Source organism: Dipodomys spectabilis, unplaced genomic scaffold (genome assembly GCF_019054845.1).
Source record: "Dipodomys spectabilis isolate Male_0828 unplaced genomic scaffold, ASM1905484v1 ptg000140l, whole genome shotgun sequence".
NCBI classification, from domain to species: domain Eukaryota; kingdom Metazoa; phylum Chordata; class Mammalia; order Rodentia; family Heteromyidae; genus Dipodomys; species Dipodomys spectabilis.
In genome coordinates this window covers 18,873,989-19,018,167 of record NW_024870817.1, presented here as the reverse complement: position 1 = coordinate 19,018,167, position 144,179 = coordinate 18,873,989, and the positions used below count along the sequence as shown (strand labels likewise).

General features: G+C 35.9%; 1 protein-coding gene across 1 annotated transcript; it reads right to left on the bottom strand.

The window, feature by feature from the left end:
• Positions 1–42,588: 42,588 nt before the first annotated feature.
• Positions 42,589–107,528, bottom strand: Hapln1 (hyaluronan and proteoglycan link protein 1). Its single transcript, XM_042690971.1, is given in 6 exon segments — positions 42,589–42,878; positions 44,875–45,177; positions 50,511–50,655; positions 50,657–50,883; positions 67,037–67,162; positions 107,458–107,528. Coding segments are annotated over 5 exon segments (1,065 nt in total). The 5' UTR covers positions 67,137–67,162; positions 107,458–107,528.
• Between the last annotated feature and the right edge of the window lie 36,651 nt (positions 107,529–144,179).

Sequence of the window (144,179 nt, the reverse complement as noted above, 5' to 3'; positions counted from 1 at the left end):
AAAAGATGTGAAGGACTTCTATTATGAAAACTTTAAAATTCTAAAAACAAAGAATCTTGAGGCAGATTTAAGGAAATGGAATACCTTCCATGCTCCTGGACTGGAAATATTAACATCATGAAAATGGCAATACTGCCCCAAACAACTTACAAATTCAATGTAATACCCATCAAAATTCTAATAACATTCTTCAATGATACAGAGAAAGCAATCCAAAAATGCATAGGGAATAATAAAAGACCCCAAATAGCAAGGAAAAGCAATGTTGGAGAAATATCAAACTTCAAACTGTATCACAAAGCCATAGTAATAAAAACAGCTTGATACTGGCACAAGACTAGGCCTGAGGACCAATGGAACAGAGTAGAAGACCCTTAAATGAACCCTCAGACCTGTAGCCTCCTAATATTTGATAAGGGAGCTAAAAACAAGATGGAAGGAAGACAGCCTCTTCAACGAAAGGTGCTAACAGAATTGGCCATACACATGCAGACACCTGAAGCTAGATCCTTATATATAACCCTGCACAGAATCAATTCTAAGTGACTAAAAGACTTTGATGTAAGGCTAGGTACTATGAAAGCATTGCTAGAAGGAATAGGGAAAATACTAGGGCTCTCAGGCACAGATAAAAACTTTCCAAATAAAGAAAGATCCAGATAGAATCGTAACAAATCAAAGAAAGTCTAGATAAATGGGATTATATCAAACTGAAGAGTTTCTGAATGGCAAAGGACATCACTAGCAAGATAAATAGAAAGCCCATAGAACTGGAGATCTTTACTAGCTATGCATCAGACCAGGGCCTCATATCTAAAATACATTTAGCATTCAAAAAATCAATCCACCCCCAAATAGATCTTCAAAGAAATAACAACCCAATTAATAAATGGAGTAGATACTTAGAGGCTTCTCAGAAGAAGTAAGAATGTCCTATAGACACATGAAAAAAAGTTCATCATCTCTGGCCATAAAAGAAATGAACAGTGTTTTAAAAGAAATGTATTCATTACCTTATTTATGTGACTGCAATCCTCCCTGTTCATCACCTTTACGATAAATTAAAAAAAGAAATGCAAATCAAAACAACATTGAGATTCCACCTCACCTCAGTTAGAATGACCATTATTGAGAAACCAAATAATAACAGATGTTGACAGGGATGTGGACAAAAGGGAATGCTACTATACTGTTGCAGGAAATGTAAACTTGTTCAATCATACTGGAAAGCAGTATGGAGATTCCTCGAAAGTCTAAACACGTAGCTTCCCTATGACCTAGCAATCCCACTCTGGACATTTACCCAAATGACCATAGGATGCTTTAAAACAAATTGCCTACACAGCAAAATCCAGCTTCCAATCTATAAACCTTAACATTCAGTCCAACTTATTATGATAAAATATCCTTTGAAAAAACTTATTCTTTTTCATGCTTTAAGATTTATTATCCTTTTTTTATCCATTTAAAAATGTAGGAACTTATTTCTAGCACTAGCCTAGTTCAGGTTTCTGGAAATAAACTCCTTTAGCCTCTCTAAAAAATAACAAATAAAAGCAAAAAAAAATTTTTTGGGGGAGGGGTCCAGTCGTAGGGCCTGAACTGTGGGCCTGGGCGTTGTCCCTCGCTCTTCAGCTCAAGGCTAGCGCTCTACCACTTGAGCCACAGCACCACTTCCGGCTTTTTTCTTTTTGCTTATGTGGTGCTGAGGAATCGAACCCAGGGCCTTGAGCATGCAAGGCAAGCGCTCTACCACTGAGCCACCTTCTCAGCCCAAAAGCAAAAATTTTTAAAAATGAAAATATCTATCAGTTTGGTTTACTGTTCATGAGTCAGCAGCAGTTATTGAGATAGAAATAGAAAATTGGAAATTCTACCTGAAATTAGTGGATATAGGTTTGTTCTTCCAGTTTTATTATGCCCTTCTAGATACTATTCTATATGCCCAAGAGATTGATTTTATGGACTGATTTTGTTGGGTTCATATCATGGGAAGCATTGTAAGACATGAAAGTCAGACAGTGACATCCATGAGTGTGACCCACTGGCTCCCTTCTGCTTCTTTGAGATTATCAATGGGATTTTGGTGTTGCTATTTTAACACATCATTAGGCTTAACAGGGAAAATATTCTCCACATCATACTTCCTGCCTCTTGGTTCCACTGGTACTTCTTATAAGTACCACGTGCTAACCGATTGCGCCACTGGAGCTCCTAACCACTAGTATTTCTCAAGTTGACCATTCAGGACTGAATAGTAATAGGTCTGTTTTTGGTCTAGAGATAATTCACCATAAATTGGAATTTCTTTCAACTACTCGTTCTTAAACTTTCTTGAAATTATCCAATCCAAAATTTGTTTCCTATTTGATTCCTGGCTGATATTTTTTAAGTGGCAATGTAGCCTTTTTTCCATACAATAAAAACTTCCAAACACCAATATGCAAAGTAGAGCTTCGATCAGCTGAAATACGTAATTTTCATATCGCTTCTAAATGTTGTTCATTTTCAGCGAAGGCTGAGAACTACTTAAGAGTAGTGCTTCTAATCACCTTGGTATTTTGTTAAAATTCAGATTTTGATTCAAGAGGTCAGGGTAGAACTCTGAGATTTTGTATGTCTAACAAGCTCCCAAGCTGTGTGAATACTACTGGTATACTTTGTATATAGGAGTCTTGGAATACCAGTCTTCAGACTAGAATATAGCAGCAAATTTCCCACAGGCACTTATTAGATTTTCCTGATGTACTCATCTCCCAGTTTCTGATTCATTAGGATCGAACTTTTTTATTTCTAACATATTTACAGTGATCTAACTGCACATGACCATATAGGATGATGGTCTCAGACCTTATCTTGCCTGACAAGCTTACAAAATTTTTTTATTTTTAATTCTTTCTTTTTCTTTTCTTTGTTTTTTTTTTTTTTTTGGTCAGTCTTGGGGCTTGAACTCTTGGCCTGGGTGCTGTCCCTCAGCTCTAAAGTTCAAGGCGAGCGCTCTACCATTTGACCACAGCACCACTTTCGGTTTTCTGGTGATTAATTGGAGATAAGAGTCTCACAGACTTTCCTGTGTGGGCTGGCTTTGACTTGTGATCATCAGATCTAAACTCCTGAGTAGCTAGGATTACAGGTGTGAGCCACTGGCGCCCGGCTAATTCCTGTTTATATTGTAAAGGTGAGAGGGGTGAGAGTTACGTACATCAGGTAATGAGTACATCTCTTTTTGAACAGTGTCACCCCCCTCTCTCTTTTCTCCCAGTTTTTCCCTCCCCTTTCCCTTGCCCCCAGTTGTATAGTTGATTTCCAACATAGTGTCTAGTGAGTATCTGCTGAATTAGTTCACCCTTTGTCCCACTGTTTCTTTGCTTCCTCTCCCCCTCCCCAAACTTATATACAAAACAAAAGGCACAGACATCTTTATGCCAAGAGCCACCATCATCTGCCCATCATCTTCACTCTATGCCCCTTGTGTCACTCCCAGTCTGAATTAAAGCCTCCTGGGTCACCCTAATATTCAGGAGGCTTGAAAATCATTGCTAATAGACATCATAGATGACCTCAGGGGGTAATGTCAAATTTCATTCTCAATATGAACACAATACACACAATTTTTGCTTAGACTGAAGGCATTTTAAGTCTATATCCTTTCAAGGGACATGAAATCACTGATGTAGCTTTCCATACAAATGAGGGAGACTCAGGAAGTTAAGCAGACAACCTTTGATTCCTGTAGAGAACTATATTAAAAGGTACCTCTTGGGTAATTTTGAAATCTACTCGTGTCAAACTGGCTATATAGTTTCATTCCTACTTAATATTAACTTGGGTCTGTTCCATTTTGGGTTATATGGCAAAAGCTAATTACTGGGAGCTATCATTTGAAGTGACAGGTAATTGAATCTTGGGTTCTCTGTGAATATCTGTATAATGCATAATACATAATTAAGCAGTAATTATTTAAAACACAAGTGAAGCCGATTAAGTCAGAAGGAGTTGGTGGCTCATACTACACTTGAAACTACAGACAATTAACAAGTCCAAAACATACACTTCAATTTAACCTGTAAAAACTATTTTTGTCATTTTTTTATTACTTGTGACATGGTAATCTTTATAATTTTATTTTGTCTATGTACATTAGCCTCATGTAGTTTGAATATAAAGCAGAATGGAAGTTCTAAAATCTAGAAAGGAAGAAAATTATCTGCTTCGCACTTGTATCAATATTTAATCTGTACTGATTAATATTCTGGAGTTGCCAACACATGTCCCAGTGGAAATAGTAAAAGAATATATAACTAGATTTCAAATAGGGTATTATTATTTTACAAGACTTGATCACTTACATTTCTGAAAATGGGAAGTCTCATTAGAACAATAGATGCATGTCACGAATAGGTTGGTGCTGCACATTACAATTAATGCATATTACATAAATAACTATAATGCATTGATTTATAACATAGATTATATTGTAAATAAAATTTAAATACTTTTTAGATAGCTCCAAACCTGGACTTCTTTATTGTACTCCAGATACAATCTATTGACTATATTAACATCTTCAGATGTCAAAAGGCATTCTAAAACCAATGCTCTTAATTCCTCCGTCCATTGTTCTTCAGTTCTTCTGCTGCTATCCTGATTAAGTCATCATTGTCTAGTACTTGAGTTGTTTCTCTTTGTTAGGACTTCTAAAATGAGCCTGTTGAAAACCTAATTCAGAGCATATCAGTCCACTACCTAGTATCCTCTGGTGTGTGCCCATATTTCCAGAGAATGGTCCTACTGGTCCCTATTTGTGAAAGCACTCTATACAGCCTGGCTGCTTGCTTACTCTCTCTCATGCCTTCTGGATTACCTCATCTCCCCTTCGCATTCTGCTCCAGCTGAATTAGCACGTTAGACACTGCTGTAGCATGACAGCTCTCCTCCTACCTTAGTGCTTTGCCCTTTTATTCATTGTGCTTGGGCCACTCATTCTCCACATGGGTATGTGGCTTGTTCTCTCACCTCTTAGATCTTTATAACGTAAAGGTCATCTTTCTGGTGAGGTGTCCTTGAACCTTCTAAAATTCTAGACTCCATGTTTAACATTCTCAACTTCCTTGTTTGGTTTATTTTGTATCTTTTAGCACGTCTAACACTTGTTGATACTGTTTACTCACTTTCTCCCATTAGACTGTAGGCTTGATGAGATGAGGTATTTTTGTCCAGTTTGTTGACTAACATATCTATTCTCAGTGACTTCAAGAACACCCAGCCCTTAGTAGGCATCCAATAAAATTTGTCACATGAATGTGTGATTGTCTCCTTACACATGATTCTTCTGAAAGAAGCATTGAACAATGGGTGGCTTATTTTTACAGAACTGCACATCCTAAAAGCTAGGTTCCATTAGCTATTGCTTTTCTGCCACAAAAAAAGCTCTTGCTTGGCCTTTGTGTGTTAGACATTATACTGGATGATGAAACAATCTTTGTCTCTGTTATCTAAAAGGACATTAGATGTACAATACACAGATAAATGTAATATTGAAAGTTGAAGGTAAAAGCTGTGAAGTCAGAAAAAGTTATTACAAGGAGGAACAATTGGATGGACCGGGAAGGGGGGAGATAGCGGAGAATACTTCTGATGAAGCTGAGGTAACACACAGAAAAGAAAAAAAAAAAGAGAAAGAACTAGTATACTGCCTAGAGTTACAGGTTGAGATGTGGATCTCAAGGAAGGAAAACAATCCTATATGAAAGCCCTGAGCAAAGAAAACAGATATTTGAGAAACCAATGGGAAGCCAGTGGGATGAAGGTAGGTTATATAGCACATTCTACAGCATTGTGTTAAGATATAGTTGGTATAATTTGTGGAGGGGAAGGGAAAAAACAAAATGTTTAAATAGGGATACAAGTGGACCCATTGCAACAATGAGATATACAAGTCCTAATGTTGAAAAATGAACTTTACAACTTTGGCTGGGTGGGGCAGGGGCTGGGGTGTGGGGGGGAGATGGGAAGGGGAAACAAAGGAGGAGGCAACAATGCTTGATAAGAAATGTACTCATTACCTTGCTCATGTAATTGTAACCCCTATGTACGGTAGTTTCTCAATTAAAAAGAACTTAGCGCACCAATGATAAAGGCCAGGGGCAATTGTAGTCTTGAGCTCTTGAAACTTACATGATTCAATGAATTGGTTATCTATTCTTTGCACCATTTTCCTCATTTCAATATGAATACTTCAAATAGATTAATGGGCCTTTCTCCACTTGTATACGAGATTCTTAATGCCTGAACCAATGGGATATTGTTTTGAAAACCAGGATGGATAATGGAGACATGGAAATACCAATTTAGAAGTGTTGACAAAGCCCCTAATTCCTGCTCTAGGCTCATTTCTGTAATTTATGCATGGTTGGCTTAAGACAAATCAGGGCATGATGGAAAGAAAGTCATTTTGGGAGATCCAAAATTTAAAATTTGACCCAAATAATTGAACAATTCTTGCTTATTTTAACTGTACTAGACAGTTGGGTTCAATTCTGAATGCTATAAAGGGGAGCACATTCAGTTACTATTTGCAACATTTTAATACTTCTAATAGTCAATACAGATTATTTTTGTTGTGAAATAAGGTTCCTCCCCCGTTTCTCAGTAAATAAGCTTAAGCATTAAAAATAACTAAATGGGAAACTTGATTCAACAGATCTGTACTTGAAAATTGGAATATGATTTGAAACAATGAGAATATATTCTCTAGAAAATCAAGTTTCTATTGCATTGATTTTGGGCAGAAGATTTCAACTCAAATATCTCATTATTGCCTTTCTACAAACTGAGAAGTAGAATAATATATATGAACTAATTTTTGGACAAAACAATTTTCTCATCAGTTAAAATGTTTAAAATAGGTTTATTTTGACATAGAAAACTCTTTGTTATTTGATCCTTTGTATAATGAAAAGGAAAGACAAAATGAATTTAATAATGGTTTTGCTGGTAATTGTTCTTCTATGTGCTGCCAGTTCTGCATTCAGGCCTATTCTAAAGCCAAGAAGTTGTATATGGATACTCTTAATGTATTTTATTATATTTACAGCAATCAGGCATGAAGAATATGATTTTTTTCCTCTAAAAGGTGAAAAAACTAATTTAGACTGAACAACCAGTTCTAAAACAAAATAGTATATTGATTTTTAGCAAAACAAGTTTTAGCTAGGATATTAAAAGTTATTGTTCCTCATTACTGGCTTAACCACCCTATGGCTTTGTCAGGCTTCCGGGTACTAACTTGGATTAAAAAGCTTTGCCCATGTATGTATTTTGTTTAATGACTCACAAGATTTTTTTTAAAATTTATTTTATTTTATTTGTGAACATACTGTACAGAGGGGTTACAATTACATGGGCAGGATAAGGCATACATTTCTTACCAAGCATTGCAGCCTCCTCCTTTGTTTACCCTTCACATCCCTTCCCAGCCTCCCCCCTCCACTCCCCAGTCCCAATCCTTCTCCCCCCCCCTGCACCGACGTTGTAAAGCTCGTTTTGGACATGACAACTTGTACTTCTCATTGTTGCAACAGGTCCACCTGTATTCTTAAATGACTTGTTTTTCCCCATCTCCTCCACAAGTTATACTGACATCAAATATAGTGAAAGCAGGGGTTATACTGTGGGGGAGGGACATACAAAGCAACAAAGAAATAATCTTATAAATGCGTTAGAAACACATGCATGAAAGAAAAAAAACATTAAAATACATATCTAAGGTTTAATTTTCTAACATCACATTATCTGACCTTTTCCGCTTGACTCATACATATACTAGATATTGCAAATAAGGGAAACCATGGAGGCTATGTTTCTTTTGGCCTGGCTTACTTTGCTTAATATAATTTTTTCCAAGTCTTTCCATTTCCTAACAAATGGGGCAATGTCATTCTTTCTGATGGAGGCATAGAATTCCATTGTGTACATATACCACATTTTCTTGATCCATTCATCTACTGAGGGGCATCTGGGTTGGTTCCAGATCTTGGCTATGGTAAATAATGCTGCAATAAACATAGTTGTGCTGGTAGCTTTAGTGTGGTCTTGTTTGTAAACATTTGGGTAAATACCCAAAAGTGGGATTGCTGGGTCATAGGGGAGTTCTATGTGGAGTCTTTTGAGGAACCTCCATACTGCTTTCCAAAGTGGTTGAACAAGTTTACATTCCCACCAACAATGAAGTAAGGTTCCCTTCTGTCCACATCCCCTCCAGCATCTGTTGTTGTTAGAGTTCTTGATTTTTGCCATTCTAACTTGAGTGAGGTGGTATCTCAATGTTGTTTTGATTTGCATTTCTTTTATGGCTAGGGATGTTGAACATTTCTTCATGTGTCTATTGGCCATCCTTCTTTCTTCTTCAGAGAAGTTTCTCTTTAAGTCTTTCGCCCACTTGTTTATTGGGCAGTTGCTTCTTTGAGGATTTATTGTTGGGGGATTTAATTTTTTGAGTTCCAAGTATATTTTAGATATGAGACCCTTGTCTGTTGTATGGCTAGTAAAGATCTTCTCCCAATCCGGACTCACAAGATTTCACTTGTGAAAAATCTTATGTTTTAGAAATCTCTGTTATTCGATGAATAGTAAAGAAGGGAATGAGTACCAAAAGAGAGAAAGAGAAAACTGCTTTTCTCACTCAAGCATTTATGTATTAACCTCAAAATGATAGGTTTAACCATCCAAATGTTTTCTGTAATACTGTAACAGGTGTGAATGCATATGCAGGTAGTCCACAAACATAGAAATACATCATAACCAGGAGTTAGGTAAGAAAATCTTCTAAGTATTTTCACAAACATCAGTAAGCAAAAACAAAAATATGTTCTGATAAGAGGTAGACTCAGTGACAAAAACAAGCAGAATGAAAAAGCAAGAGTGCATATTGCCTTTTTAAAGTTACCATCTTATTTTTATATTCTATTATTCAACTTAATTTTCCATATTTTTTTTTATTTTTGCCAGTTTGGGGCTTGAACTCAGGACCTGGGCACTGTTCCCAAGCTCAAGGCTACCACCCTATCACTTGAGCCACAGCACCACTTTTGACTCTTTCTGTTTATGAGGTGCTAAGGAATTGAACCCAGGGCTCATGCATGCTAGGCCAGCAATCTACAACTAAGCCACATTCCCAGACCACTTTTCTATTTTTGACCAAATTTCTGTGTATAATTATATCTAGTAACTAATAGGTAGTAGCTATCCATGAACAATGAGTAAATATCTGATACCTCCCCCCTCCCCCACACACAAATAGAAACTTAAAATGAAGGAAAAGATTCAAAGATTCTTTAAAAGAAAAAAAAAGCATAAAAAAAATCTTAGCTTTGTAAACTTTTTAAAAGCAGTATCAACTGATAATTCCCAGTGGGTAATTCTGTTGTTCTCCTGGTAGGACAAACCACTTTTAGTCTAAGTATAGCTGTACTTAAACGTACTTAAACTGGCTTTGGCTGTCCTTTCTGTCTGCGTTTTCTTTTAATTTTTTTGTTGTGAAAATACCGTACAGAGGGGTTACAATTACATGGTCAAGGTAGTGAGTACATTTCTTATCAAGCATTGTTGCCTTCTCCTTCTCCTTTGTTTCCTCTTCCCATCTCTCCCCCGCACCCTCCCCCGCCCCCCCCCCCCCCAAAGTTGTAAAGTTCGTTTTTCAACTTTACCACTTGCACATCTCATTGTTGCAATGGGTCCACCTCTATCCCTATTTAAACGGTTTGTCTTCTCCCTTCCCCTCCACAAATTATACCAACATCAAATACAATGAAAGCAGGGGTTATACCGTGGGGGAGGGACATACAAAGCAACAAAGAAATCGTCTTATAAATATGTTAGAAACAAACTCAAGAAAGAAAAAAACATTTGAATACATATCTTGGGGTTCATTTCACCTAACATCAACTTATCTGACCTTTTCTGCTTGTCTCAGATATATACTAGTTATTACAAATAAGGGAAACCATGGGACCTATGTTTCTTTGGGCCTGGCTTACTTCAGTAATATAATTTTTTCCCAAGTCTTTCCATTTCCTAACAAATGGGGCAATGTCATTCTTTCTGATGGAGGCATAGAATTCCATTGTGTATATATATCACATTTTCTTGATCCATTCATCTACTGAGGGGCATCTGGGTTGGTTCCATATCTTAGCTATAGTAAATAATGCTGCAATAAACATAGTTGTGCTGGTAGCTTTAGTATGGTCTTAGTATGGTAAATTCCCAAATGTGGGATTACTGGGTCATAGGGGAGCTCTATGTGGAGTCTTTTGAGGAACCTCCATACTGCTTTCCAAAGTGGTTGAAAGTTTACATTTCCACCAACAATGCAGTAGGGTTCTTTTCTGTCCACATCCCCTCCAGCATTTGTTGTTATTAGGATTCTTGATTATAGCCATTCTAACTGGGGTGAGGTGGTATCTCAATGTTGTTTTGATTTGCATTTATTTTATGGCTAAAGAGGTTGAACATTTCTTCATGTCTATTGGCCATCCTTCTTTCCTCTTCAGAGAAGTTTCTCTTTAAGTCCTTAGCCCACTTATTTATTAGGCAGTTGTTTCTTTGAGGATTTGTTGATGGGGGATTTAATTTTTTGTGTTCCAGGTATATTTTAGATACGAAATCCTTGTCCGTTGTATGGCTAGTGAAGATCTTCTCCCAATCTGTGGGCTTTCTATTGATCTTGCTAGCTATGTCCTTTGCCATGCAGAAGCTCTGCAATTTCATGCAATCCCATTTGTCCAACCTTTCTTTGATTTGTTGTGTTTCTGGGTCTCTATTAAGAAAATTTCTGCCTGTGCCAAGGAGACCTAGGGTTTCTCCTATTCCATCCTGTAATGTTTTCAGAGTGTCTGCTTTGACTCCAAGGTGTTTGATCCATTTGTAATTGGTACAGGGTGATATAGAAGGATCTAGCTTTAGTTTTCTACAAGTGATTAACCAGTTTTGCCAGCATCATTTACTGAAGAGGCTGTCTTTCTTCCATTCTATTTTTTAACTCCCTTATTGAAGATTAGATGGCTATATGTCTGTAGGTTCATTTCTGAGTTTTCAATCCTATTCCATTGGTCCTGAGGTCTGTTCTTGCGCCAGTACCAAGCTGTTTTGATGACTATGGCTTTGTAGTAGAGTTTGAAATTTGGTATTGATATTCCTCCAGCACTGTTCTTTCTCTTAAGGATAATTTTTGCTATTTGGGGTCTTTTATTGTTCCATATGAATTTTTGGATTGCCTCTTTTATTTCCTTAAAGAATGAGGTTGGAATATTGATAAGTATTGCATTGAATTTGTAGATAGCCTTGGGAAGTATTGCCATTTTCACGATGTTGATCCTTCCAATCCAGGAGCATGGGAGGTTTTTCTACTTTCTAAGTTCTGTTTTGATTTCCTTTTTTCAGGTTTTTAAAGTTTTCATAATAGAGGTCCTTCACTTCTTTGGTTAAGTTAATTCCTAGGTATTTTATTTGTTGTGGGGCTATTACGAATGGAGTTGCTTTCCTGATTTCAGCCATGCTTTTCTCGTTGTTGGCATACAGAAACGCCATTGATTTTTGAGGGTTAATTTTATATCCTGCCAAACTTTGCCAAAGTTTTGAATCAGCTTGAGTAATTTGGGAGTGGAGTCCTCTGCCTCCGTTTTCTGTTATTACTCTAAGTCATTCCTTCCATGGTCACTTTGCAATTACCTTGATTTACAAGAAAGACAAGACTGATCAAGGTTATCTTTATGACAAAAAAACTAAAATTATCTTAAAGAACAACAGAGCCTTGTAGGACAGATCATCCCCAAATGAGGACAATTACTTATAATGGTAAGGCTATACTCTGAAGCCAGAGAAATCATTTCATGAGAACACAATTGCTCTCCTCAAGTGATGACAGTGATAACTTCTCCAAGACCCAGGAAATCCAAAATTGAGATAATGACCAGCCAAGCCACATCTGTAACTAGGTCTATTAATCTGTGTACTCCTCCTATTATTCCTATTTTGTCCTCTTTGTAGCTTGCCTCTAATTCTTCCTCAACTTAAAGCTAATGCTGATGTCTGTACTCTGCAGATGGCAGAAGCTGATTTAAAGGTCCATCTTCTTGAATCATCATGTACATAATAATCTCCTTTTTTGTCATATTTCTTTCCTAATAAACTTTGCTAGCACTTTCACTACATTATTCTTTTCTAATAACTTTGCTGTAACAAACATCACCACCTCTAGTAAATTTCTTTCTCTCCCTCTCTTTCTCTCCCTCTTTCTCTCTTTCCCTCCATTTTTCCCTCTCTTTCTCCTTCCCTACCCTCCCACTCTCTCCCATGAATCTAATATATTCTATGTCTTAGTGTTGCTGATGAGTTTTGATAGTGTGCATACAACAAGAACCGTAGAGAATTTGGAAATTTTCCTTAGAAGAGACTTTTTATTCATGTGGGCAGATAGATCTGAGATGTGGTTTTAGGCTCTGCTGGGACTAATCTAGAAATATTTCATCTTATTTAACATTATTGTGCAATAGGTTTTATTTATTTTTGGTTTTCCCCTACTCTAGTGCGTACCTTATTTGAGGTCTCACATGACATTTTATTACACTTGCAAATGGCACTTGGCTTTCATGGAGTTGGAATTCTGACCTCTGGCTTCTCAATACTGCCTGCTACTGAAATTGGTGATTGGCTTTTCAATTTTCCAGGTTCTTTGGGTCTTTGAGAATCTTGCTGGACTCCTGTGCCTCTTTAGGAATTGTCCAACAATATATAGAGAATATGTTTATCACTCTTGGAGTTTCTCTCATTCTCTAGAAGCCTACATCTTAAGTCTGAGCACTGAGTGGCCTATCCCTCCTACTCATCTTCCTACTTCGGTCCTACTTCATAATGCTTGAATGTGGAAAGCCATTACAGGGAAAAGTGAGAAGAAGTGTGTGTCTTCTGTCTCCTTAATCTCAATATTTTAGCCCCTTCTTTAGCTAAGTTGTTTACCTTTCTTTTGGTTTGTTTTTACTATCATCACTAATGCACTGCAAGATGCTTTATACTGTCTCTACTCTACTCTTTAGTTTACTGTAATATAATTTTCATCTGACTACTCCATTAAAATGCCCTGGATAGAGTCCTCAGTGGTTTCCGTGGTGCTAATTAATTTACTGGATTCTCATCAGTCTTTATCTTACTCTTTCTGAGCAGAATTTGACACAGCTGACTATTTCTTGTCTTTAGTTTTTATACCATTCACTCTTGATTTCTTGCTGACTTAGATCATAGCTGTTTTTTTTTCCCCTCTGTATTCTCCAATGCTCCTTTATAGGTAATCTCATTTCCATAAGCCAAAAATTTTCAGATTCATATTGAAAATTTATGCAGTATCTCTAAGCTTTACTCTTTAGATATAATGACCTATTTGAATTAGATGACTAACAAAGGTTTCCAAACTTAACATGTCTAGCACTAGACTATTTTTGTGCTCTAGGCTAACACTTTCACCTTCTTCCTGGGGTAACACTTGTCACCTTCTTCCTTTCCCAAGTTCCCGGCTTGGTAAAAGTCATCATCCCAACTCTCCATAATTCTTGCCAAACAGCTGAAAATAACCTTGATTCTTCCTCTGAAAACTGCTTCTAGTTTTCACTGTAAAGGCCCTTGTGATTGTTTCCCAGCAGAGAAAACATTCCTGTGGCCTTCTGGTGTAGACTATGACCTGGTCTGCTTCAGAAATTTACTCCTTGTCTTTGGAGATGAAAGGATAAATCAAGGGCTGTTCTTGATTCATTTCATTTCAATACAGTAGGTATTGGTAGCTCACCTTTAGATTAGATCATCAATTATTTTAGAGTCTATTTCTTGATGGATGATGACCATAATGATTTGTGTTAGATCAAGTCTACAGCTCTAGAGAGCACTACTACGATCATTTGTATGGTATTTAAAGACAGAGGATGCAATCTCCTGAATTTACTGTATCACTACATATGATATATACAGCCCTTCACAGGCAAAATGAAACTAGTGACATAAAGATTAATGTATGTTTTATAAATTTAAGATACAACTAAGTGTTACATGATTTCTAGGAACATTAGTAATTTGAGAGCTAGAGAGGTAGATTGCAGGATAACTTTTGTAAGTTTTTTTAATGGACAATAGTTAAAATCTTATAAAATTGCATTTACATCAATTGCAAAGAAGTGGACGGAACTGAAAAATATATTAAGCGAAGTAAATCAGGGTCAGAGAGTCAGAGGTTGAATGTTTTCCTTTATGTATGAAAGCTAGCATTTTTTGGCTTACAAACATATACCTTGGCTTATATGAAGTGTACATAAATGTATTAATTGAAATATAGTAGATTTAAAGGATAATTCAAACAGTGTAATTCCTTAGAAAGGCAAAAATCATACTTCAGCAAAACAAAGTTGAAAGGATGAGGTGGAGTGTGGCCAAAGAAAGGTGGGAGAGGTAGACGAATGAAGAATGAAGTACAAAATGCAGTAAAAAGTTCAAAGTATATCCTACAAAATTTAAGATATGTGGGGGAAGGAGGAGGTTGGGAGGGGTGGGTAAGAATATTGAAAGCGATGACATTGGTCAAGATGCATTGTAATCATGGTTGAATGGTAACTTCTTTGTACTCAAAGATACTAAAAGTGTTTTTAAGAATTGTTCCTAGCTCCCAGAGGATTTATGTCATATTCAAACAGAAAATTTTGGTCATTTTCAAATCATAGCTAATTGAGAGCTTTGGACTTATGTCACTTCGTTTATGAAATGTCTTAAAAATGAAAATATTTATTTAAAAGAATGAGACATTTTGGCTAATGGAGTTCTAGAGAAATTGTATAAATTAAATTATCTTCTAATAAATAAGTTTATTTATAACTCCTAAGTACAACAGAGTACCCACTTACTCGGGTGGCCTTGAGCAAGTTACTTATAAAGTCTCTATCCCCATCCTTCTTATTTTTGCAATGGTGAGAATGACAGCTCTGCTTTGGTGCCGTGATATGTAACACCAGACTCTTCTCGTACACTCTTTAAAGCATTTGACCTGTATCACTTACTTCATTCTCTCAAGACTCCAGGTAAGAGGTTTAAAATCATCTTTTACTTGTGGCCTAGAGAAACTCATGACTTGCCTGAAGTCACATCACTAGTAAATGTGAGATCTAGGAAGTTTGTCATCTCTAGAGTCCAGTATTTCTAACCACAATGCTGAATTCCTGAACATTTTTTTTCCATTGGGTGATTGCTTTTACTTAGAATGTGATACTTAATTTTAAGTGTCAAATCTACGGGCCCATTGGACTTCTCTCTCTTAGTCTGTTGTATCCCGTTTTTACAGAGTATTGGAGACTTAGAAATTTATTTAAAAATAGATATATTTCATAGCTCTGGAAACTGACAAATCCATGCTCATGATGTTGAAAACATGGATTTAAACATCTGGTCCTATTTCAACATGTTCTGAAGAGATTAGCATTTAGATTGGTGGACAAAGTAAAGCAGATGTTCCTTACCAAGGTGTGTGGGTTTCATTCAACCCTTGAGAGAACAGAAAGATGGAGGGAAGTCAATATTCTCTCTTCCTACCTGACTGAGCAAAGGCTTCCTACTTCTGCCTTCGCACAGGAACTCATACTATCAATATTTCTGTTTCTCAGGCCTTCGGACTGAAAGGTATACAATTATCTTTCCTAAGTCTTGAGCTTGTTGATGAAAGACTGGAACTTCTCAGCCTTCATAACTGCCGCAGCCAATTCCTTCTGTTTCTTAATTCTGTTACAATGGATTCATCCTCCCCAACAGAGCTTTTAGGAATAGACTAACACCCACGATTTCAGCTAATCTTCTTCCTCTGTAAAATGTCTCTAGTTATCATTGTAAGGGCTCTTGTATTGATTTCTATCAGAGCAAAACTTCACTGAGGCTTTCTGGGATGGGCTTTGCCTTGCCTGCTTTAGAAAAGTACTGTTTGTCTCTAGAGATGAGAGTGACCCAGGGCTGGCTTTTGTTCCTTAGCTTTTGGCTCACCTCTGTCATTGCTTTGTTTCCAGAAGGCATTTGCAATTCTAACAAATTACTCATGCAGAACCTAAACCTTATGTTACCTATTTCATATTTTCTCCACTGAATCTTGTCTTAGCTTCTTTTAGCAACCATGAAGTTCAATCTTTAATAAAGCAGGTTTGCTTTTGTATTTAACATTCATGATCAAATTTTAGCATCAGTATAATTGCTTGCTGACTCAAATCTAGATTTCTTTCAGTGCCCTTCAAGAGACAGTATATTATTGTATTTACCATTTAATACCTTTTAGGTCTTAAGGGTGAGAAGAACAGACCAAAAAGAAATTAAAGTTCTACAAGGTAGCAGAACCTGTGAAGCTCATTAAATCATGGGTGTGTGTGTGGGGGGTGAGGATTCATGTTCTCATTCACTAAGGGTCTATAGAATCATTAAGTATTGGAGCCAGAAAGGATTAGAGATAGTTTTCCAGATTCCATAAAAATGAGAACTAAACCATGTATATAGAGTGATAACTCTACTATCCCAGAGCCATTTGCATGCTGTTGAAATTTTACTTTCCAAAAGATACTTTCAACCCTAAGCACTGACACCTGTGAACACAATCTTATTTGGAAACAAGGTTATTCTAGATGTATCTAAGTTAAGATAAGGTCATACTGGATTAATGTGGACCCTGACTCCAATGACCAGATTTCTTATGAGAAGAGGGAGGACACATAAAAATGCATGCTTAAGTCCATATGAACACGATGCAGAAATCAGAGTGCTGCAGTCACAAGTCAAGGAGCTCATAGAACTATGGGCTACTATAAGAAGTTAGGAAAGATTCTGCCTTTTGAGAAAGTATGATCCTGCTGTTACCTTCATTTTGTACTTCTACTCCTAGCTTCAGGACAATCTATTTAGGTGGTTTCAAGCCACCCAATTGGGAATTATTTTCTATGACGGTCTTAGAAAAAAAAATAATGCAGTGTGGCTATTAATAAAATTTTACTTTTATCTAATTCTACAGAATGTTTGAATTTCATGTTTCAGTTCTTTCAGGGAGGCAGATACTTAAACTCAATTTATATTCCCTCCTCATCCATTTTTCCAGAAAGAACATTTTGCTGAAGCTACAAAGTACTTACAATTGTCTAACGGATTTGCCTGGGAACAATCTTATTTTTGTTTCAATAATTTTTACAGATCTGGTTGTTCCAGCAGCTTTCCACCTCCTGTAAGATGGAGTGTTCTCAGAGAGGAAGTATATTCTCCTCTATACCTGTTGGTATACTGGAATGTGAAAATTTGTCATGACAGCTCTACCCAGGAGAAAGTGTCAGAACTTTTTTATCCAAGACCCACCCTGTGTCTGTTCTCTCCTCTTTACCGCTGAAGTTATTGAAGAAATAATTAAACCCTATCTCCTTAAGTCCTTTTTCCTGATACTTGCATGCATTTGTTCTAAGCTCTAAATCTCTATTTTTTTTTCTTTTCTTTCCTTTTCCTTCCCTCCCTTCTTTCCTTCCTTTCTTTTTCTTTCTTTGCCAGTCTTGGGGTTTGAACATAAGGCTTGGGTACTGTCCTTAACCACTTGGTGCTCAAGGCTAGCATTTTACCGCTTGAGCCACTGTACCATTTATGGCTTTTTCTGAGTAGTTTATTGGAGATAATAATCTCATAGACTTTCCTGCCTGGGCTGGCTTCGAACTACAATCCTCAAATCTAAGCCTCCTGACTAGCTAGAATTTCAAGCATGAGCCACCAGCACCTGGCTAAATCTCTAATTTCTTACATCATACCTTAAGAATACAAATCCCTAGATATTTATAGATTTTTCAGTTTTGTCAAACACACACTCCATCACTAAAGTAATGAATCCAGAATATTTACTGTTAGGGAAGAAGACAGGGAAAGAGAAAGATATTAGTGAGAAAACATACATACATACACACACACACACACACACACACACACACACACACACACACACATACAAGTTAATCAATAAAAACTAGTTTGCAAATACTAGGTATGTGAAAGAAATATATACTGACACCAAAGAGATATAATGATGACTTTCTAGCTGCAAATACTAGGGCTAGTTATATTTAATCTCATGGAGACTTGATACTTTAATTTACCAAAAAAGGGAAATTAGAAATTATAAGTAGAGACCTTGTAAGGACTAAATTTGATAAGATAATTTATGCAGAGTTAAAGTATTTCCTTCCAGCAAAAGAATAATTAGTATACTAACTATTCAAGTCAGAAATGTTGCCAAAATTATTTAAAATGAGTTCATTCCTATGGAACCAGCATTCATAAAATCACCAAAGATTTAGTCTACAGGCTCTTTTTGATTGTGGTCCCCCATTGTTGCCCAAAATACTACTTTAGAGGATGGTTGCCTGTTTATCGCCTCCATTGTGAGGAAAGAATAGATTGATGAGGAGGGTAACAGTTTTAGTTCTTTCTTTGGGTTGTGTTTAACTTCTGTGCACTTTGACTTTTGTGCTTTCCTGTATCCAGGTGAACATAATGTTAATTGGCCTTGCTTTTAAACTGGAATACTGCCAATATCCTTCATGACTAAAGTATGCTCTATTGGATTTTTAGGAATTGATGAAACCTGTGTAGAGCCACTGTTAACTTCACCAGACTTCCTCTGCGACCTAAGGGGTTGCCATGCAGCCATGAAGCCACTAGATGTCATAAATGAGAAGGTGTTCTGCCACATCCCCACAGTTTGTCAAGAGTGATGGTGTGAAAGAGTCCTTAACTGGAGTGGCTCCAATGGCATGTTAGTGACCAGCTAGTCACATACCTGTGTTCTGTCCTTACAGCAAGGGTTCAAGAAAGCTATACATTGTCTTTATCCTTATTTATAATAAGAATTCCAGAACAGAAATTGTTTAAGAAGACTTCATTTTTGAATGCTGCAATGCAGGACAAAGGGAAGAGGAAATCTCATTGGAACCTCCACCCTACAGATTATCTGGATCATCTTCATTAGCGTTCTCAGTATCTCTTCTATGACACTGAAGGCCTTTGACAATGTTTCTGGGGATTGTTCAGTAATTACTTATTCCCAGCAAGGACATCTATGACACTCACTAGATCCTAGAAAAGTAGTTGCAAATAAGTTCAGTGGTCCCTGTGGTCCTAGAGAGATCATCAGAGCAGATTAAAGACATTTGGTCCTCAGTGAAACCAGAAACATAAACACATATGGCAGACTTTCTTGTAGCGAAAGATACTTACCTCGAAGAAGTGGACTTTTAAAAGGGTTTCAGCTTTGAGTTAATGGTTAAAATCTCCTTTATTTAATAAAATAACATTGTAATATTCTTATTGGGGAGAATTAAACGTTACCAGCTTTAAGATGAATTTAATGTTCTAAAATGTTTACAATTAGAATCCAAAGTTACCTCTCACGTAAGATTACAACCCTGACATGTCCTCCTCAGTGACTGCAATTGGGAAAGCTGTCAAAGAACAGACAGGAAATCACCCCCCAGATAAATGGAAGCTGAAAATAAACAGATTAGTAAATTGGATAATGAATAGCGTTAAAGCTTTCCTTCAGGAATCAGTTTTAGCCAGAATATTGTATACATACTGGGTCTCTGAGATCACTTCATATACTTTATCTGTAGTTTATATAAGGCCCTCCATGGAAATTAAATGATCCAATATTTTTCTGGATAAACAATTCAGTGAAATCTTTTTTAAAAGGGAGAATTCTATCTAAAATGAGTGACCTAACAAGTAAATACAAGATTTATCATATCTTTGTCATTATAAAAATAAATCATCATGTCTTTATCTCTATATTTATCATAGTCAATTTGACTCAATTCATTTAAAAATTGATACATAAGTCAGGCATGGGTGGCTCATGTCTATACCTAGCTACTTAGGAAGCAAAGATCTGAGATTGCAGTTTGAAGACAACCCAGGCAAGAATGTCTGTGAGATTTTTTATCTCCAATTAAACACAAAAAAACTCAAAAAACAAACAAACAAACAAAAACAGAAGTTGAGCTGTGGCTCAAGTGGCTAGATTTGAGCAACAATGCTCAGTTACAGTGCCCAGGCTCTGAGTCCAACCTCTAGGACCGGCACCTCTCATCTCCCCTTCAAATGATATACTACTGTTGCAAAGAGACTTTGAACAGTGTCCATGGAAATTACATGTTCTAAAATAAAAACATTCTTATTAATATCTGTAGCAATATCCCTAAATAGAATGTTTAGTTTTATAAGGAACAAATGCTGAAGACATCAAGAATATGGAGAAGTAGCAGGAAAGGGTTCTTTTGTAGACTGGTGATTGGGTTAAAAGTAGAAGGGATTGAATTCTTTATGGTTATTACAATGACCAGCCAAGATACACTCCAGCATAAGCTTCACTTAAAGGCACCTATCCATTTAGTGCTGATGGTCAGAAAAAGAACTGGTGGGAAACAGTAAAGATTCTTCTTGGCTAAAGAATTCTAAAAGGATAGAGTTGGCATGAGATTGTGAGTGGTGATATGTAGATTCTATTTAAAAAAGACACAGCCCTATCCACGCAGGTAAGTGTCCAAAACAATAGAACAGCTCCCCAACACCTGGAGAAATGGCTGTAACATGCAGATACAATCTCCATGTGGTCTTTCAAGGGAAGTTTGTGGGAGCACTGAGAAGATGACCTTCAGCTGGCATTTCCATGGATGCTGCAGGTATGGGACACTCATTCAAGGACAAATACTTTCTAAAGTGACTCATATCCAACGATTGAGTAGTCACTGAAAGCCTGAGCATTCCAGCACGATATCAGACGATTACCAAGTGCCATGAGGGCAGTCAGTATGTGCTTATTATCCCAACTGTGGCAGGAAGTATAAACAGAAGGATCACAATCCAGACCAATCTTGGCAAATAGGCAGACACTCTCTCAAACATAACCAGGCAAAAAGCTCTGTACAGAAGCGTGGCTGTAAATATAACCAGAGGAAAAAAGGCTAGAGGCAGGGCTGAAGGGATAGGGCGTTTTCCTGTCTGCACCAGAAGGAAGGATGACTAATTCAGAATGGGTAGTGAAAGCATGGATTGAAGTCAGCACCATCTTAATCAAGGTATCTGGTGAAAGGGCACCTGGGCATGAGCACCAGCCTGTGCTCAGTTTACTAAACCATGTACTTGCTTCCAGGAAGAGCCAAAGTTCTGTCCCACCCAGAGGTGACCTCTTTATCTGATTTCTTCAGAAGCCTTGCTTAGTGTGCTTTTGTGATTCAAACTGAGAGAAGGGTGGATAAGCCAAGTGAAGGAGAATGGCCAGAGGAGAGGATGAGCAGGCCTGAGAAAGGAGATTCTTAGGGTAGTTAAGATGGGAAGGACCAGGAAGATTAGATGTTGGGAAGAATAAAAAGATAGCTGGAAGAAAAATAAATTTTTAAGAAGGATCAATAAAATAAAGAATTTGAGATACACTAAAATTCTCTGTTGCTGGGCTGTTTTCCTTGTGAGCATCATGGTAACAAGATAACTTTACAGGTCAAAGTTGGTTTTTCAGATAAACTAGCGAAATAAGTGAACTTTACAAATCCAGTCAGTGGATGTTGGATAAAGGAATCTGTGAAAAATAGAAGGAAATGTATGATGAAGGAAACATATAAAGGGCTTTCTAAAATGGAGCTGAGAGGCCATGAAGGATTTGGACTACAGGAATCTATGTAGACAATAAGACAACAGACTAAATTGGGTCCAGAACCTCAAAATGTAGATTAAGAAGTTTTGGATGTTTAACTAATCTATACCTTATTTTCTTTTTTTCTGTATGTCATGTGTGTGTGTGTGTGTGTGTGTGTGTGTGTGTGTCTTTTTCCTGGGGTTCAAACTCAAGGTTCTTGCTTGGATTTTTCACTCAAGGCTGGCTCTCTACCACCTGAACTATCCCTCTATTTCTGACATTTCACTCATTGGTTGGAGATAAGAGTCTGCCTGGGCTGGCTTCAACTCTGATTTTAGCTTCCTGATTAATTGGGATTGTAGCATGAACCACTGGTGCTGTCGTATATTCTTTACTTTCTTTCCATTATTTACATGCTCCTGTTCTTAACTCCAACAGACAATGAAAGAATTTTTCTATCCTATAATCAGTCAATGAAGATTTGCTTAGTATAAGCGCCTGCCTTTTATGGAACACTGATTTGTAGCCATTTGAATATGTGACTCCTAAATTGCAATTCCTAAAACCTCAACTCTGTACAATATCCTCGCATCTTTTCTTTTTGTTTTGCAACTACTTGACCTTCAGAAAGTTAGTGCTTTTTATTAAGGTTCATTTTTTCAACTACAAAGCAGGATAATAATACAAAACATTTTATGGAATGGCTGAGGATTAAGTGAAATCACATATGTCTAAAGCCCTTTGTTTAGGATTTGGTGCAGTAGAAGTGTCAAGTAAATAATAATGTCCCATTGTTGTTTATGTTGCTAGATGGTAAAAATCAAAAAGAATCCTTCAAAGCCTCCGGCAAAAACTGTGTGTACTGAAAACTGTATTACACCAAGCAGAAGGCCTGGATTTCACTGAATTACAGTGACTAGGATCAAAGCTTTCTACTCTTCTGAGATACATATTTTTATTTTTAAATGCAACCATTTCATATTTTTCCTAAATAGAAGTTTCTTATGTTGTCTCTTTCATATAATTTTCACATTTTCCAGCATTCCATTTGCTTATGTTTTTCTCTTGACATCCATATTCCATTTGGTTTGCATGCTTGTAGTCCATCTTTCTTTTGAAAGGACTTAAAGACGTCAAAACATTTCCAAATTTGAATTGAAGGGACAACAAGGTTAGCATCTCTCCTCTTAGTTTTCTCCAAGACACTGTTCTATTTCTCTTCTACACCCTCATCTTTACCTTGGATATTTTCCCTGAAAACACTTTGTCCTGCATCTCAACTCTTTCCCTCAGAGTAGAAATGTAGGGACTGTTGAGGTGGAGCTTTGTGTTTCATGAAGAAATAATAACAGGAAGGAAAGTGGAGGGTCCTGCAGGATTGCAGCATATGGGATAGTAGATATACATTACATATATCTATGAAAATAGCATAGTGAAACTCACTAAAGACTTTTAAAGCAAGTGAAAGGAGGAGGGCTAAGCAAGAGCCATGAAGAGGGAATAAACCTGAGCAAAATGCATTATATACACGTATGTATATATCACAATGAGACTTCTTTGCATAATTAATAATTAATGCTAATAAAAAATTTAAAAGTCAGATATGACCACATACTGTCAATACTTATCAACAGCCAGTTGTAACTGAAGGCCAGACACAATACAAAATAAAATTCAACCAATAAGACACGAGGGCAATAATTCTTCATCCGGATAGATCCAAACCTTTAGCTCCCATGAGGCTCTTTCACTTTCTCCTAAAGCTTTGCCTGTATGCTTTCACACCATTTTCAAAAGCCCTGTGTTCTCCATCTATGGTCTGAAGATAGATACTTTGAACCTATAACCTGTGGATGAAATTCTGAGGGGGGGGGACACCATTTAATATGATTTTAAAGATTTATGTGTATATATTTTGTGTATATGTGTCTGTTCATGTTTTCTTTTTCTTTCTTTCTTTTTTTTTTTTGTCGGTCATGGGGCTTGAACTCTGGGCCTGGGCGCTGTCCCTCAGCTCTTCAGCTCAAGGCGAGCACTCTACCACTTGAGCTACAGCGCCACTTCCGGTTTTCTGGTGGTTTATTGGAGATAGGAGTCTCATGGTCTTTCCTGCCCGGGCTGGCTTTGAACTGCGATCCTCAGATCTCAGCCTCCTGAGTAGCTAGGATTACAGGCGTGAGCCACCGGCACCCAGCTTATTGTTCATATTTTCTGAAGAACAAATGTTATCTAGTCTACAAATCCAAAATGCCCCTGTAAAGTTAGTCACATTTTGTAGACTTTAGTGGTTAATTGCCATTTATTTCTGCTTTACTTTTATTGTACTCAAATTATTCTTACATGTATGAATTATTCAATGGCAATATTTAATTATGTTCATGATTGTCTAAGAGGATTATCTTTCAGTAATAAGGAATTTAAATTTAAAATAGATAATTTCTGGCAGTTTTATATGCAGATATACAGATTACAATAAACAGAAGGCAGGTTTTTTGTTTATTTGTTTTGTTTTGTTTTGCAGTTGTGGCGCTTGAACTCGGTCTGGGTGCTGTCCCTTGGCTCTTTTGCTCAGGGCTAGTGCTCTACCACTTTTTTTTTCTTTTTTCTTTTTGGGTCCGGTCGTGGGTCCTGAACTCTGGGCCTGGGCACTATCCCTCAGCACTTCAGCTCAAGGCTAGCACTCTACCACTTGAGCCACAGCGCCACTTTCGGCTTTTTTCTTTTTTCTTATATGGTGCTGAGGAATCGAACCCAGTACCTCATGCATGCAAGGCAAGCGCTCTACCACTGAGCCAACTTCCCAGCCCTGCTCTACCACTTTGACCATAGCTATTCTTCCAGTTTTTGAGTGGTTAATTGGAGATAAGAGTCTCATAGGCACTACTCTGCCTGAGCTGGCTTTGAACCAGAATCCTCAGATCTCAGTCTCCTGAGTAGCTAGAGTTATGTACATGAGGTACCAGTGCTTGGCTAGACAGTTATTTTTTTTTTAAAAGAACAGTCCCAATAGCAATGAAGAGTTTAATATATAGGAAGGACAGTTGAGATGAAAAAATTCATACAGGCTTGTTGAATCTCACTGTCCCTTGAAAGCCATGGGAAAATCTCACAGTGAGAATAGCTAATAAAGCAAATTCTTGGCAAAAAAAAAAAAGGACCAACTGTTTGGATGTCTGAGGGGAAGTTGGTGGGACTAGGTGAACAATCTTTGCTGAACAATTTACTGTTACAGTAGAAATCATGTATACATGTATTTGGGCATTTGTGTGTGTGTGTGTGTGTGTGTGTGTGCATGCTCATGGACACGTGCATACATCTTTATATAACATTTACTTTGGGTATAAATGTACTCAACTGTCAAAAAGCTTGTAGGTTGTGGGAGATAAGAAGACAGTGTGAGCAGTGTCCAGCATCAGAGCCTTAGAAACGAACTTCCAATTGTAAATCATAGGAGGGCAGTTCTATCAACTTGCCATGAGAAGAGACTTGAATTTGTCAAAGGGAAAAGAAGCCAACTTTGTTATACACACTACTCAAGTCTATGAGCATTATAAAAAGCACCCGGCTATTGACCCTTAAACATGACTTAGGTTGCTGACTGAAGCTGGACCTTTGCAGTTTATTTGATCGAGATTATTGGGGACTGTGAAGAATGTTGCAAAGCATGTCACACGATGTTTCAAGTGAAACTCCAGTAGTCACTGGCAGTTGTCAAATGCAAAAATGGCTATTTTTAAGGTGATTTTCAGATAATTCTTTTGCATCAGTGTCATTCCCAACTCTGAGTACATTTTTTTAGCATGTTGGTAAGGAGGGCTATGTGAATTTTTCACTAAGACACAAAACTAGAGCCTTCAGGCCAAAGAACATGAGACTAAACACTGTAAAGTTGTTTGTATGTTACAACTCTTTCATTGAATCAGACATATGTATCCTTTGCCTTTGGCTTGTTAGAAGAAGTTTAGCTGTCAAATTAAGTCAGTAAATATGCTTTGGATTTATTTTATATGGATCAGAACCCAAGGATAATGTTGCAAGTATCTAAAAAAATTGGCTTAATGGAACAAGCTAAATTAGGTGGCTATTACTATTGAAGTTGCCACAATTGAGCCATTGTCTTAGTGTACAGAACTGTTTTAAAAAGGTAGTGAGATAATAAAACTGAATTAAATGTAATGCATAGAGTAATTACGGGAAAATTTTTGTTCTGTGAGTGGGTTTTACCTAATCACTTTTCAGGATAAATATGTTACAGACTAGTGTTTTATTTGCATACATCTTTTGTTTTCTCACAAAATAATAGCCACTTGCTACGTTTTATGTGACAACTCTTGTTTCTTCCATTATTATCCTGATGATTTTATTCAACTGTGTTGCTGACATACAGGCCTCAATTAATGCCCAGGGGTCTTGCAGGCAACAGGAACTTGTTCAGGATATCATAGAGTACAGGATTTATCAGACACAGAGGGATCAAAGTAAATGTCTTATGCTTTCCAGATAAATGCCCTACTATATGGGCACATGGCTTCAGTCATTTTTCTTTTAACTTCTTTTTCATATAAGATCTTGGGTTTTACTGAGGCTCTTCTGGACCAAGTGTCTCATCCATCTATCCTAAATAGCTGGGATTGCAGGTTTGTGCCTCTACACCTGGCTTGGAGGAAGGTTTTCCAGGAAACATCTAGTAGAAACAGCATTTTTCCTACCAAAGTTCACAGAAGTGTTAGGAAATTGATGCCACAAGAGCCTCAGAAAGAAAAGTCCTTGCTGAAGTCCTTCCGGGAATCTCCAGGAAGTGCATTTGTAGATGGAAATTAAAAGAAACTGAGCCCTTTGAAGTCTAGCTTTTTGCTGAGCTCTAGCTATATGAGGTACAGAGTTATTAAAAAAATAAATTGTGCTAAGAATGGCTAAATGATATCTAAGGATAATTGGTATATTTACCCTAAGACAAAGATGTAATACCTTTGTTGCTGGTCAGTGTGGGACACAGAAAAGGAAAAGCATACAATAAGGAATTTAGAATTGCTGCACAAGAAAACTTGGGTAGAAGTTTTTTCTGAACTCACCTTTTTAGAAAGAAGCATTTTTTTAAAGTACAATTGTTGAGAATTTGAATAGATTTTGTTAACTTTATCTATAGTTGTAAAATCTTTCTTGAGTAGTAGTCTGAAGAAACTATTTTAAATACCAATAGTGGAATTTCTGTGAAAGATGAAACTTTTTGCTTAGAGAAATAATTTGTGGAGCAAGGTATGGTGACACATACCTATAATCTCAGCTAGGGATACTCCAACTAGAGTTGAGACCCTGTCTCAAACCTAAGAAATAAACAGCAGCCAACTAAAACTAAACAAAAAATAAACATCTTAAATCCCCAGGGTCTTAGTACACTGATAGTAAACCAACCAAATGGATGAGGTAGTTGTTGTGCATTACCGGAGACTTGGATGCTATTCAAGGCAAAGTAGAGAGAAGCAGGGATGTAAATAAGGAGCTCAAACCTTGAAGATCATTTAGAACAGTTATACCTGGGGTTAATGATTTGTGACTTGATTTGTATTTCTTTCTAGTACTCAAAGTCAATGCAGCCTGCTGTGTTATCTCAAGGTACTGAATAATTGCGAAAATACCATTTCCTTTCGCAATCACAGCCATATACAAATAATAAATTAAAAGTAAATATCTGCATTCTATTATTTACCCTTTTAGGTACACTTGAAGATGTCAAGATGTTAGTCAGTAATTGCAAATGTAATTAAGCTCTAAATAAATATCTAAATCCTTACTCGGACACTGTGTGCCTGATGTGCGATGATGATGCAGATGCTCTGGGGATGCTCTTGCACCAATGGTTACACAACTCCCTGCGATGGGAATGAAAATCCAGGATGGGCAGCTTCTCAGTGCTCTGCAGAGCCACAGAGAAAACATTTTTGGATTCAAAGCATGGTCAGAGGACCAAGAACATCGTATACTATTCTTTGTAACCTTTGATTACCACATGGCTGTCATAGCTAAAAATAACACCTACGAGTTGCTGAAGAAGAGAGAAGTTAAATGTATGGCTTCGCTCTAATCTTTGTATGACGTTTAGAAAAAAAAACCATCGTGTTGCTGTAGATGATGCTGAGTTTCTTCAGTTTAGTCATCCCATATCCTCCTCTGTCAGCAATAGTCATCACCCTTGCCTTGTTTGCAGAGCTAGTCCTCATCCTGGAAACCTAAAAATACCCCATAGGAGGTCGTAATGCTGCAAAGATAATGATTTCCCTCATGGCCTTCTCCCTATCCCTCCCTGATTCTAATGTATGAGGAAATCGACACCCAGCTTGGTATATTGATATACCACATATTTTAATCCGAAGAAACCAAGTAAATTGCAAATGTTTCAGCATCTCTCTGACCTCCCACCCTCCACAGGTGTGCTGTCCTATGCAGGAGGGAAGGTTGCAACACACACAAGTCCAGAAGGAACTGAGGAGATTTGATGCAGTGAATGTCACGACATATGACATCTCCCTAGGTTCATTTGTTTGTTCATTTTTAGCAAACTGTACTTCTACATGAATACATAATTTATGAAACCTCAGGCTCCCTTGTCATATACAATTTTGTTTAAATGTATGTTACATGTTACTCTTACTAATCAGTCTTTTATTATTACAGTGCTGTTCGCTATGAGCCTTGGGATGGTTAAAGAACAATTACTTTTCCTCCTTTATGGAAAGCCATAAGCAAGTCCCAGAGGGGAACAAATGAAAAAAAGAAATGTGACTTCAGAGAAGGATCACAACCAAAAATTGTGTAAGGATTTTTATGACTCAGGTGATCCAAAACATCAAAGAAGACACATCATCTCACACTTAGAATGACTAGTATAAAAAATGGAAAACAGCATGTGTAAGTAAGGAGAAATGAAAACCCTCATGCCACTTTGGTGGGAATGTAAAATGCTATAGTTGCTCTAGGTAATGCATGGCAGTTCTTCAGAAAGACAGATACACTAATCACCACCCTCTAGAAATGAGAAATATGACTCTAGTGATTCTGACCATATTAACATTTAACTCACCAGGTTAGCGCATAAAGTTCACAGGTGATCCTTGTTAAGTAGTAAGGCAGTATTGGAAGCTTAGCAAATAGTAGACTACAGATGCAGCTGGCGTTTACAAATGTGTTCTCTTTACAGGTCTATAACTACTTTGTACCCCAAAAGTATGTTCCAAATTAGTAACTTGCCCCCACATGACTTATTTTAATCTGAGTTTACACAGTAGTCTTTATATTTGACAAAGACTATATGGCTTAAATGCTTTAATCAGGGCCACATCAAATGGTCTAGATTTATGTTATCTTTTAGGCCACAGAAATATTGATCATCTTACCATGCTGTAACATTACACTTAGGATTTTGTTGATATTCATAATTGGCTGGAATATAAGCAATATGCTGGACTCTTTGGTGAGAAATGTGCATAAATGATTAAAAAAGAATCACATAGAAATTCAGAAACCAGCCACAGCCATAAAGTGTAAAATTAGTCCAGGAAACGAGGACAAGAAAGGGTAGATCATCTATCTAAATTAGAATATGAATTCTTATACTTCAGATCCTTATTTTCTAGCAAATGACACATGATATAGAAGCAAAATTTGGAGGAATTGATCCAACACTCTGTTTTCTCCTAGCACTGTAGTACCTGATGATACTCAATAAAATAGTGGCATGAATGAATGCTGTTCATGAGCTCAACAATAAGGACCTTCTCCTTTCAATCATAATCAATGGAAGTTGGCCAACTGATAAGAAAGTGTAAACTAGAAGAACCTGCCAGAAACCTGGTTCCATTATGCAGGCAAAGAAAAGCACCTTCACTGAAGTATGCAGATATTTGGGCTCAATTCAGTGTGTTTGCTTTTACCTAAATATGTACATTGCTGTATGCTCCCTCAAACTTTTGGTTCTATTTTATACCTGGTTTCTCAGGGAAGTGGCTTCTCTTTTTGTTCAAGGTATACAATCTTCACCATTCTAGATAGATCAGGCAAAGAGTTAGGCGGTCTTTGGTACAAAATAGGTGGGTGGTAGACAGGCCGGAAGCTGAGCACTGGCAATTGTTGACGCTTTAGGATATCAGCTCTGTCCCTGGCACTGTCTACTTGAAGTCTCTTGAAGTCTACTTGAAGACTCTTCCTGGTATACTCTCATCCATTCTCCAGCCCATGTGGCAGTCTGCTGATCTGTCTCCTCTCACCTACACCATTTTTATAGCTCTGGTGGCAGCAAACCCATTCTAGAAGCATGCTTCTCAACTTCCTGTTAGACTAGAAAAAAAATTCGAGTGTATACCTTAAGTTTTTCTAACCAGACTATTATGCCTGAGTAACTTGTGTTTGCCTTTGACCATTGGAAAGAAAGGAGAGAAAGAGAGAGAGAGAGAGAGAGAAGGAGAGAGAGAGAGAGAGAGACCATGAGAATATGCATGAACCAATTCTGTTACTATTGAACCACATCATGAACAAACATATTGTTTGCTGTATGTGAAGTGGCAGAAAATAGTATGAGTACTGCTGAAATACATAACATTCCTTGACTGACTACAGCAATAAGAAAATGTTGCAGCCAAATCTGGAAGTTTTCAGCTTTTAAAATTTACACTTTTCCCCAGTTGTTCTGGAACAAGTTACATGTATTTCTACTTAGTTATTTAGAATGCTAGAAATCATTGATGATTTGGAAATTTATCCTTGACCCAAATTTCTTCCCACATTTACCAAGATTGATTCATACTTAATCAACTGATAAAACACAAACAAATACCAATTATCAGTCACTTTCTTTTTCCCTACACAGCTGGCTTAACATTGAGGACTGCATGGAGAGGAGAAACTCAATTATTTTAGGATAAAAAAGTTAGATTAGGTGGAACACCACATATTTGCAGGCCATCTGCTTCAGTCACAAACTCCCCAGGGATCCCGAACATATTTGCAATTGAAAACAATTTGAACTTGAATGACTTTAAATAGGGACATCAAATGTAGCAACTCAGACTATGCACAGATATTTAGCAAGGACTGATGAATAGATCTGTTTGAGCCTTATGTTCTATGGTATTTTCTTTTCCTCAGAGAGAACAAAATAATGCAACACCTGTTAATAACTGAATAAAAAGCATTTCTCTTGAAATTAAAACACGCATGTATAATGTATTTTAAATAAATCTGAAAAAGTCATCTGTTCTGATATTAGCCAGAAAACAGATGAAAGAACGATAAATGTGCTATAAGTATTCTTTCCTATATAGTGGTTGGCATGGAAATGAGATCAGGAAAGTTCTTATGTTGAATAAGAAAATTGCACAAAAAATTGCACAAGTAATTCTGGAGCCTATAAAGTAACAAGGCTAATTTTCATCGGTGGAATTATTTTATTATTCCATCAAAATCACATTTACATCTATCAGTTTCACTGAGGATTTTCAGAGTATAGTTCACAGGATAGCATATCCTACCGCACTTTCTCAAGAAGTCAAGGAGAATATATAGTGTTTTACCTCAAAAATTTTATAGCAGTGTTCTCTCACACACAAGAACATAAGAGGTGAGTCAATATGTGTGGACATAGTTGACGTCCTGCTTTTACTAGTTTGGTAAACACTAAATTTAGATTTCATTGAAAGTGGTGCTGTGGCTCAAGTGGTAGAGCACTTGCCTTGAGCTGAAGAGCACAGGGACAGCATCAAGCCCAGAGTTCAAGCCCCACGACCGACCAAAAAAAAAAAGATTTCATTAAAATCATACACTAAATGTAGATCTCATTAAAGTCATATACTAGATTTAGATCTCATTAAAATCATGACTAAGAATACCCTCTTCTCCATTAATTATGAAAAGCAAATTCACTTTCACCCAGGAACAGCAATTTATAGCCTTATACTCTATTGACCATATTATCATTTAAAGCATTCTCAAATTTCTTAAGCATGTAAATGACAGTGATATGATAGATACTCAACTCTAAATTTGAATTCTGGACAGAGGATATTAGATAAATGGAAATAAAAAGGATGCATTTGCTATAGAAGATTTGCTAAACCAGAAATAAAATACTTTGTTCAAATGTCATAAGTCTTGCATTAAAAAAAAAGCACAAAACTTCAGGGGAACAGAAAATGGAAGACAATGACCATAGAGAGAAGTTATTTTGGAAGACCCTACTCAGGTCTGCATCTTTGGGAATCAAAGTTCCCTGGATTGTCCTGTCTCTTGGAACCTATTTGGTAAGAATTATCACTCCCCTGAGTGCTGGCTAGGAGAGTTGATGTAGCTAAGGTAAAAATACTCAAAATCAAAGATGCAGACAGCTTATTATAGTGGGAAACTGGCCAATGTTACAGCAGAAGTAAAAGTTGCTTCACACTGGGAAAACTAGCAATTCCCACAGCTCTGAGAGTAGAAAAGATCCATAGCAATGATTACACATGGTAGCTAAATTGTGGGAAAACAGACCTGGAGGATTTGAGTATTCTACTCGTCTAACAGTGAAACATTAGGTAAGTACCGAATAGTAAGATCTAATGCTCCCAAACTTTCAGTCTGCTGTATGCATCCTTAGAATCAGGATGATTTTTGAGAGTAATTATTATACTGGCTGGGCCCAAAAACAAGCCCTCTGGTTTACTGGTGAACAACATAAATGAAAACAGAGGAAATCAAATAGTACAAAGACTACTCTCATCAGTCCACATGTAGCGAAAGTGTATAGAGAACGTGAAAGTACTCGGCCATAATCAACAGGTTTTCCTTTGCTGTTGTTTTTAATGTACAAGGTGATTTCTTGTTTCTTTTGTATATTCTCCCCACTATGGTATATCCCCTGTTGTCACTATATTTGATTTTGGTACCCTGGTATTGAATATACACTTATCTTAATTAGATCGGAAGGGGAACAGCAGAATGGTGACAAAAAGGACAAGCGGGAACCAATGTAACAGTGATGTTCAAAAGATACCATGTTGAAAATGATTTGTACAACTTGATGGTGGGGTTGGGAAGAGGGAAAGTAGGAGAAGAATGAGGGAAAGGGAAACAAATTTGACAAGAAATATACTTATTACTTACTCACGTGTAACCCATCTGTACATCACCTTGACAATAAATTAAAAAAAAGACTTTATACTGTTGCTCTTGTTTATGGGAACAAAAACTTATCTTCTTTGTTTATTTAATAAAAATATTTTGTTTGTTCTTTCTTTTTCTTTCATTTTATTATTGGATTGTTTGTTTTTCTATACAGACAGCTAAAATGAAACTGATCAAATATTTAAATTTTGCATATGTCATTTAAATCAGTTTTGAATATAATTTCCTTTTTCCTCTTTGCTTTTAAATTTTGCCTTGTGCCATTTCTCCACATAATATCTAATTTCTTTGATCTGTTTTAATTTTCTATTCTGTTTTCTTTATTGATGTGGGCTCTTGCCATATGGCTTGGGAGGCCTAGGGGTTAAGCTCTCTGTAGCTCAGTTTGTTAAGTTCTGGAATTATACCTAGATATGAGCCAGCATATCTGGTTTTTAATACTTAATATTTAATCTCTTCTTTCTCTTCACAGTTTGAAATTGTCCTTTTTGATCAATAAAATTAAAGAGAATGTGTATGAACACTTTAGTGCATTTAAAAATAAGCAGCTAATGAAAAAGGCAAAGTAGGATATGAAAGAGGAATTCAATGGAAATATGGAAATCTTGAAAAAAATCAAATAGAAACTTTGGAAATGAATAGCTCAGAGTAAGTTTAGGTTGGCTCAGGCAAAAGGTGAGAACTTTCTTTTCTTTTTTTTTTTTTTTGGGTCCGGTTGTGGGCCTGAACTCTGGGCCTGGGCGCTGTCCCTCAGCTCTTCAGCTCAAGGTTAGCGCTCTACCACTTGAGACACAGCGCCACTTCCAGCTTTTTTCTTTTTGCTTATGTGGTGCTGAGGAATTGAACCCAGGGCCTCATGCATGCAAGGCAAGCGCTCTACCACTGAGCTACCTTCCCATTCCCGATGAGAACTTTCTTAAAAAGAGGTGAAACAAGCTAGAAGCATGGATCAAATGGCCGATCACCTGCAAGCAAAAAGCATTGAGTTCAAACCCCAACACCGTAAAACCAACCAGAACAACCTCCCTTCAATTGAAAGCCTAATTAGTTGTAAAGTTGTAAAGTTCTTTTTTCGACATAACGACTTGTACATCTCATTGTTGCAATGGGTCCACCTACATCCCTATTTAAATGATTTGTCTTTTCCTTTCCCCTCCACAAATTATACCAGAATCAAATACAGTGAAAGCAGGGGTTATACCGTGGGGGAGGGACATACAAAGCAACAAAGAAATCACCTTAAAAATATGTTAGAAACAATAGCAAGAAAGAAAAACCATTTGAATACTTATCTTGGGGTTCATTTCACCCGGGGAATGAGGGGTGGTGGGGGGAAGTGGGAGATGGGAAGGGATGGGAAGGAGAAACAAAGGAAGAGGCAACAATGCTTGATAAAAAATGTACTCATTACCTTGTCCATGTAATTGTAACGGTATTTTCACAATAAAAAAAAAGCCTAATTAATAGACTGGATATGATGGAAGACATAATATCAGAGCTTGAAAACAAAATAGATTACTAGTTCATTCAAATAATAAATAAAAATAAGAATGTAAGAACAGACATATAAGAACTCTGGGGTAACAGTATAAATTAAACTTAGGAATCATGAGCATAGAAGAAGAATTTCCATTCTTAAGAGAGGATAATAAAGGCTCAATAGCTATGTGAATTTGATTATATAAATTAATGTTTCGTGAAATGAACTCTAAGAAATGGGAACAAGAAATTTTGTTATTTTGCTTTTTGTTTTTGCTTCCCCCCTCCTTTTTTGCTGTTTTAGTTTTCTGTGTCTTTTGTCTTACTTGAAGGTTATCTGTTTTGGGGAGGGTTATGGGAAGCATAGAAATGATAAGACAAAGGGTGAACAAATGCAGCAGTGATACTCACTAGACACTATGTTGAAAATGAACTATACACTTATGGGGAGAGGTTTGGGATGTAAAAATTAGGAGAAAACAAGGGAATAAGTGAAATTGTTCAAAAAGAGATGCATTCATTACCTGATTTATGTAACTGTAACTAGGGATACAGGTGGACTCATTGCAACAATGAGATGTACAAGTCCTTAAGTCAAAAAGTGAACTTTACAACTTTAGTGGCGGAGGGGGGAGGACCGAATGGAGGGAGGTGGGGAAAGTATGGGAAGGGATGGAAGGTGAAACAAAGAGGAGGCAACAATGCTTGATAAGAAATGAACTCGTTATCTTGCCCATGTAATTGTAACTCCTAGGTACGGTATTTTTGCAATAAAAAATAATAAATTATTTTTTAAAAAAGCAAAAAAAATAAAATAAAATGGAAGACATTCCCTATATTGTCCTAAATTCATATGATTTAAAAATTATATATGTCAAGTACTTAGCCCAAAGTGATGGATTATGTTAGCTATTACCAAAATATATTAACTCCTTCAAATTTTGTAATTTTTTGAGGAAGGTACAAATAATATAATTAATATTAATATTTTAGATTGAGATTGCAAGGCTAAAAAATATTTACCCAGAAGCAGTATGGGTTAGAATTAGATTTGAACTATAGCTAGTGTCGGTGATCTGAGCTACTGTAGATTTTAAACAGTTCATATGTTTCACATAATGAGTAAGCTGGAAGGGGTACATGTTTTCAGTATGCATTAAACATAACAGAAACACACTTCTGGAAAATAGTGTGTTTATGTTAACATGATAGTTGCACTATTTTTGGTACTTGGTAAGCAGACTATCAAAATATATATCCCTATTGATAACAAGGACATTCTCTCCTGCATCATTTTTTTTCTTAGGTTAATTTTGTTTCATTCGTCTCTTGCATTTTGTCAGCACTTATTAAGACCTTTTAAAATCTGAAATCCTATGTTTGTAATGTAAAGCTCACAGTGGACAGAGCATTTTTGTCAGAGGTTGAATTGAGATCTCAGAAGCCATTGACTTCAAATATTTAGTACAATTATTGTTATATCCTATAAATTTCACTAGTTTAATGTTAAGGTAATTCATAAATGGTTTAAAATAAGAGTTAAAAAATTGGAAACACTGGGGTTTGAACTCAAAGCCTCATGCTTACTAGATATTTGTTTTGCTACTTGTTCTAGGACTCTAGTACTAAAAGAGATTTGTATAAAATGAGTTAGTGACCATATCAAAGGAGGCAGGTAAATAACTTGAAACAAAATTCCAAGATAATGAGGCTTGTCCTCGAGGTGAAAGAGCAATTGCAAGAAATTGCATTTATGATTGAAGACTATTCAGAGTTCAGTTAAATACAAATTTCATTATTCTTAAGAATAAGACTTGTGAGTTGTATAAATGTCAAATGTGTCATATATCAGTGGACTGGTTCTGGTCTCCTTTCCCTTATATGTGTTAAGACCAATGGCTTTCAACACTGTCTTCCCATTAGAACCTAGAAAAGTGTGGAATGGCTTGGTTATGGGAGTTGTTGATAAATCCTCATGTTCTCGTTGCTCCTCTGACTATGATCTTGGGAATGGACTCAGGTTTTAGTGATTTTCTAAAGTTTGCCAGATAAGGATGTTATGAAAGTACAACTACTTTAACATATTCCAGATTTCTAAATTGTTATGTATGCTAATCGGAAAGAGTGACTTAATTTTTTTTCTTGTTTATTTTGATAGGTTGTTTCTCATTCATTTGAAATTTGAGAAAGCATCTTCCAATGGAATAAGGATTTTCACTTGGGCAGTATTTGTACATAGGAAACATAAAAAAGAACAGCTTTTGTCTTTCCCTGGGCTTCTAGCAGCAATCATTTCACACAAATTCACCAGAATATTAGATGAGCCTTCTGCAGCACCATTTTTAGATTTAAATACAAGATTCTCAGCATATGAAAGACCATTCTTCTAATGGATTTTTGCAGGCCCATTTTCATTGATCAAACTCAGAGAGGGAACATAATTTAAGTAAACAACCAGATATTTTAAGCAGGATGAAGAGCTAGTGATTAGACTGCTTCAAAAGAAAGAAAAACACAGGTGGTTTTTTCCTTTCTTGCTATTGTTTCTAACATATATATAAGGTGATTCTTTTTTGTTGCTTTGTTTCTCCCTCCCACATGGTATAACCCCTGTTTTCACTGTATTTGATGTTGGTATAATTTGGGAAGGGGAAGGGAAAAAACAAATCGTTTAAATAGGGATATAGGTGGACCCATTGCAACAATGAGATGTACAAGACCCTATGTCGAAAAACGAACTTTACAACTTTGGTGGGGGGGGAGGATCGGGTGGAGAGAGGTGGGGGGAGTATAGGAAGGGATGGGAAGGGGAGTATAGTCATGGAGATGGGAGGGCAGGGATGGTAGGGGAAAAACAAAGGAGGAAGCAACAATGCTTGATAAGAAATGTACTCATTACCTTGCCCATGTAATTGTAACCCCTCTGTACGGCATTTTCACAATAAAAAAAACATTTTTAAAAAAGACACTGGGATACAATATTCTTAGCGCTCTATTATCATCTAAGAATCTTCTATTTACTGTTAGTGCCAATAATTTTATTATTCAGTAAAGGGGAATTTGAACTTTCTCTTCACTTGGAGAATACTAGCCTGAATTAACAAAGCTGAGGCTAGTCAGACACCAATGATTTGTAAGAACTCAATCTATTAGTTGAGGTATGGAATGGTGGATATCCTTAGTGGACAGGAGATTTGTTGAGATAAACTGAGAAGGAAAACTAGTGGATTTCACAGAAGACATAGAGATGAACCCTAGGCTAGCCTGAGATATATTATATAATGAGTGTGTATGTGGAAATAACTTTGCCAGCTTAAAAGAAATACAAAAAGCAAAACAAAACAAAAACCTTGAAGTTTGCATCTGAGTGGAAAAAAAGAAGTATTTACCGTAAGTTTTCTACTTAATGTTGGGGCATGTATTTGATTCCAGAATGTGTTATTTACTCAGAAGCAAAAACTGTACTCCTAAGCAATCCTAAATGGAGGGCCCAAAGAATGGAGGTAGGAAAGGAAATGGTGCATCATTTTCTTTTTGGTTCGCTGCCTCTTGAATGTTTCCTTCCTCCTCTTTATTACTCGTATTATATATAGAGTACATGGAGTGTATTCTATGCTGGAATTGTCTTAATATCAGGAAACACAGAGCATTTTGTTTTTAACAGTTTAGCTTGTTTTTATTTAAGTATTATGAAACTCTGTAAGACCCTTCAATATTCTTACCCCGCAGGTATAACAAGATGGCAATAATAAAGGAAAAAAATGCTGGCCAAGTAAAGAACGATGCTTTTCCTCTTTGTAAGAACTTACACAGAAATCTATTAATTAATTCATCTTTTAGTTTGAAAGTTTATGCCTCAAGGCATTACAATGTATTGTAGACGACTAAGAGAAATTTTTTGAAGCACAATTTTTTTCTTTAAATATGAATGATTCCAAATCATTTATGTTTATTTTCATTGAAGTCTTTGCACCAGTAACAAAAATCTTATTTCATGGTATATAGGACCCTTTTTTTATCTACTAAGAACATCTAAACTGAGTGCCAGTGGCTCAGGCCTGTAATCCTTGCTACTCAGGAGGTTGAAATCTAAGGATTGTGGTCAAAACCAGCCCAGAAAGAAAGTCTGTGAGACTCTCATCTCCTATTAACCACCAGAAAACTGGAAAAGGCATCTGGCTCAAAGCTGTAGAATGCTAGCCTTTAGTAAACAAAGGCTCAGGGACAGTGCCCAAGCCCTGAGTTCAATCCCCATGACTGAAAACACCAACAACAAAGAAAAGAAAAGAAAATCTAGAAGTAATTTTTCATGTTGAAAATTCATAGTACTAATGGAAACACTAGAAGATATGTTGTTATTGAAGCATAAAATGCTGGAGCAAGGAATATTTTTTATGAAAATTAAATTCTTCCTTTTAAATTCAATACCAATAGCTCTGAGATTGCTCAGCTCATTATAAAAATTAATTAAGCTGGTGTAAAAGAAGAAAATGATGACATATTATAGGACAGCACTATTGCTGATTTAGCAACATCGTGCATATGTTTTCTTTCTTTCTTTTTCTTTTTTGGTTGGTACTGGGGCTTGAACTCTGGGCACTGTCCCTGAGCTCTTCAGCTCAAGGTGAGCACTCAACCACTTGAGCCACAGCACCATTTCTGATTTTCTGGTGGTTAAATGGAGATAAGATGCTCAGAGATGCCCAGACTGGCTTTGAAGCATGACTCTCAGATCTCAGTCTTCTGACTAGCTTACAGGATTACAGGATTACAAGAGTGAGCCACCTGCAGCCAGCTTCCTTTTCTCCTTAATTTTGCAAAAGTATTAGAAAATTAAAATTGCTCTGTGTAAACAATTTGAACCCAAATCATCATAGAGAAGATAGGTTTAAATGTCTTTTGTTGAAAGAATGCATTTATGGAAACTGGCACAAAGACAATTACCTGAATCTACAATTCAGAAGAATCAAAAGATACTGCAGTAACACAAAATTGGCTTTTAATGTTTCATTACCAGTTCATTGTATCTTACAGAAAATAAGAACATTTTTTGTTATACAGATTGGTTCTTCTCCTCAAATTTATACTTAATAGATAGTAAACATCCTTATTGATTTTTTTCAAAAAAGGTGGCCTAATAATTTTATATTATTCATTCTTTTTTTTATTGTACTCCATTGATATTCTGGCAGTAGTGAGCTCTGATACAGTGAACTTTTCAACAAAACGATGTCAGTTATCCATTCATCTCTCAATACTTCCTGTGATAAAAACTGATCATTGATTTTCTTTTAATTCCTCCTTCCTCAGTTGTCAGGTACTCCATGAAGCCATCATATTCATTAGAGTACTGAAATCAAGAAACACAGTATGGCTGCCAGCAACCAAGTTAGAATCTCTTGAGTCTACTAATTTGCAAAATAATAAGCAACTATATTATTGCAGAAAATAACATCTTAATAGGTACCAGCCCCCTCCTATGAGAGAAAATTTCAAATGACAGATACAGTATCTGGCTAAAAATTACTGTGATGAAATGTTGATGATAGCAGTCATTGAAAGATTGATTCTAGTGTTAATGTGATCATTTATTTTCTATGAGTTGCTTTTTCTGGTTTGGATTTTCAAATATAGTTGTCTTGATAAAAATCTGTTATATATTTTGTTCCTACAATGGGTCACAGGATTTAAGTACAGATGAAATAGTAAAACTCTGAGAATCAGTCTAGAAGGCAACTTCTAGGCAATTTCTAAATTATCCATATTATTATTATATCCATATTATATCCATATTCTGTTGGAACTTTTACTAGAATAATTTTTTTAGACATTTTCTGTGAGATATCTTTGGGAATGAAAAATAAAGTAGGAAAATAGACATTTGATGGAAAAATCAGCAAAACAAGAACAATAAAAAGACTTCTTTGACAAGTAGAAGTCCAAAGAACTGCTCAGCAGTATTCATTCTATTAAGATTTTTTTTAAGAATGGAAAAATGTTATGCAACTGCTACACATTTGAATGAGCTAACAGTCACTCCAGAGAGTTTGATCAGCACCAATTCCTATTTTAATTATTCAAAAGTCAAGAAATACTGCTATGTCTGACGTTATAAAGGCAGAGTTCTATGATAGTAGGTGAAAATGATCAACCTGCTTCAACAGAAACTTTTCCCACTTACATTTCTAACAATGTTCTTGTAATATAGGCAACAATTATTCAAGTATGGTCTTTCAAGAAGCTAACTCTCACATTTGAGGTTTTAGAATGATCATTTTGAAAAAAGCCTCCTTTTTAAATAGGTTCTTCTTAGCTTGAGACCATGTTTTATTTAAAAAAATTTCCAACAAATATTGATCCTATTTATATCAACAATATTTGAGTCGGACTTCATAATCTCTTTGGATTTACACTTTTGTATAATTTGCAAATCCAGCCTAACTTAAAAAATGTACATGCATACATTGCCACCTTTTAATATTAAAGCAGCTGAAAATGTCCAGGTATATTTTTGATGAAAGGAGGAATTATGTTTATTTACAATATTCTATGTAGATAATATGTGAAGATAATTATGGTTTCATGGACTTCCAATTGTTCTATGCCTCCACACAAATAACTATATTTGTAGGTAAATTTATTAGAATTATTACAGAGCTTTAAAGTCAACCACAATCAATTCGGGAAACAGATTTATTTACTCATTTTCAAGGGATGATAATCTACATAAAGACATTCATGAAAGCATACCAGCTATGTCATTCCCGCATTATTATAGTAAGTCCTATTCATTAAAACTCATTGTGAAACAATGGGAAACCATGAAATGTAACTTGGATACAAATATTGGTCCCTATGGGGTCTCAAGAGTCATAAAAATGTAGGAAAACAGAGCTTTATTTAAGATTGGAGCTGCTAATATGAAAGTTGTTTTTCTGAAGCGGGACTTTTAATTGAAAGCCCTGAAAATTTTAGTGTAAACTCTTTGATGACAGCTTCAGCATTTCCTTTATGCTTGTTGATCATCTGGCAGAAAAGTGCCACTGACAGCATCTTCTATGTGGGATAAGGTTTAGAACTAAGTTTTTTTTTGTTTGTTTTTACTCTTGTTTCCCAAAATACAGGCACCATTTGGGCTTTTCTAGTACATATACAAATAGGAATAAGAATTTTGAAAGTTGGATCTTGGTTTCTTAGTTAGGCAAGTATACAATTATTCGTTCTTCCTTCTATGATTTAATTTTTCCATGTAATGTAAGAAAGGAATATTAAATAGTTTAAAGTTACTTTTATAGGACAATAACATTTCATAGGCTAACATAAAATCAAGCTGCTAAATCTTACAATTTATCTGTCCAGCAGTTTATCTATGTAACTGCCCTGAGTAGATGCTAAATGCTGCTTATCAAAGGGCCCCTAGTATTTTAAATATAACTCAGTAAAGCTACCCAAAACATAAAACAATTCTTCTCAGGCATGTATAATTTTCATTAGAAGAAGGCAGGAGTCTCTCATGGATTAAATACTATGCTTATTTAAGTCTCATACTCTATATAAATGGGATATTTGAGGTGTTTAAACTGTGCTTATTACTATGCATTTGAGTTCACATGATCTTTTCGTTTATTCATCAAAAGAAGAAAGGATTTCAAGAGGAAAATATTCTGTCTTCTGGAGCCTTGAAATAATAACTTTTAAAAATCATAGATTGCTCCTTTGTGAAACTGAGTCTGGTGCAAGCTCACACAATCTCAGTTCTTGTAAGGAAGCCTGTATGGGAAGCTTGCTGCACTTACTTATCTATTGGACTGCGTTTCAAAATTGTAGAAAGGTGTAAAACTTGTGCTTGCAGAAGTTGCTGCTCTGAGTAGCTCTAACTTGCTTTAATAATCCTAGCAAGGTCCAAGCAAACGACATGCCCCTTTTTGAGAAAGACTACTTGGTGGGGATGATGTAGCTAAAAGAGTTTGGCTTGAAAGCCTTCTTATGTAGAGCTTCCCTTTAAAAGTATATTAATTTACAATGCATATTGAATGATACTTCTACAAAAACAAATCAATGAGTTGGTCTTTATGAAAATGACTCTTTACAGTAAGTAAAAAAAGGGTTATCACAGTTTTGGTAACTTGCGTAAGTTCATATCGAAAACAAACAAAACCTTTCACATGTTCTTAATAACATGTTCTTAATAACATGTTCTTAATAACCTTAGGCCTCCCACAGTGTGGGGGGGGGCACACTCAGTTGTATGCTCTGAAGCAGTAGACACCGTACAGCTTATGCTTTTTATCTGGGAAGCCCACGAAGCGCACGGCAGCCTCGGTGGGACTGCAGCGCCTTCTTGGTCTAGAGATAGGGTAGCGGACGCTGCCATCCGCCAACCAGCCTGCATCGCACCGGTCATAGCCCAGAAGTTTCCAGGCAGCAAAGATCTGGCCCACTTTGGCGATCTGAGCACCGTCGTGGAGACACGCTTGCACGGCTTCGTCATAGGTCAGCTTGGTAGGGTGGATGAGATAGTAGAAACGGCCTGAGGAGAGAAAGAGAAGCAATGGGCTGGAAAGTTTCTGAGCCAAACAGAGGTAGAAACACAAGGGAGGGTGTCTCGGTGAAGGGAGAAGTCAGAGCAATGTCTGAAGTCAGTTAAATGCAATAGCTCTAGGTCACTCTACTATTGAAACCGTCTTTCTCTGCCCCCTTCCATGTGTTTGGAAAAGCTTTAATAGGAGAATGGAGATGGCAGATGCACTTTCGGTTAGCTAATTAGTGACTAAAAAGCCCTTCTTTGGCGCTCGTGAAGACAGAATTTCATGCTAAAAGCAAGGGTTATTTAAATTCTAGCTGTAGCAAGCCTGAGCCTCAGCACAAGTTTCTGGAGAGGCGAAATTTGAATGTGAAAAGATCAAAAAACATTCCTGACATAAAAGTCCATTTAAAAAAATCAAAAGACTTCAAGTTCTTTTCATTACAGGTATCAATAAGACAGTATTCTCCTTCAAAGACTACTGTACGCAATGCATAAAATACAGGAAGTCACGTGCCACACATCACACATGGTCCGAGTGGAAATCCACTGTCTGTATTCACCCACCAGAAAAGAAGATACATTGGTGGATGTTTCTCAGCTTCCAGCTCAGCCCTGACACCGTGCCATTTCTTGATTTCACAAGAGGGACTAGTTAGTTTCTACTACTTATTACAGGGTATTAATTACTGAAATTTCTTCTATATATATTCAGCATGCTTAAATATATATAAAATATGACATGAAGTGAGTGTACTAACACATATTGACTGAAGATTTCCTCAGTCATCTGTGTTCCAGGTAGGAAATCATTATATTTTCTTATCTGAGCACATATCCTTCTACCTCTCACTAAGTATAAATTATTAAAGTATAAATAATAATTGGCAGTTCTTTTTAGTGTGAGATGATGTGATTTGGAAAAAGGCCATGGGAACATGAACTAGAAGGCTGGCTATATCATCTAAACTAGAGGTCAGCAAAGCATAGCATCTGAGACAATCTGCTCTGCTACTGCTTTTGCAAATGAAATTTAACTGGAACAGAGCCAGGCCTGTAGGCCTGTCTATATATAGCTTCACCAATAGCTGTACTAGGCTGAGTAGTTGCAATGGAGTTCATGTGACTGCAAAGTGAAACATATTTACTTTCTGCCTCTTTACAGGACATTTGTTGAATCTGTTTCTTTTCTATGTCCTCTAAAGTCCACTACCGGAGATTGGAAATTTAAAATGACAGCAGTGGATTTTTGATAGTATGGGCTCAGGCTCATACTTAGAAAGGTTCTATACATGAGTTAATATTATGCCTTTTCTGTGGTCATCTTAAAATTATTTTTTTGTTGCTATTGTCACTTCTGTTTTCAATTTTCAATGTAGGATCTTGTTACATAAATGTCTCTGATGATCTGGAACTAGCTATGTAATTCCAGGCTTTTCTTAAACTTGTAATTCTACTGCCTTAGCCTCCTAAGTGCTGAGATTCTAGACATGAGCCACCCTGGCTGTCTTAAAATGCTCAGTCATTTTTGAACCAAAGTTTCCAAGGTCTTCATTTTGTGCTGGCCACACAGATGGTTCAGGATGTCAGAAGAGAAGGGCAAAGGGTTTGAAGACTGAAACAAATCACTTAGGAGCATGGTTGGAACACAACCTTTCAGGGACAACATTACTATGAAGATTTGTGGCAGGAAGAAATAGACTCCACACCATATCACAATTTCATCTACTTCATATTAAAAATTATATGCCTTTAAACTTAGAAATGTCACAAATATTTTTGTTCTGTTGACTCAAGGATATTTATGAAAGCTAGCACAGTCAAAACATTTGTATACTTATTCAAACTATAGCAGTGCTTCTTTCTTTCTTTCTGCTCTTCCTCTCTTCTCCACTTTTTGTCTTGCTTTCTTGTCTTTTTATGTAGCTAAGACTAAAAGCTACAGTAGTGTTTTAGTGAAACTTGGTGTCAGGGGTAAGATCAAAAGCAGTCAATATCTTACCGTTGAAGTTGGATGTAAAGCAGAATACATCATATCTGCTTTTATCCTTATCCCAAAATCCATAGTTCCTGACGCCAGGCACTGTGTTCTGACCCCCACAGGGCTCTCGTGGCTTTGTGATTGGGTACTGCACAGATCCATCACTGAGCCAGCCTGCATTGCACCAGTCTAGCCCACCCCTCCAGGCATCATAAAGCTGGTCGAAGGAGGCGATCACAGCATCTTGGTCCAGACAAGCCTGCCGGGCCTCGTGAAAATTGAGATTGTAGCGTCCTAGTCGTGGAAAGTAAGGGAACACCACACCTGTCCAAAGAGAAAGCAAGGGGTTATTGGTTCCAGAGAAAAAATCAAGTCTTAGCAAATACACTTAACTGGTTACACACACACACACACACACACACACACAAACACACACACACACACACACACACACACACACACACACACACAGAGTGACATCTCCTAATTTCTATTTGGAGAGAAATTAGTTCTCTCCAAACCCCTTACCCTTGAGCTACTTGGTTTGACAATTGCACTAATTTACTTCCTGCATGTCTACAGCTGTTACAATTTGTTGTCGTCGCTCCTAAAACCTTTCAGATAAGTAACTACCACTTAGGAGGTTTCTTAGTTGGAGAATCATTAAAGTGAATATGCACATCTCACAAAAACCTAAATAATCTTTTCTTTTAATATTGGTAAGCATTCTGTAATAGAAAGCACTGCAAGTATTAATATAGATTTTAGTCTTCCTTTTTTCTGTCCTGGCATAGTATCACTAACATTAGGGCTTTCATATATTATTTTTCAGCTTCCATATTTGTATAATTGTAAACTAAGGTTTAAAATCATTCATATCACAAACAAACAAAAGAAATTTTCTCTAAACTTTTTCTAAACTTGTCTGGTATAAGACAATGACTTGTTAATGCAGAAAAATGTAAAACCTCATAGCAAATGTGAATGTGATTTGACTTTGATACCTAAAAAGATTCAATGGCTTTAAAGACATTTCTTTGGGTGCAATTTTTAGAGGGGACTGAGCTGTTTTACAAAATTCTATACCAGTTCTTAGAAAATAAGGATTATCAGACTAAGAGAGCAACATTTTATCATTTATTGGATATCAAGAAATACATGGGTCCATGTATTTCTCTCATAAAAATCATTTATCAAGAATGGTTATAGTTTTAATATTATTAAAAATAACTAGATTTTAGTTTGTGGAATGCAAAAGCTTTTCCCATAGGCATAGTAGTATGATGGGTTGTAGCAAATGTACCCCAAGACTAGATAGACCCTATTTACAATAAAGTTCAAATTGCCTAGTCCATTCCTTATATAGTATAGCCTTGAATATATAGCATTCAGTGAATGCAATTTGTAGGGATGGGAAGGGGAATATGGGGGGGAAAAGTAATGTCAAATTACAGATAACCAATGTATAACCAATGTAGAAGAAATAATGTCATTTAATAAGTTCTCTCAGAAATCTCTACACAAAGAAATTTTAGGTGCCTTCTATCAAGTCTAACTCTAGTTTCAGCTACTGAAGGCCTCTGTAGGACATGTTTGTCCCTCTCAGGCAGTTCAGCTGGCATGCACATTAGAGGCAGAGATCCAAAAAGGCTTCTTGATCTCATTCTGCTTTCTCAGGTTCTTGGCTGAGGGATCTATTAACTGAACCTGAGCCAATGGAAGAAGGAAAAGACTCTCTTGGTTGCCACTGAGTCCCTGCTGTGCTGAGGGAAAGGAAGAGACTGGAGAAGGTTCTGTCTAAGAAGAGCTTTGCCCAGGCTAGGAACCTAGCTAATGCTGAGAAGTACTTAAGACTCCCTGTCCCCACGTGGCATTTGTTCTTTGTCCTTTTTGTCTTAGTAACCCCAGAATGCCCATATAAAGGAAAATACTCAGTTTATCCAGCAGAAATTTCCATGACTTTAGAGCTTAACTAATAGAAAAAGTCTTAAAGTACCTCAACTGTAAGAGATGAAAACAAATCACTATTTGGTTTGTTTTCCTTTTCCCAAATGGTTGATGATGGTAGCAGTGCATTTTTAAATATAAGATTTAAAAATGTATAAAAATTTCAAAGTTCTAGAAGACTTTTCAGACTTCAGTTCCTTATGGTGTATTGCATTGGATGCTCCTGGACATTAGAAAATGTTAATTCAGTTATGAATCCAGTGCAGTTGAGTGGCTTTCAATTTTCATGTAATTTCTCACGTCATTTTCTAAAGTCAAAGTGAAATGTTGTATTTAAATGTCTAATACTCTCAATCATAAGAATAAATGTCACCTCACTCTTACAAGTAAAAATATTGACTTAGTACATTTTAATTAATGCTTGATGATATTAAAAAATTATGTTCTGAGCAAGTCAAGGTCAAATTTGCCATACTCAAAGTTTTTAAATGTTTCAAGATATCCTACACTCTTGGGGCACACAGTTAAATAACTAGATTATTCTCAAGCGAAAGTGAAAAGTATGTGTTTGTTAGTATTTTATTTATTTCCTTATTTTATTCCCAGGTAGTTAATGTTTCAGGATCCAACTGTAGGACTCTTGGCTTAATGAAAAATCTTTCAACTCCTACACTTGAATTGATTTTCGGTGGGAGCTTGGGCGCTGTCCTTGCGCTCTTCAGCTCAAGGCAAACGCACTACCACTTGAGCCACAGCACCACTTCCGGTTTTCTAGTGGTTTATTGGAGATAAGAGTTTCACAGACTTTCCTGCCCCGGCTGGCTTTGAACTGTGATCCCCAGATCTCAGCCTCCTGAGTAGCTAGGATTACAGGCATGAGCCACCGGCGCCCGCTCACGTGGTTTCTATCATGCATGAAAGAAAAGTTAGAATTTCCTAAGTAGGAAGAAAAGTTTGACTATTATTTTTAAAGTAATATCTAACTTATTTGGCACCTATATTTATACATTTATCCTCAAGATATATCTAAAAGCTCTCTTCTTTTCCTTGAAGAGATGTTATGTAATGTTAAAATGGGATAAGTGGAATTAATAAGTAAGATACTATTGCAATCAATACCAAGTGATAGGAAGAAATTGTTAAGACACGTGTTGAGGACATCCATTTAAGATTTATAATCACAGCCAGGAACTAGTGTCTCATGCCTGTAATCCTAGCTACTCAGGAGGCCAAGATCTGAAGATCACGGGTCACAGTTCAAAGCCAGCCCAGGCAGGAAAGTCCATGAGACTCTTATTTCCAATTAACCACCAGAAAACCAGAAAAGTGGCACTGTGGCTAAAGTGGTAGAGCGCTGGCCTTGAGCTGAAGAGCTCAAGCCCCATGACTGGCAAAAAAAAAAATTTATAATCACATAGTCCAATTTATCCTATCTGAACACATTTGAAATTGTTTCTGTTTCTGGAAATGTTCAGGACCAGTGCCTTCTTAGCCCAGTGTTCAGCACATCAGTCTCATAACAATGTTCAAATAATATGTTTATATATTAGGTCTTATTTTCATCACCAGAAAGTTAATACAATGGAAATATTATGAGCAAATTTCTCATTTTTGTTGTTGTTTTCTTATTTTCATCCATGAGCTTTTTCACTTAAGGGTAGTGCTCTACCACTTGGAGACATAGCACTACTTCCATGATTATCATAATTTTTCTATTTATTGATTGCTGGTGAGTACTGTTGTACAATCTACATGATTTCTTGTGATAATATCCTTGTTACAGCTGTATACTTCTTCTTCTTCTTCTTCTTCTTCTTCTTCTTCTTCTTCTTCTTCTTCTTCTTCTTCTTCTTCTTCTTCTTCTTCTTCTTCTTCTTCTTCTTCTTCTTCTTCTCCTTCTCCTTCTCCTTCTCCTCCTTCTCCTTCTCCTCCTTCTCCTTCCTCTCCTCCTCCTCCTCCTCGTTCTTCTTCTTGCCAGTCCTGGGGTCTGAATTCTGGGCCTAGGCACTATCCCTCAGCTCTTCAACTCAAGGCTAGCATTCTACCACTTGAACCACAGCACCACGTCTGGCTTTTTCTGCTTGAGTGGTGTGAGGTATTGAAGTCAAGGCCTCATGCATGCAAAGCAAGCACTCTACCACTGAGCCATCTTCCCAGCCCCATATACTTCTTATTTTTTAAGGGTTTTTCTTTACTCATTTAGTGTGAGGCATTAAATCCATGATTGTTTGCCTGCTAAGCTCTCATTCTGCTGCTGAGCTAACATGCTCTCCATAATTCTTATATTTATTGGCTACTATGTGATTGTTACCAATCAGAAGCCATTACCCTATGCAAGATTTTAGAACATATAAAGACTTTTATTTTAAAAGAAATGCATGAAATTATAAAGATAATGACAAGAATAAATTCCAAAATGAATAAAAAATTAAGGATCTTTAGCAACATTTTTCATATGATCTGTGATAATAAGTTGCAGCAAATTATAAGCATAAGAGTTTGAAGGCTGTGGTTATCATGTATTAGCTTTTTTCAGAATGCAAATCAGTTCTCAGAATTTGGTGTATGTCTTCTCTAAGACAACTTTCATCTGGAATAATGTCAACATTCACGATTAATATGAATATGAATCAATAAAAAATGAAAAGGTGGCAAGCAATCAGGAGCCAAAATCTACAAAAAGGAGTAAGAATTCACAAAAAATACCATTTATTATACTGTGAGGATTAAATAGAGACATAAAGCTAGTAAATCCCCATTTGAATGATGGGATTCTATGGGATTCAGATCATATCTCAGTACTTTGTGAGCAAATCAAGCAGGTGTCTTTTCAGAAGCTAGAAACTTATGCATGAATTACACACCTATAGTTTCATCAAAGGAAATATTCTGTCAATGTAACTAGAATCTGTTCTTCAACGTAAAATGCTGCTAAAAATCATGGAAAATAAGATGTCTTGTGGTACCTGAGAAACTAAGGAAATAAATTCTCCTAGGGGGATAGATATTAGACAGAAGAGCTTCAATAGCAAGACACTTTATATTGTAAAGCTTTGTGTGTGTGTTTTTAATACATAGCTTTATATCCTAGTTTCTGGACCTACTAAATTCATTGCATATACAAGAAATTTAAAATCCTCCCTCCTTTCAAAATGCCTTGATCATTTCATAATCAATGCCTTTGAGACTGTGGGCCATTAAAATTTTTTTCTTTGCAAGAATTTTTAAATAAATCTAGAAGACTTTTTTGTTTGTTAAATGACATTTTGCAATCACTTTACAGAATACAAATATATGTATTTTGGTGCAGATGAGCTTTACAAAAATTGTCACTGTTTTGAAACTGAGATAATTTTGGAAGTATAATAAAAAAAATTAATCTGAATTTCTCAATAATCATACAAGAGAATTTAAATTTTGAATAGTATAAAACAATTTTCGAAAACTACTGATTCAGTTCCAAAGCACAGTCCTCTTAGTTGCAAAAGCTTCAATTTTGTGCATCAATACTGTGTGTGTACATTTCAAATATGAGAGCTGACATTACAGGCTTACTGTGAAATACCAAAGAACTGAAAAACATGGTGAGCATGGACTTTTTGTTTCTCCCACTATTGCTAAAGTAACCATTACACCTCAATCCTCAGTTTAAAAAAAGGAGCAATAATTAATTACTACTTTTAATTGTAGCTTGCTTCACAGATACTTACCTTGTAAATCTAATGCTACTATAGCAGTGTCATCTTCTAATCCTTCAATCACCTCACACTTGTATCTCCCATAATCCTCCAGGGTGAGGTCTGTGATGACCAGAGACGCATCATTGTCACTGCCTCCTTTCAGAAACACTCTACCCCTGGTAGCCTCCATAGGTTTTCTTGTGATATCCCATGAAAACAAAAACATCCACTTCCTTGAGGTAATCTGAAGTTAGCTTGGTCCACTTAATTCGGATTTTGTGGATTCCTGAGCCAAAGGCTGTAGGGTCTCGATAAAATTTACATGGCAGTGTAACATTGCCACCTCTGTGTGAGAAGACCTTGGCTTGCTCTGCTTCCACGAGGAGACGGGGGCCATTTTCCGCTATAATGAAAAAGAAGATAGAGAAATAGTCATCAACATTCTCTGTCTGTTTTGAGCAGTGGAATATGCCATGTATGCAAGACGTAAGACAAAGAATGGTTTTGGTGATTATTGTCTATATGTAATCTCTTGAATCACAGAGGAAAGATATTCTTAATATTTGAGAGGTATCTATTGCATAATCATCTCTTTTAAAAACACAAAGAAGGGGAGAAGTTTACATTATAATCATTGAGGAATGCTAGATACAAGTTTCCATCAAACCTTAGGTTTGATAATCTCACAACAATTTCTACAATTATTGCATATAAAACATAACACCCCCCCCCGGCCCCCCCCCCCCCCCCCCCCCCCCCCCCCCCCCCCCCCGCACCATCACAAAAAAATCGTCAAGGTGAGGTAAGCCCAACTGGGTTTTCTAACACATTAAAAAAACCCTGAATTTCATTTATTGAAAAATATAAAACAACAAAGATTCGCTTCCATTCAATGATTCTGGCCCAAGAATTGAGAATATCCTTGTTTCAAAAGGTTTCCACTCAGATATATCCTTTTGATAGCTACTCTGGGACACTTCAAAGAACATGGAGGTATTTCACCTTCACATGAAGGAAGACATCAAAAAGATATTTTAGTAAAGGCAGTTGATAAACTTCAAAAATATTTAATCTCAAATTCTTCAAAATTTGGATGTTAAAAGTATATTTATTTTTCTGAGAAGCCACATCATTATTTTCTTCTTATCTCTTTAAATATCCCTTTGGTGTCCTTTTGCCTTTAGCTATGTCTTATTGTATAGTTATTATTTCTACCTTTCTTTCTTTTGACCTCTCTTTCCTCATCTTCATCCTCCAAGGTCTTTATTGCTTTCTAAAGAGCATCACAATATCCCAAGTCTGCCAAGTCAGCAGTAATGTCAATTTTAAGGGAACTAGCTGCTATTTTCAGATTCTGGCTTTCTCTGGGATTTCCCCTGGTTAGCACATTGTGTTTCTGACCTTGACAAAATCTCTTGAGGATGTGTAAGGTTTAAAAAGGAGAAAGCATAAAAAAAAAACCTCTTGGGCACATACACCTCTCCTCCCACACAACCTTCAAAATAACCAAAGCTGCTTTTCAAACATCTTTGCAGGCGCTGAAGCCTTAGGCCAAAAGGTATTGAGTACCTTATTGGCCATTGATTATTTAAGGTGTACAAATTACCAAGAAGACTAACCATTCGTCATGAGACAGGTCTTAATTTTTAATTTACTTAATAACACATACAATACTCTAAATTTAAAGCAGAAAGCACCTAAAAATCAAACACTATATTTCTATTTTATGGCATAATAATAATAAATTGCAAATGATATTGAAAAAATGAGCATGTCACTTTATTTACAAGTGAGCTCCAGTCCTCAAGATTCCACTTTTAATAGAAAATGAAATAGAGTCCAATGACTTCATTTAGTATGAATCACAAACCCAGCTCATTAAATATATTCTTGATATCCTATTCTTCAGCCTCTTATTTAGGACAAAAGAATTTCAAGAGATGAAAAATGAATCTAACTGCAGTTATACAATATATGTAATCCCACAATATTGTCAAAGGCTACCTCTAAGTTCCATGTAAACAATTTTTGTCTACTTTCTGGTAGAGGAAAAAATACTGTTGACTAGAATGGCTCAGATACATGAGGGCTATTTGGGGCACTGTTATCTGGATTTTGGGGAACTATATCTGAGATCTGGGCTTTGCCATGCTGAAATGGCAGTTGAGATAAGGCAAACAGATATAAGAGGTCCCAGTTCCATGATGTGTTTTCTACTTGTTTAGTTGGAAGTCATAACTGATGCCCGTATGCACTGATACAGATGATTTTATAGTAGTTAGGAGTAAAAATTTTTTAGTGACTTAGAACTTAATCTAATTTAAGCTCAATTTACTAATTCATTAGTCATTGGTAGGTTGGGCAATGCCACCTGCAATATATAGGAGAGTGGAAAGGTACATGGTTTACTTGTAATCATTATAACCTATTGCAGACTGAATGTAAGGGCTGAATGATTTTCTAAATTACAGAGCTAGAGCAAAGACCAAAAATATTGTATAGTAGATGGAGATTTCTAACTTTTTTTCTGTAGTTAACTGTAAGTTTTCATAGTATTTTAGAAGACTCAGGTTTTCTGTCTCTGTCTCTGTTTCTCTTTCTCACTCATTCTGTGTGTGTGTATGTGTATGGATGTATTTTAACTCCACAACACTGTTAACAGAGGATGACATATAGTACAATATTGAACATGGAGTTGGCACTCAAAGTCTAGTATTCACATACAAAAATAATTTTTTAACAATCCTGACAGAATGTCTGGAGTTCTAATGTATTATTTCTTTTGGGAGGGTTTGAGGTAATAGATTAAGCTAGAATCCCCCAATAGAAATTTGAAGAACCTCAGGAATGATATGTAGCATATTTAGTGATGAAGGTCATAAATTCACAACATAACCTTGATCATGTTTTAAATTGCTAATTTTCAGATCAATACTGCAGATTATATAGCATCAAGCATGATTGGAGACCATGGCCAATTTCAGAATAGGAAGATAGGAAAGAATGAGCATCCACAAAATGAATCAGAAGCTCTCTGGTTGTTTCTAGTCCTAGGGCAGCTTGGCTCCAACTGGCTTACCTCATGAGAGCACTGAATTTAAGATAGTAATCAGGCTCTTTTTCATAGACTGTTATCACAGGAATTTGGCAGGAAACACATGAAGCTCAAGAACAGGAAGGGAAATGACAAAGATAGCAGAAAAGTGAGCAAAGACACTGATGACTAACTTTACACCATGTTAACTAGAGGAGTAACTCTTGGATATATCATTGACTTGTAAAACCTGGGTCAGTTTGAAATTTATGCGTAAGTACAATCTTTGATGAACAATGCAGTGTTGCATAGCAAAATGTGAAATATAAAAATAACCATCATCTGGATGAATACTTTGTTTTTCTCCTTTAAACAATGAATGAAGTAAACAAAATGGAGTTTCAAATGTGTGTTTATTTTCCCTGTTTCTTTTAATTAGTGAGAGGCAATGACAATATGTTGAGAGATGGGTTGTTTTTCAATGCCAGGGCTGTCTGCAGGGGAAGTAATGGGGTGAAGCAATAGAGCATGAAGAGACATTGATGGATACTCATGAACCACTGGGGTCTAGTTATTATTTTACAAATTCTGCTGTGATATCCAGAGGACATCATTTGGTTTTGCTGAATAATGAAGCCCATTGAATGACAAATTGGTCTTCATAAGTGCTATGTAATTTAAACTAGATCTTTTAAATGGGACAAAGTGGACTTTTTGTGTCACAAGTGACACAAATTCTTGTTACCTGACAAGAATAAAAAGAAAGTGGTGTGTATCATTTTGTATATTTGAATGAATCGTGATTGTGCAAAAACAAACAAACAAACAAAAAAACCCAGCCTCGGTTTGGGCTACTTCTTCCATCAGTATATAGAAGTTGACTCCAGATTTTTTTATTTCCTAGACCAATCTAAAAAAACAACCAATAACAAAAAACCTGGGATGGTGATAAATAAAGGCATTAAAATATGTCTTTTCTTTAACTGTGGCATTAAACATATTACATATAAAATAGATATTATATAGCTATAGTACATTATTATTACTTCCACTATTTTTTCCATAGATAGAAAGTTCATTATTCTCTGGCATTCCATATGCATAAGCATTAATTGAGTAGTTGGTTTCTGGGGTCTTTTTAAAAAAATGCTCAAGGTTTAAAAAAATAATTCTTTTGTGAAATTTGTTATCACTTTGGTGGGTCTGGATGTGTAAGACAAACCCCCTGGGAGCTGTGGTTTTCCTGACCATAGCAAAAACCTGTGGGAGGCTGAGCATCAGGATGAGTTTGTGCCTTTACCGCTGTGCTCACCACAGTCTACTGAAAACAATCAACTCTGCCTATTTACCTTGGCTCTCCAACATCAACTCTGTGTCTGGCATGCCAAAAGCTCCTGTAACTGATGCACACTTGTGCACTCAGTAGGCGTAAATGCTTGCACTGCCTTACACTATGGAACAGCAATTAAAAGTGAAAACACTTTATACAAATAATCACTCTTGTTAAAGAAACAACATTTCAGTAAAGAATGTAATTTAGAGATTTATGTCTGTAATATAGCTCACACGGTACAATGGAGTAGGGTGCATAATTCTGGGAAAACAATGTCTTACTGTCAATCTTTAACATTTATAACTATTTCCATCAAATTGGAATAAGTGATTGTTCTGAGACTGTCCACTGGGGTCAGTTGTAACCACCTTTGGTCACAGACCTGACAGATGGGAGAACTTCACAGGTGCTCTGTCTTTCCTCTCACCCTTTCTCCTTCTAGGCAGCCTTTGTTGTTGTTGTTTGTTGTTTTCAGAGAACTAATTTGTAAGAAAACAAAGCTTTGTTACTTTTCTCCCCAAGCTAATTCTTAAATTTGAAGAATTTTGGAAATATTTTCTAGAAGAGCAGACATAAAGTGGTAGTGGAGAAATGATCTTATTCTCTGTGCTCTTACATATTGTTTTGAATTTTAACTCTTAAATTTGAATCTGGCTAAGTTTTGCATCCATCTGAGATCCAAACTTTAATGTATAGATCACAACTATATGCATGCTTTTCACTTACTGGGTTAACTTGTTTATGTGTGGTTCTGTTTCAACTACACTAAAAAGGATTCACAAGAAAACTTGCTTTGCAGTCATGTGGGAACATGTGCTGGAAATCTTAGTAGAGGAATGTGGGGAATATTTTCACCATGCACACTTCCACATTAAAAAAATCTGAATCATGTGAATGCATGACACATGCAAATGAAATACAGGATAAAATCAATCTAAAATAATTGAGAAAATTTAAAGAACATAAACAAAGAAAAAGCCTTGCTTAGAATGTCTTAAAAGATTAACAAGAAACTGGCAGCCACAATTAAAAGATATATATTAAAATTAAAAGACTGTATATATGTAAGAAGTTTTATTATTTTGCTAATTAAAAATGACACCTTTAAATAAATCTTTGGAAAGTGAGAGTTTTATTTCACTTTCTTGGTTCCATACTTTGTGGCCAAAGACACAGATTAGAGATTAGTTCGAATTAAAAAGAATGATCTTATTGTGGAAAATTGGATAAATGAAGATTATTCTTTGATGTCAAATTATTGCTTTTGTTTTCAGCACCAATGACCCTGCCTTTCGATCCCTTAGGCTACAGTATTCTGCTTGTTCTATCCATTTCTCCCCTGCTAGGGACTACCAGTGTTTAGTCTGAGTGTTCTGCTCTTTCCTATAATTCGACCACATTGCCTAGAATTGTATTTTTACTGCTTCTTCAAATAGCATGCATTCTTTTTGTTGAGAATTGCATTTTCTGATGTGATGTGTGATGAAGTAACTCTATCTTCCTCTTTTGCCTTTTAGTAAAGTTGAGTCTGTGATGCAAAAGTGCCAACACCAAATATACAGCATTGCTTTAGGGGATGCTGGTCATGAATATGAACTATGTTATTGTCATAGTCAAGCTTTACAGTGAAAAGAAAGGCATGTACATCACTATTTTGGAAGCTTGGTATATACCTAATGATACTATTTTTTAACTTATATTTTTTCAGGAATTGCAATTTTTCCCTTCTAAGTATTTCTTAAAGAAATATTTGCTATGTACAGCTGAAAGAACTGAGGTTTCCTGTGTGAAATGGTCACTAAAAGGCTTAAGAGAGCTCTAGAACATCAACTGAACTATTTAAAAATTGCAATTCAGGAGGATGGGCTATAGTCATAAAACTCTGTCTCAAAAAACATCTATGCCTGGTGACAAACACCTGTAATTCCAACCATTTAGGAAGCAAAGACAGGAAACTCACGGTTTAAAACTGTCCCAGGCAAATACATGAGACTGTTTCTGAAAATCTTAAAGCAAAAGGACTTGGGTATGGGCCTGAGTTCAACCTTAGGTACTGCCAAAAAAGGGGAAAAAAATCTAAAATGTACACTTTAAACTCTATTACAACAGTCCTGAAAAAAATAATTCCTTTTTCTTCATCTCTTTTTTTGAGGAAGGAGGAAATAGTGAGAAAGGACTTTGGGTCTGTCTTGCTGTTAGAATTCTTTGAGAGCTTTTGCCTTTCTAAGTTAACATGACTTTATTTCTTCCCTCAGAAGTTAGAGTATTAATTAAGCAAATGGGTTGACATCTTATCTCACTGTGCCTCAGTTTTGTTATCCGTGAACTGGTCTTTAGCTTTGCCACTGACTATACACTTGAGGTAGGAGATCTGGTCTCACAATCTTAGTGAGGATAACCAGGTTCAAATAATGTATCGCCAGAGTGAAAAGAGATAACCAGGTAATGTGCTTCTCATTTGTATCCCACATATTCTAAATGATTATATTACATGTTATTATTCAATCAACTCTGATTCAACTGATTCTAGAATACGAGATGATTCTAGTATTCTCTTCAACTTGGAGATGTTTTTGCTGGTGAACAAATCAGAATTTAATGAATAATTAAAATACTATAATTTAATTCTTATTACTTTAGATCAAGGAAATAAGATATTATATTTCATAGTGATTGAACAATAAAGGAACAATGAATAAAAAGAAATTGGAACCTTTCAATAATATGTTGATGACATTCTTTTTTTTTTTTGCCAGTTGTGGGGCCTGAACTCTGGGCCTGGACACTGTCCCTCAGCTCTTCAGCTCAAGGCTAGTGCTCTACCACTTGAGCCACAGTGGCACTTCCAGCTTTTTCTGCTATGTGGTGCTGAGGAATCGAACCCAGGGCCTCATGCATGCAAGGCAAGCACTTTTCCACTGAGCCACCTTCCCAGCCCCAAAGGAATTATTCTTTTTTTTTTTTTGGGTCCCGTCGTGAGGCTTGAACTCTGGGCCTGGGTGCTGTCCCTCAGCTCTTCAGCTCAAGGCTAGCACTCTACCACTTGAGCCACAGCGCCACTTCTGGCTTTTATCTTATTGCTTATGTAGTGCTGAGGATCGAACCCAAGGCCTCAGGCATGCAAGGCAAGCGCTCTACCACTGAGCTACCTTCCCAGCCCCTGTTGATGACATTCTTAAGACAAACATACTTTCCAAGATTTTAACTGTCGCAGAAACTTGTTTCAAAGGTCATAGAGAAACTAAGACATAGCATGAGTCAATCTTCTTCATTATGCTGCAATTATCCACACAATTATTATCCATGCAATTATCCTTAATTATTGAAAACATCCCATTATGTGGTAAAGAGGAAAATCTGGAATCCACTTATTTCCACTCAGACTACTACACTCAATGGGGAGTGTGGGGTCAAAACATTGTAATTCACACAAAGAACATTGCTGGTTTAATATGCTGCTAAGACTAATATCTTCATTTAGAAGCAAAAACATCAAGGTAATACAGATAAGGGTCAGTCTTTGAGGCCCAAAAGAAATATAAAAGGAACTTTTGATTCTTAATAATCATGAATCTATTACCTATAATGAGTGGAGAATTAAATCTGACATGAAACAGAACAAAAGATGAATCCAACACCAATGCTCGAGTTGAGCAAAGGTTAGAGTGAAAGTCAGTGTACCCACTCCTGGAGCACATGCCCCAAGGCAAAGGACAGCAGACACAAATTGCCATGATGTTGTTCTATGAGAATCTAGCTGAAAGGCCTTTGGATTTTCAACAAAGACTAGAAATAAAGGTTTCAGTGAAAAGTCTATCTACCTTTACATCCTTATCACTAGTTTAGATTAAGAAAAAACAACATGGAGAAAAATCCCCACACATAAACAACCAGGAATTAAGACTTTTGGAAGTGAATCTGTGGCCTCTGCATCCTCCTATATCACAACTCTTGGTAGTAAAGACCATGAAGTGACATCTCAGTGCATCTGCATTTCCCACTCTCCTCTCTGGGCTGCTCTTCCCTGGTTTCTTACAGGACCATGTCCTGCTTATTCTACAGGTCTCATTTTCATCTTCCTGATCTCCTCTAATGGAGCTCATCCCCCTCCCCATGAGTACGGCCTTGAAATCACTTATTTTTTCCTTAAAAATCTTGGATATGTACTTATATGTTTGTTGGATTTATTTAGTTAGTTTAATAAGAGGGCCATGTGATATTAGTTCCAAGAAAAGAGGCTGAAGTTTTTAAAACTTGCTTTTGGAACACATTTTCTTTTGTGTACATGTGGGAAGGCTGTATAAAACTGTCTGGGTTCATCTGTTAAATATTCTATTATATAGAAAAATGCAGATGAAGAATTAGCCATTTATTATTGAAAATAATTTTTGGGGAGCTGAGGGCTGTCCTGGGGCTTAAACTCAGAGCCTGGGTACTGTCTTTGAGTTTTTTGCCCAAGGCAAGTAATCTACAACTTGAGCCACAGCTCTACTTCTTGTTTTTTTTTTTTTTTTTTGCTGGTTAATTGAAGACAGAACTTTCACAGATTTACTGTCTGGGCTGGCTTTGGATTGCAATTCTCAGATCTCAATCTCTTGGCTTGAGCCATTGTTGTTTAATACTGAAAAGACTCTCTGTTAATGACTGTGGGATCAAAGACAAAGTGACATCACAAAAATAATTACATGTAGGGTTTCTGGATGTGTTCAACTTGTGAGCATACTTACTAATAGTTTTCAAGGGAATCTAACGTTCATAATTCTCATAATATTGGAGGAGAAAGCTTTCAAATTTGACTCTCTAAGCTGAGAAAAATAAAACAGGAGCAGAAAGCCTTTTATGGAAACATACATTATCTCCTTATAGATAATTGTGAAAGCATCTTTGTAAATGCAGTTCCATTGCAAGAAATTAAATTCATGTAATATCTTGTAGCTTATAAGGAAACAGGCATAACTTTAATTTACAGGATTTTCCCCCTTACCTGCTCTTTCACTACTATTCAGTAACTCAGAATAAGTGCAGTAGCATAATTTCTTCTGCTTTCCAGAAATAAGTCCAAGCAAGGACATAATGCAAGAGTAATTCACACAATCTCTAAAAGTAAAACCTACCTCACTTCAAAGAACTGTTTACAGTGGTGTCTTTATTTTAAGCACACACACACACTCTTTAGAAACAACTATGAAGCCTTTCTTTTTTGCTGCTTTCACATAATCTACATATGTCACTATAGCAAAAAGCTTCTTGTTCCAACATGCCTTGTCAGTTTTGTACATTATCTCTCTGAGTCTTCTGACTTGGAAAAGATAAGTAGAATTCATATTCAACTTATTTGTTCAGAATAATTCATAGTACCATCTTTGAACATTTGCACATATTGGTGATTAGCCATTGAATAAATAATAAAATTGAGTAGCCCACAGGTTTAATTAAAACAGGGTTCAAATGGCTACAACTTGAAAATCATTTCCAATACCACATATGTCTAGTGCTACTACATTCTGGCAATACAAACTACACAAAATACTTTTGAAGAAATGAAAATAAAATATTCAATTTAACTTAATATACCTTTATTTCGAAATAATCATTTTCCTATGACATCATTATAGGAACTTTAATGACATAAAGCCTCTTAGTCATAGATCATTGCTTAGCTAAGTCAGCATTGTGTCTTGCAGAGTTGCTACCAAAGGAAAAAGCTTCACTACTGAAAAACTTTTCATCCTATATATTCGGAAGTATTTCCAATAATCACTGGTTTCTTGCACAGTTTGTCAATTTGATCACCCATCCAGGAGGGAACATAAAATGCAATGCTTGTTCAGTGTTAATGTCTTACTACTTGAAAAGATGATTTTTTTTTTTTGGTCGTGGGGCTTGAACTCTGGACTTGGGCACTGTCAGCTCTTCAGTTTAAGGCTATTGTTCTACCACTTGAGCCACAGCACCACTTCTGGTTTTCTGAGTGGTTTATTGGAGATAAGAGTCTCACTGAGTTTCTAGCCTAGGCTGGCTTTGATCATCCTCCTGAGTAGCTAGGATTATAGCCGTGAGCCACTGGCACCTACTCTGAAAAGATGATTAAACTGTAGATAAAACTATAGACAGTAAGTAGGGTAAGACAGAACTCAGCATTGGTAATTATTCAATACCAAGTTTAGAGATATTCTCAGGGTATATTTTATGGTACACTTAATGATAATAACAACTTTAATGAATATGTCCTTCTAAGTAATAAGATTTTTTTGTGTTGAACTACTTTTCTCTATATTTCTTCATATATGTAATCCTTTTTTTTATTCTTTGTCACATTTGTCATCCTTTAGTACAGTTAATAAACTTGCTAAGGAGATGTTTTATACTCCCACAGAGTTTAAGTGCTTGTGTACAAAGGAAGCCAATGTTTGACAAATACTTGAATGAACAGATCTTATCAACAGTACATACAAATACAAAGATAGGGGCAGATATAATATGTGTATCAAATGAAGCAAAGGTGAGTATGAAAATAGGCTTTCTCTAATGTTCATGTAATACCTACCTCTCTCAGTAAAGTAAACTTGGTAAACATACCTGTTGAATAAAATGAGCTATAGTGATGATATATGTACATTCACCATATATGAGTATATTTATATATAGATATGTTTACTTATTTCTTTATTTATGTTGATACAAGGGATGGAACTCGGGGCCTCACACTTCTCCATTTGCTTGCTTCACTGGCACCACTTGAGCTATGCTTCCAGCCCAGCTTTTGCTTGTTATTTTGGGGATGGACTTTTCTGCCTGGCCTTTGAACTGTAATCCTCCAGATTTCAGCCTGCTAAATTAGCTGAGATTACAGGTGTGGGCCACTAAAGCCTGGATTTATGTTTGTTTTTATATAAACATTTGTTCTTATTTCCATTTCCATTGGGAGCCTATTTATTATATTTATATAGTTATGTTCTTTGTTTGGCCATATACCATGACTGTGCTTAATTCAGTAGGTTATTACCATTTTTTACTTCACACCTGCAAAGTGGTAAGAAATTTTAGAATTAGTCATCTAATGTGGATGTTACTGCTGTTTTCTTTTTATAATTTCATGATACCATTCTCTAATGCTCTTAAACTAATATTTTCAGGCAGAATCATTAATAGTATCCATACCTACCTAAAAATAATTTGGAAAATATTTGTGGGACATACTCAGCTTCAAAAAGATAAAAATGTAACACACTCAACACACTCCACATTTCAAAGTAGTTTTCAGTAAGAGAGAAAAAATTAAGCTCAAATAACACTTACTTCTCATATTAGACTTTGGCTCTGTTGTTAGTTTGTGATGATACATTATTAAATCCACCTACTTTTTCTGATCTGTTCTGCACTACTGGATCCCCACTGCAGATATTACATAAGGAACAAGATAGCATTGCAGTGATCAGATATAAATCCAATACTTTTCAAGGCCATATATAAATGTTAGACGATTGCATCCTGCCTCAGTGAGCTCTCACAGATTACAAGGTGCTCTACTCAGTGTGAGAACCACACACATGACCAAACCAAAGTGGCTATTCCAACACACAAAGCTCTTGCTCGTATGTATTTTGCATTTGACAAATTGGCAATCTTTCCCTGAGATGTTGAAAGAATAAAAATTGGCTAGGAAGAATAAATAAGACTCATTTAACAAGCACAAAATGCTCATCTATCATGTTCCAAGTAGAGTTTTTAGTGACTGAGGGTATCTGATAGGGATCCTTGACCTTGTGGAAATTTTGTATGTCCTTCACAAACAACAAACAATTGCATACACTAGGTAATGCATTTAGCTACAATGAAAAAAGAGGAATAATGGATGACAGAGATAGGAGAACTACAGGAGTGCACAGTGTGATACTCAGGACAACTTCATGTAATGAGTAGGAACAAAAGGGCATGGGTTACCCTCCTGCTAGCCTGGTATCTGGAATGGCAAAGATCTGAGTGTTGCTCCCTCATTTGTCCAATGGGAACTTACTGTAGATGGTCTACGCTAGCATTCTGTAATATTCATTTTTTTTTTTATGGTCCAGTCCTGGGGCCTGGGCGCTGTCCCTCAGCTCTTTATCTCAAGGCTAGTGCTCTACCACTTGAGTCACAGTGCCACTTCCGGCTTTTTTTCTTTTTGCTTATGTGGTGCTGAGGAATCGAACCCAGGGCCTCAGACATGCAAGGCAAGCGCTCTACCACTGAGCCACCTTCCCAGCCCCTGTAATATTCTTAAATTCTGTGAACTCTTAGTTTATACCAACAATATAAAATGGAAGCAATGATCTAGTCAATGTTCATTGAACCCACACAATGTATCATGTGACATTAATGGATGACATAGCATTTAAGAAATCCTCATTAACTTATGAGGATGGTAGTTGGGAAATGTGTCATAGCAGTCATTCACGTATTCACTCAGCTAACAAACATTTACTCAACACTTACTACATGCTAGGTACTACCATACAGTAGCTACAATTATCACAAACAGAGGAACAGTCTCATCAAGAAGGCAGTTGGGTTGACTGAAAGTAGCATGGGCTACTTTCATGAGTGTTAGAAGGGGTGTTGGAAGAGAAAGGAAAACTGCCATTGGTTGGTAACAAGTGGCCGCTTTGGTCAGAGATTCTAAATATTCAATATTTTTTTCTATTTATAAAAGTGAATTTCTAGTAGTTCTTTTTTTTAAACTGTTCTATATTTTGAGAAAGTTGACAGTTTTTACTTATATAATTTTCTTTACTTATTTGTAAATATTTTTACTTACTAAACTTATGGAGACAAGTTTGCGTTTCTGACATTTTTTCCATTACTTATTATAAAAATCTATAGTTTATCTCTGTTTACATTAAAAGAAAATATTTAAATAAAGGCCAATGGCTTTAGTTTCTACTAGGAAATTAAAAATGATCACATAATGTTCAATATTGGGAAGGGATTTTAAGTTATGAATTTAAAGAAGACAAAGAAGGTAAATTATTAGCACTGAAATAATGTCACGATTCAGTCAACAATAAAAAGAAAATAAAATACTTTTCCATAGTATTTATGACTCCTAAAATGTTAAAAAATTATCCATGATAGCAAGAAATTCATAGATATAGTGATAATAACTACCAATTATTAGAAGCTTATTCTGTGCAAGGCATATAGTGAAAGCTACATATAGCACTTAGGCTCAGTATTGTAAGTGATGTGACTGAGACTCAAAGGGAATAAGTAAATATTCCAAAGTCTAAGCTAAAAAGGACAGTCAAAGAAAGACTTGAACTTGTCATCTGAAGACCTGTGCTTGCCCACCAGGCACTGGAAGCACTTGGCAGGCACCGTGACCTTTGAAGGTCAAGAGTCAGGTATTCTGCTCAGTGTAACTCTTTTGCCTTGTGGCAGAAGTGAAAAAAAAAATCACTATCAGGGAATGCCTTCTTAAATGTTGCATTTTAAAAACACAGAGATCATTTCTGAAGTTCTACTGTTAATTCACAGTTTATGGAATCGTTTATGTCTTTCCTCCAAATATTTTAAATGTTGTACTTTTGTGTGATTTGGCACTCCATGTGTAATCTGCCCAATATTTCAGCCTCCAAAGCAATTAGAGCTTGACTGTATCATGCTATGAAAAATATACGGAAAATTACCCTTTTGAGAGCTCTCTAGACAGAATTTTCAGTAATCAGGCTTCAGCACATCATTGTCTTCTACATGGAGGATAGCACAAGATGTACTGACTAATATATCCATTGCACTGTTCTGTTTTTCTTTTTCCTTGATTGCAGAACTCAGGGCCTCTTGTTAGTCAAGCTGTCTTCTCACAGTTCTATGTGCTCTGTCTATTTTGAAATGGTAGCTTGCTTTTTGCCAAAGACATACTGGACTAGGATCACTCTATTTAATTTCCCCCAAAACTGCTTTGATAAAGGTTTTGATTTCTGGCTACTACTGGTATGATAGGCATATGCAAAGACATCCAACATTTTCTGTTGAGAGGAGATCTCATGAACTTTCAGTCATGGGGCTTGAACTCTGGGCCTCAGTGCTGTCCCTCAGCTCTTCAGCTCAAGACTAGCGCTCTACCACTTGAGCTACAGCCAGTTTCCTTGTGGTTTATTGGAGAAAAGAGTTTCATGGACTTTCCTGCCCAGGCTGGCTTTGAACCGTGGTCCTCAGATCTCAGCCTCCTGAGTAGCTAGGATTACAAGCGTGAGCCACCAGTGCCCGGCTGTCTCATGAACTTTTGATTCAACCAACTACAACTTTTTAATCTTAGCATCTGAGAAACTAAGATTGCAGATGCAAAGTACCTTAAATGGCTCTTGATTGCACTTATTTATTTATTTACTTTTTTACCAGCGACTGTTGTCAAGTGAAATTAGCTTTCTTGTATCAAAAAATTAATTCAACCAATATTTATTATTGGGAATAAATTAGTGGCATGGGCTGTTTTGTCTAAAGTTATACCTTTTCTTGATAAGAAGCTGGGAGAGTTTGTGTTTCTTTTCACTTCAGAAAAACATTTCCTTCTTGAAGTAATTGTAGAATAAATTTTGATTGATGGATCTAACTGTATAATCTCATTAATTGATTTTCATTTCAGTAGTAATTTCCACAAGCCAATAGAGGCTTGATAGCTCTGTCATTTCAAAACCCAAACACTTCTTCCAGGGAATCCTATACTTTCTAAGAATATGAATTTACAATTAAAATGAAGTGGACTATCAAGGCATTTGGAACAAAATCAGACAGGGTATGCAAATTATTTTCATGTTTCTAATACCTTGGGATAGAAATTTTTGTGCAGAGAACTTCACCAGAACACATGAGACTGGGAAGGCTGTACCAACAGAAGTTTTCTTTCTGAAAACTTCCAACTGACTTATAAGAGTAATGTATAAAATGTTAGTACATTTTTAAACACTGGTTGTGATGTACACTAGATGGTTTGAAACCATTCATACATACAGGTTTATCTGACAATAGCTATTATTAATGATTAGGTATTGCAATTTAAATTAAGCTGCATCCTGTGACCCAACCCACTAATCCCTATGTAGAATCTTTAGGAAACAGCTTTGACTCTCTTCTGTACACCAGGAAACCAGCTGAGTCAGCAGCTTGGAGAGTAAAATTTATAGTTATATAATTCCTTCTTATGATTGAATAGTAAGAAACTAGAGGTGTTGGGAACAAAAAAATGCCATGGGAAATGTGTCTAAAAATAGCAAGAAAGAGGCATATTCAAGTTTTTATTTCAGTTATGAAAATACATACAAGAAGTCACACTTCTTTATTTTTAGCAGTAAATGCAATTTTCTGAGGCTACACTTTTGACCTTGAAGGCATACCTTGCAATTTTATTTCTGTCTTTTAGCAAACAATGTCTGTGGCCCCTAAGTGGAGTTTTATCTAGAATTACTGCCATTATATGTTTACACTGTTAAAGTCTGTGATTCTTACTTTAATTCTGCAGCAGACCAGGGAAGAAGAGAAGCTACAGTTTTTAGAGCTGTCGTTGCTTATTAAGCATCTTAGCTTTCTTAATGCAGGATGTCTTTCTTCAGAAGCCTGGATAAGGAAAGAGCTGCATTGCACCGCAGCCTCAAATCTTGCCACAGCTCTGGAGCTTGAGATTCAGCTGAGCTCACCAGAAATATGCAGGATTAACTAAATATGCAATACTAACAGTGGAATATGCAGTGGAAACGATGGCTTCATTGAAGGAAATTATCATGCTTTATTCTGGAGTATAGTTTGTTTGATTTTTTTTTCACTCTCTTTACATCATTTCTCTTAATTATTATAACAGAATAACCAGATCATAAGTTTTCCTTTCTATTTCTTCCCTCTATCTTGCATTTAAATGAACTCTATGCCCTCCATTCTACTCAAAGGTACCAGCTGCACTAAAAAGCCACAAAGTTGATTGCACCAACTCTCTGTATTGGCAAATTCTGAACCAACTCAACTTTCATCCTTTCAAATTCTTAACTCTCCTGTAATGCAGTAACATTTAAAAAGCGAGGAAGCATAGTCACTAATTAGCAACAAGGGAAAGAAAGAGTCCATGTAGCAGAATTAAAATTAAGAAACACGAGTAGAGTATCAACTGTTAAGTAACTTGAAATTCATTTGACTGTCCTTGGAGAACTTGAGTTTTCTTACCTTGAATGTGAATAACTCTGTCATGATTCAGAGTGTAGTTGTCTGAATGATGATCAGCCCAGCAGATTGAGATCAGCACCAGAAGAAGTAGACTCTTCATCTTTGGAGCTCAAAGAATCTTCTTCACTGTGGGAACATCACATAGCAGGAGGCTCGTGAGATTTGGAACCCTTAGGAGTGTTGCACTGCACAACTTATTACCGCTTTATCATCCTAGAATGGGTCTGTAAAAATATTTAACCCAATCTGTCCAGAAAGTTACTGTAGCTGTCTGTGAGAACTGAAGAGAGCGGCTTTGAAGAATTTCAGTTCCCCTTCGGCATCCAGAGTCCAAATAGTGTTTAACTCTATCTTTGCAGAATTGCAAAGCTGGGAATTTAAAGCACTGTACTTTGGACTTAGTTATGACAAGTTACAAAGATACATGCTAGGGAAATACCTAGATGCTTTAAATAATTAACCCTCTTGAGTTTGGAATATAGATTAAAACAGAAATTTGACACATCTATATATGAATATTTATCACCTGGTCTAACGAGGAGCTGCATCTAAAATAAGAGCAAATACAGAATAGTGACATAAAAGTGAGTATCATCATGAAGCAGGTTAGATTTGCTTGTTCTAAACAGAAAGAGAGAACTAAAATGAAATAAACACCAGATTAAGCAAAAGCAGTATGGCTGGTTCAGATTCACTTACCATCTTAAACATTTTGTAAGTCTTTGGTAAATAAATGAAAATTATGACAAAACTAGGTGAGAGTTGTGCATGCTCTCATTGCAGTCACCCTATTGATTTTTCATTCATTCCAATCTAAATGCTGACGCACCAACTTTAAGTGCCAGGTAGGGTCTCTGCAGTCAGCACAGCCAGGGCTGCAGGAAGCATCCCTGCCAGCTTCACAAGGCAATTAGGCAAACGAGGAGCTGAAATAGAAAGGCAGGCAAAACTCTGGTCCTTAGTCAGAGAGGAAGAGTCATCACTTGCCTGTCCTTCACCCAAAGATGGACTTGATCAAAAGACACAAAACATTCCTCCCTCTTAAACTATGTGTTTAGAAGGACCAAAAAGTGATTTTGAGCACTACAAATCTTATAAGCTTTGCAGTATTTGCCAGACAAGAAATCTCATGTAGCCTCCCTGTGATAATATTGAAAGCCCAGGGGAAATGTATATATATAAATATAAATATATATATACACCGAGATTCATTTTATTCTCAGGCACACAGCGGCCTTCACAATACCGGCTATTTTTAAAGCTGAAATTGCACAGGCTGGCTTCTCACACTCATTGTTTTATTTATTTATTTCCAGGAAAGCTCGACTCCCTGGAATGTTTATTAATGAGTTTCTATCTGTTCCTGGAGGTGCTAGAGGATGAGCTGAATTCCAGAGCCTGAGCTCTCACTCACACATAGAGCTTCCCTGGAGGGACTGAAAACCACCTCTTTTGCATTTTCCCCTCTAAATCTCTATGTGACCCAATACTTAGGGCTTCGGGATTCATGCTTGTTGTAATTCCCTTTTTTTCCATTATGGTACAGAAGGAAAGTAGTGCATAAGCAAACTTTATAAATCAGTTGTTCTAGAAACTTTAGAGGTTTTAGCTTTGTTGCTGTTGTTTTTTAATGTACTTATAATGTACTATGTGATTTTTTTGGTTTCTTTTGTATGTTCTTCCCCCATGGTATAACCTCTGTTTTCACTGCATTTGATTCTGGTGTCCTGCATCTTAAATATACATTTTTCTAGTTTGGGGAGGAGGAGGGAAAGAAAAAAGTGCTGAAACAAGGATACAGGCTGATCCATTGTAACAAGGAGATGTATAAGATACTATGTTGAAAATGAACTTTACAACTTTAGTGGGGGGAGGGAAAGAGGAGTTGGGGAAGTGGGGAGGAAAGGGTTAGGGAAAAAAACAAAGGAAATGTACTCATTCCCTTACTCACGTAAATGTAAACCCACTGTACAGTATCTTTACAATAAAAAATATATACATTAAAAAAAGAAACTTTAGCATGTAATCTTCAAAATTCTACCTTGACTTATTAATCTTATTTTCAGAAGTTGTTTTCTTGCTTGTTCCTCTGAGAACTTTGCTAAAATGATTATTATTTTTGTGACCATTGACTGTTGTCCATAAGATTACGATAAACAAATATTGTCTACCTTTTGGGGTTTGTAATAAAAATGGGAGAACTATTTACACAAACATGAGACAATAAACAGAGATAAAGAAGGGATGTGCTCTGTGCTTATTCCGGTAGTCTGAGAAAGGGAGAAGGTACAATTGGGAATAGTACTGTATAACAAAACCATAGCACTTCAACAGTTAAACAGCAGATGTACTCTGTAAGGAGCCAATATGAGCAATGGTCGGGAATGTGCTAGACTAATTTTTATGTAAGTGTGATTACCATAAGACTAATTTTGAGGGAGCTATTCCCCCACATAATTCCTACTTAAAATAAATCATACATACGTCTCGCCTTTAATTTTCACCTCAGTGTTCAATCTTATGCCTCTAAAGGTGCATTCTACTTAGAGAAGGCATGGATGTCCAATAGCTAATTCTGAAATGCAAATTATCTTGAGAATATATGTGTGGAAGGGACAGATACTAGCAATAAAAGCACTCTTCCCCTACCCCATTGGATGTCTACTTGTTGCTAAGTCTATGCTGTCACTTTGAAGTGTATCACACCATCCTTGTAATCATACTGAGAGAAACATATTTCTATTTTCCTCATATAGACAGTTGTGCTGAAAGATACACATTTAGTGAGTGGCAACATTTGGATTTACCTTTAAGCAAGAACAATATTCATCTCAAAGTGTTCTTATTTTTCTAACAATTTGTTGTTTATGCTGCCTTTTTTATTCAGGCCTTTAAACTTTAAAATTTGATGCTCATTATTTGTGGATATAAACTTTTCTCAGGACTTATACATGAGAAGCTGATCAGATAGTACTTTTCTTATTATTGTGCCTGAATTCTTTTAGGATATCAGCCTCATGGCATGAACTCTGCCCTGGTGTCAAGTTTACATGTGTACATATCCATCCCTTCTTTGTAAAGGCCAAGGATATTGAACATCTGTTGTGATTTCTGGGTGATTTAGATGCTTATATAATTGAAAAAAATTCTACCTGCCACACACTGGGATTGATGCAATCCAGAAAGTGGAAATCACCTTTGCTATTCTGATAGCACCATACCCACCCAACAAACAGTCACAAAACCAGAACAACAACTTTAGAACACAGCCTTCAGATGTCTGAACAAACTGCAAAAATGGCTGCACTCCAGACCGTAGTCCCTTGAGAGCATGGATTCTATTGGAAGTCTGAAATCGGATCTCGGACAGACAAGGACAACTCAGACATGAGTGGATGTGTAAGTAAATCCAAGTTGTTTTTGTTTTATTTGCTGTTTGCAATGAATATCTTGGTGTGTTAAAGGAAAATTTTCAGGTTCCAATATGAGCACAATTTAGGGAAATTGGGGGACTTTTATATAATAAGTTACCCTGCATTCACGCTCACATTTTATCAGCACCTCACACATTGATGAGCTCCTTTGATAGCTTACAGGTGTGCTGCCATGGTGCTGCAGCCAGCTTCACCATGAGCCCAAAGCAAAAGGTCTCCATTTGTTGTGAAAGGTTGGCAACAAGGATATCATTTTGTAGTTTGACTTAGGCAATACTTCAGCTAGTCTTTGGAATCAAGATACCTATCAAAGGTAATGACTAAAATAGATGGATATCAAAGGTAATGACTAAAATAGTTGGATATACAGATATAGGCATAATAAAAGTTTTACATTAACCCAAATGATCACAAACAAGGCCATACTAAAGCTACCAGCACAACTACGTTTATCACAGCATTATCACCATAGCTAAGATATGAACCAACCCAGATGCCCCTCAGTAGATGAATGGATAAAGAAAAAGTGATATATATATATATGTATATATATATATATATATATATATATATATATATATATGAATTCTATGCCTCCATCCATTTGTTAGGAAAATGGAAAGACTTGAAAAAAATTATAATAAGTGAAGTAAACCAGTCCCAAGGAAACATAGGTCCCATGGTTTCCCTTTTCTGCAATAACTAGTGTATGTCTAGGACAAGCAGAAAAGGCAAAAAGCTATATACATATGACCATATAAAATAATGCTAAGTGAAATGAACTCCAAGATAAGGACACAAGATATTATCTTTGTTGCTGTTGTTTTTAATGTACTTACAATGTACTATGTGATTATTTTTGTTTCTTTTGTATATTCTTCCCAGACGGTATAACCCCTCTTTTCACTCTGATGTTGGTGCCCAGAAACTTGTATATACATTTTTCTAATTTTTGGTGGGGAAGGAAAATAACAAAATGTTGAAACAAGGATACAGGATGAACCATTGTAACATTGAGATGTACAAGACACTATGTTTAAAATGAACTTTACAACTTTGGGGGGAGGGAGGAGTTGTAGAGGGGGGAGGAAAGGGATGGTAGAGTGAAAACAAAGGAGGGGTAACAATGCTTGCTTGGAAATGGACTCATTACCTTGGTCATGGAACTGTAACCTCTCTCTATAGTCTCTTTACAATAAAAATATAAAAAAAGTTTTAAACTTTATCTATTTTATAATTATTACTCAGATAATTGGGGGAAAAAAACATGGAATAGAAGGCACACTTCTGAACCTTGTGAGCAATATGCCATTTTTCCAGAAGTGCTATCACATGCTGGTCACTGTCCTTGAAGCTTTATCTACTTAATTACTATTTGTCAGAACAATTAGGTTGAGGCATATTGTGTATTTACACTCTGAAAATGATATCTCAGAATGATGAGGTACTCAGCGTGCACAATGAGACCTGGGAGTCTGATAGTCTGACCAAAGAGAGTCCACTATAACCACCATTATCAGTGTCCTGTGTAAGCTGAAGAATAATGTAACTCTCTCCTTGCCATTTTCACAACTTTTTCAGGCTCTCACACATGCTCTATGCTTCTTTTCAGCCCTCTCTGACTAAGGCCAGCTGCGATCCATTAGTCTATGAGTTATTTCAGGTGAAGTCTGCAGGTTATGTGCTCAGGACTATGCCTATATACCAAGAGAAAGAATGAATGGGAAATCATGCTTGGGAAAAAACTAGTTAAAGTAAAAAAAGAGCCAAGTCTAACAGAGACATTTCACACAGTTTCAAAGTTTACATGTTATTCTATAAAGGAAATGGGAAATTATGCCTTTCCTCCACAGAGAACATAATAAAATTAAACAAAATTTAGATTTAGTATATGAAATGTGGTATAAAAATTGTGAGAAGCAATACGAAGAGTGCTCAAATTTGAGTGAGGAAAAAAATCATAGAGTTTTGTTTGACTCTTCTTAATATCATGTAAGTCTGATCTACAGAGAGACAGAAGAAGGATAATCAGTATTTTTAAGTGGTGGCCAGTGGTGCAGTGACATGGGTTAATCAATTAATTTAATTAATAAGGACTGTGAAAATACCTTTATTAGGTTAAATAATGTAATTTAGAATGTTATTCTGTTTTCCTTTATCTTGGTGCTGTTACAACAATAGCTGATTCATGGAATCCTAAATTTTAGGCTTTTCAAAAGGTAGATCTTTTTAAATTCTGACCTCCGTCAGTAAACAGATGAACAAAATCTGCTTCATTGTACAGTGATACTGGTTTATGACAACAAATGTGTGTTAACTCCACTGTGACCAACTTCTTGCCGTATTGCATAGCTCAGAGAGAGCACATGTACTCAAGCAGCTTTCCTGATCTCCTGAGTTACAGTCCACCAGAGCCCTTCTGACTGCAGTGACCTAATGTGGCCATGCTCAGTCTATTGCATCCTTGGCCCTGATGTGATCCTGGTCACCTGGTTGATTGAAAAAATTCAGAGCTCATAATGGGGAAAACTGTGAAGTTTATTCCAGGCCTTATAATAAATATGCTATCTCAATTTCTTCTACAAAATAACAATGATGGAAACTCTCTAGTGAAGTATTTTTAAGTGCTACACAGAATGCACTATTTAAAAAGAATCAAATTGGGATAGACTACCTCAAAAATTGATCATTTTCCACAGATAAATTGAAGAAAATCATTGAATAAAGACATCTAGCAGTTCTCTAATTCTACCATTTGAAATGCATTCAAGAGTTAAATCAATGTGGTGCCTGGAGCTTTGTGAGAAATGCTGGTTCTTGGGCCCCACCTAGGTACACTGAATCAGAAACTCAGAGGTGGGACTTGGCATCAGGGTTTTACAGCGCCCCCCTCAGGTGATTCTGATACTTGGCCAAAGTGGAAAACAACTAGGAGTCTAAGCAAAGATTATCAGCTGTGAATTTTTGTGTGGAGCTGGAGATTATGAATCCCCAATCATTTTCCTTTCTGTTGTCCTGATTTTTCTTTTTTTCTACAACGCATTTATATTTAAAAATATAAAACTTTAATACACTGGGAAGGAGCATATACTTAGTTTTTTAAAACAGTAGGCAGACAGATATTTTTCTCTATTTAAAAAATATTAATGGTACTATGACTTATAAAAATAGGGCAAAAACTAAATAATTTTCTCTTGTTGGTCATGGAGCCTGAACTCTGGGCCTGGGCGCTGTCCCTCAGCTCTTCAGCTTAAGGCTAGCACTCTACCACTTGAGCCACAGCATCACTTCCGCTTTTTCTGCTTATGTGGTGCTAAGGAATCAAACCCAGGGCCTCATGTATACTCTACCACTGAGCCACCTTCCCAGCCCCCAAACGAACTGATTTTGTTTAGAACTATTTCCATCCTAAATCAGTTATGAATTAAAACAATAATCTTATATTGAAAAGGACTATTTGCCTTGATTTATTTTCTGTACATTTGGGACATCTTCCATTTTCTAGAAATGATCTCTGAAATTTAGTAGCTTTGGCTTTTGACAAGCGCAATACACCTGACTTGGTTTCAGCAGGGTGACATGCTGGGCCCCTCTGGGTCCTCTCTGAAGACAGCATGATGGCCTTTAGTGGCTCATTGCCAATGCCAACGGGTAGAAGGTGAGAACGAAAGGAGTGAAAACCAGGAAGCAGATGCAGATTGATAACAGCAGAGAGGAAACACATGAAAGAAAAGAAAGGACGTCAAGAAAATAAGAGAAGGGCATTGAGGAGTAAGGAACAAATAATAAATGGTGAATATTTGGCATGCTACCTCTTAGTCTGAAGAGAGAAAATGCTAGAACTTAATAAATTCTGAACTATACTCCCAGACCCAAGAACTAACTAGTAAAAATGACATTTATAAGAACACAATTTGTTATGCAATGTAAAGCCAAGTTTTCCTTGTACACAGGTCTGCAGGATATGGCAGAAAAGGATGTAGTGGTAGAAATGGAAAGGAGAGAGTTATCTATGGATTTCCTATTTTTCATTTGAATGACAAATAACATTTGGGAGCAATATAATAACACCCATTTCAATCTGGTATTTATGGAGATTTTTATGCCTGTAATTTTTGTTAAAGAAGCTCAAAGTACAATATAGCCACTTATATACAAATGGTTTAGGGTACAACAAACAATTTTATTTTATTTTTTAATTTGGAAAGTATTTTAAGTTATAATGGTATTCTAGAATATTTTTATTTTTTATTTTTAATTGTAAAGGTGATGTACAGAGGAGTTACAGTTACATATGTAAGGTAATGAGTAATAGTGTTATCCATTCCCTCATTTTCTCCCACTTTCCCTCCCCTTCCAGCCAAGTTATAAAGTTCATTTCCGACATAGTGTCTAGTGGGTATCACTGTTGAATTGATTCACCCTTTGTCCCACCAAAGGAAGATATTCTTAGGAGAGAATCATAGAAATGGTGCAGCAAAGCATTTTAAAATGCTACTAAATGGATACTACTTAGTCTTGTTGTCTCCACAATTGTGGTTTCAATTTAAAATTTCAGAAATTTCAGTGAGCCAGACAAACTGAATTGAATATAGAGGGTTAACTCTCAGATCATCATGGCCTCTTGTTTGCCTTTTATGCTTCTATTTCTCCATTCATTATCTCCAAGTTTAGTCCATCTTCTTTTATTTGATTGCATTATGATACATTTTATGGTGTTCATTGAACTCTTTACTAGTTGATATAAGCGTAAAACTATATGGCATCCAAATCAAAGAACAAAGTAAAATGAGGATGTTTCCCACAAAGAAAATGATAGCATGTAATTTCAGGCTGTCTTGTAGAAAAACAAATCTATGTTATAGGAATAAAGAAACAGAAAAAATAGTTTTATTCTTTGGTCTGACACTTTCTGTTGTATGATCTTGGAAGAAGTCATCCAATTGCTCCACGGTCAAGTTTTCATTGGTGAATTGAAATAGTTCATGTCAAATGTCAAAGTCTTACATTAGATGTTATTATTATGTAATATTTGTCCTCAGTGCTGATATCAGGCCTTTCATTCATTCTATGTTGCACTTCAGGAATTTCCTCAGAATACAAAGTTGTAGATTGTCAAGGAATGTTATTAATAATTCTTACTTAAGAGGCAATGCAATTTACCTACTGTTTTTGGCTGGCTCTTTGCTAGCCCTAGCTTGGAAAATATTGACAGAGCTTTGTTAAACTTCACATAACCAAAGTGCCTTTGTTTAAGCTGCTTATTGGTTTGTCTCTGCCTACTTTATGCTTAAGCTAGGTGTTAAACTTTTTTTTTTTTTTAAAAAAAAAACTAGCTTTGAATGAGTTCTGACATGATTAATTGCTTTTTTTATTGAGTTTCTAAAACAAATACAAAAAGAATAACTTAGTAAAGCCATAAATTGTGTTTGTTGGTTATAAGCTCACATCCGTAGCTTTTTATTAAATATTTAGGTTATGTGGAGAAAATACTACATACATATTCTAATTCATTCATGGAGTATATTTCTTGTTTCCCATATACTGGAATACTGGAAATACTTGGTGGAAAATTTGAATGATGCACATACAGCATGATTATTTTTGACACCAATGTGATAAGCCACATCCAACTCCAAACATTTTCTAAAGCAAATCTTAAAAGTCTTGAACATGTCCTTCAAACTTTATTTGCACACAATATTTTAGTTGTAATTTTATTCTAGGGCTTTTCCTCTAATTTTGAGTCTGGAAAAATGCAATGAAGATAACATTGTCTATTTATTTCACATCTATTTGACTCATGTAGTGGCTGTGATAGGAATGGGGAAAGTAAATTATGTCTCGTTAATCTTATAGCTGGTTTCTTAAGCCAGGAATCTTTACAAATGGGTAGTACAAGTGGTCAGGTAGTTGCCCAATAATCTAATCATATGGCTGGAAGGAAAGAATAAAAGCCAGAACTAAAATAAAAATAGACTTTACTGTCATTACGTGTACATCACTTTTGCATGTTATCCTATTTACCTCACAGAGTGTGATGCATATGTATATGGAAATGCCAATGGACTCTAACAGTTGAGACTTAGCACATGTTCCTCTTTACATTTGCATGATCAGGTGGCAATAGAGACTAGTATTAGAGGTCAAATTCTAGTTGGATAATAGGAGAAAAAAGTAATATGCTTAATGGACAAGGAGATTTATGCCCACAAGGACATGGAGATTAAGTAAAACTTGCTACAGGTGCTTCAATCTGCTGCTTTGAACTCTTCACTGGTTCAATTTGCAGATGTGTTTATTACCTCCTTAAAAAGTTTCAGTTTTCTGAGATATCTAGGTTTTTCTTATGAATTCCATGAATGCTCTATTTTTTTTAAATCTTGAAAGCTGATGGTAGGAGAAGTAAAAAAAGCTTGTGCTAAGCAATACATTCTTATGATAATGTACAGCTACTTAAAGATAATCAAAAATTCAATATTAAAAAATAAAGTATAAAAAGAAATAAACACTTTTCCCTCTATTTGGGGGAACTTTCCTTTTGTTGCCTGAATAATCTTAATTTTATTTTTTATTTTTATTGTTATATTTTGGGTCCGGTCATGGGGCCTGAACTCTGGGCCTGGGCGCTGTCCCTCAACTCTTCAGCTCAAGGCTAATGCTCTACCACTTGAGCCACAGCGCCACTTCCGGCTTTTTTTTCCCTCTGCTTATGTGGTGCTGAGGAATCAAACCCAGGGTCTCATGCATGCAATGCAAGCGCTCTACCACTGAGCCACCTTTCCAGCCCCCTTAATTTTATTATATGACATTAAGACCTACATAAAAACTAATGTGATATTCCACTGTGATGGTATTAGAAATCTATCTTTCTCAGGATTCAGAAGAAAAATTCATATTCTCACATCACATATAAAGAAAATTAGCAAAACTTAAATCATCTCATGAACAATTCTGGAAAGATTATTAAGTCTGTCAGAATATAAAATCGTAATGCTGCCACTTCTCAGGCTAATACATAATTTCTTTAAAGTTTAAAATATTAAATATCATGCTACTAAAATGATGTACTAGCACTATAATAATGTCTAAATTAAAAGGAAGAAGGCCGTAGGATAGAGATAGTTTTGATTAAAATGAAAATTTTATTAAGAATTTTTTCTGAAACACTAGGCAATATTAAGAGTTTAGATTTCTTTTTCATCATCATTTCCTAACTTTCAAACATAAACCCAAAGGCAAATATACACCCAAAGCAAATACAATTAAACAACTTCCTCTTTAAATTACTTTTTTTCATCATTTTCAAAACATGGAAAGTTACTCTCCTCTTAACATTGTAGTGTACAAATATGAATAAAATTGAGAAGTTTTAGTGCTCTTTAAATGTTGGTTATAAAAATGAATGTAGAGTCTAGAACAAGTGTGCACAATTAAATGAATATAAACATTTTAATTACAGGTTTTATAACTTAGAAAAAGTTCAAGTAAAGTTTTTAGAAGTGGAATTTATCTGAATAGAAAATTGATCATAAACTCTGAGAACTAAATTACTTCTGAAAATGTTCCTAACTGAGCTGGCAAAACAATATTTTAAGACTCCATTTCATTTACAATTTTAACATTTCTTTCAAAGCTCCAACTTTCAACAGCTGTCACGTAAACTTTATATTAACACTGTTTCTACAAATACAGCTGCAAATCATCAGTATGCCAGGTCTGATGCCATTCCAGATGTGACAGTAAAAACACATTTTCTACCTAATAGAAAAGTCAGCACTAAAGTCACCATACATCCCTCATGCAGTTCAGAACTAGTTGACACACACATGCATCAAACAACTCCTGTGTATTTTAAACAGTGAGCACATTCTGTGAAGGAGTATAAAGCCTTAAAATATGTGTCAGCTGATGCACTGGAGCTGATACACAGCTCCTTTAACTGAGGTATCTGTTATCTAAAAGCAAATACACACTATTTAACCAAATATAGTCATTGAAGCATACTCAGGTAACACTGATACTACCTATTGTAGAAATTCATATCGTTGTAGTTTTTCTTTTTATAAACAAAAGTGATCTTTACAATTTTTATATACACTATCTGGTTCATAGTAAATTTGTTATCAACTCAGAACTAAATAATCATATGAACTTCATACAGAAAACTTTGGGGAGCATTTTTGCCAAGAAGTTGACAAATAAAGATATCCAAATCTCCAAGGTTTATAGTATTCTAAGTAGGACAAAATTACCAGCCATCATCCCTCTCACAACCCTTCCCTTTTAACTTTACACTGGATTTCCATCATTAGAGTGACCAAAACACCGTTTTCAAAAGTAACACAGACTTTCAACTTCCATGTTAGTGAAAGTCACTTAGAGGTAACAAGGTACCTGGGTGGGTACTAATGAAGTTAAATGAAAGAGATTGTCACAAAAAAACCTTGTTTTCCCATAATTTTCATAAAAAGTAATAGTCATTCTTATTGATCAAGATGCATTGGACTCATAAACTGCTTTACTGAATGGAAACCCTTGTGTACAACTACTTAAAGATAATAAGTATTTTAAAAGATAATAATCATTCTGATTTACAATTACATAAATGCCTCAAATTCTTAACAAGTATATATATATATATATATATATATATAAGTCATCACTCTCAGATGATGGTAATATGTACCCAATTCAAAATATTTTTGTACACACAATATTGGAAAGGCTAAGGGAACACTAAAAATACTAATGCCATGGAAGTAGGCAAAAGGCCAACTAGAAGACTGATTCCAAAAACCATGTCTTTAAGCCCCAGGACTGGTAAATAAATAAATAAACAAACAAACATGGCACAAGCCTGTAATTCCAGCGACTTGGGGAGCAGGGAGGGGAAGTATTATAGTTCAAGTGCAGCCTGGGCAAAAAGTTAATGAGAACCTATTTCAACAAACCTGAGAGGTGTGGTGTAGCATGCTTCTGATCTTAATTATGAAGGAGGGATAGGTAGTATCAGACCAGCCTAGGCAAAAAGTCTGATACTCCATTTGAAAAATAAACAGAAATCAAAATTGGATGGGGATATTGCTTAAGAGGTAGAATGTCTACCTAGTAAGGACAAGGATCTCAAACCTCAATTCTGCTTCAAGTTTAAACCTCAAGACTGTACCCCAAAAGAAAGCAATTTTCTTAAAGATGAAGATCATCTTTTATCAGTTTTCATCCTTTTATATAATTTTGGTGAGTATTCAATGAAGGGATAAAAGGGATTGTGATGGATCTAAGCACAGCTGGACATTGAGGTTAACTAGAACTAGCAGAAGTAAAACAATTACTAGAATAACTTAGTGCTTCAGTGTGTGTGCATGTGTGTGCATGTGTGTGTGTGTGTGTGTGTGTGTGTGTGTGTGTGTGTGTGTGTGTGTATTGCCTGGAATGACCCTTGCTGGTTTGTAGATGTCTTAAGCTGTCATGGCAAAATCTTCCAAGATCTTATTTGAAGAGAGTAATCTATCTTATGATAGGAAATGAGAAGCTTTTGCCCATACCTAGCTCTACTTTTTTCCAAATGTTTTTCCACACAATTGCTCAACATATAGTTGTAAAAGAATGTAAGGCTAAGTAAGTATATGAGACATTTGCATTGGTCACTCTGCTGGCTTTGCATTTCTCACCTCCTTTACCAATTTCCAGTCTGTGAGATGGACAGAATATTCTCATCCCATCCCAATGGAAATTGTACACATTCAAATCATCATAGACTTATTGTGAATGGGATTCATTCATCATAACATATTTAGTTCTTCATCCTGGTGCACCAGAGACTGACACTGTGTTACTACCCATGACTAAGTCAGAACAAATCAATCCAGAGATTGAAAATGTAGCCTAAAACAAGAAGAAGGAAAGTGGAGAACAAACTTGAGATTGCATTGCCTATTTCATGTCCTATTATCTGCTCATTGAAAATTTACTTAAAGGTTTCTCTCTTATTCTTTACTTAATTATCTGACCTCTGTCTTAGAAAGGAAAATTTATGAGAAGTAAAACAAAAGAAGCAGCTATTATTAGTGATGAAAAGACAGGAGAAGAGATAAAACTGGCTTGTCAAAGAATAAATTCTAGAAATAATTTGGAAGCAATCGCGACTCTTGTTCATTAAATGATTACTGGCTGACAATGTCATACACCAATGCAGTACAAAGTAGAGCATGTCCTTTGCCCTGTTCCACACTGATCCTTGCCCATCAGTTTGGGTCCAGTGAGCCAATGAGTTTAGAAAAGCTCTCTGAATCTACACCACTGGGCCAAGAAATGAGAGCAGATTGTGAAGCAGGTGGCCTGCAGAGTGACAGGAAACAAAAGGAGGTCACTGCAGTTTCCAGGAGTTCAAGAGCAGGATGAAGTTTAATTCCCTCACATCTGGAAGGGTGTGTTGTATTTTCATTCCTGAATTTCAAGGGAAGAATTTCAACCTTTAACAATGGTATTGTTAAAAGACACAATCATTCAAAAAGAAGGTAATAGATGAAGTTGGCTGTTTGAACATGAAGGTGTCAGGTATTTAGGAATGCAATACCAAAGGAAATGATGGGATATGAATAAGAACAAAAGAAACATCTGGTAGTTTAGAAGAAAATAACCCATAGGAAAAGAGCAAAAGAAAATGGTCTCATTTAAATCATTAATTTCGGTGCTGGTCTAGTCAAAATCAATTTTGAAAAAGTGCACAAAATGCTAAGTATTCTCTCTGTGTGGAGTGGATGGCCGAAGGGTGCATCTGCTGTTCGTCTCTGAGAGAAAGATAATATGGCCCTCAGTTGGAAACCTCTTGACTAGAATTTGCATTTTTTCTAGTGATATCATTGAGAGGTCTTTTCAAAATTACCCTCTCAGCAAGAGCAAAAATTTCTCTTCAGCCATATCTATAAACAGAATAAATAGCTGCTTACTGCTCTGATATTCAAAGCATTCATTCAACAGCATCCTGGGCAGACATATATCAAATTTAATGCTTGTCCCTGAATATCTCTTATGATGAGGAGATCAAAATACAGAATGACTCCTTTAGATCCCAGAGATTGCCTTTAGTGTCACAGCTACTCAAATAGATACTTGTCTTTGGCTACTAGGACGCAATTACTTCTATCAGAGTAAAGGTCACATTTCATTATTAATCCTGGCATCTCTAGCATTAAACGTGAAATACTGTAATTATTTTGAAAGTTATATCTATTTGTTTCAATGTTTTGCTGGTTATTATGGTCCTTAACCTATATCATGGGAAAAGGAAACAACAACAACATAAAAGGAAAACATGAAGAGGACTGGTTTGCTCTTTGGTGTTAGAATATGTGAGTTTTAGACATATGTTTCTACAGAACAGTCCCAGTCATTAGTATTTCACTGAAAGATCACTCACTGATTTTTTTGTTAAGATACAGAGTGTACAGGAGAATCTCCGTGCCATAGACTAAGCCAAATGGGGTGAAATTAATAATTTATGCACCCCCCTTTCTTTCTATCCAGTCACTTTCTACTTTCTTACTCTAGAACAGTGGTGTTTACCCAGGCCTCTGCAACTCCAGACTTCCCTCTCAGACCTACTGTCCCAACCCAAGGCTTAGCTCCTTTCTAGCCATCGTTCACCCAACCAAGCCTTCCTCTGCCTTTAGTCTTCCTACAATCCCTTGCTTTTCTAATAGCATCTTTAATTTAAAGGTTTTCTTCTGTATTGAACATGTTAATTATTTTGTCCTTGCGTCTTCTTTGAAATCGCAGACTTCACACCATCCCTGGCTGCCTTCTCTGAAGCACCAAGCTACCCCACTAACTGGGTAGCAGCATAGTGCCTACCCTTCTTTTTTGTTCTTTTCACAAGTTAAACCTTTCAATACCCACAGTGGAACTGGCATGAGCTTACTGGCATAGACCCCACTTTAAGAAGACCTTATTCTCAATTGTAGAATAAAGTTCCTTCAAAATACTAGCATAATTGCCCAATCAAATTCTCTCCAATCATTAAATGCACATGAAAAGCAAATGGATGTTGACCTCTTTTATTGGCACCCACAGATTTGGATAATTTCCTGGGGTAGTACTTGCCAAATGCCGCTTTGAGTCTGTTTTTCTTCTTTTTCTTTTTCCAGAATGGGTTTTTGAGGAAAGCTATTTAAATAGATGACATTAACTGTGATTATAACACTAGAAAATGACATATTCAGGCAAATGTTGGACAGTCACCTTCTGCTTATCTAGTGAAAGATAATTATCAATAATTCCTCTATAATAAAGCAACAAATAAAACTAAGCTTCAGGCTACACAGTATTCATTTGCCAACTAATGCTCACTTGGCCCATATCTTATAAAACTGAGCAGCACCATGGGGAACTTGAGCTCAATGTTCTGTGTTCAAGCTTAAGTACAGTTTTCAGCACAGGCATTGTATTTACACAGCCCCAAATGCTATTTAGAATGAACTTGTTTGGGAAATTTGCAAAGTCTATAATAGGTGCATAGTCTACCTTATTTAAATTTGCCCAATCCACTTGCCAAACAATCCCATTCATTTGGCTGTTTTTGTTTGTTTTTCAATGTGAGATTTTATTTTTAGTTTTAGAAAAAAATTACTGGGTATTATCATTTCTATGTGGAAGAGTGGAGAATTATTATCAGTAAATTTAGTGGTCACTCTTGACATTGTCCAACTGTTATGCACACATAGGAGAGAGCAGTAACAAAAATCCAGTTTGGAGCTTTTATATAGTAATAATTGCTAATATTGCCAGCCTGTCCTATGTTTCACTGAAGTGGATAGCTAAGTGGACATTTAATTTTATGTGCAATCATGGTTCTTACACTGTTAATAAGTTTATTAACTTATTAAAAGACAAAGGAATTTCTAGAACATAATGTGATATCCACCAAATTAGCCTTAACAACTTGGTTATTTTGCCTAGGGTCATTTGGAATAGAGGTAATATACCAGGAGCATATGCAGATATTTTACACTTGAACGTGAAATCAAATATGCAGATTAGGCTAAATAATGGCCAATGGTGAAGCTCTCTTTTTTTCAAGAAATATTATACAGACTCAAAACTTTAGATTTACACACATTTTATTCTAGAGAGTGAAGCCCAGTTCTCACAAAAGTTAAGGATGTGTTCAACTACTGAGCTAGGTTGCCAGACCAGTACTGATTTTAAATGGAAGATGGTATGTGTGTGCTCCTGCCTTCCCATAAAAATAAACGAATCAGGTAATTCACTTCTTTGGTTCCCGAGTGTCCACAAGGGATCCTGTATTCATGAGTGGTGGTTTGGGAGAAGGTCTGTGGACCTTTAATATATGGTGGGTGCTTAGTAGAATAGGCTTAGGTCATCCTATGATTCTGACTCATCCTCTGTCTCTGATTCCTGGATTGTGATAGGAATTGTTAGATTTGACACATACTGCAGGCTATGGCTGTCTATTGCTTCACCAAAGGTCTGTTGTAATGGTGTCACTCAATCTTGGAACTTAGGAATTCCATGAACTTTTCTTTTTATGAGTCAGTGAGTTAATTGGCTCAGGCATTTTCATATAGTGATATAAATCTAACTAATATATTTACATACATGAGGGTAGCAGGTAGACAGATTTTTCCATTTACTTGTCAGTTCTTGATAAAGACCAGTTATAAACCTAAACATATACAGTATAAGTCAGAGATAGGAAATACTATATGAAAAAGAAGACTCACTGAATTCCTATTCGTTCTTAGCTTCCTCAAGGCGGAAGAATCAATACAATTTTACATTTAGAATCTTAATAATTCACTGGCTTCTTCAAAGAATTATTTTATTTTCCAAGACCACCCAGAAGTTTCAACTAATTGAAGAAGCAATCTTCAGCTTATTTAAGTAGGAAAGCTGCATGTGACACATTCCTAACACAAGTATTGGGTCAGATCTGTTTATGCTAGGTATATGTAGAAAACAATCTTAAATTCTGAAAATACCTTTGTAGCATTTTTGCTCTTAAAGTTACCATAGCAAAAATTATTTAAGAATCTAGGATACTTATTTCAGAAAGATTTTTTTTTTTACATAAGCTAAGCTTTTGGAAACTCCAGGAAAAAAAAAACAAACCACCCAAGGAGATAATAAAATCCACAGTTACAGATGTAGAAAAACAGGCTATTAGTAATGTGATGAGTTTCTCAGTTTGGGGGAAGTAGATGATGTTATTCAAAGTGGAATATTTAAACCATGGAATTCTCATCAGTTGTCATGGGAGACACATCTGTATATGGAGTCTGAATGCTTTTATTAACAAAAATGCTCGAGAAACACCTTGGAATCTGGAATCAGTAAGGAATCAGGTGACTGGTATTTAGAGCTATGGTAATGCTATTTTCTTAGATTTTATTGTATGTGTAGGGTATGTTAATAATGAATCCTAAATATTGAAAAATTACAATTTTTTTCTTTTTACAAAATTTTTCACAATTTTTATCCCCTAAGGCATAACTGTGTATTTCTGATAGTATATAGATTGTTGAAATGAGCTTGAAAACTGGTTATATAACTATTTGTTGCATATTCATACAAACTAATATGGATAATTATCAAATACAATTCTTTTTTTTTTTTTTTTGTCGGTTGTGGAGCTTGAACTCTGGGCTTGGGTGCTGTCCCTGCATTCTTCAGCTTCAGGCGAGCACTCTATCGCTTAAGCCACTGCACCACTTCTGGTTTCCTAGTGGTTTATTGGAGATAAAAGTCTCATGGACTTTCCTGCCTGGGCTGGCTTTGAACCGCGATCCTCAGATCTCAGCCTCCTGAGTAGGGAGGATTATAGGTGTGAGCCACCGGCGCCTGGCTCAAATACAATTCTTTAATGGCATTCTGCCTATTTTGTTAAGATATAACAAGTTTTACATAATGACCACACATTTTACAGTATGTACATACTATTTAAACAATGCATTAAAGTAAACAATGCCAAAACTATGAATATAAGTCCATGGAGTCTGCTTCTGATCAAGATAGATAGAGTAATATAAAAGGAAGATTTCTCTGCAGTCTAAAACAACTAAAAAGAAAATCATGAATTAATAACAACAATAACAACAAACCCTTCAAGACTTTGGATGTGAGGTAAAGGACAATCACTCCTACTTTACGTACAACAACTTAAGTACTGTGGGATTGCCCTTTCTTATTACCGAAAGAGAATTTCCATCCAATAGAGGAAGAAGGAACCAACTCTGAGCCCAAATTTGAGTAGGCGAATCTAGAAACTGGAGATTGAAGGTTGCTAGAAATGATAAAACAAAAAGTAACAATATAGACTATTGGTGAAGAGAGTGGCACAGAGTGAGAATATGAGATTTTAAAGGAGACTATCTTTGACATATTTAGTTGGAGACTAAACAATGCATTTGTCTAAGGAAGTTTCATCCAAAGAACTAGCCTTCCTAGCACTGGGAATAAGATCTGTTTCCAAGACAAAGCCTCATAATCTTGGGGCATTGGTCTTAAGAATGTTAAGAAGTTGGAAGGAAGCAGTATTAAAACTAAATGCATACCTGGTACCACCATAGCTTTAAAAAATAACCCCCCCCCAATCAAGATGCTTGTTTAGTATCTTAACCATACTGTAAAACTATTGCATTATGCTGTTGATGAAAATAGGACTAGCATTAAATAATGTAAAACTCCGAATTTAAGACAACCAACAGAAAGCTATTAGGCATGAGAAGTAGAGAAATACAAAAGAAGAAGAGAATAATTAATCAATGACCAAATCAGAAATGATATAGATGACAGAAATTGTAGATAAGACCATTAAAATGCTATTATGTCGGTGTTACAAATGTTCAGAAATGTAGAAAGATTGAGTGGGTTAAATAGAACCATGGGAAAGACATGCACAAGAGACCCACATAAAATATTTAGAAATGAAAATTACAGTATCTGAGATGGAAATTTTACTAAATGATATTACTTGCAGATTGAAACATTTAGAATAAAGTTGAAGGTGTTGTAATAAAGTTGATGTAAATTTGAAAGTGTTGTTGAACTACACAAAAAGTAACAAGAAAAAGGATGAAAAAGGCAAAGAATATCATTCAAGTGTGAAAATTTAAGTGGCCAAATATATAATTAAAGTCTCCAATAACTTATTTAAGAGGAGAAGAAAGAAATAAAATTTGAATCTATAATGAGTTAAAATTCAAATTTGATAAAGACTATAAGCTCATAGATCCAAGAAACAGTAAATCCCAATAAATAAACTATGAGGAACATTAAACAAAGGCTCATAGAAACCAAATTACTCAAAACCATCATTTAAGAGAAAATCTGAAAAAGGAAAACATGTTATTTTTAAAGGAATAATGACAAAGATGAAGACAAATTTCTTATCTGAGACTAAGCAAGCAAGGGCAGAGTGGAATCTGTTTAAATCACTAAAATAAAGTCACTATCAGTCCACAAATCTTTACCCTGGAAGAAATACTTGTCAAAACCCAAGACAAGTTAAATATACTGTCAGATACACAATAAATTATACAACACACAATAACATACACTATAATACATGTTTTCAAATATCCTTTGTGCAATAAAAAAGACAGTATCAGATTATAATCTGGATCTATCCAGTAATGTGGAATAGCAACTGTACTAATTATAGAAATGAGAGCATTTATTATGATGTAAATCTTTTAAAAGATGATGACACTTTGGCAAAAATGATATTAAGATATATTGGGGCTTAGCATAGATTTAAAAGTAAAATGGATAACAATGTATAAGAGGCCAGTTTGGTGATCATAAACCTATTTCATTATAAGATTTCTATTTATATGGTATAATATGATATCACTGAAAAATGACTGTAATAAGATTTGTACTCTGAGTTGGAAAGGTACAAAGTACAAATACTGTAGATTAAAGAATCATAGCTGGTAAATAAATATAAGAGAGGAAATGGAACTTTGAAAAATGCTCAAAATCTTAGAAAGAAGATAAAAATGATGAGGAGGAAGGAATTAGGAAAAAAAGAGGAAAGTTGTTAAAAATGTAGCAAGATGGTAGATTTTGAACCAACCATTTCAATAGTTATATTTATTGTAAATTGTTCAGAATTCTAATTAAAAAACAAAAACTGTCAGGTTGAATTTAAAAGAAAGACCTAATTATAAGTTTTCTAAAAACCATTCAATTCAAATTTTTGAAACAAGTATGAAAAAGATATATGATAATAAACAATGGAAAATACATAACACATTAAAAACAACCAATAAAGAGCTAGAAATTATTTCAAAACCAAAGTAGACTTTCAAACAAAACAAAATGAGCAGAGTAGAGGTTGATTTTATAATGATAAAGGAATCAAAACAGGACAATCTGACAGTATTAAAAATGCGTGTTTCTAACAATAGAAGTTTAAAACACATACAATAAAAACTGATAAAATTCTAAAGAGAGATGAACTACATCTTTATTAATAACTGATAGAGTAAGGAGACAGAAAAATCAGTAGCTATAGAGAAGACATGAATTCTGTAAACAATAATATAGGCACATAATAATATATAGCATAACAATAATATATAGCCATATGCATTATTATAGATACACCAAAACCATACTACATATTTACCAAGATAAACTATACTCAATATCGTAAAACAATATTCAAGAAAAAATAGAAGGGGAGAAAAATTGAAAGAGTGATATTGACAAAAATGTCTGTACTCATAATCTGACTTCTGGAACCCCTTTATGGAGCTACATAATAATAAATAAATATTAAAATATGCAAATATGTTAAAAATATACTCATAACCTTAGTTATGTAACTCTAACCCCTCTGTACATTACCTTTACACTAAAATAAACAAATGAATAAAATAAAACACGTCATTACAATTACTTTTAACTAAAGGGTAATTAAAAACACAACATGGTCACCTGATGGTGGCTCACTCTTGTAATCGTAGCTACTCAGGATCCTGAGATCTGCGGATCGTGGTTCATAGCCAGCCCAGACAGGAAAGTCCGTGAGACGCTTCAATAAACTACTAAGAAAAAGCTGAACGTGGCACTGTGGCTTAAATGGAAGAATGCTAGCCCTGAACATAAAGAGGCTCAGGGACAGTGCTCAGTCGCTGAGTTCAAGCCCCAGGACTGGCAGAAAAACAGACAAAAACAACAAAGCATGTCAGAAATTCTGAGATGGAGAGTATTTATAGAAGGAAAAATACAGCCTTCAACACGTTCATTAGAAAGGAAGAAAAATTTCAAATTGCTGATGTCAAATTCTACCTGAAGGCATTACAAGAGGAAATACATAAAGCCATATATAAGAAGACTGAAGAAAACAGTAGATGAATCATATATGGTTTATATATACAATGGAATTCTATGCTTCCATCAGAAAGAATAACATTGTTCCATTCATAAGGAAATGGAAAGGCTTGGAAAAAATTATATTAAGTGAAGTAAGTCAGACTCAAAGAAAAGCAGGTTGTATGATTTCCCTCATTTGTAAGAACTAGAATATGTTATTCTTCACAGGGGATCTCAGCAACCCAAGTGCTTAGTGCCAATGACTACATATAATGAAACATTAACATGAACTACAACTTATGGAAACAAGAGGTTCTCATTAAACCCTGTATATAGTTCTTTCTTTTTTCCCTATTTTTTCTTTCTTCATTTCTTTTAGTTTGTTGTACCTCATGTTCTGCATAATAGACAATTCAATATGTGGAAGGGAAAGGAATCAGAAACAGCAGAACAATGGATGAACCACAGCAACATTGATATTCACTTGTCACTATGGCGGATATGAATATTACAACCGGGGGTAAGTGGGAGATAGAAGGATGGAGTAGCAATGAATAAAAGCCAATGTACTTATTGCCTTACCTATGTAACTGTAACCCCCGCCCCCCAGCTCATCACTTTCTCAATAAAAAAATAAAAAAAAAGAAATCTATTAAAGCAAATGATTGATCTGTGAAAATGTCAATAAAGTCAATAACATCTATCTAGATTCATACAATGAAGATAAAAGTGACTAAGTATTACTATTATGGAAGAAACTAGTAGTAGCTTTACTGGCTCTGTAAATATGAAAATATAACGAAAGAGAATATTACTAAATTATATTAAAATATATCAAATAAAATAATCACATCTTTTGAAAGATCCAAATCTCTAAGCTTCAAAGCACATTTTTCTGCCATCATTATTTAAAGATTCACCTACAGTCCTCTTTAGAATAACTTATCAAAATAACAGAAATGGTTTCATTAATTTCTATAGTATTTTAGGTGTATTATTCTTGGTAGATTCTCAGACCACAAATATTTCTATGAGCAAATGCTTATCAATAATTTTATTTCATAAAAGGTAATGGAGTTCAGGCTTTAAGTAACTTGCACATAGAAAACATGTTTATTGGGACTTAAATCTAGGTATACTTGTTTTCATAGTTCAGACTCTAAAACAACTGAAATAACAGTGAAGTTCAAGTATGGAAGTAAAAGACATGCCTAAGATTTTTGTAGCACAACACATTATTTATAATTCTCAGTTCTAAGCATTTATTGATTAGGTGGAAACACAAAATGATAGTTCAATTTTTTTTAAAAAGCACTTATTAAAAGTTTGCATTAACATAGTATGTATTAAACATGGAAAATAAAACCAAATATTGTGTATGCATTTTTGACCATTGGTGAAAATTACTAAGCCAATAAAAAGTAAAAGTAAACTTTGTCATTCAAAGAATATGTGAAATAAAAAATAGCTGGGAAAAAATAAAACATTCAATGCAATCTATCTGACCACTAATATACTAATAAAAACAAATATTACTTCTCCAATATGTCCAAAATTTGCACTAATCTAACTGGGCTATTATACTATCACTGTGCTATTATTAAATTCTCATTAAGTCTAAACTTGACTATTATACTATGACTGGACTATTTCTAAAGCAACTTAGATGGACACAGCACAATCTGAGTGACACTTCCCTGTGTACTTACTATGCAAACATGGCATTGATTTTTTTGTTTTACTTCTAGCAGAAATCCTTTCACAGAGTTGTTTTGCTTGTGAGTGGTATTCTTAGTCACAGGCTCGTAAGTATTACACAGAGAAAAGTGCAGTTATGTCCAGAAAGCCAGTAAGCTTTAAGGCATTTTCATTTGCTTTGGTATTTTTCAACTCTGTATCAGTGCACAAATGGTAGAAAATATTTTTTTACTGCTGTTCAAATATATTTCCTATCCTCTTCACCCATACTCCAAAAATTCAGATCTATGGTTTATGAGAATGTTCTGTTATGTAAATGAAATGTATAAATAAATCAAGGATGAAGTTAGGTGCTTCTGGCTCATACCTATACTTACTTAGTAGGCCAAGACATGGACAATTGTACTTTGAAACTAGCCTAGTTGGACATAACCAGCAAAAAAAAAACTGGGTTGAAAGCATGGTTCAAGTGGTAGAGTGCCTGCTAAGCAATTAGGCCTAGTGAACTCAAGGCCCTAAGTTCAAACATCTGTTCCTAAAAAATAAAATAAAATTGCTGATTTCTGAGATATTTGGCATTAACTCAATCTAGCTCCATGATTTTGGATAATAGGCTTTATTAATGGCTGATGAAAATGTTGCAGATAGTAATAAAGTAGTAAAATAATATGATTCAAATTACATTTCTACATGAACATTACAGGGTATCAGAATATCTCCAAGTAGATTGGGAACTTTTATTTAAAACCACATTTATTTGCTAGTCCAGGGCAGAGAAATCAAGATTCTGACAAACATGGAAAACCTGGCATTCCAAACTATTGTAAATGTCTCCCTCCTGAAATTCTACTGCATTCATACGTTTGAGGTAGTAATTTACGGGTCTACAGCAACATCCATTGCAAAGCTGTTGTCTTCCTGATAAAGACAAGAAGGAATGGAAGAGAAGGGAAACTGCCACAAATATACAGTAATATAAATTAAGATCACATTTTGATTTTATACCAATTACAATAAGTCGGTATTATCCTTCAATATAGGAATCATAAACTCTACAGACTACTTTTATGTGCCTTTGAGCACTAAAAGCACTACTATGAGAATTCTGGAAATAAGAAACTAGGTTTCATTTTTTTATTGTGAAAATACTGTACAGAGGGGTTACAATTACATGGGCAAGGTAATGAGTGCATTTCTTATCTTATCAAGCATTGTTGCCTCCTCCTTTGTTTCCCCTTCCCATCCCTTCCCATCTCCCCCCACCCCCACCTCGCGCCAAAGATGTGTAGTTCATTTTTGACATAACATCTTGTACATCTCATTGCTGCAATGGGTCCACCTGCATCCTTATTTATTTATTTATTTATTTATTTTTTTTGTAAATTTTATTTTATTTTATTTGAGAACATACTGTACAGAGGGGTTACAATTACATGGGCAGGATAATGCATACATTTCTTACCAAGCATTGCATCCTCCTCCTTTGTTTACCCTTCACCTCCCTTCCCAGCCTCCCCCCTCCCTCCCACCCAATCATATCCCCCCTCCCCCCCCCCCACCGACATTGTAAAGCTGGTTTTGACATGACATTTTGTACTTCTCATTGTTGCAACAGGTCCACCTGAATCCTTAAACGACTTGTTTGTCCCCGTCTCCTCCACATGTTATACTGACATCAAATATAGTGAAAGCAGGGGTTACACTGTGGGGGAGGGACACACAAAGCAACAAAGAAATAATCTTATAAATGCATTAGAAACACATGCATGAAAGAAACAAAAACATTAAAATACATATTTGAGGTTTTGTTTTCCTAACATCACATTATCTGACTTTTTCCGCTTGACTCATACCTATACTAGATATTGCAAATAAGGGAAACCATGGGACCTATGTTTCTTTGGGCCTGGCTTACTTCACTTAATATAATTTTTTCCAAGCCTTTCCATTTCCTAACAAATGGGGCAATGTCATTCTTTCTGATGGAGGCATAGAATTCCATTGTGTATATATACCACATCTTCTTGATCCATTCATCTACTGAGGGGCATCTGGGTTGGTTCCATGTCTTAGCTATGGTAAATAATGCTGCAATAAACATAGTTGTGCTGGTAGCTTTAGTGTGGCCTTGTTTGTGATCATTTGGGTAAATGCCCAAAAGTGGGATTGCTGGGTCGTTGGGGAGCTCTATGTGGAGTCTTTTGAGGAATCTCCATACTGCTTTCCAAAGTGGTTGAACAAGTTTACATTCCCACCAACAATGAAGTAAGGTTCCTTTCTGTCCACATCCCCTCCAGCATCTGTTGTTGTTAGAGTTCTTGATTTTTGCTGTTCTAACTGGAGTGAGGTGATATCTCAATGTTGTTTTGATTTGCATTTCTTTTATGGCTAGGGATGTTGAACATTTCTTCATGTGTCTATTGGCCATCCTTCTTTCTTCTTCAGAGAAGCTTCTCTTTAAGTCTTTCGCCCACTTACTTATTGGGCAGTTGTTTCTTTGAGGATTTGTTGTTGGGTGGTTTAATTTTTTGAGTTCCAAGTATATTTTAGATATGAGACCCTTGTCCGTTGTATGGCTAGTAAAGATCTTCTCCCAGTCCGTGGGCTTTCTATTGATCTTGCTAGCTATGTCATTTGCCCTGCAGAAGCTCTGCAACCTTATACAATCCCATTTGTCCAGCCTTTCTTTGATTTGTTGTGTTTCCGGGTCTCTATTCAGAAAATTTCGGCCTGAGCCAAGGAAACCCAGGGTTTCTCCTATTCCATCCTGTAATGTTTTCAGAGTGTCTGCTTTGAGTTCAAGGTCTTTGATCCATTTGGAGTTGATTCTGGTGCAGGGTGATATATAAGGATCTAGCTTTAGCTGCATCCTTATTTAAACAATTTGTTTTTTCCCTTCCCCTCCACAAATTATACCAACATCAAATACAATGAAAGCAGGGGTTATACCGTGTGGGAGGGACATACAAAGCAACAAAGACATATAAATATGTTAGACACAATAGCAAGAAAGAAAAAAAATTGCGTCCTTAACTTGGGGTTCATTTTGCTTAACATCAACTTATCTGACCTTTTCTGCTTGTCTCAGACATATACTAGTTATTGCAAATAAAGGGATACCATGGGAGCTATGTTTCTTTGGGCCTGGCTTTCTTCACTTAATATAATTTTTTCCAAGTCTTTCCATTTCCTAACAAATGGGGCAATGTCATTCTTTCTGATGGAGGCATAGAATTTTGCCTTCATTGTGTGTGTGTGTGTGTGTGTGTGTGTTAAATTCTTCTTGGGCTCTTGCATTTTATTTTTTTTCCCATCGCTACAACTACAAGCCCTACCCCCACCCCAAAGTTGTAAAGTTCATTTTCAACATAGTGTTTTGTACATCTCATTGTTACAATGGGCCAACCTGTATCTTTATTTAAGCATTTTGTTTTTTACCTTCCCCTCCCCGAATTAGAGAAATGTATATACAAGATGCAGGGCACTGACATCAAATACAGTGAAAATGGGGGTTATACCGTGGGGGAGTAAGATACAAAGAAACAAAAATATCACATGATACATTATAAATATGTTAGAAACAATAGCAAGAAAGAAAAAAAAATTGTGTCCGTATCTTAGGTTCATTTCACTTACCATCATCTTATACGGTCATATTTTTTTTTAACTAGGACCTATGTATGTATATATTGAGAGCACAGTGTTCTTCTCTTTCTGCTCACACTTGATTGCTTTGAAAAAGTTTATAAAATAAAGATATAATAAAAGTGCACAGAAGGCTAAATGCCCATTTTCAAAATCAAGGTTTTGAAGTCTGAATTGATATTTATTTTTCATTTCTTTGGGCTACTAGTTATTTGTGTCATGAAATGAGGCTTTTCCAGTGACAAGGGCATTATTATTTTTTCATTTCTGTAAGTCTTTGGTCAAGATCTCTGCTTTCAGTGGATATTAATAATTCTTATTTTAGTTTTAGGAATTCAAATTCTACTCATGAACATTAAAGTGAAGAATCAATTGACTTACGGCTTGAAAGACAGTAATAATACAATCAGAGTTTGGAATAAAGTGTCTGGAGAAAAAAAACACAAAATTTTACAGAACAGTATTGTCTGCATTTAGAAATACACTTTCCAAACATAGACAAGGTATGACACTAATTCATGTAGCTTTGAAGGGAAGAGCTAGAAAAATGCATGGGAGTTACCTATGCCAAGCTTTCACAACATCAGAACATTTTGGGAAGTCATCTAAAAACAAAGAGCCTTGCCCTGTGTCGTGGCAGGTGCTGAAGCAGATCAAGAAACATCTGTCTGTGGTATTACACAGGGGATTCCCGTGGTGGGTGGGAGGTTGGAACAAATGAAGTTCTTAGAGTTCTGATTCCATTGCCGCCCCTTCAGCTCAGAAGGCAGAGAAAAATTGTAAGGATAAATAAAATAACCTGCTAACCCAGCTACCATAAATTAGTGAAGCAAGACATTTCAATAATTAATGATAGTGTCATAGAAAGAATAGTGTGAGAAGTCATGACATGACAAATAAAATATGAAGAGAAACCTGAGCCAGGCACCAGGGGCTCACACTTGTAATCCTAACTACTCAGGAGGCTGAGATCTGAGGATCATAATTTGATGCCAGTCCAGGCAGGAAAGTCCATGAGACTCTTATCTCCAATTGCCCACCAGAAAACCAAAAGTGGAAGGGAGGTGAAGGGTAAACAAAGGAGGAGGCTGCAATGCTTGGTAAGAAATGTATGCATTATCCTGACCATGTAATTGTAACCCCTCTGTACAGTATGTTCTCAAATAAAATAAAATTAAATTAAAAAAAAAAAAGAAAACCAAAAGTGGTGCTGTGGCTCAAACTGGTAGAGAGCTAGCCTTGAGTGAAAAAGCTCAGGGACAGCCTCCAGGCACTGAGTTCAAGCCCCACAACTGACTAGAGAGAGAAGGAGAGAGAGAGAGAGACAGAGACAGAGACAGACAGAGAGACAAACACAGACAGACAGACAGATAGACTGTGGGGCAGAGAAAGACATGACTAACTCCAGTTAGGTCCAGATAGCCTAGGAGAAGTGTTCTTTGAATTGTCCCAGCATTATTAAGGATAAAGTCATAAGGAATTACAGCTGAAGAGAAGTCTAGGAATGTAGAATTAGGGAACTTCATGGATGTGTAATGGGGAGGAGGATTTACATCCTGGGAGAGTTTAATGATTGGAATCTCTGTGATAAATTTGTATTTGATTGGATTACCAAGACTGCTTTTTCAGTGACATTGTCACCTGCACCGTATGGCAACAAATTACACAGTTACTACATTTAATTTCTCCTTTGTAATTTAAAGGAGCATTCAAATGTGATAAAAGTGGCTGTGGATGTCTAAAGTTGTGCACAGATGTCCTCTTGCAAGCAATAGGACAATTGATGATCTGTAAACAGACCACAGGAAGGAAGGGTCTTTAAACTGTTTTTCTGAGGAATCTTCAGGGAGCAAGGCCCTCAGATGCCCCCCTATAGGATGAGAAACCCATATTTGTTTAGCTCCATTTGGATACTTAAAAGCCTAGTCTCCAGCCATACAAAATTATCAACACAGGCAGATGGCTGTGGGCAATCTCTTAAGAAGCACGTCTGGGCCTGTGTCTGTAGGGGTCACATACCAAGTGATTTTGTCACTCTGCGGGATGTTTCTCACACCTGCTTGAGGACTTGAAGACTGATATCAGAGAAAGCTGCTTAGCAGACAAAAAGCTATGAAGACATAAGCCAACCTGATGATTTTTAACATTTCCTCCAGAAAAGCCCATCTTCCAGCTACCAAATTTAACTAGATTTTGCTCTGCTAGAGATGCTTCCCCCCCCCCCGGACCCCCCTCCCGCCCCAGATGAAAGATTTTGGTATCCTCTTTTGGTTTGATGAGCACCTCTGGGATGCCATGCCAGCTTGAGTGCATTTTATTTAATTGTTGCTACATTTGTTGGTTTATTTGGGGTTTTTTTTTTTTTTTTTTTGGTGTTTATCTTACTCAAGCATTATGACATTTGCCTCTCTGATTTGCTTTGCATTCCTAAGCCATTAATTCTAAAAGACTGTTTGTACCCCATTTTCTATGTTTCTTTCTGAAGTGTCATCCTGCCATTTGTGTAGTTGTTGTTGTTGTGTGTGTGTTTCTCTTTCTTTGCTGCTGGGAGGCAAAGGGGAACACAAAAAGGGAGGGAGGATGACTGGACAAATGCAATCATGGTATTAGTATTGGTATACACTATGTGGAAAATGAAATATCCATCTTGGGGGGCAGGGACTGGAGGGGGAAATGGAAGGAAAGTGGAGAAGGGGTAACGCTGTCTAACAGAAAGGTATGTATTAGCTGAGCTGTGAAATGGTAATCCTTCTGTGCAATTCCTTCATAATAACAATGAAATTATACTTTAGAACAGACACAAGAAATATTCAAAGAAAACATATCAGAAGACAAAGGAGGGACAGCCTAGGAGCTAGTTTTGGAGTCAGGGTAGTGAGAGTGTTTCCTATTTATGGCTTCCATCTTCAGGGTGAATCAGGACGGTTTGGAAACAGTAAAATCTAAATTTTACAGCATAAGCGACCAGGATTATGAGATTTTAGAGTTCTTTATAAATGAACAGTTTTTGTTCAACTTTCATCGACTGGCTCCATCAGTAAGGCACTCCTTTCATTTTCAAAGATACTCTTCTCTTGACACAATGGTGACACAAACCAGATTTTCTCAAAGGAAAATATTCAGTTCAATCTAGGAAGCATGGATTTCACAAAGTTTTCAGTAAAGTCAGGCTGGAAGGCACAATACACTGAATGTCTATAAAGATGCTTCAAATTTATATAATTTAAATAAACATGTAATACTGAATAACACCATAAAGTGATGTTCTTAATAATGAGATATAAGCTTGCAGACAAACAAAAGTATTTTCATTATACCCTTGACAGTGTTTTCTTGGTACTAAACTAAGTGAAATGTGTTAATCATATAAGGAATAATTGTAATATTGGCCAAATGGACAATCTAGATGTTACTGAATTGCTACAGTGGGTAATACCTAAATATGTCACAAGGTGGCAGCAAAACAACAATATAACAACTATCAAGGGAAAAGGCTTTCCAAATAATCTGCAATGAGAATTTTAGTTTAAACAAAGGAGGAGGCTTCAATGCTTGATAAGAAATGTACTCATTATCTTGCCCATGTAATTGTAACCCCTCTGTACAGTATTTTCACAATAAAAAATAAATAAAAATTTAAAAAAGAATTTTAGTTTAAATTTGTTTTTCACACACACACAGAAACTTCTGTTCATGAAAAAATAAATAAATTATGCTCTTTAATTACTGTTGACATGAAGAAAAAAACATTAACACTTACGTTCAATTGTGGTATTCTTAGAATAATACCATAGTTATGAATATTCAGTTAGTTTGTGTCTTAATTAGTACATTGTTTAATTAACTCTATTTGATATCTTTCTTTTCTTTTTCTCCTTTTTTTTTTGCTTTTGTTTTGTACACAAAGATCTGACAAAATGTAGGGCAGGCTGGCCTCAAACTTACAATATTCTTGCCTCCAGTACTAGGATTAGAGACGTTTGCTACTAAACATGGGCACATTTTTAAAAATTTGCTTATTTTACTAGAAAAATAAATTTAGCAGAAATGGGGATAAAGCACTGTGGCAAAGAACTTACTTAGCATGGGCAAGATTGTGGGTCCCAACTCCAGCAGCATTAATAAAATACAAAGAAGGAACTAAATAATTGAATAGCTTCATTCACTGGTGTTTAGGAGAGTGCCCAAAGTCTCATGGAGAAGTCTCATGTTTCAGTAAGAGGTAGAGGTAGAGATACACCAATAAAATAAAAGCTGAACATCCAGTTAAAGCTGAACAAAAGCTGGCCATGGGGGGGGGGCACGAGGGACGTGGGGAGGCACACCTGTAATCCTAATCCTAATCCTAATAGGGAGGCTGAGACATGAGGATCACAGTTGGAAGCCAGCCCAGGCAGGAAAGCTCAAGAGACTCTTATCTCCAATTAAATGACAGAAAAAGCTGGAAGTGATGTTCTGGCTCAAGTGGTAGAGTGGTGTCCTTGAGCAAAAAGAGCGGAGGTACAGCATATACAACAACAACAACAACTGAACAAGAAAATGTTGCTTAATATACATATGGCTCATGCAATGGGGGATATACTTATATCAACATAACTAAATTACTTCTTATACATTACCTGACAATTAATTAGGGGTGAGAGAGTTAGGAGAGAAAGTACTAGTTGCTAAGAAGACTACTAAGCTTTATGGATTTCAAATGTGACCTTTTTTTTTTTAAATCAGACTTAGAAGTCCTGAAGATCAAGCAACCAGGGGAAGAGCTGCGGGGGAAGGGAACTAGGTTACATTCTGTGGCCACCTCCTTCATAGGCTAAGCTAAACAACATGGTCATGGTTTATCAAATACCTGAGTGAATTACCATCCATGCCACACATTGATGACTGATTTTTATACAACAACTTGGGCAACATATATTTAAAGTTAACTCAGTATTGGACAAAATTGAATAAATAACTACAATTCAGATGTTTGGGGGTCCTTACACAGGGTTATCATTATGGAAATCTGTCATTAGCGCATCAAGGCTCAGAAATGCCATTTTAATTTCATTTAATTCAACAAACATGTCTGGCATGTTTTCTATGCAGAGGACTGACTAGGATTGGGAGTTGTAAGGAACTGAAGAAACATGGCTATTGTCTAACTCAGTGAACATTTGTAACTTATGAAACAGAGGCTTAAACAATGCATATAGAATGGCAAAACTCATTCTTACCTATCGTTCCCTAGCTTTCAGGTTTTAGTCAACTGTTTCTCCCTTTTTTGTTCTCTGACATGATTTCTTCCCCACTTTCCAACAATTTTCAGTTAACCTTTCAGCATCAGATATTACAAGTCTGTTTCCAGCCCCAGCTTCTCTTTTGTGCTTGTGCTTAAGGTATATTCATTCAAAACACGAGTACTAAATTAGATGTACCATTTTCTCTGAGAAATTTTTATTTTTCCTTTATTCCCCATCTTAATGAATAGCATCCCAGTTCCTGTGATCATTGGCTCTTAAAGCATTTGGGCTATCCCAGACTTTCTCCTGACCAATCAGCAGACCCTCATTGCATACTGTCCATGCTTTGGCAAAGGTCACCGGACTGCTTTCCTGCCTCCAGTCTTGATTTCTTCTTCCACATTTGTCTCTTTCCTTTTTCCTTTTATTTTTTTCTTCTCTCCATCACTTCTCTCCTTCTTTCCTTCTCTCCTCTTCCTTTTCCTTCCTTTTCTTTCCCTTCCCTTCTCCTTCCTTCCTCCTCTCTACCTCCTATTCCTCTTCCCCTTTTCTCCCTCCTATTTCTCTCTTTCTTTCCCTCCCTCCCTCTGTCCCTCCATCCCTCTATTCCTTCCTTCCTTCCTTCCTTCCTCCCTCCCTCCCTCCCTCTTGCTTTCTTCTTTCTATGACTATGTGGTTTTAGGGTTAGGACCCAGGGCCTCAGGCATTCTACAAATATGCTCTGCCTCTGAGCTCCCTTGCCAAACTTTTACATTTGTTATTTAATAAAAACCTGTTTTCACTGTATTTGATGTTGGTATAATTTGGGGAGCGGAAGGGAGAAAACAAATTGTTTAAATAGGATACAGGTGGACCCATTGCAACAATGAAATGTACAAGATGCTATGTTGAAAAACGAACTTTACAATTGAGGCTGGGGGGGGGGGTGGGAGGAAGAGGAGGGGTGTAGTTGTGTAGGTGGGAGGGAAGGGATGGTAGGGGAAAAGCAAAAGAGGAGGCAACAATGCTTGATAAGAAATGTCCTCATTACCTTGCTCATGTGATTGTAACCCCTCTGTACAGTATTTTCACAATAAAAAACTTATTTAAAAAATTTAGAAGTGTGCTGAAAGTGTCAATGAATTTTATTTACATTTAAATATAATACTATATATGATTGTCATTCAGATCTAAGATGAATTTGTGAATTTGACAACATTGAGAGATAGCAGAAGTAGCCAGGACTTAGGAAAGAGTTGAGAAGTAATCTGAAACCCAAGCCACAGAGAGTGGGAAGGCAGGCCTGAAGAGCTCCATGCCCCCATGGTCAGCACTGGACTGGGGTAACAGAGAAAACAGCAAGCACTGTTTGATCACCTATGGAATGGCAAGTATTCCTAAGTGTCAGCTAGGTGATTAAAACTATGGGGAAGAAAATGGAAGAAACCATCTCCCCAACTGAGGATTACCAGTCCTAGGAACTAACAAAGCAGTGACCATCCTTTACATATGCACTTCAAATCCTGTGTTACCAAAACACCAAACTCATAGAATGCAATAGGACAAAAAATGCATAAATTATTTTGAAACACCAAACAAATCATGACTATTTTTTTTTTACCACATGTTAAACCTGCAACAAAAAGAAATTTAACCAAAGGATTCTAATTAGTCTTACTTTTAGAAAGGCAAAATAGGTTTGCAGTGTGGTTTTTTTTTTCTAGTAGTTTTCTAAAAATGTAAGAATAGCATCATTGTCAAACTTTCTCAAGAAGCAATTGTACTTAAGGACTGACAGTTTTAAATGATTTAACTTTGACCCACATTTTCAACAGGGTGGCATGTCACTGTGTTTCTCCTATGAAGAACCTTATCATCTTCTAGCTCTGTGCCTTCAAGGAGTTCTTGGACCAAATCCATGCCTTCTCTTTTCTCCTTCCCACAGAAGGAGTAGCATTAGATGCCAAAACAGTAGCTATGAATTCATCCCTACCCAGAGGCCACACTAGAAGCTTTGTGATCATGAACTGATAAGATAAGGGGTGTAGGTATGACAGAGTCAAGGAGAATGTTCAAATAGGAAGAAAAAAAAAAAAGGAAGTGCTTTGGATACCCCTGAGGATAAAACGAAGGAGAGAGATCTGATTCAACTTCTAAGGGAGGTTGAAAGAACAGGTTGATCAAGCTCGGCTAATGGAACCATGCTGGTTAAAAGCACCTCAAAGTTCTTTGAGGTCCTAGAAACAGGCCATGAAGAAATCTTTGGGTCCTCACATAAGGCCTTAGGACAACCAAGAGATTGAAGACCATGGAGAGCAAAATTGGGCTTAATTACACCCTTTGGTGTAGAGAGAGGAAGGTTTGGGATGTTTTAAATTCCTTTTACAGAAAACAAAACATTTACTTTAAGAGATAAAAGGCTCAAAATGTAAACACATGAGTAAAACTCTTTCACACTTAGGGGTAGTCAAAAAATAAAATCAATAAAGCCAGAGAAGTATCAGGTCCTCTGGGAGGGATGGGCAGGGTGGAGAGCAAGAGCCTCCGTTTATGAGTTAGAGGGGAATGGAAAGTTTGGATAAGTGCAACGGAAGGAGACTCAGGAGTCTAGGAAGGTTCGTGTCACCTACTTGGCAAATTTTACTAGTGATTCATGATGTGTGCCCATCTGTCTCCTCCACTAGCTTGTGACCTCCAAGAGCTAATTACTATGCAACACTCAGCATGGTGCATGCCTGGTGCAAATGGAAAGCACTAAGTCATTCTTGCTCAGTCTATATTTTAGTTTAAGTCAGTGGACGACCATTTTGGGCAAATGCCTTTTTACTTTTCTTGTTCATCCGAGTAGACACACTATTTGAACCCTAGCTCTGGAGCATCCAAACTGTTTTTTTTTTTTTTTTTTTTCATTTTTTTTAAATTGTGAAAATACTGTACAGAGGGGTTCCAATTACATGGGCAAGATAATGAGTACATTTCTTAGCAAGCAATGTTGCCTCCTCCTTTGTTTCCCCTTCCCATCCCTTCCCATCCTCCTCCCTAACCTCCGCACCCAATCCTCCTCCCCTCCTTCCCCCCTTCCCCACCAAAGTTGTAAAGTTCGTTTTCAACATAATGACTTGTACATCTCATTGTTGCAATGAGTCCACCTGTATCCCTATTTAAACGATTTGTTTTTTCCCTTCACCTCCACAAATTATACCAACCTCAAATACAGTGAAAGCAGGGGTTATACCATGGGGGAGGGACATACAAAGCAACAAACAAATCATCTTATAAATGTGTCAGAAACAATTGCATGAAAGGAAAAAAAAACATTTGCATACATATCTTAGGGTTCATTTCCCTAACATCAACTTATCTGACCTTTTCTGCTTGACTCAGTTTTATCTGTGTTTACATAACTAACAAAAGTCTCATCTACTTAGCTAAGAGATAGCAATCATTTTGTATGATATATGCACAAATTATCTTAACAATAAAACTATGAAGATGGAATGTTTGAGTTATTAGTCTGAGTTGTTCCTCAATAGGTACTCCAAGTCTTTACAATGTTTTAAGTTCAAATCACTTTTGATACACTGATTATTTTAACTTTTCTTTTTGTTTGGGGGAGGGGGTGCTGTGGGGCTTGAACTCTGGGCCTGGGCACTGTCCCTGAGCTCTTCAGCTCAAGGCTAGCGCTTTACCACTTGAGCCACAGTGCCACTTATTTTAGATTATTTTAGAATGAATCTTCTGAGTACTAAAGGAGGGACAAGTCCCAGCTAGCTTAGTGCCTTGGAAACAGCTATTGCTAAATAAATTTTTGTTAAGTGAATAAACTAATTCTCAAATAAGCTGATTCCTAAAGTTCAAAATAACAACCAGAATGAGAGACAATGGCATAGTATGCATGAAGACTGAAGTAAAAATATAGATTTTTGTAAAATTAATTTAATATGATTGAACCTTAGAGTAATTGGCATTAATCAGCCAGCTAAGGTGTGTTCACATTGCATTTTTAAAGGTGTGAGTGGCAGAAGAGAAATTTTGGTTATTCTGAAAAGACAGAATCAACTCTTGTGCTGTTATTTTTATGCTGTGTTTTTGTTTGGTTTTGTAATAGTCTTCTAGAGGTACCTCCATTTCAGAATAATCCTATGAAGTTATAACATATTAAGCTGTTAAATTCAAATTAATCGCACAGTATTCACTACTTTAAAAAATTCTCTGGCTTTCTTTGAGAAATAGAGGTAAGAATGTTGTTTCAAAAATCTCCTCCCATCTCTCCACCAGTGAAAAACCGTCATGTAGATTTCCAACAACATAAACAATAGCACAGTTGTGCCAGGCCATCAGAGAGTTTGGCTGTGAATTGTAAAGTTTGTCCTTGTCTAGGATCATGGAGCTATCTGGAAGCATCAAAACTTCGTACACAGTTTTCAATCCATGACTATACTTCTATTTTCAGGACTTCTGACTTTTAGGAAATCATTCACTTGCTGACTCACTGGAATGAGGATGTGACTTATTCTAAGCCACAAAGATGATCATACAAAATTATCAAGAGGAATTTTTTCTTGTAAATAATGACCTATTGGAAATAAGGTTAAAGGTAATATGGCCCGTCATACATGAATAATCACCTATGATTTCTATAGGGTCTAATTTGGTGGCATAAATGCAAAAGGACTTAGTGAGCAACACTCCTTTTACTGTGTAGATCCAAGTGCCAAAACAGAAAATGACAAACAAAATTTAAAAAGAAAACCCTTTTAAACAAAGATCTTCTTATTTCCACAAGAGTAGGGATAAGTCAATTTGTATATTTTAACTCAAGAACTCAATAAGTAACAAATTCATCATTTTTTTCTTACTGAGGCATTTTACCTTCTATTCTGAATCTCACAACTTGTCTTGATTAATGCTGATCTCCTAAACTTTGTTGCCATCAACTAATACATCTTTCAAGGAACCAACTGAGGTCATAATTCATATATCTCCTTAAGATATTCAAAAGTGCAATACTCAGATGAATTAATCTTCTATGGCTCCTGAAGGATTTTTTCAAACAGCAATTCCTTATATAATTATTCTCTATTACATCAACCAAATGGAATCTTTAAAATTGTATATGAACGAGTATAGATGCAATTTCCCAGCACCGTAATCATTACTGTTCAAGAGCAATATTTTATAAAATGTACGTCACTAAAAATGTCTTTTCTATTTAATAAAAACATAAAGAATATGGATTCAAATACTCTAGGATTCATGTGCTAGTCTTTACAGCTAGCAGTGATTGACCTAATTAAGCCTAGTAATGAGGTTTACATAAATTCATTTCCATTGGAGAAACAGTGATTCAAAAATTATGCTCTCCTCATATTTCCTTGGACTATGTTATGGCATCTCTATGAAATCTATGTTCTATATTAGAAGTGAGATCAGTTACTAAATTATATCCCCAAGGAGGCAGAAAGCTACTGGTAAATTAACCAATAAAGACAAAATTGCTTTGAAATGCAACCATTGAGAACTTAATAAACTGTTGAGTGAGGTCTTCATATGTTTTTGAATTAAATGACTGTCACTTATTTTATTTTCTATTGTGTTAGTACCTAAACCACTGTCTGGCTTTTAATTAACTTTCAAAAATGTTAACCAAGTGAGTCTCAGAATTTTGTCTAGAGACAAAGTTTTCTTTGAATTCTCCACTAGGTGGCGAACAGGGACTGTGCTTCTCACATTTAACTGGCACAGATCCTCCCATTCATAGTGTAAATAAAGAGTTGCATTATTAATTTATACCATTCCATCCTCTCTACACCTAATATTTGTTTAACCAGCTGTTTTCCCTAATCCTCCTTAAACACTATTGATTAAGTTCCTGAGAATATGGAGGTCCCCACTTCTCCCAACATTTTGTTACTTTAAACATCAGGCTAAGTACATTTAAATAACATAGACTAAGCAGTTTTGTTATAAATAATGAAGACCGGATGTCAGAAAATTAACTAAAAGCCTCAAAACACTATAATATTGAAATTATTTTCACAATTGTCCTTCATTTTGTTGAAATTTAATTGGCAGAATATCATTAATCTTACATTCACTTTATATATATTATACATATATCTATAATATACATTATATCTATATTATATAATCTGGAAAATAAAGTACATATATAGAGAGAGAGATGAATGGAAATGAAAACTAGTACTTTCTGAAAGGAGTAATTTTCTGAATATAACTCTTGTTCATCTTTACAAAGATGAAGTGCAGTGCTACCTATGATTCAAAAGACTTCTTCAACTGCTAGGAAAATATCACTATTCCACACCCAAATTGCTAAAAGGCAAGACTGTTCAACCGACCATCTACTCATAAAGTCGTTTTCTGCATACCCTGAATGTATTTATACTGGATGTGGTACTGGCTCCCAAAGGAAGGAAAACGAAGGGAAACCACTAGGGATATAATGAATTGATTCTTCTCTATGAAGGTTTCTTCAGTACTTCTAAATTACAGTGTCAGTCATTCCTCTGAGAGACAGGACCGTATTGGAAATAAATGGCTCACTTTGTAAGAACATGATGTTCCCTTAGTCCTTGTTTCTCAGAAAAGGCTCAGGCCCACTGGGCTGCTCCTGTGTGGCCGCTGGCTCCTGGACCATTGGTCTTTTGAGAATGTTGGTTTTCTCTTGCCACTTTAATTAGCCCAGGAAAATTACTTCTTATACAGTTTTTCTATCTGTAAGGTATTTCTAACATATTGGAAAAGTCATCACGAAGGATAAAAATAACCTGCAAATCTTTTACTTAGCCTGAACAATTAAGTTTTCAAGAATGGATATACAAGCATGATTATAAACTAAAGTTTAAGTGATATACATTCTAAGTTATTGACTAAAGGGGGAAAATCTCAGTCAAATAAAGAAATGGGCATGAGGCTGAAGTTAAATATGGATTAAGGAATGACACATTAGAAGTTATCTAGAGAGAAGTGTGATATATCTTTGCTAGAAAATATTGCTCATTTTATGATCTCATTAAGATATTGAAGTCACTGAAATGTGCATGAAGTGACCGAAATAATCAAATGGAAATGGTTACCAGAAACCATATTTGCATGGAATAAATATTATATTCATTAGAAATTAATTCACAGGCTTTATTTCTTGAGACCTCTTAGCTTCCAAGCAGCATGTTTGATTTTATGACATCACGCTGGAACACGCACAGGAACACTTTCCACCCCAAAACTCCCAAATGTGCTGGAGCTTTGTGTATTTTTCCAGTGATAAATGAAAATACAACAATTTGTTTTCCAAATAACAGGCCATCTTATTTTCAACACAACAGTCAAATTCAGTGGAAGAAAACAACATAAAATTAATCCCAGAGGAGTTCAGTTTTGCTCTCAGTGGTGAATAGTCATGTCCTAATAACTCTTCGAGCAACATTAAAAAGCCATTTTTAAAATTATGTCTCTAAAGTTCTTTTCAGCACGTTAAGATGATCCATCAGCATCATGCTATGTGTAAAATGCATTATTACACTCTGGCCTAAACTTTATAATTAGCTGGAGAAGTATAGTCTAAAAATTGGCAGTATCTCCAACCCTATTAATCGAAGATGTATTGGCTTATGACTGAAGTAACTTTCTTTTTCATGTATACCTGTACATTCATAAACACATATACCTATATAATCAGAAATTTAATATGGTCATTTCCATCTCCCAGGCTCTCTTCAGCTGGTTCTATGCCTTTTGCATCTTAGGTGCCATGAAAAAAATGCTTGTTGAAATTCAAATGGAAACTCCCCAATTGGAATTGTGAAGTCTACCAGATTTACAGTTGCACTAGCAAAAGCTAAGGAAAAAAAAAACTAGAGTTAATTATTTCCTCACTTCTAGATGAAACTGGTTTATTGCAGTAGTATTTTATCTGACAATATGGACCTGAAAAAAAAAGTCGAGGGGTTATGTTCAATGAAAAGTGAAGAAAAGCACAGGAATTTGTTTAATTCATACATACATTATATATGTATTTCGTCTCTGAAATCTTGGCTGGAAGAGGAAAAAATACATATTAAACAAGTTTTACCTTTTCCTGAAAGGCAGAAGTTTGGATGCTCTCAAGTTCCACTCAAGTTGGAAGCTGAAGGTGAAGTGAAGCTAATGCTCTTTCTCCTCACCTTAAGTTTGTCTCAGGGCGAATGTGGGGGTGGGAGGGTAGGGTGTGCGCTCGCGCAAGCGCGTGCCTCTGTGTGTGTGTGTGTGTGTGTGTGTGTGTGTGTGTGTGGTGAGTGTGTGCGTGCAGAATGTCTCTTTGTGGCTCTGGATGGCAGAGGTCCTGATCCCGAGAAGAAGGAGGCACTTTCTCACCAAGAGTAGAAGAAAAGCAAAGCGTCACCAGGAAAGGTCTCCTCCCAGATCCCCTAATTACAGCCTAACGCGCACTCCATGCAAACTTCAGGGAGAGAGGGAGGGGCCTCTCTACCCAGACCTTGTAAAACAGCAGCCTCTTAGATGACTTTCTCCTCGGCTCAGATCCCCTACAATCCTGCCCTGGGGTTCAGGAAAAGCAGCAGCCTCTACCACAACTCCCCACCCACACCACACCTCGGGGGCCCAGACTACCAGTGGTTTTGTCCAGAAGGGATGGGGTCATGATCTTTGAGGCAGTTTTCACTCTGTGTGTGTGTGTGTGTGTGTGTGTGTGTGTGTGTGTGTGTGTGTGTGTGTGTGTGTGCAAGTTTCTGCTTAAAAAGAAAATCCAGGCAGAGAAGAGATCCTCCCTTAACAATGATGATAACAGCATATAAAACTTGGGGACTGGAATCTTCTGAAACGTTCGCCCAGGAGCCTATGTTCTTATTCACTGGACTCCATATCAATACTGGGTTGAATCTCTGTGAACTAACCACTGCTATGGTATTCCTGCATGACAGCGCCCAAGAACCTGGATTTATTTATAGAGCAGGAATGCAAGGGGGAGTCTGGCAGGGTGGGGTTAGGTTATGGATCCACGCTCCGGATTAAAACCAGATGGGCATAAAACGTGTGCGCACGGCGCGGACACACACACACACACACACACACACACACACACACACACACACACACACACACACAATCATACCCTCTAAAACAACCACTGCGGAAGATGCTGGGACACGCGGGAAAACGCCTCCTGAACAAATAGACATTTATTTATAACCCGAGGGAGAGTATATGGATCCATTTATTCCCGCCTTGAGTAACCAAGGGTTTTGGAAAGGAAATGGCTTCATATTTCAATAACAGAGCCACCTTTGAGGGAGCCTACGAAAGGGAGAAAAAGAGAGAGGAAAAAAAAAAGAACCTTGCTGCAGGAAGCAACCGGCTGTAGAAGCAGCCAGAGGAGGGAGCGGTCTGGCTCTGGGACTAAGTCAAGCAAACAAGCCTGAGGGTACCGGTGTGGTGCGGGGTGCGCCCCGGGCGCGCGGCCCCGGAGGCATCGGCCCGGGGCGCTGCTCCCAACGCAAGCCCACAGACAGAGGCGGAGGGCGCAGGCGGGAATTCAGGCCCGGGGGGACCACGCCGCGGCTCTGGCGAGGCGCTGGCTGGGTGAGGGTACGGGTGGGCTCGCACGTATTGACAACACGAACCCGGGGGGCGGTGCTGAGACCGCCGGGGTGGGGACAGCAGTGGGACCGCTGACTCCGGGCAGAGGAGCTGGCGGTGGTTTGGCTTCCTTGAATCCTACAGGGGGGCAGAGAGAGGCGCTATTGTCTTAGAGATAAAGGCAACGCTGCTGTGGCCAATGCTGGACTCGACAGAGAGACGGGAGGGAAAAGATAGGGCAAGGGAGAGCCGTGCTCTGCCCGTCTTTCTCTGATGCATCTCCTGGGTTCTTAGCTCCAGGCTGGCCCTGGCCATCGGGTCTTTGGTAAGGTAGAACCTTGAAAATGCTCATTAAACGAAGCGTTATACAGGAAGTGAAATAAAAAGAAGCCTTAAACAGGCAACTCAACACCTCTTTTGGTATGCCCAAGCCTGGATAAAACACTTCTTGTTTTATTCTACTTCTCTACACGAGGAATGGGCTAAAGGTGTTGCGATTTTATGTGGATGATGTGGTGGCTAGTGAGACAGATGTTCCCTAGGCCTCCAACTAACTGTCATACAAATAGTGTACCTCTACCTCGCTGCTGCTTTCCAACCACCAATGGAGTTTTTAGTCTCTGTCTGGAAAACGTTCAGGGTGTGTGTATATAAGAATATAAATAATTTAGACAACAAATAGTGTGTTATAGTATATATTTTTATTGTATATTACGGTATCGGATAAAACACCACAGAGGGGAGGGGTTGGTGGGGTTTTGCTATGGGCTGCATTAAGACAGGTTACACGTCGATCTTGTTCCTCAGCTCAGAAATTTAAGTTTTGGCGCTTACACAGGAATAGATCTCACCAGAGGCACCTGGTGGTACTTCATCTGTATTTGTGTGGTCTGCTCAGTTATTGAAGCAGAGCAGTAAGAAAGTTTATTGAATCCTCTTCAGAAATTATAGGCCAGAGGAGACCATCTATTTTGCAAATTAGTTACACCATAGTGAGTTACACTAGATTTTTTTTTTTCCAATTTCAGGTGTAACCTTAACCATTGAGATAGGCTTCCAGAAATAATGACAGATCCTTACCTCTGCTGATGCTGATAAGTCTTCTTGTCAATCTAGTACTATTTTCAACCTCCTTCCCAGTTGCCTGGTTACTAGACTTTGTTAGAAGATCCCATATTTTTAATCACAAATATTTATCTTTTCTAGAGTCTGTTTTTAAGTGTTATTCAGGCTTAGTTGGATGAATGTGCATTTCCATTTATTTTAGGGGTTCAATGTTAACTGTAAGTAATTAGAGTTAATATTGAAATTAGATTTAAGGGTCCTTTAAAAAATCTCTGTGTTCAGGTTATTGATGTGCAGCTGAATGATTTTATAGAAATACACATTATTTTGATTGGACATTAGAATTTAACATTAGAGCATGAGCAGGATAGCTATGGTTAGAAAAGTAGAATTAAGTAAGTGAAGAAATAAATAAAGATCTAGTCGGTGATTTAGAGTAATAGGATTTAGGGTAATAGGTATATATTTGGATGCTGTAATTCCAGCTACTTAGCAGGCTGAGAACTGTAGTGACAGGAGATCTTGTTTTCATAAATGCATAAGATTTTGTTGTTATCTTTTTTCTTTTTAAAGAGTGTTTTAAAAATTATCTTTTAATGTTGTACAAAAGAGTTGTTATTTGACAAAGTAGTTTATGAATAAAAAGGTCTCTCTATAGAGCCTATGATGGTTTCAAACTCAAGACCTTTCTAGTCTTAGATTCCATGTTAATCTACATGGTTATCACCATGTTAAACTTCAAAAATATTATTCCCTTTTGTTGCTGTTTCTAATTTCTGTACCTTTTGTCTTGTAGATAAGTTTATCTGGTTTGGGGAGTGGAAGGGGAATCACAGAAATGGTGGAACAAAGGGCGAATCAATTCAGCAGTAATGCCCACTAAACACTATGTTGGAAATTAACTATACAACTCGGGAAGGAAGGGGTGTAGGGAAGGGAAAACTGGGAGAAAATGAGGGAGGGGATGATACTGTTAAAAAAATAAATGTATTCATTACCTGACATGCAAATGTAAATCCTTTGTACATGATCCTTACAATACATATTTTTAAAAAGTACAAATGACTAGGTCAAAAAGGTGCTATAAATGTAACTTCTCTCTCTTTTGCTCATTGTAAGGTAATTTAAGCAATTAAATTGAATCATATGAAGTATAATATTTAACCTTTTTTTTTTTTTTTTTGGTCATGGGTCCTGAACTCTGGGCCTGGACGTTGTCCCTCAGCTTCTCAGCTCAAGGCTAGGGCTCTACCACTAGAGCCACAGTGCCACTTCCGGTGTTTTTTTTTTTCTTCTGCTTTTGTGGTGCTCAGGAATCAAACCGAGGATCTCATGCATGCAAGGCAAGAACTCTACCACTGAGACACCTTCCCAACCCCAATATTTAACCTTTTAAAAAAATCTATTACAAAAAGCATTAAGCTTGTTTTCATCTCATCTGAATTTGAATATATAGCCAGTGTAAATACATTGAGAACAAATATCAATCTGAAATACCATGAATCTTTAGTACATAATATAATCCCAAGTGGAATGGTATTCCTTCTGGAATAGTATATTCCTAATGAAATATATGTCAAATTTTATGTTCAACCCCTCTTCAAACTCCTAAACAGGCTATTCTATTATTCACTGAATTCCAGAGAATTGTTTCCCTGTGAACTCTGGTTTCCTGGAATTTTTGCCTCAGGCAGATACTATACCTGGGTGAACATCTGTGAAGATAAAGGTGGTGCTAAGTGCTCTCTGGGGAAGGCAGGGGTGGGGAGTGGGGGATAACCATTTGACCTTTCCTGTTTGAGAGCTCAGAACTTCATTAAAACATCTCTTGGGATTGCAGGCATAACCCATAGAAAGACATCATCTGTAATTAAGTCCTTCCTACTGGCTATATTCCTGTTGAATTCAATGATTAAAACACAAATTCAATATTTGAAATGGTCACAAAGCATTTGATAAAAGGTTATTTTGCTTTTAATCCATTGGAGGAGATGACTTTCTAAGCCTCTACTTTCTGTGCTCTCTCTTGGAAAGTATCCTGCAGACAGACTCTTCAAAAGGGCAAACTAAATAATTAGGCAATACATTTGTTCAAATGTTAAATGCAGAGCTGTTTCTGAAGCTAGAGCATCCAAATGAATATGATATGGAGTGATAAAGGTCTCTGCTCCCAAGAGGTAAAGGCTCTATGTGTCATGTTTGTTCACTGGGTAGGTTTTGGGTTAGTTGGCTCATCCATCATGGAGAATTTAATCTGCTGTTCAGTGTGGTATGACTGTCTAAAGAACTCAAATTCTTCTTTTGTTGTTCTAATAAATTGACATGGATTCCATTATTCGCTACTTTCTACTCAATCTACAATAAAGTTCAGATTAAGTGTCATCTTTTTGTCATGCTTGCTCTCTTTGAGTGAACTAGTAAAAGGAAACTTCTCCCTCTCCCAACTCCACATTTTAGCCAAGGGTTCCAGCTACTTTGACACTCTTATATTTTGATTTGTATCTTCATGTATTTAATTAGACATACCATAAGTTCTCTGAGGGTAGGTATTATATGATTACATCTTCAGATTTCATCACAGGGTTTGGCTGTTAGATGCATATAAAATAGTTTATTGCTATTTGTGAAGGTGAGATTCTTTATACCTGGAAGAAAAAGTAAAAATAAATGAGGAAATCTAGTTATTGAATAAGCTGCTGCAGAGGATTATGCACCTAATAGCCAATAGCATAAACAATAAATCATCAAAAGTTGATTAATAATTTTATCATCATTATTGATCTCACATAATTAAAAGAAGCATAATGCATATTTTTCTTTCATGCTTGGCTGATGAGTAATTGTTTAAACTAAAATCAATGAAGATAAAATGTTTTGCTCTTTTAAGAAATGACTGAGTTTAATGACAAAATACCGTTATTATCCTAGAATTACAATATCAGCCACTTGAGCATTGATTTTTTTAACTTGCCTTTGTTTCTTTACATTTAAGCCAGTTATAAATATAAGTAAATGCAATCTTCATTGTATTTTTTCTATTTTTCCCCTTATGATCTTCAGAAGAAAGGTTGTTAAGTCCAATTGGGCTGGAATAATTTAGAGCTAGTTTTCTGTAAGGTAAAATGGGTGAATGCATCAAGGTTGGCATAGGACATGACTACTTAGAAAACCTCAAGTTTAGAACTTTGATTGTTTGCAAAGGAAATTAAATATTCTGGAGCTGACAGAGATAGAAAGAGTACACACTCTATGAGCAGGCCATGACAACATATTTTAAGAGGGCAAGATAAGCAAAGTGGCAAGCTCATAATAGTTCACAGGAAGGCTAGAGGAGAATACTGATAGAACTATGTAGAACAACATGCTTCATATTAAATCTTGACTGAAGTGATTTGAAATAAACATTTACTTGCTTTTGAAATGTTAAGTACGTCTATGCTAAACTTGATAGGTAAAATATTTTTTCCTAATATTTTTATTAATTCAGAAGTGTCTCTTTACACTCAAGTTTTATGCAGCATCTTATTAGGCCCTCAGGAACTTGTTTTGGTTTTTGCTTAAAAAAAAATTAAGGTACATGTATATATCTATGCATCTATGTGTCTATCAACTTACCATCTATGTTTATCTATTGATACAAATTATATATACAGTTTTTTAAAATTTTTACAGAAAGTTTATCAGACAGCTCACTTTAATTGATTTTAAGCACTGATGTAGTAAAAGCATCTTGGAATGTTTGAATAATGCATGTGGAAATTGCCTTATATGTATTTATCTTGAAAACTTCCTCTCATAGATTAACCCAGTCCATTGATTCTACCGTAAACAGGAAATTCCTGATTCTTTCCTAACTACAATCTAGTTGTTTCAACCTTTGGCTGAATTCAGGCACCAAAGGCTAAAACAGGAAGGAAGACTAACAGCAAACGTAGAAAGGAAAGTCTAATTACTGCCGGTCTCAACACATAAGACATATTTTCAGAGATACTGTCACTGTGTGTTTAAAGTAGAGAATGCTCTCTGGTGCATGTGCCTTCTATGGTGTCTCTTTTTCAAGGGGACAAATGAAGAGAGGAAAATGAAGAAGTGGCTCTGTAGCTCAAGTGGTAGAGTGCTCGCCTTGAGCTGAAGGGACAGTGCCAGGCCCAGAGTTCAAGCCCCACGACTGACTAAAAAAAAAAAAAAAGATCAGAGGACAATGAAGTCTTAATATCCAATGAAATCCTATGAAGCTAGGAAAATTGAAGGGAGAAGTTGATTTGGGAGGGATGGTGTATATGATAATGGAATGATATAAGTCGCCATATATTTTACTCATAAACTGATATACTGAATGGCAATCCCTTTGTATACCTACTTAATTATGATAACATATAGCTACAAACAATAAAGGCAAAGCAATTTGGGAATATACCAACATGAAGTAAATCAAGAGTGATTCCTCCTAGCTCAGACCTATGTGGACAAATGTTAGTAACTCCAGAATCTTGAGATTCTCTATGAAGTTTTCCTCTATTACTAACCCCCCACTCCAAGCTCTTTGCAACTGCCTTCCCATAATATTTAAGTAGATACATGCATTTTTTTAAATAAAAAATAAGGGGAAAGAATCTAAATGAATGCTTTATGTTTTGGATAATAAACTTAGTCTAGTGGGGTCAAAGGATTGTTCCAAACTCACACTAATATATTGATACCTCTGTGCATCTCCCCATTTCTGCGTATTGAAAATACTTAGAATGCAGTTGTAATTGCTGACTCTTTTCTAGAAGGTCACAGGTAATATTTTTTCTTATTCTGTATTTATCACATTGTATCACTATTATAGAACCTAAAATTGTTCGGTTCATTATTAGAGTTGTTCATGTGTAATTGATCATTCAAGCTTTCAATGTCCAATTGTTGCCTCCCAACCTGGCTCAAACAGAGTATCTTATACTTGTAAGAAAAGTTTGTTGAATGGAATCATCTGAAAACCGCAGTACGTTAACAAAAGTTAATGCAAAGTGATGTCCGGTTGGATCCTTGGGACTTATCTTCTGTAAACATACAGCAGCACATTTTGAATGGAGACTCAACTTGAGTCTTTTAATGTTCACATCTGTCTCTTTTTCATTTTAAATATTTTGTTCCTATTTGAATTCTACTCTTTTGAAATTTCATCTTGGTTCCTCTTCTGTGTGAAGTTCTTCCACCTGCCTGTAATACTATTCCATTTGGTTATACTTTTCTACAGAGAATTTCCTTTATCAAAAATTTTTTTTGACAACCCTTTCAGAGAGCTGAGCTAAAAAACTCTTAGCTGTGTATTTGATGTTGTGACCTAGATGCTAAAATCAATACCGCTCTACTCTTGACTTAAGAGTAGCATTCTTTGTTCTGAATTAATTAAATTTTTTGAAAGCAGATAAAACTACTTTTGGATTAAGTTGATATAGTTGTACAGTAGATTCTGACAACAGTTAAATAATTTTCAAGTACCTAATTGACTATGCATGAAATTTTCTAAAATAACTCTCTGCTGAATTGATGTATTTTACTCCTACCTTATAGTCACTATGTTTGTATACCTAGACTTATAATAGACAAACATTTTAGAGTAAAAAATAAACTTGAAGTGAGTATATTATGGTTGATTGCTTAGTGGACCTTCTGTGACTTCTAGGCTTAGTGAAATTTGATTAGATTTTCCTTCATACTGTTGAGTACGAAAATACTCTCTTTCAATTTATGAATCCTTTAAAAAAATCCAGACTGTACACATTACTTTATTGAGTTTCCATTTTTGATGCTGCTAGGTAATTTAGGAATCCAGCAATAATTTATATATATCAAAATAATCTCAATGAAAACCTTTTGTGCAATTAATACATGCTACTGAAATAATTTTTTTCAAAAAAGCTAACAATGAGTTATCATAAGATCCAATTTCAAATGAACGTCTATGTTTCTAGTATCCACTTAGAAAACAAGGAAACACTTATGAACTTTTATTCCATGTTACTTTAGAAATATTTTGTATGGATTTGCTTGATTTTTAAAAGCACAACAGAGACAGTGTATAAATCAGTTTGAGACCAGATAGTTCAGTATGTCAGGAGTGCAGTTTCTTCCCTACTACTCTTAATCAATAATTTTTAAATTCATGATGCTATTATTTTCTATTTTGAAATTTTGTCATTAAATCATAAATTATTTAAAGTGATTTAAGGCTCATAGCATTATTTTTATCTCATTGTGAAATATGTGTGCTATAATATGTGAACATGTTCTTAAAAGTTAACTATGAAAATGACTTCCCCCCCTTTTTTTTTAGTTTAACAATTGAGCTGGAAGCAAATTGTGCCACACTGATAAAAGTGCTGACTTCCCAAAAGTCATTTTCCCCCTTAGGTTTAAAGAATAAAAGACTCTTAAATAATAAAATAACATTAGTCCTATAATCTTTTTATGCTATGACAATATCAAAGAATAAGAATTAGAATAGATGCATAGCTATGCTTTTCCCTCTCTCTCTCAGTTTTATTTACTGGAGTTCTAGAAAATGAGAAATGAGATACGATCAATATTCTTTTACTTGAAAGGATGAATATTGAGATTTACCTCAAATATTTGATTTTTGCAGCCACAAGTGAGTGAATAATAAATTAATCTGCAATCTTTAATTAATTAATCAATATTTATTTATTTACATATTTATTTTTGCTAAACTGGGGTTTGAACATATTGCACCAAGCTATTGATTGAAATGGAGTCCATTGGCTGTAATTGAGTTTTAAAACACCTTATATCTATTTATCTATGTATCTGTCTGTCTATCTTTCTATCTTTTTCTTTTCTTTTTCTCTGTTCTTTCCTTTTTCCCTTTCTTCTTTATCCTTTTTTTCTTCTTCCTTTTCCACTTTCTCCTCCTCCTCCTTCTTTCTTCTCCTTATCTATCTCTGTCTCTGTCTGTCTGTCTCTCTGTTAGACCTGAGTTACTTTTCAACTAAAACTTCCTATCTCTGCCTCCCCACAATTTTAATCTCTTCTTAATACTATAAATCATTTAGATTATGCTTATACATCAAAATATTTATAATAACTTTGGAGTCATTTCCTGTATTACTTTGTTGTGCATTACAGAAAATATAATAATTAGAATGAATCTGGTGTGTATGTGTGTGTGTGTGTGTGTGTGTGTGTGTGTGTGTGTGTGTGGTTTACTTGTATACAATTCTTTGTAGTGGTCTTTGCATTTCACTATACTTTAGAATACACATTCTTTCATATACAATTTTATACCTGTGATGAATCTTTGGTGCTTGGATAAATTTAAAAGAGACAGCCATTTCACAATCACAATTACCTTTCCAGATAAATTTTTTCTGGTCTTCTCAGAAAAAAATTGCTTTCTCCGATTGATAAATACTTACTAGCATGTACAGAAAAGGACTTGTAAGCATTTCTGTTCTTGTGTTTAAGGAATAGCTTTTGTGAAAAAAAGAAATCTACCCACCAAATCCACCTCCACTATAAAATTAATTTTCCGTGAATGTAAATTTTGATGACATTATATCTTATGTTAAGTGATTATATTTATAATATATATTAGAATGACTACTTTTCGATTAGTCAAGTTACAGATACAGATAGCAAAGCTCCTTATTTAAACTTTTTCTTTTCCATGTATTTTCTTATAGTTTTTTCCCATATCGGATAAATGATAACTCTGGAAATTGTAATTGGTCTGGCAATGCATTATATTTAAAATTTTTTGCTTAAGAAATACAATTTCAGTCCCCTGTGATAGTACCCAGGCATCCTGTACTTCTTTATGGCATACTTTTATTTGTTTGATGTCTATTTTAGCTTGAGAAAATTAGCTACCCAGCAAAATAATTTATTTGTCTTTTGTGCCTGGCATTAGATAAACTCTCAACAGATAGTTAACAGTTTTGCTTTAAGATGTTGTTGTTGTTTTGTTTTAAAAGTAAAAATTAAAAATAGAACAAAAATTCCATTACTAAAATGGAGCTCCATGTCCAGGTCAGCCCTAATTGAGCCTTTGAATAACATTGAGGCGTGAAGGAAAAGGGTTTTTCTACTCCAATTTACACATTCCTCCTTGCAAATCTTTCCCCAGATCTATTAATAAGAAATGATATTATTAAATTAGAGCTGAGATGATCCCACTTATAAACAGAGTGGGAGGCAACATCAATGGTATAATTTGAGGAACTGCAAGAGATCTGTGTGTTCAAAAATAACTCACAGCAGGCTGCCACAGTGTTTGGAGTCTCCCTCTTGGAGTTGTTTTGTTGTTAAAAGTACCTCTGGAAGGCTCATTTTAACTTATTGATTCTAGTAGTTGTAAAAACAAAATGACATGCTATTCTTTTCTGAAACAGTACTTGTAATTAGAGGTTCCTATATGAAAGATAATCTTTGGTCAGTAAATGAGATAAAATTTGCTTTTTTTTTGTTGTTATTGTTGTTTTGAACAGGAAGACTTAGACGTAGCTGGGAAATTGGAGAAAAAGAAAATTCAAAGACTCCTACTTTGACCTGTGAGGCTTCAGAAAAGAATCAGAAGATTCAGTCTTAAGGAGGATAATAGTGTACAGTAATAAATAATGCCAGTTATTAGAATAAAGCTGTAAAGTTTAACCCAAAAGAAATACTCTTAAATCATTGAAAAAAAAATCCCTGCAACATGAACATTCAAGCATTGCTTTATGATTTTTATTATGTAATTAAGAGGACAGAGCCAGCGTTTGAAATGATACATGGGAGAGTCATGGGGGTGGGGAAGGGGAGTTGCTGAGGAACTTAAAGGCCCTCAAAGCTCTGATAGCATCTGCGGATTCACATAAGCCAGGGAGTAAAGGAGAGAGGAGTTACCTGGGAACAGCCCAGATCTCATTCATAGCGTAATTTTACTAAAGATTGACTTTGCTATTTTGAGTTCACAGTTTCTATTTTTCTGCTTCCTTATTAGCATCGGTAAATATTCAGTTCACCAGTGGCTAGAAGACAATGTTCAGAAGGAAGAAAGGAAGGTGACAGCTAGTTATCTCTCGATTAAGGTTTTAGGTGCCTAAATCATTAAGAATCAGATTCACCTTTTGGTGTTTTTGTTAGGACATCTCTTCTTAGCAATTTAAAGTTTCCAACACAGCATTCTGAGCTATAGGTACTGTGCTTCATTGTCTATTTCAGATTGTATTTATCTTAAATAGCTGATAGTGTAACATTTGATCATCACTATAAATTTGTTGTCCTTACCAAATACTTCCTCCAGTGAATGAATGACCGGTGTGTTTATGGAGGTGAATCTCAAATGAGACAAATCACAGCCTAGACATTGTGACGGTATCCAAATCTGGGTTCTTTCCCTGATCAGTTGTGTCCTAACGCAAGTTAAGTTAAGCAGAAATTTCACTTACCATAAGATAAAGACAATAGTGGTTTCATACTGTGGGGTTATGTGAACTGTGGAGTTTAAATGAACTAATGCAAGAAGACAGCATAGCCAATGTTTTCAGATATACCGTTCAATGTCAGTTGTTACTCCTCAGGGAATCAGCCTTCCAAGGGTGATCATGCTGGAATCCTCTTGGAGTTCAAGAAGATGTAGAAATTCCTGAGTTTTATCTGGAGATTAAAATCATAGATAGTTTATGTTTCATGTGATACTAAGCTGAACACTGTGTTACTAGAGAAATGCTTTGAACTCAAATACTGGTGAACATTAAGGACTACATGCTAGATAATTTGCCTAACAGGCAAGCTTACATTGGGCAGACAAATTAAATACTCACCTTCTGAACTTTCTTCTTGCACATGAGGACAGACTTTTTTCTTTTTCATTTGTTCTAAACTCTATCAACCACTGCAGCTTGGTCCTGTGTCCTTCATGTCCCTATTCTCATTGGGGATATTTAGAACGTCTTAGTGTTCAGTTCCTATGTGTAGCTTTTATATTGTTGCTCACATTATATGTTTCTAAAATTACTTATTTCTTTAGATTTTGTAATGACCTTCTTTCCTGTTTGTTATAAATCTTTATTTTTGTGTTGTAGTCTTCATGTTTTTTTAGGTTGCAGTCCCTTACGTTTTGCTCCTATTCTCTTTCTACATTTTGGTGATATGATCTCCTGTACTGGTTACCTAAAATGCAGTCAGTCCTAAATTCGCATCTCCGAATTTCAGACTCTTCTTTTCAGGCCTGTGTCTGAGTGTGTGTGCAAAGGGACAGAGTCTACCTAAATCAATGTTTGCCATTCCCCTCCATCCCCCAATACAGTTGTCATCTTTTGCCTCAATTTAGGAATTACCATCCTCTTGCTCACTTCAACCAAGAAGGCTAGGATCATTCTCCACTCCCTTAGCAAACACAAACCAGGCAAATTTACTTGTTAATATTTCTCAATTTATTCTAAGTGCCCTAGTTATTGCTGCCATTGATTTTATCCCATTCTTATAACTTCAGTAGTTTTTTTTAAATGGTCACTGTTAGTTTTCCAACAACAATAGTACTGGAAAATCGTTAAGTAGGGCTTATGTCCTGTTATTCTTTGTTCTGGGTGCTTTACCTATACCTCTTTGTTACCCAAGACAATTCCATAAAGTACACTTGTTGTCTGCATGTTACATTTGAAACAATTGAGGCACAGAGATATTAATGAACATCCCAAGATCATAGAATTAGTAATGCAAACTAAGGAAGCCAAGACTCCAGAGTCTATTTGCCTTATTCCCATCAGAGTCATCTATGTTTAAGTATATCTAATTATGCTGTTTCATTGCTGCTCATTGCCCATGGAATTAAACTTACTCACTGTTAACACATGGAATTAAATGTACTCACTGTTACAAGGCAGAAGCTCTGGTCTGTGCATTGGCACAGATCACACATCACCACATTTACCACACATCACCATATTCCAGCCACATCCTAGCAACACACATGATTGAGTGATCCCTTTTTCTTTTCATACTCATTGTAGAGTTATTCACTGTCTCTTCTCTGTCTAGTTATTCTAGTTTTGTCCTTATGTTTGGAACAGTCTTTCAATGTAACTGAGGCTGGAACTTACCAAGTATCCCAGGCTATCGGTGAACATACAATCCTCCCACCTCTGCCTCTGCTTCCTATGTGCTGAGATTACATGTGAGGGTTCCTTTGATTGGTTAGAATACATTTCTTAGACACTTTACAAATGCTCTAAGAGTTTAGTCAGTTCATTAAAAGTTTATGTATCAGGCAGAATTCAAAGATGTAGTCCCTTCCCTGATACTGGGACTTGGTGCACATATATCTTTGCCCAGTTAATCAAACAAACAACAGTCTAGATATTGCTATGAAGAAATTTACAGATGTCTCTAATCTGTGAATCTGCAAATGTAAATGAAGAAATTATCTCCATATGCTAGCCTGACTATATAAGTCCTTTTAAAAATCACATTTCCCCTCCTTAAATTCATGACAGAAAACCAAAGAGTTCCAAGTATGAGAGGATTTTGTCTGGTGTGACCAGCTTGAAGATACAAGAAGCTCTATAGCCATGAATGGAAAATAAGTTCTGGGCTGAACACACACTAACTTGTTTAATTTGTTGCGATATAATATTGTGTTCCTTCAAAATTCCTGTTATTTCTGTAAGTTTGCTAGTAATGTTCCCTTATCTTGATTTTGCAATTTAAATTTTCAAATATTCTTTTTTATGTTGCCACATGAACTAAAGAATTGTCTCTCTTGTTTGCTCTCTCTCCTTTTCTCTTTCTATATTTTCTACTCTCTAACATATCTATCATTTTAAAATATGTTCTGCCCACTGTAAGTTTAATTTGTACCTATTTTTGTCATTACAATTTTGTCATTCTTGTCATTACAATTTGTATAATGTCTTAAGATGAAATTTTGTTAGAGATCACTTTTTTATTTGCTATATTTTCCATTTGTTTTTATTATAAAGGTGATGTATAGAGGGATTACAGGCATAAGTCAGTATATATATCTTCCCTTGTTTTCTCCCAGTTTTTTCCTCTTGACCCCTGCCCTACCGGTTGCATGGTTCATTTTTAACATAGTGTCTAGAGAATATCATTGCTGCATTTGTTGATCCTTCGTCCCACCATTTCTGTGCTTCCCCTTGCCCTCTCCCAACAGATAAACCTTTTTTTTTTTTTGGTTGTGAGGCCTGAACTCTGGGCCTGGGCGCTGTTCCTCAACTCTTCAGCTCAAAGCGAGCGCTCTACCACTTGAGCCACAGCGCCACTTCTGGCTTTTTCTGATTATGTGGTGCTGAGGAATAGAACCCAGGCCCTCATGCATGCAAGGCAAGCACTCTACCACTGAGCCACCTTCCCAGCCCCCAGATAAACTTATGTACAAGAAAAAAAGGTTCAGAAATCAAAACCAGTTTCAAAGGAGAAAAGAGAAACAAAAACAAAACAAAACAAAACAAAAAAGCAAAATACGAAAAACACCTCTTGTTTCCATTTCTTGGAGTTCATGTCGATAAACATTATTTTATATGATCATATGCACATAGTTATTGAGTCTTTGTGATTCTCTTCTAAGAATATGCCCCTTTGGTCTCACTGTGTGAATGTTTAGAATTCTGTTTAATTTATCCTCTCCAATTGTAATTTTTTTGTCTTATAAATCCATTGTGTTTATCTGTAGATCTATAAGCACATTCTAATTACCACAAATGAGGAAAACCATGAAACCTATGTTTCTTTGGGTCTTATTTACTTCACTTAATATAACTTATTCAAAGTTTTTTCCGATGCAATATCATTCTTTCTGATGACTCATGAAGAAATGTTCCGCATATCTGGACATAAAAGAAAAGCAAATCAAAACAACACTGAAATTCCAGCTTACACCAGTTAGACAGCTGTTGGTGGGAATATAAACTTGTTCAGCTACTCTGGAAAGCAATATGGAGGTTCCTCAAAAGACTTAATGGTAGAGTTTCTGTATGATCTAGCAGTCCCACTCCTGGCATTTATCCAATTGGCCACAAACTAGACTACACTAAAGCAACCAGCACAACATGTTCATTGCAGCATTGTTTACCAAAGCTAAGATATAGAATCAACCCAGATGTCCCTCAGTAGATGAAGGAATCATTTCTTTTTTTTTTTTTAATGTAGGTTTTCATAGAATCAAATCCACCTCCATGGTCTGTGTGAGCTGCATCACACAGGTTTTAGTGTGGCATGACTTTATTTTCATTCATGTCTAGTGAAACTTTACATGTAATTTCAGCTTTAATCATTGGTCACATAATATTGTGCTGTATAATTTCCACATATTCATGCTTTTACAAAATGCCATTTGCTGCTGATTTCTAATTTAGTTTTATTTTGGTTAAGCTATTATTTTTAAATTTCAAGCATAGCAAACTTACTGAGTTTGGTTTTGTGTTTGAGTAAGTGGGAGTCTCTTTTGGAGAATATCTCATGTTCTCTTAAAAAGATGTGTTGCTTGGTGGGGAGATACAGTATAGATAGGTATAATATTCACTTACCTATGTGCTTAAAACCAACCCAGATGCCCCTCAGTAGATGAATGGATCAAGAAAATGTGGTATATATACACAATGGAATTCTATGCCTCCATCAGAAAGAATGATATTGCCCCATTTGTTAGGAAATGGAAAGGCTTGGAAAAAATTATATTAAGTGAAGTAAGCAAGGCCCAAAGAAACATAGGTCCCATGGTTTCCCTTATTTGCAATATCTAGTATATGTCTGATCAAGCAGAAAAGGTCAGATAAGGTGATGTTAGGGAAATGAACCCTAAGATATGTATTCAAATATTTTTTTTTCTTTCATGCGATTGTTTCTAACATATTTTTAAGATTATTTCTTTGTTGCTTTGTATGTCCCTCCCCCACAGTATAACCCCTGCTTTCACTGTATTTGATATCGGTATAATTTGTGGAGGGGAAGGGGAAAAACAAATCGTTTAAATAGGGATACAGGTGGACCCATTGCAACAATGAAATGTACAAGTCGTTATGTCGAAAATGAACTTTACAACTTTGGTGGGGGAGGGAGGGGGGGGAGGATTTGGGGGGGTTCGGAGGGAGGATGGGAAGGGGTGGGAAGGGGAAACAAAGGAGGAGGCTACAATGCTTGATAAGAAATGTACTCATTATTTTGCCCATGTAATTGTAACCCCTCTGTACAGTATTTTCACAATTAAAAAAAAAAGAAAAAAAAAGTTTTCTATTTTCTTGTTGCTCTTCTGCTCCTCTATTTTTCCTGCATTGAAAGTGGTTCATTAACATCTCCAAATGCTATTTTTGAATTGCCTATTTGCTCCTTTAATTCTGTCTGTCTTGTTTCAACTATTTTAAGATACTGTTTGCAGATGCCAATATATTTGTAGTTGTTGACATTCCCAGTGGGTTATAAAATGTACTTTTTTGTCTCTCATAAAAAAATTTCTTAGAATCTATTTATTTTTTCTTAATATAGTGACACTAACTCTCTTTTTGTTAGTATTTGTTCTGTGTGTTCCATTTTTCAGTTAAATTTGTTTCTGGGTGAAAATATAAAGTAAAATTTTTCTACATGGTTCATACAAATAGGAAATTTATCCATTTGTCTCTGACTTTTGATTGGGCTGTTTATTGTTCTTATGTAGAAAGTAGTGCCTGGTAAAGTTAGATTCATGCTGTTTATTTTCTTATTTATTTTAATGTGTCTTACTATTTCTCTATTCCTATATTAATTTATTTCTACTATTTTAAATATTTATGGTATGTTCTTTTTATTTCCTTCTGAATTCTAAGCTATATTATTTCTCTAATTTCTTAGTGATTACCCAGAGATTTACAAATTAATGTCTTAAAACAATGTACTTTAGATTGCTATCAGCTTAATTACAGTGGCAAGAAAAATGTTGATCCATTAAAGATCCATTCCCTACCTAAACATTTTATTCTATTCCTGATATACAAATTTCAAATTTAAGTTTTAAGCATATTACATTAGCTTTATAATTACTGTTGTATGTAGTTGAGTTCTAAACCTGATAGAGGGATGGTGTTGAACACAAAATCCATATCATACTATCTTTACATTTGTATATGTAGATACAATTACCAGTGAATTAAAAAAATATTTTAAAAGTGATATACAGAGGGATTACAGTTACGTAAGTAAGATAATGAGTACATTTCCTTTTGAGCAGTGTCACCTACTCCTTCATACCAGTGATTGTCTCAAATAATTGTCTCAATTAATTCAATTATTCTTTTGTCCTACAAACTATAGCAACAGCAGTGTGTCATTTATTCTCATGATTAGGACAAATCATGTCCACACTGAAAAGTCCCTGCTTAGCTCTGTAATGTAACTGCAAAAAGATTGGTGTCTTAAAATATATATTCACCACTGATTATTTTTAATACGTTTATCTGGATTCAAGCTATGCCATCCTATTTGTTTCTTATTACAGTTTTCGGATAAGTCAGTGGTTAACTTATTTTAATGGTTAACTTAATTCAGATGTTTAATAGCTGATATATAATTTTTTCTTGTTCTTTCAATTTTCTTTTATGCTTGCCTTTGATAATTTGATTGCAATGTGTAGGTGTAAATATTTTTAGATAATTCTCAAAGAGCTTGTTGGGTTCCCCAAATATTTGATTAATGTTTCTCATCCTCAATGTTTTGTTTGTTTGTTTTTGGCAGTACCAGAGTTGACCCCAGGGTTACATACTTGCTCAGCATGCTTGCTGGCTTGACATTATCACTTGAGTCACACACAGTTCTAGCTTTGCTTTCTTTTACTGACTATTTTAGAGATGAAGTCATGTAGACTTCATTTTTCAGGCTGACTTCAAACCTCCATCCTTTGGATCACAGCCTCCTAAGTAGCTACAGTTACAAGCTTGGCTTAAGGGTTTCAAGCTGAGAATTGCTTTATGGTCTAACAAATGGCATTAAGTTTTGGTCATTACCTTTTCTAGCATCATCTATACTTCTTTCCTTAATATTTAATTTTATTGTTATTATAAAGGTGATGTATGGTGGGTTACAGTTATATAAATTAGAGTAAGTTACATAAGTTAGAATGAGTACATTTATTTTTGAACAATGTTACCCCATCCCTCACGTTCTCTGTTTTTCCCTCCCATCTCTACCCACAAGTTGCATAATTAATTTTCAACATAGTATCTAGTGAGTAACACACATTTCTGATTTTTGTCTTCTTTTTCCTTGGACTCTCATTATGAATATATTGTTATATTGGATGTTTCATAGATTTCTGAGACTATGTTCATTTTTCTACAGCATTTTATTTTTTGTTCCTCAGACTAGATAATTTCGAAAGAGTTGTCTACAAGTTCCCTTATTCCAACTAAAATCTAACATTGAACCATTCTAGTGAACATTCTTTTCAGTGATTATATTTCTTTAACTTCAGAAATTCTCTTTGATTTTTTTCAGTATGTACTATTTCTTTAATGATATCATTTGATGAGGCATTGCCCTCAATATTTCATTCAATTATTTAAATACACTATCTTATATTTTATGCATATAAAGCCTATGTCCATTAAGATTGGCATTTATGATTCATATAGACAGTTTATGTTGACTATTCTTTCCTTTTGTTTGGACCATGCTTTTAGGGTTTTTTTTGCTTATATTGTTGCTTTTTTTCGCTTCTGTTGTTATTATTTCTTGTAACTTGGTTGGACAATTAATGTCCATAAGTAATACAATTTGGCATAATGGGAAATGAGATTCCCATGCCCTCTCCCAGGGACTGCTCATTGTTTTTACTTGTTGGTTTAATGTCTTTCTTCACTTTTGTCTTTCTTCTCTGTCATATATAACAACTGAAGTCACTGATAAATTAGCTTAAGAGTTGGCTAATGGTTATATACAGATTTTCTTAATTATTTTTACCCAAAAGTTTCTACTGTTGGTTGATGACCCCTTTGTGTCCTGGTGTCTGCCTTCAATGTTGGGCTGTGTATATCTCAGCCTTAGTCTTTTTCTCTTCCTTTTTGTTCAGAGTCTCAAGGCTTCAGGCAAGAGTCAAGAACATTTCTGCTTCTTTTCTTTGTACATACCCATTCCTTCACATGATTGTAAGCTTCTATATATCTAGGAATATGTTGGAAGACTCCTAAGTCCTTAATGGATATCTTTTCCCTCAGATATTCTTGAAGTTTCTTAGTATGCCTCCTCTTTTTGTATCCCCAGTGGCTACTTTTATTTCAGGAAGTCACATGGTTAGCAATTGAAGCCATATTCTTTTCTTTTTTCTTTTTACTGAGAGTTTTTTAAATTAAATTAAGTAAGGGCAAACCTTGGGGATGGAGATATTACCAGGGAGTTAGTAGGTATGAACGATAACTAGTTCTCTAGGCATGGGGACTTTTCCGGAGTACTGAATCCAGCTTGGTTCTCTCAGTTACAGCCTAGCTGCTGATTTTCATTCACCCTGGTTAAGTGCTTCTCATTTTCCTGGCTACTACAGAATTGGGAAAGAAAGAATGGGAATGGGGGGCTGGGAAGGTGGCTCAGTGGTAGAGCGCTTGCCTTGCATGCCTGAGGCCCTGGGTTCGATTCCTCAGCACCACATAAGAAAAAAAAACCCAGAAGTGGCACTGTGGCTCAAGTGGTAGAGCACTAGCCTTGAGCTGAAGAGCTGAGGGACAGCGCCCAGGCCCAGAGTTCAGGCCTCACAATCAGACACCCCCCCCCCCCAAAAAAAAAAAAAAAAAAAAGAAATCTAAAGAATGGGAATGGGTCAAGCCAGAACACCAAAATAGCATGCTATTCCCTTATACAAATTTAGACCATACTTCAAGTTCTGTCATACTTTAGTTAATTTCCAGAGTTTTGGAAAGGTTGATGTTGACCATTTTTGACAGTGTTTCCCTTACTTTGTAAAGGAGTGGATTCTTGGAATTCCTTACTCTACCCTTCCATAAGCCTGCCTCTTTAATTCTCCGTTAATATTCTCCATTTTCCCCTACCTTGAACAGCCACATTTAAAAAATATCTGAGGCCTAATTTTCTCATCTGTAAAATCAAAATGATAATATATGCTTCAAGGTTTTATTGTAAACATTAAGTGGGAATTACTGAACACTGTGCACAGAATGTGGTAGGTGGTTAAGGGGGCTGTTTTTCCCACTCCTTTTGTACTTTTAGCTCATTTTACACCATTTGAATCTTTTTAAAGTCTGCCTTAAAAAACCAGCAGTGATTATTCATACTTGTTAAAATCTGCTACTCTCCTTAGCTTTCAGTGCTTTCTATAAGTAACCTCAACTTACCTTTCTATTTATAGTCTTCACTACACATTGGCATTAATGCTTAGCTTCAGTCAACCTGTTTTCTTCTTTCATCCTGGAACTGAAAAAGGTACAGGGTTTTGTTTCCATATATTGATGTGTTTATTTTTTTGATTTGATTCCCTCTTTTTTTTCTGTGTATTCTTCATTGGTATTCTGCAAACCATTTTTTTTCTTGTCCTGTAGCCCAAACCAGAATCCATGAATCACAGCACTTTATACTGTAGTGAAAGGTAGAATCATTTAACCCCTGAAATAGCAGAACTATTTCTGGGTATTCACCTCTTAATTAAATAGCCTTCAAATTCTTCTATCTTTAGACTGCACACCTTTCAGGACTTCAATGCCTACTATTTTATTAAGCTTCACTCTTACCTGCTTCTGTGTATGGCAACAGTTAAATTTTAATTTTTGATATTTTAAAAAATTGCTCTTGCAAGGCTTGTATTTGACTACAGTGCAATGTAACCTTGGGTTGAATTACAACCATCAGAACAAACCACAGGTTTTAAACATTTGAGTACAGAGCAGACACAGTGAGATACCTTATTTGGCCAGTAAAAAGGGAGTATTCCTGTTCAAAGCCAGCCTAGGCAAAATTAGAATGAGATTTCTATTTGTAAACAAGCTAAAAAGTGGCAGAACTCTAGAACAAATCATGTTAAGTGAGGTAAGCCAAGTTCAGAGAGATAAATGATGCATGTGCTCTCTGATGTGTGGAAGTTAGATCTAAAATGCACTATGATTTGACAAATTACACAGGATTCTAGATACTCACATATAGTAAGACCAAAGAGGATATTCTTAGGAGAGAATCACAAAGGTGCAATGCCTACGTGCCTCTTCATATTTATTTAAAATAATATACATACTAAAATGAACTCTAAGATATGGAAACAAAAGTTTTATTTTTTGTTTTTAGTTTATGGTGTGTTTGCGCAAGTATCTTCTGGAGGGTGGAGAGAGGGCACAAAACTAGAGGGAAAAAGGGTGAAAATGTGCAGCAGTGGAGCTCTCTGGACTCTGATGAAAGTGAACTATACAATTTGTGGGTAGAGATGAGAGTGAGGGACTGGGAGAGAATGAGGGAACAAATGACACTTTCTGAAAGGAAATCTATTTCTTAACTGATTCATGTAAATGTAATCCCTCTGTATATCACCTCTATAATAACAATAAAGTACATTAAAAAATGTAGTTGGGCACTGGTGCTTTACCCTTATATTTCTAGCAACCTAGGAGGCTGAGATCTGAGGACAACAGTTTGAAGCCAAACCGGGCACGAAACTCCTTAAGACTGTTACCTCCATTAACTAGCAAAAAGCCAGAATTAGAGTTATGGTTCAAGTGATAGATAACCAGCCTTGAGCAAAACCCCAGTGGGATAGCACCCAAGCCCTGAGTTCAAGCCCCATACCAGAACAATTAAAAAAAAAAACACCAACCCTCTCCCTCCTCCAAAAAGACAAAAAAAAAAAAAAAAAAGTGGTTAAGGATTGATTCAAGAAAGAGTTTTTCTAACAAACATGAGTCTCTGAGTTCAATGCCCAAGACCAAAAAATAAAATGCTTTTATTAAATACAAAACTGGGCAGTATTTCAGACAGGTATTAACAAAATGAATTTTTTTTTGTTTTCTTTTTGGCAATCATGGGGCTTGAACTCTGAGCCTTAGCACTGTCTCTCAGCTCTTCAGCTCAAGGCTAGTGCTCTACCACTTGAGCTATAGCACCACTTCTAGTTTTCTGGTGGTTTATTGGAGGTAAGAGTTCCACAGACTTTCCTGCCAGGCTGGCTTTGAACTGCAATCCTCAGATCTCAGCCTCCTGAATAGCTAGGATTACAGGTGTGAGCCATTGGTGCCCTGCCAAAATGAGTTTTATACAGTTGTTCTTGGAAAATTTTAACCTTTGTTTCTAAAATCAAAATTCAGTAATTTTTAAACAAAAGCAATCAGAAAACTTGCTATAAAAGATTGCTGTTAAATATTGGGACGTCAATGCACATAGATTTCCTATTTGCTATCAATCAGACTTGTCCAATTTTTTAAAACATATTACTATATTTTTATCTTTCAAGATTTATAATATCTATACTTTAAAACTATTCTCTTAAACTGAGGGATAAAATATGTGTATAAATTGATAGATTTGTAGCTTTGCTCTGGAACTGGGTAGTCTCTTCAATTCTATGACTGTACCATCATTTACACAAACCCTATCCCAAAGTAGGGCATGTATGGTATTTAAAATACCCCCGGATTGAGCCATACTTTGATGACCACCCTTTTAGATAAAGTTTTGTTAACATACAAGCATTTTTCATCTGTAATTTTATAAATAATAAGTTGTAAAAAATCTAAATGTAGGTAAAATTAAAACATAATGTCTTTCTCCCCAGGGCTTTGAGAGTTGCATTTAGATACCATCTGAAACAGACATGCTATCAAACCATGCGTCATATTACTAGTTTCATTGTTGAGGCAGTTTTATTAAGCCAGGGCCATCATGGCACAGCTTTTATGCTTTATGACTTTTGACTTAAATGATTGATTATTTACCTCAGCCAGATGCAACATAAAAATGTCAGAATATTCTTAGGTTCTGCATTCACCTGGCTTTGTAGACTAGCATGATCTCAGAGCACATTATCATAAGGAATTCTTACCCTCTATCCTCTTGGAAGAGCAAATGAAAACAACTTTCAAATATGTAGTATCTTCTTCAATAGTATAAACACAACATATACAGAATATTGTTATCTTAATTGCAGTAATATCCCACCCAAGTTTATTTAAGAAGAGAAAAACATGATCATATTCTTCTTGTCCATTTTAAATATTGATATTAAAAAACCATTTTACCTAGTCAGTGACTACTTTTCATTATTTCCAAATAGTATTCTAAAACATACAAGTTTCTAAAATGGATTAAAGTTGAAGGGACTTCTTTTTAAGAATCTTACCTGAACATGTTCTTAAGCTAAAGGAGAGGCAGTATACATTAATAATTTAAAATGATACACTTATTCTTGACTAATTAAAAAGGGCTCTTCACTGAATCTGTCAGGTGGGGTGGAGTCTCTGAATGCCTTTAACATTTTTGCTCCATTAGCTTCCCTGTTCTCTTTAGAAATGTTTAACAGAGGTGGCCTTGGAAGAGACAGGCAGCTAAACAAATTGAAATCTTACTTTGTAGGATGCACTAAGCTAGGGGTTAGATACTTTAAGGTCAATGTAATATGATTTCCATCTTTGATGGACTTACGGGTTTGAGGGTGAAATAGACAAAGAGGTCATTTCAAGATAAAAATTCACATTAGTACTAGCACAGAAGAATTTAACTATATTTGAGGAAATGAAGCACTGTCCAGTCTGGGCAAGTAAGGTATTGCTTGAGCAGTATCTTTAAAGATAAAAGCCACACAGGGAACAGCCCATGAAATTATAAAGAAATAAACAATTTCAAGCTGGTTTGGATCCCACTGTTGCTATTCAGGCTCTAATCTCCAACCCAGCCTCTGCAACCTTCACTTGTAAGTTTGTATCTTTGTGTAATTTCTGTCTTGAGAATTGGTTCTATTTTTCATTTATTCAATGGAGGCCCTTTGCTGCAATTTTTACAAAGGTGCTACCATTAGCCTTGCACATTTGGTCAAATAGGCTAAGGATTTTTATTCATATTGGATTTAGCTCACAAATTATCTAAGCACCTCACAATTCTTGATTCTGTCTCCATCAAGTTTCAGAGTTATCTGATCATTCTGCCTCTGGGTTGTCAACAGATAACAACAGTATGGAGGTTCCTCAAAAGACTACACATGGAGCTCCCTTATGACGTAGCAATCCAACTTTTGGGCATTTACCCAAAAGATCACAAACAAGATCATACCAAAGCAGATTGAGAAATGGATGGAAAGAGTTAGGATTCACCATGGGCTGTCTACTGGCAGTGTACTATATAGCTAAGAGAAACCAAAGAGACAAGACAAATAATTGGTTACTCAAGGAGTTTCTCCTCACAGAGGAATGACTGCACACAGGATGCTTCCAGGGATTCGTGTCTTCTCTAGCTCCACAGGGTGGTTCTTTGTCTCTTTTACTCCTTTTTCCAACTGGTTGCTTTTACAAACTGTCATTGTATAAAGTTCCACTGTTAGGAAACACCAATCTCTCCCTTCCCGCCCCTTGTCTCTTGCTTTATCTTACTACATACATGATTTATAGCTACCTACCCCTATGTAATCTTAAGAAGGAGGCTCCAACGACACAAACTGATATATTTACTAAGTGCATAGAAGTATATGCACAGAGAAAAAACTGTATGAAAATTTAGAAATATTACAATATCACATGAACGTACGGTGTAATTTGCATTCTAAAAGAATATTCTAAAGAGACATGAATAATGGCTAGTAGATTCAATCACTCAATTTAACTGAATGAGGGATTTATGTCAAATAAACTTCTGAAAAATATTGGTCTAATACTGGTTATGAACCATGTCCCAGTTGTCTGTCAGAACTCAATAAGCAAAGAGATTAGCTTTGTATGATCACTATTTTAGGAATTGTTAGGCAAACATCACCCCCATAGAAAATAAAGAATTAAAGGAAAGGAGATTAAATCTTTTTTCTTCTATTCCTTGAGGAAAACTTGATGAAAATTGACGTGATAGAACCACCAGATAAATTAAATGCTGAGTTCATTTGATCTGAGATCCTGGTAAAAGTAGATATTGAGATAGAAACACTACTTGGGGTGAATGAGCAAATATTCTCTTTCTTTTCTTTCTTTCTTTCTTTCTTTCTTTCTTTCTTTCTTTCTTTCTTTCTTTCTTTCTTTCTTTCTTTCTTTCTTTCTTTCTTTCTTTCTTTCTTTCTTTCTTTCTTTCTTTCTTTTTTTTGTCAGTCATGGTGCTTTACCTCTGGGCCTGGACGCTGTCCCTCAGCTATTCAGCTCAAGGCTAGCACTCTACCACTTGAGTCACAATGCCACTTCTGGCTTTTTCTGCTTATGTGGTACTGAGGAATCGAACCCAGAGCCTCATGCATGCAAGGCAAGCACTCTACCACTGAGCCACCTTCCCAGCCACAAATATTCTTTCTTAAAGCAAGCAGGTTTAAAATAATTTTGGAATGGTGGTGTTCAAAAGTCTGCATAGACCCTGTCACCTGTATACCATCCTATGTTAACACTTCAATGGTTCAGGCTGAGAAACCCTTGTGCAAGTATCATCCAGGAAATCTAACATATCCAGTTCCTGGATGTTGTCCTTGGTTTACAAAATCTACATCTTAAGCATCACTGTGAGACTCAAGCATCACTACCAATTCTAGATTCATTCTAATAATTACTAGATTCATCATAATTTAAGGGTAACTGACTTATATATCACTAGGTACTAAAGCAAATATACAGAAGTTTGCTTATGCAGAGTTCTGGAAGTAGAAATTCTATATAATTTACATCTTCATGGGAAGACTATAGAGATTCATTGTTACTTCATACAAGAACTTTCTTACCAAACTAATAGACTTTTTCCTCAGTGTTTCTTCTCATCTAAACATGTCTAAATAGTTTTACAGAGATGAATTGGAATTAAGTGAGAAAGGATAGAAGAGAAGGAAGGGGAAATGTCTGGTGTTTATAGAGTAGCCTGTTTATACTTTAAACCATAAATGTTATTTGCTGATAATTAGTGAACAATTAATTCTTCAGAAACATGTCCTGATTTTAGAGAATTTGATCTTTCTCCTGTTTAAAATACAGAAGTATTTTGTACAAGAAGTATAAATTGGTTAAAATATAAGCTATATCCATGCCCATTTTCTCATCAAATTTGACTTTGTAACTTATTTTTCATATTGAACAGTAGGTAGTTGCCCCTGTAAGTTCCAATTAATTTCCATAAGTCCATGTATATCCCCTTTGGTTACTTTTTGTGAATCATAGTCATTTTGATATGTTAACCTAGTCAATACAATTTTCATTCAAATTGTTTTCCTGGAGTTAGGCAATCTTAGTGTGCTTTGAATATTAACAAAGACCTCAGATTAGAAATGGAAAACTCACAATGACCACAAGCTGACATAATGTTAAATGGTGTCAGATACCGTTTGATTCACACACACACACACACACACACACACACACACACACACACATATTTACAAAAATTTGTTCAGGGACTTGGAAAGTAAGGAAGTTTCTTGCTCAATTGCTAGAAAATTCTAAATAATTGTTTCTGATATTCACTGAGAATTGGAAGCTGATCGACTCTGGCAGCCAATAATTCTGGCAGGAAAATATTTTTTTGTGTGTAATTTCCTGAAAAGAGACAAAAAAGTATAGAAGACTTAAAAGAACTTTTACATAGTGCCCAGATATTCCAAAGCAATTTTCTAGAGCTGGAAGTAGTGTGAGAAAGGCATGGATATTTTGAGCAAGCTACTATGAAATTTCTGCTGTGTTTGCTCTGAGCCAATTTTACCTCAGCTTCTCTCTGTGTCTATTTTCTATCTATGGATTGTCCATCTTATCCTATGTTGAGAAGCAGAGTTAGGCAAACAAATGCTTCAGAGTTAGAATTAATTTCATTTTACCTGAAAATGTAATTTTTAGAGAAAGTTAGGGATTAGGAATTTAATTTTGCAAAATGTCCTATTGTTCTTTTAGTGAGTAATTCAGCAAAGCTAGTATAGGTTATCTGATAGGGATATATGCTGTAGTGATATTGACTTAAACCTTAAATATCATCATTATGTATTTATATAGATTGAATTGTGTTCAGCTCATATCCAAGTGTTGAAATCTTAATATGAATGCCTTATTTAGAAATAGAATCTTTATGGAGGTAATGAAGCTAATTTGGTAACAAGAGTCAGACCCTAATCTTCTAGGAGTAATGCTCATATAGGAAGGGGAAGACACCTCAGATTCTCTCTCCCTCCCCGCTTCTCTCTTTCTATATTCACACATACACACATGATAGAGTATTTGAAGATAATCATTATCTGTAATGTTTTAAAATAGTTGGCTAATAGAATTTTATTTTGTTGTTTAAAATGAATAGCCTAATGAAACTGGCTTAGAATTCTATCTAATTCTAATATGCCTTGGAGAACAGTTAGATTTTAAGGTAACTGTGTAGTTCAAGGTATTTCAAGGTTGAAATGGAAACTTGACAGGACTCCATTGTACAATTATTTAATATTAAATATAAAAGTTAGTCTTCCAAAAAGTTTAAGGTGGACTTAAAAATAACCATGTATGTCATTGTAATAGGTTCCATATGAGCATATGTGAAAGTATGTGTGCTAAAAATGAATATGGCCATGGCAAAGGGAAAGGACTGTTCTCACCAGAGAGAGCTGGACTGTAGAGGCTCACACTGCATTTGAACTGGAAGTTCTGACATTTCAAGGTAGGAGTGAACTAATAGGTTGCTTAGATCTTCGTACTGGTGATAGTCACTTAATTACTTTGAAATTTCATTGTTCATACTGATTATCATTTTGCCGTGGATCTGAGCTAGTTGATTTCTAGGAATGACTAATGATGAGTCTCTTGAATGTGTGTAGTTTTCTTTTAGGCCCCTCACTTTTCACAATAGTCCATGTGGTATTGCCCTCACACATATTGGCGTCATAAAAAGGAAGAAAGGATTGAACCCTGTCCTTTGTCTTTAAGAATATAAATCTACATAGATTCAATCTCTGTCTGTCTGTCTGTCTCTCTCTCTCTCTCTGGTTTGTCTCTCCAGCCCTCAATTCTTTTCTTCTCATATGTATATATTTAAATTTTCTTTATTGCTTTTCACATATTTTGAGTGACTTTTCCATTTAAATACATGTTCACATTGTATAATATTCATATCAAAGGAAGTATGTCTGTCTTTCCAAACATTTGCCATTTTTTTTGTGGTATAAACATTCAAAATCATTTCTTCTAACTTTTAAAATTATATAGTATATTATTATTTTCTGCAGTCACCTTACAGTAAAGTAGAACACCAAATCTACTTCTCTTACCTAGCTGCAATTTAGTATCAGTTGATCAACTTTCCCCTCTTCTTCTCTACCTGCTGCAAGTGACAGAGGCTAACCACTACTGTTTTCTTAATATGTATGACATTAATTTATTTTTTAAAAGATTCTACAGATGAGTAGATGTTGTTCTAAGCCTGGATTATTTTGCTTGATGAATTCTAGTTCTATCCATGGTATTGCAAATAACAGTATTTCTGTGTGTGTGTGTGTGTGTGTGTGTGTGTGTGTGTGTGTGTGTGTGTGTGTGTGTGTGTATGACTAGCATTGCATTGTGTACAGCTTCCACTACCACATTTTCTTGTGTTCATCTATCAGGTGATAAATACTTAAGGATGATTCTAGTTTTTGGCTACTGTGAATAGTGCTACAATAAATGAGAAGTACAAATGTGCCTTTCACAAACTGATTTTATTTCCCTTACACATATACCCAGTGGCTGGATTGGTAGATTTTACAATACTTTAATTTCTAATTTTCGGGGGGGTTCCAGTCATGGGCCCTGAACTCTGGGCCTGGGCACTGTCCCTCAGCTCTTCAGTTCAAGGTTAGTGCTCTACCACTTGAGCCACAGCGCCACTTCCAGCTTTTTTCTTTTTTCTTATGTGGTGCTGAGGAATTGAACCCAGGGCCTCATGCATGCAAGGCAAGTGCTCTACCACTGAGCCCCCTTCCCAACTCGAATTTTTTTTTTTTGTGGAATCTCTTCATAATTGTGTCTATGATTTACAGTCCTACTATAAATATGCTAATGTTCCTTTTCTCCATATCCTCACCAGTATTTGTTAGACCCATCATTTTAATAATATTCTAAACAGACCAATTTGTGAAGCAAATATGGTTTTGATTTATATTTATTTTATATACTGATGTTGAGCATTTATTCTAATGCTGTTTGGTTATTTATCTTCTTTTGAGAATTGTCTATTTAGGTCTATTGCCCAATTTTAAGTCAAATCATTTTCTTTATTTAGTCCATTATTTGTGCTTCAATTTTGGAGTCTGGAGATCAACCCCTTCTGAGACATATAGTTTACAAATATCTTCTCCCATTCTTTAAGTTATCTCTAAGTTTCCTGACTGAAACAAAGGGTGCCTTCAGTGGTCATCAGCATGCTTCCTGTGCTTGCTATATTTAGCTTCTTCCTACATTCTTCCCCCTGTCTTTCAGCTCTTCCTGAACTAACTCCCACTTGCCCATATGCTTGAACTATGAACTTTTAGTCTTGTTCTTTTTGTTCCCAAAAATGTAAGATCCTGATATGTTTAAAGGTTCTTCTTTTTCTACTCTTTTCTTTTCTTTCTCTTTTGTGGGAAGAAATGTATCCAGAATGAAGTGATGACTTCAAAACTTAGCTCTTTCTTACGAGTACTTCATTTGGGTTATTAATTCTATAATTGTAATTCTAGTCTACCAGCTTTTAAACATCATTTCCCAATGTTTTTAGAGTAATGTTTGATAGCATTTCTAATTTAGTTAAGTAGTAAACACCTTCACACATATTAAACTGAATGAGTAATTAAATACAGTTCATACTGGTAAGAATAGCCATTGTCATAAAGGAAAGTCATGTTTATAATAATAAATAAATTGATATAAATACAATTGATATGGTAAATGTATAAATACATTCTATCATCTTCATGTTCACATGAAATTGCATAACTGTGATTGAAATATGTATCCTGAGATTTCAACCCAAGACACTGCCTACAGCTTCCCTTTTGACTCTTGCTGGTTGTCCCTCTCAGGGGTATTTGTTGCTCTGCAGCTGGGCATTTCCACATGAACATGAATGTCACCCATGCAGTTCCCTTCTTCAGTTTCTGGCAGCTTTAGAGTTCTCTACTAATTTCAAATAGTTCCTTTTTACAATCTCTCCCAAACTTAACTGATCTTTTGTGGGAGGGTCAGGATGAAACCAGCTGCTTTTTACCTTAGTGAAGCCCTTGAGCCCAAAACTCTTGATTTGTTATTCTGCTCAGTGATTACAAGAGGAAGGCTGGGATAGTAAAGATAAGTTCCATAGCTAAGTGTCCAACAAGGAATTATATCTTCCTTCATAGAGAAAGCTAGAAATTATAGATATAAAATTCTTACCTGATATCATAGCTTATCTGATACTCATCTGATATCATTCCAATAAAGTAAAATGTTTGAAGTTCTCTTTGTTACTAACAAAGATATTGGTACACCAGTAAGACTATTTGGCATCAAAATAGTCTGTCTTCATTTGGGGAGCCAGCCATCCTCTTGAGTTGGCGGTGGGGACAATAGTTTCTTCAAAACTGCTGAAGAGTAAATACATTTTATTTCTCCTTAAGGGTCTTAGGTACCTGAGATTATTGGCCACTTTTGTTTCCAACAAGTAATGGATGTACCTGTACCATATGAAGATGCTTAAGGAGGCTTGGATGACTACACATTTTATTATATTAAACCTGTGATAATTTTTTCTTAATTCTATTTGCAACTAATATTCCATTAAAATTCTTTGTTAAATGGTATGGAGAAAAAGTAACAAGAAACAAGTAAAAGAGAAGAAAGCAAGAGGGGATCATTTACAAGAGAACACTATACATAAAGTGTAATTCAGAATAAGAAAAAAGGAGATGTAGGTAAATATTATTGTAACCACTTTTTCTTTTTTAGAAAGAATCTAAACTAAAGAATTTGGCCGACAGTGTTAGTCAACTTAGGTGAATAGAGATTAGAAGATGTAAAGGGTGGTAGTGAGTGTCAATTTGGATGGAGAAAAAGTAATAAAATTCACTTCTCTGCTGTCTGTGAACCACTTAAAAGATAACTAATTGTCATGGGAACTCTGACTTAACAGATTATTTAACCTTTGATTGGTACAAAACATGAATAGACAGATGCAAAACATGAATAGACAATTGAGAAATGGTAAAACTTCAAGAGACAAGTCTTAGTTGAGGAAGTAGGTATTTAGGGGGCTATATATTGTTCTGGCTCTTTGCTGTGACCACTTTCCTTTGTTTTCTGGCTGCTATGCTTTGAACAGCTCTGCCCAGTCCCTCTATTCACCACTTTCTCCTGCCATGATGAATGAAATCTCTGTAATCATGAGCAAAGTAAATCCCTCCTCCCTTAATTTCTTTATGTCAGGTAATTTGTCTCAGGAACCCACAAGTAATTAACACATGGTTCCTTCACTATTTTCATGTTCTTAACTGGTATTTCTGATGAAAGTGTATTTTTAGCCTACACTCAGATTTTAGCTAATGTAAATTTATTAGCACAGAGGCATAAACTTAGTCATTTACTTTGGTCATCTCGGGAATGTCCAATTTTGCTCTATATTTCTCTGGTAAGAATATCACATGGAAGACCTTCCCTAAGACTGAGAAAATTGTATTTTGATGACAAAATCAGCCAACACTTACTTGAATCAAGGGGCAGAGTTATCTTTGAGATGAAATGGTGAGCCCTGAACTTTGGGTTGGAACCCTGAGTGATTTTCAATTAGAGTTTATTGAGATTTTATGCCATCTTTACTTATGTTCAAATCCCCTTTCTTGACAACCATATATGTTTGGATTATTCATTTCACCAGTAAAAACATACTACTAAGATTTCTTATGTAATAGCAAAAGTTGTTGGAAAGAATTTAACAAACAAGTGGTTGATCATACTTCCTGAGTGGGTATGCATTTTTAATCTATTTCTAATTCTGTTGGAAGCCCTTGACATGAGGATTAAAGTCAAACTGTATTTGTTGTTTTTTTTTTTAGCATATTCTAATTGTTTGCACTATAGTATGTTGCACTTGCATGTATAGTATTTGAATCAGATTGTTTTGATCAGATTTATCTACTGTCACTTCCCTCATCCCCACTACCTTCTTTATTCAACAGCGTTCAGTTAGCTTTGTTTTAATGGCTATATTCACAGGTAAAATGTATTTTGGTATTGTTCAGTTTCTAATAGTCTCTTCCCTCTGCCCCTCTTATTTTCTCAAACAATCTCACAATTACATATATGTATATGTTATATATTTATATATATAATATAAATGTGTATGTAATGTATGTATTATAAATGAGTTTATGTAGATAGTTATCTTTATGTAGATAGTTATCTAAGATTCACATATAACAGAAAGCATGGGACTTTTGTCCTTCTTAATCTGGCTTATTTAAACATTCAAAATCCTCTTCAGCAAAAGCAGTCACTAACAATCAGAATGTAAAATATTGTGTCATCCTAGTTTTAATCTTTCCTGTGTAGTATTAAAAACATATTTTATTTAAGCACCTAAGTAATCATTAGCATTCTTCATTTTGAGTTTCATATAATACCAGCCTTTAGGAATGCACCTTTGACATTTGCAATCATCATGTTTTTGTGGTGCAGTTTTCCTGATGTAGATGAATACAGTAGAAGGAAGTTTATTGCTGAGTATTACAGCCTTAAGAAAAGTCAACATTACAAATGATTGCTTAGAAATGGTAGCAGTAGAGACTACCTATGAGGAAAATAGAGATAATTACAAACAACAATCACAGCTGTTAACTACAGTGCTCATAATGTATCCTCAGCATGAAGAGATTGTAACTAATGCATCTGATGTTCAGCTTAACTTAGTCACTGTGTTGGACTCAGACTTTCTAGAGACAAAGGCATGACTGAGAACATCCAGTCAGAATTGATATCCATGGCTTACCATGCATGACAAGCTTTTAATCATTTTAGATTTAAGGCCCAAAGGCTTAACTCAGAAAAATATATTATCTAAAGGTTATGTATTAATCAACACTGCAAATTTCCTTACCATACTTTAACATTCCTATAGATGGCACTTGAATCATTATGTTTATTTTCCCGAGTACATAAAGAACAACCTTTCACCACAGATAATGTGCTCTATATTCTGTAGTTCCAAAGTGATTTGGAAAACACTTCATAGCTCTTAGACCCGAATAGACACTTTTTGGGAGCCAGGGGCTAAATTATGTTGGATGATTTGACAGAAAAATAATTATGACTTATTTAAGAATAGTCAGTTTTGAAAACATTTGCTTATTTTCTGTGAAGCACATTTAATGTTGGGATCATTTTAGTAAATGTCTTTTTCCCTTTAACTTCTTTTGCTTTATACTATCTTACCAAGTAAATAGTATAATCAGCAACCATAACAAAGTAATATGAAGAATAAACCATGCATAAAAGTAATAATTGCATAATTCCAATAGATTAATTCTAATTCTGATAAAATCACATGTAATTTAAACAAACATGCATCATCCTACTTTGAAATAACAAGCATAATCAGAAGGTATTAAAATTTGGAAATAGTATAGAATAAGATAGTGCTATCATTTCCTCTTCTCTTTTCCCGTCAGATCTGTGCACTCTCCTAGCATGCATTCTATACCTTTGAAATGTTGATGGGTACACATAGGTAAGAGTTTACTTGTTTTCAAAGAGTTTACTTAGGGGATACTGAACTACAGAAAAGTATTGCACAGGTGGGCTACCTGGACTGTAGTGATTCACCTGGAGGTAACAACCTAAGAGGAGCCTGAGAGAGATTTGATGCAACCTTGACAATAGTGGACTTGAGAGCAGAATTTATAAAAGAACTTCTCAGACCCTTAGTAAAAGAGGAAGCAAAGAACAATGTGTTCAGATACAGATACTTAAGGAGAGTGGAAGGACATTAAGGAGATTCCTTATCACAACTTCCTTTTTCTATTAAAATAAGGATGAGGTAATTTTCCATATCTATAGTGGTTTTCTTCCTAGAAATGTAAAGTATAGCCCCATTTCTATTTTCAAATATTAAGTAGACACCTCTTCTCATAATTAGTTTTATATCTTGCTAATTGTGGTTTTGAGAGATTGGAGGGGAAATGCTTAGTTTTTCCAAAAGCTTGGATCCATGTCAATATCCAATGACATGAGTGAATTGGGAAAAATGGGAAAATGGCTGGGCACTGGTGGCTCATGTCTGTAATTCTAGCTACTCAGGAGGCTGAGATCTGAGGATCAGGGTTTGAATCCAGCCCAGGCAGGAAAGTCTGTGAGACTCTGATCTCCAATTCAACACAGAAAAAGCTGGAATGGCATTGTAGCTCAAGTGGTAGAGTGCTAGCCTTGAGCAAAAGGATCCCAGGGACAGTGTCCAGGCCCAGAGTTCAAGCTAAAAATAAAAATAAAGTTTTAAAAAAGGAGAAAATGGGTTTTAAAAGTTTTCATTTCTCCACATCACTGCAATTCATAAAACTTTTGATTATCTCTAAGATTAAGCATGCATTCTTTATATAAGGTATACAAATCTTTCAAAGCCCTGTCATGTATAATGTCTTACTTGTTCAGAATCCTAATCCTTAAAATAGAAAGAAGTAAACCTTCTTGTTATTCATAAAACAAAGAAATCTCATATTCATAGAACACTGTATACTATACAAAATGTTTTTGCATGATTTTCTTATTTCAGCTTCAAACAAATTATCAGAGTATCAAAACAATTTACAGGAGAATAAATATGAGTAGTAATATTCATAAAAAGTTATTCAAGGTCATTTAGGTCCAGAGAAGTACAAATTAAAATTACCAGCAAAATATTTTCACCTACCCAATATCTGAGAAAAAATAGCCCTGATTTTGTCAAGGGCATGTATTGGCAAAAATAATACTTCATGTACTGTAGGTAAATTATAATTGGTTACACCCTTTCTGCATGACATTTTGGCCCTAGGAATTTATTCTCAGGAAAACAGGGAGATATAAACAAAGGTATAAATATAAATGAATTTGTTACAAAGTTATTTATGATATGGAATATTGGAGACTGCACTTACATGCACAAATGCAATCCAAGGCAATCATATTGTAAATCAAGGGCACTCTGAAAATTGAAGACTCCCCAAAAAATTGAACTAACATAGGACATCTGGGATGAGAGCTACCACACTTATGGACTATATACCTTAAGTGTTTGATATGAGAAAACCTAAATGCTAGTAAACAACTGTTTTAGGATTGTTATTACAACCAAACTGAGTTCTTTTTTACAAATATTTACAAATATTTTTTACAAATATTTACTTTTTTACAAATATTTACTGTATAGAGGGTTTACAGTTACATGACTGAGATAATGTACATTTCCTATAGATCTTTGTTACCCACTCCTCTGTTTTCCCCCTACCATCCCTTCCCTCCCCACCTCCCCATCTCCTCCCTCCCTGTTGAAAAGGTCATTTTCAACATACTGTCTCACTGTCATATTTAGACTTGTTTGTTGTGTTTGCACGAATGAATTCATTGGTATTAAAATTCTAGTTTTGGAAGCCTTTTGGTGTCTAGGAATTAATATATATGTCTAATGTATGTCTAAGAAGATACATTGTTCCTAGAGATATAATAAGGATAAGCTGATATTGTAGTAATAATTGTATTGGTGGCTCTTTGCAAAGCCAACAGATACTGAAAGTTATTTTTAAAACTATTGAAATGTGTGCTTCTGATTAAACTGGCTTGGGTAATATCTTTTATTCTGATTTTAAGGCTTGATGATTTTGAGATTTCTTTTAGCTTTATGAGTCTATGGATGATTTAGCAGCCACATTTATTATTTGAAGAAAGTGAGATAGATGGTGTTAAATATTCCTCACAGAGAAATTGAAGTTTTAATTATTATAGGGCATATGGTGGGAAGAGACACTAGATGGTTCAATTTCAAGCCCAAAATCTTTCCAGTGAATATTTAAAAATACAATAGTGCCCCTACCCCATGAGGAAGCTTTGCTCT